The sequence below is a fragment of the Tachyglossus aculeatus genome, chromosome 14 (genome assembly GCF_015852505.1).
Source record: "Tachyglossus aculeatus isolate mTacAcu1 chromosome 14, mTacAcu1.pri, whole genome shotgun sequence".
Taxonomy (NCBI): Eukaryota; Metazoa; Chordata; class Mammalia; order Monotremata; family Tachyglossidae; genus Tachyglossus; species Tachyglossus aculeatus.
The window spans coordinates 2,084,090-2,188,315 of NC_052079.1; the positions used below are offsets into that span (position 1 = coordinate 2,084,090).

The window sequence follows — 104,226 nt, forward strand, 5'->3', positions numbered from 1 at the left end:
GGGCACTCCGATACAGGTTGGTCCCGTTTCTCCACAGGCAAACGCAAGTCCAAAGCTTCTAGACTGTGAGCCCGCTGTTGGGCAGGGACTGTCTCTATATGTTGCCAACTTGTACTTCCCAAGCGCTTAGTACAGTGCTCTGCACACAGTAAGCGCCCAATAAATACGATTGAATGAATGAATGAAAAAGCTTTCCCTCACGTCCTCTTTCTTTGTCCCTTCTTCCTGGATTTCTACACTGTAAGCTCCTTAGGGGCAGGGAACTTGTCTGCTCATTTTTTGTCCTCTCCCAAGCCCTCAGTGCAGTGTTCAATCAATCAATCAATCAATCAATCGTATTTATTGAGCGCTTACTATGTGCAGAGCACTGTACTAAGCGCTTGGGAAGTACAAATTGGCATCACATAGAGACAGTCCCTACCCAACAGTGGGCTCACAGTCTAAAAGGGGGAGACAGAGAACAGAACCAAGCATACCAACAAAATAAAATAAGTAGGATAGAAATGTACAAGTAAAATAAATAAATAGAGTGCAGTGCAGGGAAAGCGCTCAATAAATACCGGATTGCTGTTTCCCCTCCCTCTACAGACGGTGCGCTCCTTGAGGACGGGAATCTTGTCTATTAACTCAATTGGAGTCTCCCAAAACGCTCAGTACAGCGCTCTGAGCACCGTAGACGCTCAGCCATGGGTGTTGGTGGGTCTCTTGGGCCCATCCCTGGTTTTTTGACTCCCTTGACCGCTGTCCACTTTTTCTGGAAGAAGGCAGCTCGGAGTCGTGAAGGCAACTGTGGTCAGAGGGGAGGTTGGGAGGAGAATCCTTGACTGGACTCCTCCCACCTGGGAGCCACTGAGAGATGAAGCCCCTAATCTCCACCCCCCTGAACTTAAGAACCTTGCACAGGGCAGGAAATTTTTGCATTCAATCATATTTATTGAGCACTTACTGTGTGCAGAGCACTAGGCTGGACTGCTTCCACCCGGGAGGCACTGGGAGATGAAGATTTAAAGCCCCCATTAGCACAAAACCCACCCACCTGAGCTTCAAAACCTTGTATGGAACAGAAGGTTGTCCTGGTGACGAGCTAATTGTGCCCACCTGGGAATTAACAGGCAAAGCATTCATTCATTCATTCAATCGTATTTATTGGGCACTTACTGTGTGCAGAGCACTGGACTGGATTGCTCCCACCTGGAAGGCACTGGGAGATGAAGATTTAAGGCCCCCATTAGCAAAAAAAACCCACCCACCTGAGCTTCAAAACCTTGTATGGGACAGAAGGTTGTCCTGGTGACGAGCTAATTCTGCCCACCTGGGAATTAACGGGTAAAGCATTCATTCATTCATTCAATCGTATTTATTGAGCGCTTACTGTGTGAAGAGCACTGGACTGGATTGCTCCCACCTGGGAAATAAAGATTTAAAGCCCCCGTTAGCACAAAACCCACCCACCTGAGCTTCAGAACCTTGTATGGGACAGAAGGTTGTCCTGGTGACGAGCTAATTGTGCCCACCTGGGAATTAACGGGCAAAGCATTCATTCAGTCAGTCGTATTTATTGAGTGCTTACTGTGTGCAGGGCACTGTACTAAGCGCTTGGGAAGTCCAAATTGGCAACATATAGAGATGGTCCCTACCCAACAATGGGCTCACAGTCTAGAAGTTGACTATAAAAAGTCTTTATGTTGACAACTTGTACTTCCCAAGTGGTTAGTACAGTGCTCTGCACACAGTAAGCGCTCAATAAATACGATTGATTGATTGATTGATAGAAGGGAGATTTAACAACATTCAACAGTTGGGGGGTTGGCTGGAAACTCAGCAGGGCATTGCTGCCAGAGAAGATTCACGTCTAATATCCTCTCTCCTCCATATCCCTCTTCTACTGCCTCCCCTGATAATAATTATTCATTCATTCAATCATCATCATCATAAGGATGGCATTTATTAAGCACTTACTATGTGCAAAGCACTGTTCAAAGCGCTGGGGAGGTTACAAGGTGATCAAGTTGTCCCACAGGGGGCTCACAGTCGATCCCCATTTTCCAGATGAGGGAACTGAGGCCCAGAGAAGTGAAGTGACTCGCCCAAAGTCACCCAGCTGACAATTGGCGGAGCCGGGATTTGAACTCCTGACCACTGACTCCAAAGCCTGGGCTCTTTCCACTGAGCCACACTGCTTCTCTATAATGGTATTTATTAAGCGCTTACTATGTGCAAAGCACTGTTCTAAGCGCTGGGGGAGGTTACAAGGTGATCAGGTGGTCCCACGGGGGGCTCACAGTCTTAATCCCCATTTTACAGATGAGGGAACTGAGGCACAACGAAGTGAAGTGACTTGCCCAAAGTCACACAGCTGACATTTGGTGGAGCCAGGGATTGATTGATTGATTGATAGGGCATGGGCCTGGGAGTCACAAGGTTTGCTGCCATTTGTCTGCTGCATAAGCGCTTAGTACAGTGCTCTGCACACAGTAAGCGCTCAATAAATACGATTGATTGATTGATTGATTAGGGCTCGGGCCTGGGAGTCAGGAGGTTTGCAGCCATTTGTCTGCTGCATAGGGTTAGGGCACGGGCCTGGGAGTCACAAGGTTTGCTGCCATTTGTCTGCTGCATAAGTGCTTAGTACAGTGCTCTGCACACAGTAAGCGCTCAATAAATACGATTGATTGATTGATTGATTAGGGCTCGGGCCTGGGAGTCAGGAGGTTTGCAGCCATTTGTCTGCTGCATAGGGTTAGGGCACGGGCCTGGGAGTCACAAGCTTTGATGCCATTTGTCTGCTGCATAAGTGCTTAGTACAGTGCTCTGCACACAGTAAGTGCTCAATAAATACGATTGATTGATTGATTAGGGCATGGGCCTGGGAGTCAGGAGGTTTGCTGCCATTTGTCAGCCGCATCGGGTTAGGGCACGGGCCTGGGAGTCACAAGCTTTGCTGCCATTTGTCTGCTGCATAGGGATCCGCCAAGCTAGCTCTCTTCCTCCCTTCAAGGCCCTACTGAGAGCTCACCTCCTCCAGGAGGCCTTCCCAGACTGAGCCCCTTCCTTCCTCTCCCCCTCGTCCCCCTCTCCATCCCCCCATCTTACCTCCTTCCCTTCCCCACAGCACCTGTATATATGTCTGTACAGATTTATTACTCTATTTATTTTACTTGTACATATCTATTCTACTTATTTTATTTTGTTAGTATGTTTGGTTTTGTTCTCTGTCTCCCCTTTTTAGACTGTGAGCCCACTGGTGGGTAGGGACTGTCTCTATATGTTGCCAACTTGGACTTCCCAAGCGCTTAGTACAGTGCTCTGCACACAGTAAGCGCTCAATAAATACGATTGATTGATTGATTGATTGATAGGGCATGGGCTTGGGAGTCAGGAGGTTTGCTGCCATTTGTCTGCTGCATAGGGTTAGGGCACGGGCCTGGGAGTCACAAGGTTTGCTGCCATTTGTCTGCTGCATGGGGTTAGGGCACGGGCCTGGGAGTCACAAGGTTCGCTGCCATTTGTCTGCTGCATAAGCGCTTAGTACAGTGCTCTGCACACAGTAAGCGCTCAATAAATACGATTGATTGATTGATTGATTAGGGCACGGGCCTGGGAGTCAGGAGGTTTGCTGCCATTTGTCTGCTGCAAAGGGTTGGGGCACGGGCCTGGGAGTCACAAGCTTTGCTGCCATTTGTCTGCTGCATAAGCGCTTAGTACAGTGCTCTGCACACAGTAAGCGCTCAATAAATACGATTGATTGATTGATTGATTGATTGATAGGGCACGGGCCTGGGAGTCAGGAGGTTTGCTGCCATTTGTCTGCTGCATAGGGATCCACCAAGCTAGCTCTCTTCCTCCCTTCAAGGCCCTACTGAGAGCTCACCTCCTCCAGGAGGCCTTCCCAGACTGAGCCCCTCCCTTCCTCTCCCCCTTTCCCCCCTCTTCATCCCATCTTACCTCCTTCCCTTCCCCACAGCACCTGTATATATGTGTATATGTTTGTACAGATTTATTACTCTATTTATTTATTTTACTTGTACATATCTATTCTACTTATTTTATTTTGTTAGTATGTTTGGTTTTGTTCTCCGTCTCCCCCTTTTAGACTGTGAGCCCACTGTTGGGTAGGGACTCTCTATATGCTGCCAATTTGTACTTCCCAAGCGCTTAGTACAGTGCTCTGCACATAGTAAGCGCTCAATAAATACGAGTGATGATGATGATGATGACTGTCTCTATATGTTGCCAACTTGGACTTCCCAAGCGCTTAGTACAGCGCTCTGCACACAGTAAGCGCTCAATAAATACGATTGCTTGATTGATTGACCTCTGACTCCAAAGCCCGGGCTCTTTCCACTGAGCCACGCTGCTTCTATTAAATATTTATTGAGTGTTTACTGTGAGCAGAACACTGTACTAAGCGCTTGGGAGAGGTCAATAAACACATTCCCTGCCCACAATGACCTTACAGTCTAATGATGATGATAATAAGAATAGCATTTGTTAAGCATTACGTGCCAGGCCCATAGTGAGGACCTAGGTTTTAATCCCACTCCACTGCTTGTCTGCTCTGTGACCTTGGGCTTGTCATTTCACTCCCCCGTGCCTCAGTTCCCTCATCTGTACAATGGGGATCAAAACTGAGCCCCAGGTGGGACAGGGACTGTGTCCACTCAGAGAAGCAGTGTGGCTCAGTGGAAAGAGCCCGGGCTTGGGAGTCAGAGGTCATGGGTTCAAATCCCCACTCCGCCAACTGTCAGCTGTGTGGCAGTTAACTTCTCTGCGCCTCCGTGACCTCATCTGTAAAATGGGGATGAAGACTGTGAGCCCCCCATGGGACAACTTGATCACCTTGTATCTCCCCCACCGCTTAGAACAGTTCTTTGCACATAGTAAGCGCTTAATAAATGCCATCATTATTATTATTATTATAGTAAGCGCTTAACAAATGCCATCATTATTATCATTATTATTATGGGTTCAAATCCCCGCTCCGCCGCTTGTCAGCTGGGTGACTTTCGGCAAGTCACTTCACTTCTCTGCGCCTCAGTTACCTCATCTGTAAAATGGGGATTAAGACTGTGAGCCCCACGTGGGACAACTTGATCACCTTGTATGCCCCCCAGCGCTTAGAACAGTGCTCTGCACATAGTAAGCACTTAACAAATGCCATTATTATTATTATTATTATTATTATTATTATTATGGGTTCAAATCCCCACTCCGCCGCTTGTCAGCTGGGTGACTTTGGGCAAGTCATTTAACTTCTCTGTGCTTCAGTGACCTCATCTGTAAAATGGGGATTAAGACTGTGAGCTCCACGTGGGACAACCTGATCACCTCGTATCATCGCCAGCGCTTAGAACAGTGCTCTGCACATAGTAAGCGCTTAACAAATGCCATTATTATTATTATTATGGGTTCAAATCCCCGCTCCGCCGCTTGTCAGCTGGGTGACTTTCGGCAAGTCACTTCACTTCTCTGTGCTTCAGTTCCCTCATCTGTAAAATGGGGATAAAGACTGTGAGCTCCACATGGGACAACCTGATCACCTTGTATCCTCCCCAGTGCTTAGAGCAGTGCTTGGCACATAGTAAGCACTTAACAAATGCCATCATTATTATTATTATTTGCTTATTACTCTATTTTATTTGTACATATTTATTCTATTTTATTTTGTTAATACGTTTTGCTTTGTTGTCTGTCTCCCCCTCTAGACTGTGAGCCCGCTGTCGGGTAGGGACCGTCTCTACATGCTGCCAACTCGTACTTCCCAAGCGCTTAGTCCAGTGCTCTGCACACAGTAAGCGCTCAATAAATACGACTGAATGAACGAATGAATATATTGCCAACTTGTATTTACCAAGAACCCGTTATTGTCAACAAATGCCATTTAAGAACAAAACAAAATCGAAAAACTTCCCACCGCCACCGCCTGCTGCTGTTCTTGATTTTGCTCCGAATTTATTTATTTGGTTTTTATCCTAATGGTATTTTTGTCGAGCACTTCAAGGCAGCGCTAAACCCACCCAACCGCAGTGTAAACTTACATTTTCACTCCCTTAGTGGAGCAATGTGGCCTAGTGGAAGGAGGACCTGGGTTCTCATCTCAGCTCTGCCACTCACTACTGGGTGGCCTTGGGCAAGTCACTTCCCCTCTCTGAGCCTTGGTTCCTTCATCTGTGAAATGGGAATGAAGACTGTGAGCCCCACATGAGACAGGGTCTGTATCCAACCTGATTAGCTTGTATCTGTATATACATAGCCTGTATATATGTATATATGTTTGTACAATTTGTACATATTTATTCTATTTATTTTATTTTGTGAATATGTTTTGTTTTGTTGTCTGTCTCCTCCTTCTAGCCTGTGAGCCCGCTGGTGGGTAGGGACCGTCTCTAGATGTTGCCGACTTGCCCTTCCCAAGCGCTTAGTACGGTGCTCTGCACACAGTAAGTGCTCAATAAATACGATTGATTGATTGATATAGCCTGTGTATATGTATATATGTTTGTACGTATTTGTTACTCTATTTGTACATATTTATTCTATTTATTTTATTTTGTTAATATGTTTTGTTTTGTTGTCTGTCTCCCCCTTCTAGACTGTGAGCCCACTGGTGGGTAGGGACCGTCTCTAGATGTTGCCGACTTGTCATTCCCAAGCGCTTAGTACGGTGCTCTGCACACAGTAAGCGCTCAATAAATACGACAATGAATGAATGAATGAATATCTATCCCAGGACTTATTACAGTGCCTGGCACATAGCAAGCGCTTAAATACCATTAAAAAAAAACCACACACACACCCCCAAAACCGCCCCCCAGAAACCAAGAGTTCCATTTGAATAATAAGCATCCCTTTATTTGCTGACACCATTACAAAAACCGATTACATTAGCAACGAAAAAAAGGAGTGTTTACTTGAAGTTGGAGAGAGGCGGCTATTTCCCGGAACGTTATCCAAGGAAAACGGCGTACAATTTCGGTACTAAAAGGTGAAATTGTACATCGTCATTCCCACTCGTGATCTTCCGAACCAAAGTTTGGGGAGCGAAGATAGAAGATTACGCGTTGGCTCTTTTTTCGGGAATGGAAAGGTCTAATTATCCAAACGGCTTGTCGTGTAAAACGAACCTCTGAATTTTTCAGGAACGGCTTGTTGTGTAAAACTAACCTCTGAAGGCGTCTACAGAGTTGACGGTTTCTCTCTCTCTCTCTCTCAATTCAGTAGTCAGACGAGGATTAGAAAAGACAAAACTCTGCTCAGTGTTTCTGACGAAGTAGAAAGGGTGAAACCATAAATAAGGCTTTAATTTGGCAAAATATAATACAGTGCCTTCCGCTCTCCTCCAACTGGCGGTTCTCTGGGGCTTCACTCTGTGGAGAAAGGAGGAGACGCGGAGCTGATGAAGCCCTCCGAGGCCCCCCAACCTCCGGGGGGGTCGGATATTTGGGGGTACGGGGGGCACCCCAGTTGGACCAGGTTCTGTCGTATTTATTGAGCGCTTACTGTGTGCAGAGCACTGTACTAAGCGCTTGGGAAGTCCAAGTCGGCAACATCTAGAGACGGTCCCTACCCAACGGCGGGCTCACAGTCTAGAAGGGGGAGACAGACGACAAAACAAAACATGCTAAGAAAATAAAATAAACAGAATAAATATGTACAAATAAAATAAATAAATTTTTATGTATGTATGTATGTATGTATGTATGTATGTATGTATGTTAGGGAGGAGGGCGTCAGGCGGCTTCTTTCCTTGCCCCCGGCCTGTCGGCAGACGACGACCCCAACAGGGACCGCAACCAGGTGGGTCAGAGACAGCCCCGAGGGGGAGAGCGTGGCTGCCGTGTCTACCGCTGAATTGTACTTCCCCCGTGCTCCGCACACCGTAACCGCTCGATAGATACCACTTATTTTACTTGTCCGTATTTATTCTATTTATTTTATTTTGTAAATATGTTTTGTTTCGTCGTCTGTCTCCCCCTTCTAGACTGTGAGCCCGCTGGTGGGTGGTGACCGTCTCTATATGTTGCCAACTTGGACTTCCCAAGCGCTTACTACAGTGCTCTGCAAATAATAATGATGGCACTTGTTAAGCGCTTACAGCACCTGTATATATGTATGTATTTATTACTCGATTTTATTTGTACATATTTATTCTATTTATTTTATTTTGTTAATATGTTTTGCTGTCTGTCTCCCCCTTCTAGACTGTGAGCCCAGTGTTGGGTAGGGACTGTCTCTATATGTTGACAACTTGGACTTCCCAAGCGCTTACTACAATGCTCTGCAAATAATAATGATGGCATTTGGTAAGCGCTTATAGCACCTGTATATATGCATGTATTTATTACTATGTTTTATTTGTCCAGATTTATTCTATTTATTTTATTTTGTTAATCTGTTTTGTTTTGTCGTCTGTCTCCCCCTTCTAGACTGTGAGCCCGCTGTTGGGTAGGGACTGTCTCTACATGTTGCTGACTTGGACTTCCCAAGCGCTTAGTAATAATAATAATATGATGATGATGGCATTTGTTAAGCGCTTACAGCACCTGTATATATGTATGTATTTATTACTCTTATTTGTACGTATTTATTCTATTTACTTAATTTTGTTAATATGTTTTGTTTTGTTGTCTGTCTCCCCCTTCTAGACTGTGAGCCTGCTGTTGGGTAGGGACCGTCTCTAGATGTTGCTAACTTGGACTTCCCAAGTGCTTAGTCCAGTGCTCTGCACACAGTAAGCGCTCAATAAATACAACTGAATGAATGAATGACTGTGAGCCCCCCATGGGACAACCTGATCACCTTGTAACCTCCCCAGTGCTTAGAACAGTGATTTGCACATAGTAAGCACTTAATTTATTGATTTTATTTGTACATATTTATTCTATTTATTTTATTTTGTGAATATGTTTTGTTTTGTTCTCTATCTCCCCCTTCTAGACTGTGAGCCCACTGTTGGGTAGGGACTGTCTCTCTATGTTCCCAACTTGGACTTCCCAAGCGCTTAGTACAGTGTTCGGCACACAGTAGGTGCTTAATTTATTGATTTTATTTGTACATATTTATTCTATTTATTTTATTTTGTGAATATGTTTTGTTTTGTGGTCTGTCTCCCCCTTCTAGACTGTGAGCCTGCTGTTGGGTAGGGACCGTCTCTAGAAGTTGCCAACTTGGACTTCTCAAGTGCTTAGTCCAGTGCTCTGCACGCAGTAAGCGCTCAATGCTTAGAACATTGCTTGGCACATAGGAAGTGCTGAACAAATACCATTATTATTATTATTATTTCCACTAGGTCATGCTGTTAATCCAAGCTCTCAGTACAGTGCTCTGCACAAATTAAGTGCTCAATAAATACCACCAATTGACTGATACTTCCCAAGCGCTTAGTCCAGTGCTCTGCACACAGTAAGCGCTCAATAAATACGACTGACTGATTGATTGATTGATTGACTGATCTACAGGCAGGACAGGACCGGCCGGGTGGGCTGGGGGGGGATGGAGGTCTCGTCTTACCTATGACGGGGTAGTGTTCTCTTTCCTTCGTGAGTTGCTGGTTCACGGCTTGGAGCAGCTGTTGAAGCTGTCTGACGGACTGGTTGAGGCTAACTGACGTCGTCTCCTTCTCCATCGCCTCCTGAAGGCACAGAAGCCCGGCCCGCGGGCTCACAGTCCTTCCCTCTGGCCCTCCATTTCTCCGTCTGTCCCTCTGCCCTACCCTCTGTTCCTCCATTCCTCTGTCCCTCCATTTCTCCGTCCTTTCCTCTGTCCCTCCATTTCTCCATCCGTCCCTCCGTCTTTTCCTCTGTCCCTCCACTCCTCCATCTGTCCCTCCATCCTTTCCTCCGTCCCTCCGTCCCTCCACTCCTCCATCCGTCCCTCTGTCCTTTCCTCCATCCCTCCACTCCTCCGTCCCTCCACTCCTCCGTCCATCCCTCCGCCCTTTCCTCCGTCCCTCCACTCCTCCATCCATCCCTCCGTCCCTCCACTCCTCCATCCATCCCTCCATCCTTTCCTCCGTCCCTCCACTCCTCCATCCGTCCCTCCGTCCTTTCCTCCGTCCCTCCATTTCTCCGTCCATCCCTCCGTCCTTTCCTCCGTCCCTCCACTCCTCCATCCATCCCTCCATCCTTTCCTCCGTCCCTCCACTCCTCCAACCATCCCTCTGTCCTTTCCTCTGTCCCTCCACTCCTCCATCCGTCCCTCCGTCCTTTCCTCCATCCCTCCCTCCTTTCCTCCATCCCTCCACTCCTCCATCCGTCCCTCCATTTCTCTGTCCCTCCACTCCTCCATCCGTCCCTCCGTCCTTTCCTCCGTCCCTCCACTCCTCCATCGTCTGAGCCCCATCCTTCCTCTCCCCCTCTCCATCCCCTCCGCCTTACCTCCTTCCCCTCCCCACAGCACCTGTATAGATGTTTGGACGGATTTACTACTCTATTTTACTTGTACATGTTTATCCTATTTATTTTATTTTGTTAACATGTTTTGTTTTGTTCATTCATTCAGTCGTATTTATTGAGCGCTTACTGTGTGCACAGCACTGGACTAAGCGCTTGGGAAGTCCAAGTTGGCAACATCTAGAGACGGTCCCTACCCAACAGTGGGCTCACAGTCTAGAAGGGGGAGACAGACAGACAAAACAAAACATATTAACAAAATAAAATAAATAGAATATGTACAAATAAAATAGAGTAATAAATACGTACAAGAATATGTTGCCAACTTGTAATAATAATAATAATAATAATAATAATGATAATCATGATGGCATTTATTAAGCGCTTACTATGTGCAAAGCACAAGTGCTGGGGAGGTTACAAGGTGACCTGGCGGCTTGTACTTCCCAAGCGCTTAGTACAGTGCTCTGCACACAGTAAGCGCTCAGTAAATACGATTGAATGAATGAATGAACCCCAGTCAGTACTAAAGTACTAAAACTCAAGTATAAATCCCCTTTCCTCCTCCCTCTCAATCGTGAGCTCACTGCGCGCAGGGAACGTGTCTACCGACTGGCATACTGTCCTCTCCCAGGTGCTCAGTACAGTGCTCCGCACACAGTTAAGTGCTCAACAAATACCATCGATTGACAGTGTCTGTCTCCCCACTTGATTATAGGCTCTTCTAGGGCATGGATCGTGTCTGAAAGTATGCTCGTTGTGGGCAAGGAACATTTCTACCGACTCTGCTCATTCATCCATTCGTTCAATCGTATTTATTGAGCGCTTACTGTGTGCAGAGCACCGTACTAAGCGCTTGGAAAGTATAAGTCGGCAACATACAGAGACAGTCCCTACCCAATAACGGGCTCCCAGTCTAGGAGGGGGAGACAGACAACGAAACAAAACATGTGGACGGGTGTCAAGTCGTCAGAGCAAATAAAATTAAAGCTAAATGCACATCATTAACAAAACAAATAGAATAGTAAATATGTACAAGTACACTGAACTCTCCTAAGCGCTCAGTATGGTGTTTTGCCCATGGTAAGCACTCAATAAAGCAGCGTGGCTCAATGGAAAGAGCCCGGGCTTTGGAGTCAGAGGTCAAGGGTTCAAATCCTGGCTCCGCCAATTGTCAGCTGTGTGTCTTTGGGCAACTCACTTCACTTCTCTGGGCCTCAGTTCCCTCATCTGGAAAATGGGGGTGACGACTGTGAGCCCCCCGTGGGACAACCTGATCACCTTGTTAACCTCCCCAGGGCTTAGAACAGTGCTTGGCACACAGTAAGTGCTTAATGAGTGCCATCATTATTATTATTATGATTTTTTTTTAAAATTGTCAGCTGTGTGACTTTGGGCAAGTCACTTAACTTCTCTGTGCCTCAGTTACCTCATCTGTAAAATGGGGATTAAGACTGTGAGCCCCGCCGTGGGACACCCTGATCACCTTGTAATCTCCCCAGCGCTTAGAACAGCGCTTGGCACATAGTAAGTGCTTAACAAATGCCATCATCATTATTATTATTATTAATAATAATAATAATTAATACCATTGATTGATTCATGGATTACCATCTCCACCATCTCTATAACCTATTACATCTCTAGGCTGGAAGGTCGTCGAGGGTAAGGAATGCATCCGTGTATTGTTCTAGTGTCCTCTCCCAATCACTTAGTACAGTGCTCTGCCCCCCCAGAAAGCGCTCAATATGCTGAATGAATGAAAAGCGTCCCCCGCCCGGGGCTCTGTGAGCGGTGGACGCTCAGTACATACCACCAACAGAAGGGCTGACTGGCTACCCACCATTTCCGGGGAGACGTCGCTGTTTTCGATGACGCTGGTGTCTCCGGCTGCTTTGACAATCTTGGATTGAATAAGATCCAGGGACTGCTGGGCCTGAAACCACGTCAGATCCGGTCAGAGGGAGAAAAACATCCCGGTCCAACAGACTGATGTGGGCACGCCGCCGGGTCTCACCCCCCTTTCGACTGGAAGCTCAGGGTGGGCAGGGAATACGTCAGCTCCATTCATTCATTCAATCGTATTTATTGAGCGCTTACTGTGTGCAGAGCACTGGACTAAGCGCTTGGGAAGTACAAGTTGGGAACATATAGAGACAGTCTCTACCCAACAATGGGCTCACAGTCTAGAAGGGGAAGACAGACGACAGAGCAAAACATGGAGATGGGTCAAAATCGTCAGAATCCTCCTCCCCTTTTCTTTTCCTTCTCCTCATCCTCCTCCTGTCCCCCCTCCTCTTCTCCCTGCCACAATTCATTCATTCATTCATTCAATCGTATTTATTGAGCGCTTACTGTGTGCAGAGCACTGGACTAAGCGCTTGGGAAGTACAAGTCGGGAACATATAGAGACGGTCTCTACCCAACAATGGGCTCACAGTCTAGAAGGGGAAGACGCACAGCAGAACAAAACATGGAGACGGGTCAAAATCGTCAGAATCCTCCTCCCCTTCTCTTTTCCTTCTCCTCATCCTCCTCCTTTCCCCCCTCCTCTTCCCCCTGCCACGATAAACCACCAATCCCGACACCGGAGCAGGACAAACTCCCGCCAGCTTTTCCCGGCTCCGACACCCGCAGTCAGGACCTACTTGGTTCTGAGGTTCATTCATTCATTCATTCAACCATATTTATCGAGCGCTTACTGTGTGCAGAGCACTGGATTAAGCGCTTGGGAAAGAGCCCGGGCTTTGCAGTCAGAGGTCAGGGGTTCAAATCCCGGCTCCACCAACTGTCAGCTGTGTGACTTTGGGCAAGTCACTTAACTTCTCTGTGCCTCAGTTCCCTCATCTGTAAAATGGGGATTAAGACTGTGAGCCCCACGTGGGACAACCTGATCACCTTGTATCCCCCCAGCGCTTAGAACAGTGCTGTGCACATAGTAAGCGCTTAACAAATGCCATCATTATTATTATTATTACAAGTCAGGGGCCCCGTCCGTCCGAAAGCGAACCCCAACCTGGGGGAGCGTCTCACCTTATACAAGTCGCCGGCGACCTTCTGTCGCTCGCTCTGCTCAGTTTTCAGCTTCAAAAGGGTCTCGTTGAGTTGCGTTTTGAGCTGGGAAAAACAAAACAAGGGACACGGCCGGGCCGCCGTTGAGCGATCCCTTGCTCCTCCCGGACTGAAGCGGGAGGGAGAGGAAAAGGGAGAGACAGAGGGAGGAGGGGAGCCATTCCGACACCAGGCAGAGGGCTGACGGGCTTCGCTCGGGCAGGAAGGCGCGGAGCTTCGGAAAAAGAGTCGGCCTAGGCCCGAGGTGGGAAACCAACGCTTGGCGTGAGTCACAAAACACCCCTGAGGAGCCGGAGAGGGCCGAAGCGGCCTGTTCGAATCCCGGCTCCGCCACTTGTCAGCTGTGTCACCTTGGGCAAGTCACTTCACTTCTCTGGGCCTCAGTGACCTCATCTGGAAAACGGGGATGAAGACTGTGAGCCCCCCGTGGGACAACCTGATCACCTTGTATCCCCCCAGCGCTTAGAACAGGGCTTCGCACATAGTAAGCGCTGAACAAATACCATCATTATTATTATTATTAGTGGCTAGAGCCCAGGCCTGGGATTTAGAGGGTCACGGGTTCCAATCCCGGCTCCGCCACTTGTCGGCTGCGGGACCTCAGTCAAGTCGCTTCACTTCTCTGGGCCTCAGTTACCTCATCTATAAAGTGGGGATTGAGACCCTGAGCCCCATGTGGGACAGGGACTGTGTCCCACCTGATTCGCTCGCATCCACCCCGGCGCTTAGTACGGTGCCTGGCACATAGTAAGCTCTTAACAAATACCATAATTATTATTCTTTCCTTAAAACGGACCCCACCGTTGGTTTAACTAAGTCCGCAGCGGGGCCGTGGGCATCTTAGGCACCGATCACAAATGCCTTAGGGCTCAACAACCCTTGGCTAAAGTGGAGGCTTCTCCTCTGAGGCCCCTCTGGGGCAGGTCCAGAAAGTACTGAATTCAATTGGAAATAATAATAATAATAATAATGATGGTATTTGTTAAGCGTTTACTATGTGCCGAGCACTGTTCTAAGCGCTGGGGGAGATACAAGGTAATCAGGTTGTCCCACGTGGGGCTCACAGTCAGTCTTCTAGACTGTGAGCCCGTTGTCGGGTAGGGACCATCTCTATGTGTTGCCCACTTGGACTTTTGAAGCGCTTAGCACAGTGCTCTGCACACAGTAAGCGCTCAATAAATACGACTGAATGAATGAATTCATTCATTCATTGGAGGCCTTCCCAGACTGAGCCCCCTCCTTCCCCTCCCTACCCCCGCCACCTTACCTCCTTCCCCTCCCCACAGCACCTGGATATAGGAATAGATGTTTGTACGTACTTATTACTCTATTTATTTTATTTGTACATATTTATTCTATTTATTTTATTTTGTTACTATGTTTTGTTTTCTTCTCTGTCTCCCCCTCCTAGACTGTGAGCCCGCTGTTGGGTAGGGACTGTCTCTATATGTCACCAATTTGTACTTCCCAAGCGATTAGTACAGTGCTCTGCACACAGTAAGCGCTCAATAAATATGATTGAATGAATGAATGAATGAAAAAAACCCATTTTACAGGCGAGGGAGCCGGACAGAATTTCCTCACGACGGTTAGCGTGGCTCATGGGCACCAGATTTCAAGAGCCAACAGGCCGCGGGGCTGCCCTTTTGATCTTCCCTCAGCCCTAAATGCGAACTCTCCGCGTGTGCCAGAGGGCCGGCCTGAGCTCAGCCGGGAGTCCGGCCATCGCCCCCGGAAGCAGCCTGGCCTAGCGGAAAGATCCCGCAGAAAATTCCTCCGGCGTGGCCAGCTAGGCTCTGCTCCACTCTCACGCACGGCAGTTTTTTAGAAACATTAAAATCGAAACCGCAAAGTGGAGAAGACTCCTTTGACAGTTCTGGAAAGAGCCTTAAAGCATCAGACATGCCGTTGTTAGGAGCTAAGAAAAGAGAAGTCATTTTTTCCTTTTTTTTTTTTTTTAAGGGCCCGTCCGGAAATTTAGAAAATGATCATTTTTAACAAAGAGGCGAAGCTGGAGAAGTTAGTGGAAAGAAAGGATTCTCCACCTAGCCATACGAGGGTATTCAGGGCCTGTTTTGAGACCCGGTGGAGAATAAGCTTCTTACCAAATTTAGCTCTTCGTTTTGTCTTATGGCTTCAGAATATGAATCGTCAAGTTTTTTCTGCAATTCAGTCAACAGATCTTTCAGCTGAAACGAAGTTTAGAGTTTCAGATTGGTCTCTTTACGATGCCTCGTTTTTCTTCTGCTTACTCATCGGGGTCCGCTCCACAAAACTCCTCGCCTCTCCTACCGGAGTGTTTTATCGATCTCACCGGAAAACTGATTTCCCAAGGGGGCAAGCGGGGGAGGATTTAGTTCTATTTACCTCTCTGACTTCCGAAACGTACGTAGACCGTTCTATTTCGGCCTTCTCTAGTTCGGTTTCCAAATGTTCTCGCTCCCTTTTGAGCTAGACGGGGCGGGGGAGAATAAAACAAACAAACAGACAACAAATGGTGAGTCTATTCCGTTTGGGAAGGTGGTTACCCGATCCCTCCCATTTTATTTTGGAAAAAAGTCGCACACCCATCCCAATTCCCACATGTCCATTTCTCTCCGTCCTCTCCAAAGCTACCCAAAGTAACCCACCGGCCTCGGGTCAGCCTTGGGTATTCGAACAACGTTTGTGCTTTCTTCCTGTCGATCAATTAATGGTATTTATTGAGCTCTTACTGTGTACTGAGAGAGTCCAAAACGAAAGAGTTGTTAGACCCAATCCCCGCACACATTGAGCTTACAGCCAAGAGTGGGAGACGTCTATTTTATACCACATGATTTATAGATACGTAAATAAATGTTGTGGGGTTGAGGGTGACACAAATATCAAATGCCCGCAGGTCACAAATCCAAATGCGAAAAGGACAAGAAGGGGGAGGGAGATAGGGAAAAGAGACCTAATCTTCCAGGCCCAACAGCAGCACATATAGGACGCTCTGTGAGATAATTTATCCCTTAACTTACCGTCTCAACTTCTTTATTTTCTCCCCTTAATCTTTCCACCTCCTGCTCCAAAGGACTGAAGGAGGATTTCATCTGTGGTGACAAAACAAATCGTTTCAGTCAGAAGGTCGGAAGGAGGGAAGTGACCGCGAGGAGAAAAAAATCCAGCCGTCGGTGGCGTTTACTGGGAGCTTACTCTGTGCCAAGCACTGTACTAAGCGCTGGAGAGGGCACTATACTGCAGAACTGGCAGGCAGGCTACCTGCCCACAGGGAGCTTACAGTCTACAGAAAGAAGAAACGATGAGGGATGGGGAGGGAGAGGAGGAGGAGGAAGAGGATGGGAAGGACAGAGAAGAGGAGGAAGAGGAAGATGAAGAATTCCGGATGTAGTGCGGTCCATCCTCAGCTCTTGTGGAGTGGAAGCTCCTTGTAGGAAAAGTTTTCTGTGCTTCAGCTGTTTTATTATTATTATTACGTTTGTTAAGTGCTTACTATGTATCTAAATCCCACCTCCCAGGATCACCCTAGCGCTTAGAACAGTGCTTTGCACATAGTAAGTGCTTAATAAATGCCATCATCATTATTATTATTATTATTAGCAACTAGCGTGACCTCGTCTGAGTTTTCACTTCAACGTTCATTTCAACGATGAGAAGCAGTGTGGTCTAGTGGGCAGAGCCCGGGCCTGGAAGTGAGAAGGACCTGGGTTCTAAGCCTGGCTCCGCCGCTTGTCCGCTGTGTGACCTTGGACGAGTCACGTCACTTCTCTGGGCCTCGGTTACCTCATCCGGAAAATGGGGATTAAGGCTAGGAGCCCCTTCGGAGACTCAGCGTGGCTTAGTGGAAAGAGCCCGGGCTTGGGACTCAGGTCGTGGGTTCTAATCCCGGCTCTGCCACTTGTCGGCTGGGTGACTCGGGGCAAGTCACTTCACTTCTCTTTGCCTCAGTGACCTCATCTGTAAATGGGGATTAAGACTGTGAGCCCCATGTGGGACAACCTGATCACCTTGTAATAATAAAATAATAATAATGGCATTTGTTAAGTGCTTACTATGTGCCGAGCACTGTTCTCTAAGCGCTGAGGTAGATATAAGGTAATACGGTTGTCCCACGTGGGGCTCACAGTCTTAATCCCCATTTTACAGATGAGGTAAATGAGGCACGGAGGATGATAATAATAATAATAATGACATTTATTAAGCGCTTACTATGTGCAAAGCACTGTTCTAAGCGCTGGGGAGGTTGCAAGGTGATCAGTTTGTCCCACGGGGGGCTCACAGTCTTCATCCCCATTTTACAGATGAGGGAACTGAGGCCCAGAGAAGAGAAGTGACTTGCCCAGAGTCACACAGCTGACAAGTGGCGGAGCCGGGATTTGAACCCACGACCTCTGACTCCAAAGCCCGGGCTCTTTCCACTGAGCCATGCTGCTTCTCTTGTATCTACGATAGTGCTTAGAACAGTGCTTGGCACATAGTAAGTGCTTACCAAATATAATAATAATAATAATTATTATTATTATTATTATCATTATTATTACGTGGGACATGGAACATGTCCTACCTGACTGGCTCGTATCTACCCCAGGGCTTAGTACAATGATAAGCACTTAACAAATACCACAGAAAAAGATCTAAAGTTTCAATAAAAGGGGTCGAAATGTGCCTCTGCACATTTAAATAATGACTAGAAGTCAGTCAGTCAATCATATCTATTGATTGCTTCATTCATTCATTCAATCGTATTTATTGAGCGCTTACTGTGTGCAGAGCACTAAGGGCTTGGGAAGTCCAAGTTGGCAATATACAGAGACGGTCCCTACCCAACAGCGGGCTCACAGTCTAGACGGGGGAGAGAGGCGACAAAACAAAACATATTAACCAAATAAAATAAATAGAATAGTAAATATATTAGTAAACAGTAATAGTAAATAGTAAATATGTGTGCTTAATGTGTGCTCAAGCGCTTGGGAGGATACAATATAACACACACATTCCCTGTGTGTTAAATTCCACATTAACTTCTCTGTGCTTCAGTTCCCTCATCTGGAAAATGGGGATTAAAACTGTGAGCCCCCCACCGTGGGACAACCTGATCACCTTGTAACCTCCCCAGCCAGCGCTTAGAACAGTGCTTGGCACATAGTAAGCGCTTAACAAATACCATTATTATTATTATTCCCTGCCCACAACGAGCTCACACTTTAGCAGGAATGATCATTTCACGGGTGATTGTTATTTCCCTTCTTTTCATGACCACGAGCCCTATGTGGGACATGGACTGTGTCCAACGCGATTGGCTTGTAACTATCCCAGGACTGGGCACATAGTAAGCGCTGGACAAAGTCCATTAAAAAAATAAAATAAAAAAAGAGGGAAGTCTTCCCTTTTCTGTACTGTCCTCTTGCAATCGCTCAGTACAGTGCTCGCCACACAGTAAACGCTCAGTAAATACCACCGATCGATTCAGGATCGTACTGGGCAACGTACCCGACGGGGCTGAGCTGGTATTACCGTAAGGATGAGGTTCTGTGGGTTCCGTTTTGTCGGAACTAGTAATTTCCCCTTCCGGGAGGTCTGGACCCACCTCCTCCTCCCGGGCCCCAAAAGCTTAATAATAATGGCATTTATGAAGCACTTACTATGTGCAAAGCACTGTTCTAAGCGCTGGGGAGGTTACAAGGTTATCAGCTTGTCCCACGGGGGGCTCACACTCTTAATCCCCATTTTACAGATGGGGTAACTGAGGCACAGAGAAGTTAAGTGACTTGCCCAAAGTCACACAGCTGACAACTGGTGGAGCCTGGATCTGAACCCATGACCTCTGACTCCAAAGCCCGGGCTCTTTCCATTGAGCCACACTGCTTCTCAAAAGCAAAACGCTTCTCCGTGAAATACCTGCCGCAAGGCCTTCTGAGAGTCGTCCACCTTGACCTTCCATTTACTTTCTTCCTCTTCCACGCTGAGCTGCAGCCTTTTCAAAATCCCCTCCTGCGAGCAAAATGGCACCTCTTCATTCAGTCGCATTTACTGAGCGCTTGACTGTGTGCGGAGCACTGTACTGAGCGCTTGGGAGAGGGCAATACAATCAACAGACACAGTCCCTGCCCACGACGACCTTACAGTCTAGAGGGAAGTCCGGGCCAGCAACGGACGATCAGACTAGAACGGCCTGAAACCCGCTGGAAGGTTTCAGAAGGACCTGGGTTCTAATCCCGGCTCTGTCACTTGATTGCTGTGTGACCTTGGGCAAGTCACTTCACTTCTCTGGGCCTCCGTTACCTCATCCGTGAAATGGGGATTAAGAGTGTGAATCCCATGGGGACTGTGTCCAAACCAATTATCTTGCACTTACTCCCTCGCTTAGGTAAGCACTTAAATATGACGCTTATAATTATGTGGGACAGGGACTGTGTCCAACCTGATTATCTTCTATCTACCCCAGTGCTCAGAACAGTGTTTGGCATATTGTAAGTGCTTCGCAAGCACCGTGCTAATAATAATTATTATTAGAAGCACGTCCTTACCGTTTCTGCGAGAACAGACTTGTATTTTTCACAGTCCAGCTGCAACAGGGCATGGTTCTCCTCCGCTTCTTTCAGTTTCTGCTCCATGGCCTACAGAGGAAGACGATAGGGCCAAGGGACGAAAATACGGCTGTCTACCCCTCTAGACTGGAAGCTCGTTATGGGCAAGGAACGTGTCTGCTAATTCGGCTGTCCTGTGCTCTCCAAAGCGCTTAGTAAGCCTTCCGTAAGCGCTCGCTAAATTCCACTGACCGATTGAGCCGAAGCAGCTTGGGCCCGCCAAGCGGGAAGCAGGCGGGCTTCGGTACGAACGAGGCGTGACAGGGTTCCGCGTTCCCGGCGGCCGGGGCTTGGAAAATAAATCTCAAGCGATCGTATTTATCGAGGGTGAGGAGCGTCAAGACCCCCCAGCCGCCGATCCCGACAGATAGAGCCCGCAGGGAAATCCACCCCAGTGACGTCTGTGAGCTGGTACCACTTTTTATGGGACCCCGGGGGGAAGCGGCCAAGAGGACACGGCCCGCCAACCCCTACCTTAATCATCTCAGCGTCCGGCCCTGCCGCGGCCCGGTCTTTGGCCTTCTCCTCAAACCCACGGAGCCACTCGCTGAAACCCTGAGGGGGGACAAACGGACGGGGAATAAATTTAACCTCCTCGGCATCCGGCCCTTGGCCTTCTCCGCAAACCCCCGGAGACACTCGCTGAGACCCTGAGGGGAGACGAGCGGACGGGGAAGACAATGAACCTCCTCAACGTCTCTGTCCTCCTCCTCAAACCCCCAGAGCCACTCGCTGATACCCTGAGGGGAAAAAAACGGGCAGGGAAGACGTGGCAGTGTGCTGAACGATGCCCAGGAGCGCTAGAGGATACAGGCGCCTCAGTCCAGACGCGCTACTCCGAGACGGGCGCTCGTTGGTAAGGGGGCGGTCCAGTACAGTGCTCTGCACATGGTAAGCGCTTAATAAATGTTATCACGACCACTACTACTAATCCCCGCCCTGCCACTTGTCTGCTGTGTGACCCTGGGCTCGTTACTTCACTTCTCTGGGCCTCAGTTACTTCATCCGCAAAATGGGGATTAAGACTGAGCCCCTTGTGGGACGTGGGACTGCGTCCGGCCTGATTACCGTGCATCTATCGCGGCACTCAGTACAGTGCCTGGCACAAAGTAAGCACTTAGATGCCATTAAAGAAAGGGAGAGGCGGGAAGCAGGAGGGAGAGGCGGGAAGTGGGTGGGAAGGGCTGGAAGGAGGAGGGAGAGCGGGAGGAGAAGCGAGAAGCGGGACGAAGAGGCAGGAAGTGGGAGGAAGAGGCGAGAATAATAATAATAATGATGGCATTTATTAAGCACTTACTGTGTGCAAAGCACTGTTCTAAGCGCTGGGGAGGTTACAAGGTGATCAGGTTGTCCCATGGGGGGCTCACAGTCTTCATCCCCATTTTACAGATGAGGTAACTGAGGCCCAGAGAAGTTAAGTGACTTGTCCAAAATCACTCAGCTGACAATTGGCGGAGCCAGGATTTGAACCCATGACCTCTGACTCCCAAACCACTGAGCCACGCTGCTTCTCCAGCGGAAGAGGCGAGAAGTGGGAGGGAGAGATGGGAAGCGGGAGGGAGAGATGGGAAGCGGGAGGGACAGATGGAAAGCGGGAGGGAGAGGCAGGAAGTGTGAGGAAGAGACGGGAAGCGGGAGGAAGAGGGGACAAAGGAGTTTTAACTTCTCCAGGGTCATTTCCACTCCTGCCTCCCAACCCCGCCCTCCCCCAAAGATTCATTCCTTCAATCGTATTTATTGAGCGCTTACTGTGTGCACAGCACTGTACTAAGCGCTTGGGAAGTACAAGTTGCCAGACTGAGCCCCCTCCTTCCTCTCCCCCTCCCCACCCCCCCGCCTTACCTCCTTCCCCTCCCCACAGCACCTGTATATATGTATGTTTGTACGTATTTATTACTCTATTTATTTTATTTGTCCATATTTATTCTATTTATTTTATTTTGTTAATATGTTTTGTCGTCTGTCTCCCCCTTCTAGACTGTGAGCCCGCTGTGGGGTAGGGACCGTCTCTACCGTCATACTTCACTTCTCTGGGTCTCAGTTACTTCATCTGCAAAATGGGGATTAAGACTGAGCCCCGTGTGGGACGTTGCCAACTTGGACTTCCCAAGCGCTTAGTCCAGTGCTCTGCCCACAGTAAGCGCTCCATAAATACGATTGAATGAATGAATGACCATACAGAGACGGTCCCAACCCAACAATTGAATGAATGGATGAACATCTAGAGACGGTCCCTACCCAACAGCGGGCTCACAGTCTAGAAAGATGCAGCGTTTCGTGCGGGCCTGGGTGACGACGACGTGACTCACAGACATCCCCCCGCTTACCAAGCTGGATGGGAGAGACACGCTGGGAAACAAGTCCTGCAGAACCTCTTTGGCCTGGCTCTCCGCCGCTTCCAGCTGTTGCTGTCTCTCCTGGAGCGAGAGAGGGAAAGTTCAACAATTCCCAGGCAGGTGCATCAGAGAAAATACGCTCTTCCGCCCTCCCGGAGACGGTTCCTAAAGAGCCCCAGTCCCGCCTCCTCAAGTGACCGTCCTTTTCTCTTTAAGATCTAGAACCGCTCCGGAGTTTAAAGAAAACCAAAACCATCCGGGGCTTGTGGGGCGAGAAGAGCTGTATTCCGTGTGGCCTACGGGCAAACTCAAGGGGCTTCGACTGGCGATCGGATCTGTGTTTCTTTTCCAGCGGTGACCCGCAAGGAGCCGAGATTCCGAACTCAAGAGTTCGTCGGGATTCTGGCCCGGCGGTTGGCACCCGCTCCAAATGGATCCGCGCCCGGTTAATGCAGACAGATGTGTCTTAGCCAACGACCGCCGCGCCGACAGATAGTTTCTAGAACCGGGCAGGTTCAAATGCCTAAGGGTGTCTTTCGCAAATGCGGGGGCGGGCAAAATCCAAGAGCGTTCACGTCCCTGAAAGCAAATCACTACGGCCGCCGTGATTTCACAGGGGTGGGGGATCTACGCTGGGGGAAGAACACCGGTGCTATTTATGCCAGCATTTAATTACACGTAGATCACACGAGCCCCTTCCACAATCCAACAAGAGAAAATGATGCCTAGTGGCAAGCAAGTCCCCCAACTTAAGCTAGAGGCAAATATCTGTGAAAATGGAAACTGGAACCAAGCCAAGAAAGCCATTTTTCCCCCCACCAAACTGACGTTGGGCCAGGTTTCTTCCACAGTTCCGAACCTTGGGTGGCTTGGAAAAGTTTTATTGGGTGTGGTGAGATTTTTTTTTTTTCCAAGCTCAAACCACTCTCCCCCATCTTGGACTGGGATCTCTTTTGGATGTGTGACTTTATTTTCACGGCTGCTTGGCCCTCGCTCCTGCTGCCTTGAAATCTGGGTGGAAAAGGGGCATGGAACCGTTTATAGGCGGTGAAGGGACAAAACCTGAATGACGGCTTCTCTTATTTCAAATCTGTACGCCAACTGCCAAATCACCGCGTCTATCCGAGAAAACGGCGCGGGCCGTATTCGCTCGTCGGAAACGCTTTCACTGAAAGCTGCCCAAGTGAAGCAAGGTGGTGTGATGGACTCCAACAGCCCCCAGGTTTGGAGGGGGAGCGGCCTAGCTGACAGAAGCCGAGTCTGGAAATCAGAAGGACCTGCGTTCTCATCCCGGTTCTGCCGCTTGCCTGCTGTGTGGGCAAGTCATTGCACGTCTCTGCGCCTCAGTTTCCTCGTTTATAAAATGGGGATTAAGGCTCATGAGGCCCATGCGAGACAGGGACTGCGTCCGACTGGATTAGCTGCATCTACCCCAGCGCTTAGAACAGTGCCTGGCGCATAGTAAGTGCTTTCACTCAATCGTATTTATTGAGCGCTTACTGTGTGCAGAGCACAGGTGGATGGAGTAGACTGTGAGCCCACTGCTGGGTAGGAACCGTCTCTGTATGTTGCCAACTTGTACTTCCCAAGCGCTTAGTACAGTGCTCTGCACACAGTAAGCGCTCAATAAATACAATTGATTGAGTAGCATTTGAGAGGAGGGAGGAGATCTCATCTGAAGACACTGCTGGGAAGGATGGGAGAGTAGGGGAGAGCTTAATAAATGCTACCAAAAAAAAAAAAAAAGATTTTCACGCTATCCACTAGCTAGGGTGCTTTTGCTGAAAAATCTCTCACTTGGTAGTCATTTCCATCCCCTTTTCGGCCAGGAAAGAATAATAATAATAATGATGGTATTTCTTAAGCGCTTACTACGTGCAAAGCACTGTTCTAAGCGCTGGGGAGGTTACAAGGTGATCAGGTTGTCCCGGGGGGGGCTCACAGTTTTAATCCCCATTTTACAGATGATAATAATAATAATAATGATGGCATTTGTTAAGCGCTTACTATGTGCAAAGCACTGTTCTAAGCGCTGTCCCTTCAGGATAGGATAAGTGCTTGGGTCTGTGGGGTAGCAGTTGGGATGGAGAGCTTATGAATCTTGCCAACTTGTACTTCTCAAGTGCTTAGTACAGTGCTCTGCACACAGTAAGTGCTCAATAAATACGATTGATTGATTGATTGAAAGGCTGGATTTCAGAAATGTGAAGGTGAGGTAACTGAGGCGCAGAGAAGTTAACTGTCACACAGCTGACAGTGGGCACAGCCGGGATTTGAACCCACGACCTCTGACTCCAAAGCCCGGGCTCTTTCCACTGAGCCACGCTGCTTCTCTTTTCCATCCCTTTTTTGGCCAGCAAAGAACGTATTCAACCCGATCCCCCTTCTCTCCTGGAAGTTGGTAAGCGCTTACTCAACCTCCTTCTCACGTGAACACGGGCCAGGGTGGGCTAATACACTGACAGCCAATCTCAGATCAATTTTCGGAACACTCTGTTGGGGAACGTAATAACGCTCGATCGATCGGATGGCATTTCCTGTGTGTTAACAGTGCCCTGTACATAGTAAGCGCTTAACAAATGCCATCAATATTATTATTAATGCAGCGTGGCCTAGTGGCTACAGCCCGGGCCTGGTGGGGTCAGAAGGACCTGGGTTCTAATCCTGACTCCGCCACTTGTCTGCCGTGTGACCTTGGGCAAGTCCTTTCCCTTCTATGGACCTCAGTTCCCTCCTCTGTAAAATGGGGATGAAAGACTTTTAGATTGTCTCCCCCTTTTAGACTGTGAGCCCACTGTTGGGTAGGGACTGTCTCTATATGTTGCCAACTTGTACTTCCCAAGCGCTTAGTACAGTGCTCTGCACACAGTAAGCGCTCAATAAATACGACTGATGATGATGATGATGACTGAGCCCCATTTGGGATGGGGATTGCATCCCACCTGATCAGCTTGTCCTCAGGCCTAAATTGGTGCTTGACACATAGTGAGCACTTAATACCATCATTAAGAAGCAGTGTGGCTCAGGGGAAAGAGCCCGGGCTTTGGAGTCGGAGGTCATGGGTTCAAATCCCGGCTCTGCCAGTTGTCAGCTGGGTGACTTTGGGCAAGTTACTTCACTTCTCTGGGCCTCAGTTCCCTCATCTGGAAAATGGGAATTAAGAGTGCGAGCCCCATGTGGGCTCAATACCATTATTAAGAAGCAGCGTGGCTCAGTGGAAAGAGCCCGGGCTTTGGAGTCGGAGGTCATGGGTTCAAATCCTGGCTCTGCCAGTTGTCAGCTGGGTGACTTTGGGCAAGTCACTTCACTTCTCTGGGCCTCAGTTCCCTCATCTGGAAAATGGGAATTAAGAGTGTGAGCCCCATGTGGGCTCAATACCATTATTAAGAAGCAGCTTGGCTCAGTGGAAAGAGCCTGGGCTTTGGAGTCGGAGGTCATGGGTTCAAATCCTGGCTCTGCCAGTTGTCAGCTGGGTGACTTTGGGCAAGTCACTTCACTTCTCTGGGCCTCAGTTCCCTCATCTGGAAAATGGGAATTAAGAGTGTGAGCCCCATGTGGGCTCACAGTTTGAAGATCGAAACTCATTCCGCCTCCCCCTCTCCATCCCCCCGGCCTTACCTCCTTCCCTTCCCCACAGCACCCATATATATGTATAGATGTTTGTATGGATTTATTACTCTATTTATTAATTTATTTTACTTGTACATATCCCATTTATTTTATTTTGTTAATATGTTTTGTTTTGTTCTCTGTCTCCCCCTTCTAGACTGTGAGCCCACTGTTGGGTACGGACCGTCTCTAGATGTTGCCAACTTGGACTTCCCAAACGCTTAGTCCAGTGCTCTGCACACAGTAAGCGCTCAATAAATACGATTGATTGATGGACTGATTGGTTGCTACTGTAGATTTTACATAATCGAGGCCCTCCAAGTTGCCGTGACTCTTTATTTTTGTTATTTTGAAGCTTATGAATCTTCAGGGCCAGAGATCTTGTTACAGTAGTCCTATTAGGGAACGTTTCCTTGTCCTGGCCTGTTTTTTATTTAATGAGTATTTCTTACAACCTGACAACCTTGTAACCTCCCCAGTGCTTAGAACAGTGCTTTGCACATAGTAAGCGCTTAATAAATGCCATTATTGTTAATAATAATAATAATAATAATAATGATAATAATAATAATAATAATAATAAAAGGAATGCTGATGATTCGCTCTTCCTTCTTCGCTATGTTCATCTGCACTGAGCCACCCCACGGCAATAGCCTCACTAAGACTGAACCCTCCTGGGGGGAAGCGAAGGGGTCTCCAACTATGGCACTCTCCCAAAAGGCTCCCAATAAAAGCTAGTAATTGGCTTATCGGTCATTCCCTGACCTGTCACAACGAAGAGAAAAGCGTTTAGTGCAGTGTCTGGCACATAGTAAGTGCTTAAACACCATAAAAAAAACAAGAGAGAAAGAGACAAGGTGACGAATAACTTTCCCCACCGCTTGTGCCATTTCAGAATCGGAGCCTGGCTCCGCCACTTACTACTACTACTAGTAATAACGTAGTAGGTGCTTAACAAATACCATAATTATTATTATTATCAATGAACCGGACGGACCCCTCTGTGGAAAACCGTCTTTCCGGTCTCCTGCCTTTTGAGTCCGGGGATGAGGGGTGACCGCATCGATCAACTGTATTTATTGAGCGCTTACTGTGTGCAGAGCACTGCACAAAGCGCTCGGGAGAGGACGATCCAACAGAATCGGGAGGCATGATCCCTGCCCACGGGGCGCTTACAGTCTTACAGAGACGGACAGGCTTAGTGGGAAGGGCACGGCCCCGGGGGTCGCGAGGTTGGAGTTTCCCAGCTCTGCTGTGTGACCTTAGGCGAATCCCTTAACCTCTCTGGGCTCGGTTTTCCTCATCTGGAAAGAGATTTCTCCTTCAACTGTGAACGCCGTGCAGGCCGGAGATTGAGTCCAATCTCTGATCCTGTGGCATCGGCCCCAGCCCTAAAACGCAACCACTCCAACTATTCCACTTCAAATTCCGGAGATTTCTGCTGAGCCAAGACCCCTCTTTCCAAGGCTAACGGGTTCATCCAACGCATTCCCTGCCTCGACAACCCGACGTATTGCCGGGGGGCCGGGGGGGCCCCGTCTTCCAGAGTCCTCTCAATCAGAGAACAGATTGGGGGCCGCTCAAACCGTCAGGCAGCGGAACAGATCAGCACGGCCAAAAAGGAAAAGAAAAAGGCAAAAAAAGGAAAGAGAAGCCGCGTGGCCTGGGTTCTAATCCCGCTTCGATCAATCTGGGTGAGACCTCGGGTGAGTCGCTTCATTTCTCTGGGCCTCCGTTCCCTCGTCTGGAAAATGGGGATTGAGACGGTGAGCCCCAAGTGGGACAGGGATTGTGTCCCACCTGATTAACTTCTATCTACCCCAGAGCTCAGTACAGCGCCAGGCACATAATAAGCGCTTAACGAATACCATTAAAAATCAAAAAGGCTTAAGAAACAGATACAGCCAGAAGCGGAGGGGGATGGCTAAGAATGATTGCAAAGAACAGCACTCCCTATTGCAGCCCAAGTGAAATAAACGCTTTCGTTCTGCTGTTAAGACAGATTTTGGGGGTGTCCAATGTACTGATTCCAGGAGTTAGAGCATTACAACCTTAGCAGTCTTGTTGGCTTTGTCCTGGAGCAATTTTTCAGTTGATGCCAAAGCGTCCATGGCTTTCCAGTTTTTCTCTCGGAGCTCCTAATCGTTTTTAGAAAAAATGATTTCAGTTCAGCCGGTATTCAAACGTGCTTGCTTTTGTTTCTCATCGGTAAATGTGCAAGACAAAAATGGGCATTTAAATGCTGGGTTACTGCAAGATTATCTGACTGGAAACAACAACGACAAAAAAAATCAGGTCTATCAATGATGATAATAATAATAATAATGATGGCATTTGTTAAGCGCTTGCTATGAGCCAAGCACTGCTCTAAGCGCTGGGGAGGATACAAGGTGATCAGGTTGTCCCACCGGGGGTCTGTCATCCCCATTTGACAGATGAGGGAACTGAGACACAGAGACGTTAAGCGACTTGCCCCACGTCACACAGCTGACAAGCGGCGGAGCCGGGATTAGAACCCACGACCTCTGACTCCCAAGCCTGGGCTCTTTCCACTGAGCCACGCTGCTTCACTCGGGGGTCTGGATGGCAAACGACGACTCCCCCTCAAAATATATGCCTCCCACTGCCCCACGTGTTGTAATTCACACAGTGGATAAGGCAGGAACCATGGGAGTTAGAAGGTCGTGGGTTCTAATCCCAGCTCCGCCACTTGTCTGCTGCGTGACCTTGGGCGAGTCACTTCTCTTCTCTGGGCCTCAGTTCCCTCATCTGGAAAGTGGGGACGGAGACTACGAGCCCTATGTGGGGCAGGGACTGTGTCCAACCCAATTAGTTGTATTCTAGACTGTTAGTTCTTCTAGACTGTGAGCCCACTGTTGGGTAGGGAGCGTCTCTACATGTTGCCAACTTGTCCTTCCCAAGCGCTTAGTACAGTGCTCTGCACACAGTAAGCGCTCAATAAATACGATTGATTGATTGATTGATTGTATTTTGTTTTGTTCTCTGTCTCTCCCTTCTAGACTGTGAGCCCGCTGTTGGGTAGGGACCGTCTCTAGATGTTGCCAACTTGGACTTCCCAAGCGCTTAGCCCAGTGCTCTGCACACAGTAAGCGCTCAATAAATACGACTGAATGAATGAATGAACGCCTGGCGCACAGTAGGCACTTACAAACACCACAATTATTATTTTTCCTAGGTTCACGGGAGAGAGCGGGTCTCCTGCTCCGCTCTTTGGGCCTCAGAGTGTGTTTGGGAGAAAGAAAAAGGAAAAAGAAAGCGGGCACAGACGCACAATCCCACCACACGCAGGTGACAGACGAGAGTTAAGCCCGTAGAGCTGCGGAGAATTAAATGCGGAGCAGAACCCGGAGTTCTCCGAGCGGAGGCCGCCGCCAGGCTGATCGCGCACTGAGGTCACATCCCGCCCCGTCCGTCTCCTCTCTCCTCCGGAACATCCGTCCCTCGGTCCCGGTGGTCCGTGGGATGACCACGAGCACTGACCCGCTGTGAGCCGACTTCTCTAGCCCTACCAAGTGTGCTCCGCCGAAAGGTCCGCCTCCCCCACGGCCCGGGGCGTGAGGTAGGCCCGGTTAAGAAGACCTCGTTCGATCGTATTGAGCGCTTACTGTATGCCGAGCGCTGTACTAAGCGCTCGGGAGAGTACATTACAACAACCACCAGACACATTCCCCGAACTCCTTTATCAGCCCAGGGGTACGGGGGGAACCCTAGGAATTCCGGAGCTCTAGGCTACGCCACGATCGTCCGTCCGCCCGCGCCCAGATCTGACCGCCACGCTTCATCTATGCTCCGTTCATCTGTTCGTTCATTATAATAATAATAATACTAATAATAATGGCATTTATTAAGCACTTACTATATGCAAAGCACTGTTCTAAGCGCTGGGGAGGTTACAAGGTGATCAGGCTGTCCCACGGCGGGGGGGCTCAGTCTTAATCCCCATTTTACAGATGAGGGAAACGGAGTCTTCTAGACAGAGCCCACTGTTGGGTAGGGACCGTCTCTATATGTTGCCAACTTGGACTTCCCAAGCGCTTAGTCCAGTGCTCTGCACACAGTAAGCGCTCAATAAATACGATTGATTGATTGAGGCACAAAGAAGTGAAGTGGCTTGCCCAAAGTCACACAGCTGACAATTGGCGGGGCCGGCATTTGGACCCATGACCTCTGACTCCAAAGCCCGGGCTCTTTCCACTGAGCCATGCTGCTTCTCTGCTTCGTTCGCGTTTCTGGAGCGCTTACCCGTGTGCAGAGCACTGTACTGAGCGTTTGGCAGAGTACGACAGAAACAATAAGAAGACACGTTTCCTGCCCACAACAAGCTTCCAGTCTAAAGCCAGAGAGGCGAGGGAGAGTGTCCATTCCAGCTGGGGATCCCTTTCTCGGGGGGCCCGGGCAGTCCTCGACTGATACCCACCCGGAAAAATCATCATCATCATCATCAATCGTATTTATTGAGCGCTTACTGTGTGCAGAGCACTGTACTAAGCGCTTGGGAAGTACAAGTTGGCAACATATAGAGACAGTCCCTACCCAACGATGGGGTTATAGGCGTGCACGAGGAGCGATGACGATGAATCATGAAGGGCCAAACAACCACCGTTCTTTTCAAGGAGAGATTGGACAATTTACTTTTCCCGCCTTCCTTTCACACTAGAGACCAGACCCCCTTTGACAAAATCAAACGAGGGGTATGACCTAATTACCCTCTATCTACCCCAGCGCTTAGTACAGTGCCTGGCACAGAGAAGCAGCATGGCGTAGTGGCTAGAGGGAGCCTGTCCTGAGAGTCAGAAGGTCATGGGTTCTAATCCAGGATCCGCCACTTGTCTGCTGGGTGACCTTGGGCCAGTCACTTCACTTCTCTAGGCCTCGGTTGCCTCAGCTGTAAAATGGGGATCGAGGCTGTGAGCCCCACGTGGGACAAGGGACCGGTCCAACCCGATTTGCTTGGCTCCCCCACAACGCTTAGTACAGTGCTGGGCACACAGTAACAAATACCACGATTACAATTACTACTACAAGGGATTGGGTCCAACCCGATTTGCCTGTATCCGCCCCAGAGCTTAGTACAGTGCTGGGCACATGGTAAGCGCTTAGTGAATACCATAATTATTATTCTAAGTGCTTCCCAAGAGCTTAGTACAGGGCTCTGCACACAGTAAGCGCTCAATAAATATGAATGAATGAATGACAAATAGCACAATTATTACTATTATTATTCAATCAAGCACTTTGGAATTGAAGGACTCTCACCCTCAACTCCTCCACCTTTCCGCCTTTCCGGCAGCCGGAGGGTTGGGAGCAAAAGTCCGTCCAGAACGACGGCCGGGATGTTAGCTCACGGTGTCTCATCCGCGCCAGGCGGAGACGACATCCGTGAGCTTGCGGCACCTAGGAACGTCCCCTCATCTAGCGAAAATCCACCGGACGTCATCGCCAAGCCACCCGTTAACGAAGCGGCCTGACCTTCCCTTCTGTGTTTATTGACTTATCCTGCCTCCCCGGGCTACTGGCCAGTGGCGTCCAGCTCACAGCCACCCAGGATCCTGATGGTTGGAAATGAATACGGCCCAGTCGGGAGCGGCTGTGGCCAGCATCATCTCTAATGCATTCTTGTCCTTCGGCCAATTCTGGAAGTCCGGGGACCGGATAATCTTTTTTGGGCCACGGGGAAACCAAGTGGGCAAGGTTAAACCGGACCTCAGGGAGGTGGACGGTCGTTTCGGTCTTGGGACACGGTTTGACACCTGAAATGCAGGCTTTTCAATACAATTCGGAGCAGAGGAGAATTTGCAAACACACTTTTCTACCACGCTCTGCCAACAGCCAACCGAGCTCTTCCCCCCCACCAAAAAGAACCGTTCCCACGGAAAAAGACCCTGTGGGTAGACAATCGGATTGCCCACGACCAAATCAAAGGAAAAGTTCAGAAAACCCAAACTGGATGTGGTTTGGTCTTTCAAAGAAATGCACTTACGTTGTTCTTCTTCCTCTGCTGTTCCACGGCATTCTTCAGCGCGCCTATCTCGTTTTGGAGACGGGATATCTCCTTCTCTTTCCCTGCGATCCTAAGTTAGAAGAGACATTTGGGAATCGTGACGCCGGCTCAACAATTTGGCTCGACAAACGTTCTTGCAGAATTCGCCTCTTTCCTTCCACGAGGGAAGCAGCGCGGCTCAGAGGATAGAGCCCAGGACTGGGGGTCAGAAGGATCTGGGTTCTAATCCCAGCTCCGCCGCTCGTCTGCTGTGTGGACGAGAGGTCGGCGGCGCGGCAGAGGAGATGGGGGTACAGTGAGAAGGTTGCCATGACAGGAGCGAAGTGGGTTGGAGTAGCAGAGTAGCGAGGGGAGGTAGGAGGGGGCGAGGGGATTAAAGCCCATGGCGAGGAGTTTCTGTTTGACGCGGAGGTGGAAGGGAAACCACTGGAGGTTGTTGAGGAGAGGGGAAACGTGGCCTCAACGCTTTTGTCGAAAAATCACCCGGGCGGCAGAGCGAAGTACGGACTGGAGAGGGGAGACGCAAGAGGCTGAAGCAAGGAGGCCTCATCAACAGCCTGGTGATGGAAACGGCCCCACTTTTTTTTCCTGGGAATTTGGGGGCAAGGACGGATGGGGATGAAGTCCTCTGGCTGGGATTATTTCAGAGCCGGTCTCGTCTAGAGCATGGGGAAACGCGGGGGCTCATTCTGCCTCCTCCTCTTCGCCGGGCTCAAGTCAGTCAGGCCATCGTATTTACTGAGCGCTAACTGTGTTCAGGGCACTGGTCTAAGTGCTTGGGAGAGTTCGATACAACAATAATAATAATAATAATGATGGTATTTGTTAAGTGCTTACTATGTGTAAAGCACTGTTCTAAGCGCTGGGGGGATACAAGGTGATCAGGTTGGCCCACGGGGGGCTCACAGTCTTCATCCCCATTTTCCAGATGAGGGAACTGAGGCCCGGAGAAGTGAAGTGACTTGCCCAGAGTCCCACAGCTGACAAGTGGCGGAGCTGGGATTTGAACCCATGACCTCTGACTCCAAAGCCCGGGCTCCTTCCACGGAGCCACGCTGCTTCTCAACAGATACAATACAACAAGACAACGGATACATTCCCTGCCCACGCCAAGTTAGTTGTGCAGAGCCCAGGAGTCAGAGGACATGGGTTCAAAACCCGGCTCCGCCGCTAGTCTGCTGTGTGATGGCGGGCCTCAGTCCCCTCCTCCGCAAAATGGGGGTTGGATACCCGTCCTCCTCCCTCCCTCCTCCCTCCTAGAGAAGCAGTGTGGCTCAGTGGAAAAAGCCCAGGCTTTGGAGTCAGAGGTCAAGGGTCCAAATCCTGGCTCCGCCAATTGTCAGCTGGGTGACTTTGGGCAAGTCACTTCACTTCTCTGGGCCTCAGTTCCCTCATCTGTAAAATGGGGATTAAGACTGTGAGCCCCCCGTGGGACAACCTGATCACCTTGTAACCTCCCCAGCGCTTGGAACAGTGCTTTGCACACAGTAATCGCTTAATAGATGCCATCGTTATTATTATTATAACTTGGGCTGTGATCCCCAGGGGGGATAGGGACTGTGTCCGGCCTGATTATCTTGCCTCCACTCCAGTGATGAGTACAGTGCTCGGCACATAGTGAGTGTCTAACCCATACCAAGTTATTATCACCTGGCAGTGACGATCCACCCTTTCGGCTGCTCAAGGAACCTGCCCCTTCTCCCCCTTCTAGACTGTGAGCCCGCTGCTGGGTAGGGACCGTCTCTATATGTTGCCGACTTGGACTTCCCAAGCGCTTAGTCCAGTGCTCTGCACACAGTAAGCGCTCGATAAATACGATTGAATGAATGAATGAAGTGCCCCCGTAATAGCAGGTCTTGTAACCGAGGGAGCGGATGATTGCACGAGACCTTCATAGATAGATGGAGCGTAATGGCAGGTCTTGTGACCGAGGGAGCAGATAATTACATGAGACCTTCATAGATAGATGGAGCGGTGAATAGAAGGGTGATGGGGAAACCGATCTCGGCAGGGGAGACGGGGGTGCAGGCTTGGATCTGAAACCCGACTGAGGAAAGTAGGACCACTTCCCAAAGTAAGAACTCGGAACTGTTTTTACTTACACTTGCAATAAGTCTTCACTTGGAGCAGGAGAAACCTATGAGAGAGTTTCAAACAACATTTTTAAAATCGACCAAAAGAATTTTTTTTTCCACTGCATGGAACAGTCTTTGCCCAGGACTTCCTAGTCTCCCCGAGACCCTTGAGAGGGGCTTCACGTCCTTTCCCCTTCTAGACTGTGAGCCCGCTGTTGGGTAGGGACCGTCTCTATATGTTGCCAACTTGGACTTCCCAAGCGCTTAGTACAGTGCTCTGCACACAGTAAGCGCTCAATAAATACGATTGATTGACTGATTGATTTCCAGAGACCATCGGGAAGGGAAGACCCCACCTGCTCAGCCGTCTGGCTCCCGGCAGCCAAACAGCTGGGTCTGGGTGTCATGAGTCTTGGGTTCTAATCCTACTTCTTCCCCTTGCGTGCTGTGTGACCACAGCCAAGTCACCTAACCTCTCTGGACCTGGCTTTCCTCATCGGTGAAACATGAACCCCGATAACCTTACATCTACCCCTCTGCTTAGCAGAGTAGCGCTTAATAGACGCGATCATTTAATTGATCACACTTAACTGACGTGATCAATAGACGTAACGTGAACAGTTACCCATCCGTCTTTTTTGGATCTGGTATTTATCAACCGCCTGCTGTGGGTGGAAGTAATTTATAATATATAAAGATACGCAAATAAATGCCGTGGGGTGGGATGAATATCAAACGTCCAAAGGTCACAGATCCGAGCGCAGAAATGACGCGAAAGGGAGAGGGAGGCGGGGAAAAGAGGGTTTAATCGGGGAAGGCCTCTTGGAGACGTGGCCTTAATAAGGCTCCGAAGGTGGAGAGAGAGTGGTGGTCTGGAAAATCCGGAAGCGGAGGGAATTCCAGGCTAAGGGAAGGACGCAGAAAGGGGGTTGTAAGAATAAGAGTCATACGCATCACTTATCCGTGTTCCTCGGATTAAGGAAGGATGTTGGATGGCTACCTGTCGAGCGTTCTGTTGCTGGAGCTCCTGGATTTGAGATCTGAACACCTGGTTTTCATCTTGGACGTCCTGTTTAAACAGAGAAGCATTGAGTCTTCCAGGATTTGCACTCAACTCCCAAAGGCGTTTTTTAATTCACAAGCCGGTCATCTTCACCTGCAGCAACCTCCCTTTGTCGGCCAGATCCGTCTCTCTCTCTTTCAATACGGCTTCCACCACCTTCACCGCGTCGTCTTTGCTCTTCAACCTGCGGAGCAATTCGACAAGAAAATGCTTAGGGGCTCCTGCCCTCTGCCAAAGCTGGACGGAGATGGTGGCCCAATTTTTGCCCCTAAGAGATCCGGTTTCACCCAGGCTGAGCGTTTCGTTTCGTATAATCGTATCGGTTGAGCACTTACTACGGCCCGGGCCCTGTACTGCGCGCTGGGGTGGATATAAATTAGGGTGGACACACGTGGGGCTCACGGTCTTCCTCCCCGTTTTCGAGATGCGGTAACTGAGGTCCAGAGACGTGAAGTAACTTGCGCAGGGTCACACAGCAGACAAGGGGTGGAGCCGGAATTAGAATCCAGGTCCTCTGATTCCCCGGTCTGGGTGCTTTCCACTAGGCCTCACTGCCTGTCGTGGCGTTAGATATTCCAACGCAGACGTCCTCGGGGGCAGATCGAGTTTGGTTTCTCTGGGGCATGATCTTAATTCGGTGCCCTGCAAGCACTCGATATGACTAATCGACCGATTCCAAAAGGGTTTCCTCTCCTAGGACCCCCAGGGACCCTAAAAGCTAATCCCTTCTCTTGCTTCCCATCACCGGATCCAGCAGGATAGGACCTCCTCTTCGGTGGCTATCAGCAGCGTGGCTTAGCGGCTACAGCCCGAGCCTGAGAGTCCCGGCTGTGGGACCTTGGCCAAGTCATTTCACTTCACTGGACCTCAGTTACCGCCTCTGAAAAACGGGATTAAGACGGCGAGCCCCATGTGGGATCTGGATCGTGTCCACCCTGATTAGCTGGTCCCTATCCCAGCACTTAGTACAGCACCTGGACCATAGTAAGCACTTAAATACCATTAAAAAAAGGCGGGGGGAATGATTAAAGTTGATTCATTCATTCATTCAATCGTATTTATTGAGCGCTTACTGTGTGCAGAGCACTGTACTAATCAATCAATCAATCGCATTTATTGAGTGCTTACTGTGTGCAGAGCACTGTACTAAGCGCTTGGGAAGTCCAAGTTAGCAACATATACAGACGGTCCCTACCCAACAGTGGGCTCACAGTCTAAAAGGGGGAGACAGAGAACAAAACCAAACGTACTAACAAAATAAAATAAATAGAATAGGTATGTACAAGTAAAATAAATAAATAGAGTAATAGTAAATAGTAAAATTTTTCAGAAAGTCTCCAAAGCAGCCCGAAACTTTCAGGACGCATCAGCCTTGCACGTTGGCCTCACCCAGAAGAGTACTTACAGGCATTTGAGCTCCTGAATTTGTAGTGCCGCCGCCGCCTGAAAGAGAAGTTCAGAGGTTTGCGTTCAGTTCGGAAAATGAGACAACATAAGCACCCTTCCGGTCCTCCAGGGACTCTGTCAGGAACCCATCGTAATATATGTATATATGTTTGTACATATTTATTACTCTATTTATTTATCTTATTTGTACATATCTATTCTATTTATTTTATTTTGTCAGTATGCTTGGTTTTGTTCTCTGTCTCCCCCTTCTAGACTGTGAGCCCACTGGTGGGTAGGGACTGTCTCTATGTGTTGCCGACTTGGACTTCCAAAGCGCTTAGTACAGTGCTCTGCACACAGGAAGCGCTCAATAAATACGATTGATTAATGGGGGTTTGTCTCTGTCTGTTGCCGAACTGTACTTTCCAAGCGCTTAATTCAGTGCTATAAGCGCTCAATAAATGCGACTGAATGAACGAAACGAAGTGGACCCACGGGATCGGTCATCGTTCTGCTTGGCTCTGCCCAAAGCTCACATCTTAGGTCACGTCAGAGAAGCAGCGTGGCTCAGTAGGAAAGAGCCCGGGCTTTGGAGTCAGAGGTCATGGGTTCAAATCCCGGCTCTGCCACTTGTCCGCTGCGTGACTTTGGGCGAGTCGCTTCACTTCTCTGGGCCTCACTTCCCTCATCTGGAAAATGGGGATGAAGACTGGGAGCCCCACGAGGGACAACCTGATCACCTTGTAACCTCCCCAGCGCTTAGAACAGCGCTTAGCATTCATTCATTCATTCAATCCCATTTGTTGAGCGCTTACTGTGTGCACAGCACTATACTAAGCGCCTGGGAAGTACAAGTTGGCAACATATAGAGATGGTCCCTACCCAACAGTGGGCTCACAGTCTAGCACATAGTAAGTGCTTAATAAATGCCATTATTATTATTATTATTATTATTATTATTATTATTATTATTATTATTATTATCATCTCCGCTAAGCCCACTCCCTGCGGCACCGCTGAGCATGCACGGTGTGCGGAGCACTGTACTACGCGCTTGGGAGAGTACACCACAATCACAAACAGACATGTTCCCGGCCCACAACGAGCTCAGAGTCTCAAGGGAGGGATGGACATTAATATAAATAAATTATGGATATAGATCCGTAGCCTTTAAGCCCTCGATATTCACCTCTCCCTCTATTCCAAAGAACTCGGGAACAGGCGCGTAATTTTTATAGGTTCCTTGTGGGCAGGGAATGTGTCTGTTTATTGGGACCGTCACCGTTCCGGAGCGAGTGTTCGTGCGCATGGCCGCTCCCTGCCATGCATCAGTCAATCAATCAATCAATCAATCAATCAATCGTATTTATTGAGCGCTTACTGTGTGCAGAGCACTGTACTAAGCGCTTGGGAAGTCCAAGTTGGCAACATCTAGAGACCGTCCCTACCCAACAGTGGGCTCACAGTCTAAAAGGGGGAGACAGAGAACAAAACCAAACATACTAACAAAATAAAATAGAATAGATATATACAAGTAAAATAAATAGAGTAATAAATATGTACAAACATATATACATACTCCCCCTCCCCATCCCCCCCGCCTTACCTCCTTCCCCTACAGATTTATTACTCTATTTTACTTGGACATATTTATTCTATTCATTTTACTTGGTTTATATGTTTTGTTTTCTGGCCTGTCTCCCCCTTCTAGATTGTGAGCCCGCTGGTGGGTAGGGACCGTCTCTAGAAGTCGCCAACTTGGACTTCCCAAGCGCTTAGTCCAGTGCTCTGCACACAGTAAGCGCTCAATAAATACGACTGAATGACTGTGAGACCCCCGTGGGACAACCTGATCACCTTGTAACCTCCCCAGCGCTTAGAACAGTGCTTTGCACATAGTAAGCGCTTAACAAATACCATCATTACTATTAAACCGATTGTAGGCGGGGAACGGGCCAACCAGCCCTGCTCCCCAGCGCTCAGTCCAGTGCTCGGCACCGAATAGGTGCTCAATAAATACGGCCGGCTGTCGGTTCCAGAAGAACTCCTCATCGGTTCCAAAAGGCGACCGGGGGTCGTACCTGTTGCGAGCTCTTCTGTGCGAGCTCCTGGACGTGGGTTTTTAGGGAGGCGTTTTCGTCTCGAAGGGCCTTGGGGACGAGAAGGGCAGACGGGTGTAAAAGACGCCCCGCTGAATAAACACACGCACGCGCACCCGGCTCAAATCCCTCTCCCACCAGATTCCCGCTCCTGACCTGTAACCGTTTTCCGTGGTCGGCCAGCTCTTTCTCCCTCTCTTCCAGCACGTTCTCCGCGGATTTCACTTGTTCCTCCTTCCCTTTCAATCTGCACAATTAAATTCCCAAAGGCTACGGATAAAACCTTCCTGAAAACCCACTGTTGGGCAGGGACTGTCTCTATATGTTGCCAATTTGTACTTCCCAAGCGCTTAGTACAGTGCTCTGCACATAGTAAGCGCTCAATAAATACGATTGATGATGAAAACGGCCCAGGGGACCTGATTCTTAAAGGCGCCTGGGGTTTTAAAAAGCTTCACGGGACCGTCCGCCGGGACCAGGCAGCGTGGCTCAGTGGAAAGAGCCCGGGCTTTGGAGTCGGAGGTCAGGGGTTCAAATCCTGACTTCGCCACTTGTCAGCTGGGTGACTTTGGGCAAGTCACTTCGCTTCTCTGGGCCTCAGTAGCATCATCTGTTGAGAAGCAGTGTGGCTCAGTGGAAAGAGCCCGGGCTTTGGAGTTAGAGGTCATGGGTTCAAATCCCAGCTCTGCCAATTGTCAGCTGGGTGACTTTGGGCAAGTCACATCACTTCTCTGTGCCTCAGTTACCTCATCTGGAAAATGGGGGTTAAGACTGTGAGCCCCACGTGGGACAACCTGATCACCTTCTAACCTCCCCAGCGCTTAGAACAGTGCTTTGCACATAGTAAGCGCTTAATAAATGCCATCATTATTATTATTATCATAAAGTGGGGATTAAGACTGTGATCACTTCACTTCTCTGGGCCTCAGTAACCTCACCTGGAAAATGGGGAGGAAGACTGTGAGCCCCACGTGGGACAACTTGATTACCTTGTATCTCCCCCAGCGCTTAGAACAGTGCTTGGCACATAGTAAGCGCTTAACAAATGCCATCATTATCACCAAACAGATGTGGGACGGTGCTCGGAACTGGGAGGTCGGAAAACCCCGAGTTCGGGAAAATTACGCCCGTCTGAGGCAGAGTACTGGGAATGGTCCGAGAGGACAGAGCTGGGAAACGGGAGCCCCGGGTTCTAATTTCAGCCCTTCCCCTGGTCTGCTGTGTGACCTCGGGCAAGTCGCTTAACTCCTCTGGTCCTCAGTTTCCTCATCTGCAAAATGGGGGGGATGAGACATCTGCTCTCGCTCCCTACTTAGAGAAGCAGCGTGGCTCAGGGGAAAGAGCCCGGGCTCGGGAGCCAGAGGTCGCGGGTTCTAATCCCGGCTCCGCCGCTTGTCAGCTGGGTGACCTTGGGCAAGTCACTTCACTTCTCTGGGCCTCGGTTCCCTCATCTGGAAAATGGGGATGAAGACTGTGAGCCCCACGGGGGACAACCTGATCACCTTGCATCTGCCCCAGCGCTTAGAACGGTGCTTGGCACATAGTAAGCGCTTAACAAATACCAACATTATTATTATTATTATTACCGGGGGCGTGGAAGGCCCTTATTATCGCTAATCCTAATTTTTTATATTATAAAAAATTATTTTTATTTTCGTAGCGATGAGAGGGGATGCTCTGACGCTTTTTCAGTCAGCAGGGGAACAGTCCAGTACTAGAAAATGGTGGCGGGAACTTCTACCCTGCCCGACCTTCAAGCACTTCTTGGCCACTAGCACGGCCTAATGGCTAGAGACCGGGACTGGGAGTCAAAGGTCACGGGTTCTAATCCCGCCTCTGCCACTCATCTGCTGGGTGACTGCGGGCAAGCCGCTCCGCTTCTCTGGTCCTCGGTTCCCTCCTCCGCAAAATGGGGATTGCACCTTCGAGCCCGATGTGGGACAGGCGCTGCGTCCAACCCCCAGCGCTTAGTACGGGGCCCGTCACAGAAGACGCCCTTAGCGAACACGACAATTATTAGAATTATTATTATTATAGTCACTACCTTCAGTTGGAAACCCAGGCAGCTAGAAAGGATATTTCACGGAAAAACGGGGAGTCGGGGGAACGTCGCTCGGTACCAATACTCACAGACTCTCAAGCTCCCGGATTTGGGCCGTGAAGGATACCTAGATGGTTTTGAGCAAACGGATAAATTAATTCCCGCTTTCGCTCTGACCCTTCCGATCCCGAGCTACCGAAACGCTCCCCGTCCCCTGGGGTCGTTCGTGGGATTTCACACCTCCAGAGGGGTCTCGTTCAAGACCAAAGGAGGACGGGAAGCTGGTTTAAAAGGCAAACGGTGGAGACTGCTCTCGATTTTGTACTTCCCAAGCGCTTAGTATAGTGCTCTGCACACAGTAAGCGCTCAAAAAATACGATTGATTGATTGATTTTCTCTGAAGGGAAGGCGACGAACACCTTAAAGCTACAACCGCTACCGCTGAGCGATTCATCTGTCCCCCGTTCGGCTGGTGGGAAGAGCCCGGGCCTGGGAATCAGAGGACACGGGTTCTCATCCCGGCTCCGCCACGTGCCTGCTGGGTGACCTTGGGCAAATCCCATCCCTTCTCTGGGCCTCAGTTCCCTCATCGGGGAAGTGGGGATGAAGACTGCGAGTCCCACGTGGGGCGGGAACTGACTGGCTTCTATCTACCCCAATCAATCAATCAATCCATCGTATTTATTGAGCGCTTACTGTGTGCAGAGCACTGTACTCAGCCCTTGGGAAGTACAAGTTGGCAACATCTAGAGAAGCAGCATTGCTCAGTGGAAAGAGCCCGGGCTTTGGAGTCAGAGGTCATGGGTTCGAATCCCGGCTCTGCCAATTGTCAGCTGTGTGACTTTGGGCAAGTCACTTCGCTTCTCTGGGCCTCAGTTCCCTCATCTGTAAAATGGGGATTAAGACTGGGGGCCCTACGTGGGACGACCTGATCACCTTGTAACCTCCCCAGCGCTTAGAACAGTGCTTTGCACATAGTAAGCGCTTAATAAATGCCATTGTTATTATTATTATCTAGAGACGGTCCCTATCCAACAGTGGGCTCACAGTCTAAAAGGGGGAGACAGAGAATAAAACATATTAACAAAATAAAATCAATAGAATAGATATGTGCAAGTGAAATAAATAGAGTAATAAATACGTACAAACATACCCCAGTGCTCAATACAGTTCCTGGCACACAGCGAACGCTTAAATACCATTTTTAAAAGTGTTTTCAATATACCCACCCCCACCGTAAAAACCAGCGTCCCCCCTGCCAAGAATTGTTGCTTTACCTGCTGGGCCTTCTCAAGCTGGATTTTTCCCACTTCTTCTTTCAGGGCCTCCACTTCCTGCTTCAAAGCCTTGAAGGTGACAGAAAGGTAACATTTATTACTCTATTTATTTTACTTGTACATATCTATTCTATTTATTTTATTTTGTTAGTATGTTTGGTTTTGTTCTCCGTCTCCCCCTTTTAGACTGTGAACTCACTGTTGGGTAGGGACTGTCTCTATATGTTGCCAATTTGTACTTCCCAAGCGCTTAGTACAGTGCTCTGCACATAGTAAGCGTTCAATAAATACGATTGATGATGATGATGATGATGACGGGATCGGCCAGCGGAACGGCGGGAGGCCACGCGACCGGCTCGGGACACGTGCGAGGCCGGAGGCGAAACGGTCGGTCAGTGGGTCGACTGTACCGGCTACGCGTTCATCATCATCATCAATCGTATTCATTGAGCGCTTACTGTGTGCAGGGCACTGTACTAAGCGCTTGGGAAGTACAAATTGGCAATATATAGTGACAGTCCCTACCCAACAGTGGGCTCACAGTCTAAAAGGGGGAGACAGAACAAAACCAAACATACTAACAAAATAAAATAAATAGAATAGATATGTACAAGTAAATAGAGTAATAAATGTGTACAAACATATATACATATATACAGGTGTGAAGCGCTTACTCACGTAAGCTTCCCCACGTGCGAAGCGCTTACCGTCCCCGCCCGTCCGGCTCAAATGTTTCGTTTTGTCATCATCCTCAATCGCATTTATTGAGCGCTTACTGTGTGCAGAGCACTGTACTAAGCGCTTGGGAACGCCAAATTGGCAACATATAGAGACAGTCCCTACCCAACAGTGGGCTCACAGTCTAAAAGGGGGAGACAGAGAACAAAACCAAACATACTAACAAAATAAAATAAATAGAATAGATATGTACAAATAAAATAAATAAATAAATAGAGTAATAAATATGTACAAACATATATACATATATACAGGTGCGAAGCGCTTCCCCACGTAAGCTTCCCCACGTGCGAAGCGCTTAAGGTCCCCGCCCGTCCGGCTCAAATGTTTCGTTTTGTCATCATCATCAATCGCATTTACTGAGCGCTTACTGTGTGCAGAGCACTGGACTAAGCGCTTGGGAAGTACAAATTGGCAACATCTAGAGACAGTCCCTACCCAACAGTGGGCTCACAGTCTAAAAGGGGGAGACAGAGAACAAAACCAAACATACTAACAAAATAAAATAAATAGATATGTACAAGCAAAATAAATAAATAAATAAATAGAGTAATAAATATGTACAAACATATATACATATACACAAGTGCGAAGCGCTTACCATCCCCGCCCGTCCGGCTCAAATGTTTTGTTTTGTCATCATCATCAATCGTATTTATTGAGCGCTTACTGTGTGCAGAGCACTGGACTAAGCGCTTGGGAAGTACAAATTGGCAACATATAGAGACAGTCCCTACCCAACGGTGGGCTCACAGTCTAAAAGACTGCGTAAAGTGAATCTTTACACTTTCGATCTCACTTCTCTAGTTACATACTACAGAAATGATCCCTGAAAGTCGTCTGCCTCCCCCTTCTAGACGGTGAGCCCGCTGTCGGGTAGGGACCGTCCCTAGATGCTGCCAACTTGGACCTCCCAAGCGCTTAGTCCAGTGCTCCGCACGCAGGAAGCGCTCAATAAATACGACCGAATGAGTACCTGAATGGTCTTCTCTTTGCTCGCGGCCTTCTGCGCTTCGGCTTGCAGGAGCTCTTCCGCGGATTTGAGCTTCCCGTCCTTCTCGCGGGTCCTGAGGTAGAGGAACACCGTGTTAACGAAGGAAGAGAGCCATTCCATCGCCCGGACCCTCCGGTGCTTGGGAGGGAGAGCGCGAATCGACATCGGCGATGGCCGTCTGGTACGTTAACACAGGAACCGTTCTTCTTCGCCGCTGAATCCGGGCTCTGTCCGATGGTTTGGGGGGAAAAAAGGAGTCATTATGGCAGACAACGGAGCCGCAACATGACAACGCCACGGGGCTGGCAACGAACAGGGACCAATTAAAGCAAGGGAGAAAGAAGCATCATCCTCAGGGCCCAAATCTGGAGCTTGGGAGCCCTCTGATAATAATAATGGAGAAGCAGCGTGGCTCAGTGGACAGAGCACGGGCTCTGCAGACAGAGGTCATGGGTTCAAATTCTGGTTCTGCCAATTGTCAATCAATCAAATCAATCAAATCAATCGTATTTATTGAGCGCTTACTGTGTGCAGAGCACTGCACTAAGCGCTCGGGAAGTACAAGTTGGCGACATATAGAGACAGTCCCTACCCAACAGTGTCAGCTGTGGGACTTTGGGCCAGTCGCTTCACTTCTCTGGGCCTCAGTTCCCTCATCTGTAAAATGGAGATCAAGACTGTGAGCCCCACGTGGGACAACCTGATCACCTTGTAAATTCCCCAGCGCTTAGAACAGTGCTTTGCACATAGTAAGCGCTTAATAAATGCCATCATTATTATTATTATTATCTGGAAAATGGGGATTGAGACTGTGAGCCTCACGTGGGACAACCTGATCACCCTGTAACCTCCTCCCCCAGCGCTTAGAACGGTGCTTTGCACATAGTAAGTGAACTCAGCAAATACCATGGCTCAGCGGAAAGAGCCTGGGCTTGGGAGCCAGAGGTCGTGGGTTCTAATCCCGGCTCCGCCACATGTCTGCTGTGTGACTTTGGGCAAGTCGCTTAACTTCTCTGTGCTTCAGTTCCCTCATCTGTAAGACTGTGAGCCCCTCATGGGACAACCTGATCACCTTGTATCCCCCCCACAGCGCTTAGAACAGTGCTTTGCACACAGTAAGCGCTTAACAAATACCACTTAAAAAAAATAATAATGTTAGAGCTGGAGAGCCCTCTAATAATAATAATAATGTTGGTATTTGTTAAGCGCTTACTATGTGCATAGTACTGTTCTAAGCACTGGGGGAGATACAAGGTAATCAGGTTGTCCTACGTGGGGCTCACAGTCTTCATCCCCATTTTACAGATGAGGTAACTGAGGCCCAGAGAAGTGACTTGCTCAAGGTCACACAGCTGACAAGTGGCAGAGGCGGGATTAGAACCCATGACCGCTGACTCCCAAGCCCGGCTCTTTCCACTAAGCCATGCTGCCTCTCTAGACTGTAAGCTCGTCGTGGGCAGGGAATGCGTCCGTTTACTGGTGTGCCGTACTCTCCCGAGTGCTTAGTACAGCGCTCCGCACGCAGTAAGCGCTCAATAAATGCAACCGAATGAGATAAGACCGAATACAGGGGCTGTTTCTCCTTCAATCAATCAATCAATCGTATTCATTGAGCGCTTACTGTGTGCCGAGCACTGTACTAAGCGCTTGGGAAGTACAAGTTGGCAACTTGTCAACTTGGTCGCTCTCAGCCCCGTCGAGAGGATGGCCTGCCTGTAGAGAGATTTCCGGGGTCGGAAGCCTTCGGGGAAAACCCTGAGGCCGCGTGGGGAACGACTCTTTAATTAAAAAATAACCTTAAAAAACCCTAAAACTCCATCATATGTTATCAAAATCCACATCTTGACCAGGTGTGGGAATGGAGGTAAATCAAGCTATTTATTAAGCACTTATTGGGTGCACAGCACTGTCCTAAGCGCTTGGGAGAGAACGATACAGCATTTATTATACTATTCATAATAACGTCCGACTCCCCCTCCTTATTGGGTGCACGGCACCGTACTAAGCGCTCGGGAGAGAATGATACAGAATTTATTATACTACTCATAATAACGTCCAACTCCCCCTCCTTATTGGGTGCACGGCACTGTCCTAAGCGCTCGGGAGAGAACGATACAGCATTTATTATACTATTCATACTAACGTCCGACTCCCCCTCCTTATTGGGTGCACGGCACTGTCTTAAGCGCTTGGGAGAGAACGATACAGCATTTATTATACTATTCATAAGAACGTCCGACTCCCCCTCCTTATTGGGTGCACGGCACTGTCCTAAGCGCTCGGGAGAGAACGATACAGCATTTATTATGCTATTCATAATAACATCTGACTCCCCCTCCTTATTGGGTGCACGGCGCTGTCCTAAGCGCTCGGGAGAGAACGATACAGCATTTATTATACTATTCATAATAACGTCCTACGCCCCCTCCTTATTGGGTGCACGGTGCTGTCCTAAGCGCTTGGGAGAGAACGATACAGCATTTATTATACTATTCATAATAACGTCCGACTCCCCCTCCTTATTGGGTGCACGGCACTGTCTTAAGCGCTCGGGAGAGAACGATACAGCATTTATTACACTATTCATAATAACGTCCGACTCCCCCTCCTTATTGGGTGCACGGCACTGTCCTAAGCGCTCGGAAGAGAATACGGCATTTATTATACTATTCATAATAACGTCCAACTCCCCCTCCGTATTGGGTGCACGGCACTGTCCTAAGCGCTCGGGAGAGAACGATACAGCATTTATTATACTATTCATAAGAGCGTCCGACTCCCCCCGTCTAGACTGTAAGCTCGTTGTGGGCAGGGAATGTGTCTGTTTCTTGTTTTATCGTTCTCTCCCGTGCTCTTAGGACAGTGCTCTGCACATAGTAAGCGCTCAATAAATACGATTGATGATAGTGAGCGCTCAATATATACGAATGATATGTTCCCTCCCGTTCCGTTCTTGCTCTTCCATTCTGTTATTCCACCTTACTCTCCCGAGTGCTTAGGTCAGTGCACGGCACCCAATACACGTTCATGATTGCTTGTACTTAAATGCCCTACACTTCTGAGGGTCCCCAAAGTAATCCTGGAGTCAGAGGTCATGGGTTCAAATCCCGACTCTGCCACATGTCTGCTTTGTGACCTTGGAAAAGCCACTTCACTTCTCTGAGCCTCAGTTCCCTCATCTGGAAAATGGGGATGAAGACTGTGAGCCCCACGGGGGACAAACTTGATCACCTTGTATCCCCCCGCAGCGCTTAGAACAGTGCTCTGCACATAGTAAGCGCTTCACAAATGCCATCGTTATTATTAAGTATTATTAATTATTATTAATTATGAATCTTCTTGACAAGAGGATTACATTTACAGGGTGAAATTCTTGGCCCGCCCAACAGGAAAGTCGTGGGAGTAAAGAAATGGGAGGGAATCCAAGTGGAAAAGACAATGATGGATAAGGTTACTTACGCTCTTCGGAGTTCTTCGTTGAGGGAAGTGAGAGCCACCTGCAATAGAAGTGTTTTGGGTTTTTATTTCTGGTGCTTGTAAATAATAATAATAATAATAATAATAATAATAATAATAATAATAAATAATGGCATTTGTTAAGCACTTACTATGTCCCAAGCACTGTTCTAAGCGCTGGGGGGATACAAGGTGATCAGGTTGTCCCACGTGGGACTCACAGTCTTCACCCCCATTTTACAGACGAGGGAACTGAGGCTCAGAGAAGTGAAGTGACTCGCCCAAGCTCACACAGCAGACACGTGTTGCCAACTTGTACTTCCCAAGCGCTTAGTCCAGTGCTCTGCACACAGTAAGCGCTCAATAAATACGATTGAATGAATGAATGAATGGAGTTAGCTTGGCTCTACCACATCGCTTAGAACAGTGACTGGCACACAGAAAGTGCTTAACAAATACCATGCTGCGGGAAAGCAGCGTGGCTCAGTGGAAAGAGCCCGGGCTTTGGAGTCAGAGGTCGTGGGTTCAAATCCCGGCTCCGCCAACTGTCAGCCGGGTGACTTTGGGCAAGTCACTTCACTTCTCTGGGCCTCAGTTCCCTCATCTGTCAAACGGGGATTAAGACTGTGAGCCCCCCATGGGACAACCTGATCACCTTGTAACCGCCCCAGCGCTTAGAACAGTGCTTTGCACATAGTAAGCGCTTAATAAATGCCATTATTATTATTATCGCTATCGTTATAACCGCCGAACGACTCAACACCTCACGGCATTTGGTCACCACGTTATCATGTGAGGGGCCAACGGGGGCCAAAGTTCTGAAATCCTGAAGGCAGAATTTCCCTAAGCGCGCGCGCGAGAGTTTTCCGAGGATCCTGCTATCTTTCCGCTGATCCGCGGGTGGGATTGAGCGCTTAATAAATGCCAATTATTATTATCGCTATCGTTATAACCGCCGAACGACTCAACACCTCACGGCATTTGGTCACCACATTATTGTGTGAGGGGCCAACGGGGGCCAAAGTTCTGAAATCCTGAAGGCAGAATTTCCCTAAGCGCGCGCGTGCGAGTTTTCCGAGGATCCTGCTATCTTTCCACTGGTCCGCGGGTGGGATTGACTGTTGTCCCGCCGGTCACGCCCTACCTGATCGGTTTGCTGGGCTCGAAGGCGTTCGACGTCTTTTTTCAGGGTCGCGTTTTCTGTCCTCAGGGCCTTTGGAAACAAACACAGGATACGGCTTTCAGAGAGCTACCCTTCCTGGAGACGGGGGGGAATAATTTTCCTTTTTCCCGAGCGCCAACCTTCCTATTCTTCAACAAATACGCCCACTCTCTGTGCCGTGCCTTTCCCCTCTTGCCGCGTTAAGCCTGACACTTTTTCTTCCTACTTTCTGGACGGGTAGCTCATGGCGGGGACGTGTCCGCTAACTCTGCTGTAGCGTAAGCGCTCAATAAGTACCACTGATTGATGGAAACCTGACGTTTCTCACTCCCTACCCCTGCTCTTTTCCCACCCTCATCCTTGCCTCCGTTCATTCAATGACCGTGCGGTCGGACGGTCGTATGTATTGAGCGCTTCCCGTGGGCAGAGCACCGGCCTGAGCCCTTCTATAATAATAATAATAATAATGATGGCATTTATTAAGCGCTTACTATGTGCAAAGCACTGTTCTAAGCGCTGGGGAGGTTATAAGGAGATCAGGGTGTCCCACGGGGGGCTCACAGTCTTCATCCCCGTTTTACAGATGAGGGAACTGAGGCTCAGAGAAGTGAAGTGACTTGCCCAAGGTCACACAGGTGACAATTGGCAGAGTCGGCATTCGAACCCATGACCCCCGACTCCAAAGCCCGGGCTCTTTCCACTGAGCCACGCTGCTTCTCTCTGTGAGCCCATTGTTGGGTAGGGACCGTCTCTAGATGTTGCCAACTTGGACTTCCCAAGAGCTTGGTACAGTGCTCTGCACACAGTAAGCGCTCAATAAATACCACTGAATGAACTGGGAGAGCTACGGAGGCCACTGATGCCTACTTTTTTGGTTTTGTTGTCTGTCTTCCCCCTTCTAGACTGTGAGCCCACTGTTGGGTAGGGCCCGTCTCTAGATGTTGCCAACCTGGACTTCCCAAGCGCTTAGTCCAGTGCTCTGCACACAGTAAGCGCTCAATAAATACGAGTGAATGAATGAATGAAAAAGCACTGGACTAAGTGCTTGGGAAAGCGCAATACGACAATAAACGGACACATTCCCTGCCCACAACGAGCCTGCAGTCTACAGGATGCACTCCAAATCACTTCATATATACCTGTATATATGTATATATGTTTGTACATATTTATTACTCTATTTATTTTACTTGTACATATCTATTCTATTTATTTTATTAGTATGCTTGGTTTTGTTCTCTGTCTCCCCCTTCTAGACTGTGAGCCCACTGTTGGGTAGGGTCTGTCTCTATACGTTGCACATTTGTACTTCCCAAGCGCTTAGTACAGTGCCCTGCACACAGTAAGCGCTCAATAAATATGATTGATTGATGATTGACTGATTGATTCAACGATCTCCCTTTCCTTCACACCATCCCCAAGGCCCAGACTGAGCCCCCTTTTTCCTCTCCTTCTCCCCATCCCACCCACCCTACCTCCTTCCCCTCTCCACAGCACCTGTATATATGTTTGTCCCGATTTATTACTCTATTTATTCATTCATTCATTCAATCGTATTTATTGAGCGCTTACTGTGTGCAGAGCACTGGACTACGTGCTTTATTTTACTTGGACATATTTACTATTCTATTTATTTTGTTAATGATGTGCATCTAGCTTTACTTCTATTTATTCTGACGACTTGACACCCGTCCACGTGTTTTGTTTTGTCGTCTGTCTCCCCCTTCTAGACTGTGAGCCCGTTTTCTGCGTAGGGACCGTCTCTATATGTTGCCGACTTGGGCTTCCCAAGCGCTTAGCACAGTGCTCTAAGCGCTCAGTAACTACGACAATGAATGAATGATCTTGTTTTCAGTGCTCTAAGCGCTCAGTAAAGACGACTGAATGAATGGATGATCTTGTTTCACTCCGTGGGACTCCCCAAGCGCTTAGTACAGTGCTTTGCACACAGTAAGCGCTCAATAAATACTTTTGAATGAATGAATGAATGACTCGATGAGCGCTTACTGTGTGCAGAGCACTGTACCATGTGCACGGAAGAGCATAATCCTAACAGACTTGGTAGACAAGGTTCCTGCCCACGAGGAGCTTATAGTCTAGAAGGGGTTGGCACAGTATACGCTCTGCCCCAGGAGAATCTGTTGCAATAATAATAATAATAATAATAACAATAATAATAATAATAATAATAATGGTATTTGGGAAGTGCTTACTATGTGTCGAGCACTGTTCTAAGCACTGGGGTAGATACAAGGCGATCAAGTTGTCCCACACGGGGCTCACAGTTTTAATCCCCATTTTACAGATGACTTAACTGAGGCCCAGAAGTGAAGTGACTTTAGACTGTTACTTTAGACTGTGAGCCCACTGTTGGGTAGGGACTGTCTCTATATGTTGCCAATTTGTACTTCCCAAGCACTTAGTACAGTGCTCTGCACACAGTAAGCGCTCAATAAATACGATTGATGATGATGATGAAGTGACTTGCCCCAAGTCACACGGCGGGATTAGAACCCACGACCTTCGACTCCCAAACCCGGGCCCTTTCCGCTGAGCCACGCCGCTCCTTCAGCAAAGGTCTTCAAGCGCTTAGTCCAGTGCTCTGCACACAGGAAGCGCTCAATAAATACGATTAGAATGAATGAATATTTGCCAGATCTCTCCTTCTTTTGGGACTTGATATGCAATTGTTTAGACAGTGAATGTGGCCACGTTGAAACAACAGCTCTAGACTGGAAGCTCGTTGAGGGCAGGGTCTGTTTATTGTTCTATTGTCCCCTCCTAAGCGCTTAGTACAGTGCTCTGCACACGGTAAGCGCTCAATAAATACAACTGAATGAACGGCTGCTGACCCCAGGCCGACACTGAGATGGCCAGTCTCCGTGAGGCCGTTGTGGGCCAGAATGTGTCTGTCTGCTGTTGTTGTCCCCTCCCAAGCGCTTAGTACAGTGCTCTGCACACGGTAAGCGCTCAATAAATACAACCAAATGAACGGCTGCTGACCCTAAGCCGACACTGAGATGGCCAGTCTCCGTGAGGCCGGTGTGGGCGGGAATGTGTCTGTCTGCTGTTGTTGTCCCCTCCCAAGCGCTTAGTACAGTGCTCTGCACACAATAAGCACACAATAGAGAAGCAGCGTGGCTCATTGGAAAGAGCCCGGGCTTTGGAGTCAGAGGTCATGGGTTCGAATCCCGGCTCTGCCACGTGTCTGCTGTGTGACCTTGGGCAAGTCACTTCACTTCTCTGAGCCTCAGTTCCCTCATCTGGAAAATGGGGATTAAGACTGTGAGCCCCCCGTGGGACAACTTGATCACCTTGTATCCCCCCCAGCGCTTAGAACAGTGCTCTGCACATAGTAAGCGCTTAACAAATGCCATCATTATTATTATTATTAATAAGCGCTCAACAAATACGGCTGAATGAATGAATGATCTGCCAATCATCAATTTTTTTTTTTAATGGTGGTAGTTAAGCGCTTACCACGTGCTAGGCACTGTACTAAGCACTGGGGTATATAAAAGCCGATCGGATTGGACACGGTCTCCGTCCCACATGGGGCTCCCAGTCTTCATCCCTATTTTACGGATGAGGTGACTGAGGCCCAGAGAAGTCAAGTGCCTTGCCCGAGGTCACACAGCAGACAAGTGGCTAACAATCTGATTAGAAAAAAAAAATCACCCAAAGCTGTACCTTCAATTCCTCTTCTTTATTAGCCACCTGTATCAACCCGGTTTCCAGGAGTTCTTCAACGGTTTTTAATTTCTCGTCCTTCTCTTGAATGCTGAAAAGGCAAAATTACCATTACTACTAATGACGACGATGACTGCATTTGCTGAGTGCTTACTATGTGCCAGGCGCTGTACTAAGCGCCGGGGGGGAGCACAGGCAGATCAGGTTGGACACGGTCCCCATCCCATTTGGGGCTCACAGTCTCAACCCCCATTTTACAGATGAGATAACTGAGGCCCACAGGGGTGAAGTGACTTGCCCAAGGCCACACAGCAGACAAGTGGCGGAGCCGGGATTTGAACCCATGACCTTCCAACTCCCGGCCCGGGCTCTAACCACTGCACCACGCTGCCTCTCCATATATACCATCCATCATCATCCATCAATCGTATTTATTGAGTGCTTACTGTGTGCAGAGCACTGTACAAAACCAAACCAAACATACTAACAAAATAAAATAAATAGAATAGATATGTACAAGTAAAATAAATAAATAAATACAGTAATAAATATGCACAAACATATATACATATATACCATATATCATCATTATTATGATATATATGTAGAAGCAAAATAAATAAATACAGTAATATGTACAAACATATATACATATATACCATATATCATTATTATAATGATATATTATTATTATGCCATTATTATTATTATTATTATATACACACCCAGCGACGCAGCAACTCCACCAGGAGACTACCGACCCCACCCCTCCACTAAGCGCTCAGTACAGTGCTCTGAACATGGTAAAGTACTCTGCCCATCCCCCCGAACCAAAGTAGCATCATTTTTATCTTTAAAAAAATTTTTTTGTGAGTGCGGGGTACTTTTTTTGCTACTACTTTATGCACTGGGATGGATACAAGATAATCCGATTGAACTTCCCTCTAGACTGCAAACTCATTACAGGCAGAGGGTATATTTGCTAAATCTGCTGTAATAATAATAATAATAACAATGATAGCATTTATTAAGCGCTTACTATGTGTAAAGCATCGATCTAAGCGCTGGGGAGGTTACAAGGTGATGAGGTTGTCCCAACAGTCTTAATCCCCATTTTACAGATGAGGGAACTGAGGCCCAGAGAAGTGAAGTGACTTGCCCAAAGTCACCCAGCTGACAGGTGGAGGAGCCGGGATTTGAACCCATGACCTCTGACTCCAAAGCCCGGGCTCTTTCCACTGAGCCAAACTGCTTCTCTGCTGTTCTGTCCCAAGCACTGAGAACAGTGCTCAGCACATAGTAAGCGCTCAGTTAATACAACTGACTGATTGAATCCAGTCCATGTCCCCCATAAGGCTCACTGTCCTTTCCCTATTTTACACACGAGGCCCAGAAAATAATAATAATAATAATAATAATAATAATGGCATTTATTAAGTGCTTACTATGTGCAAAGCACTATTCTAAGCGCAGGGGAGGAGAAGCAGCGTGGCTCAGTGGAAAGAGCCTGGGCTTTGGAGTCAGAGGTCATGGGTTCAAATCCCGGCTCCGTCAATTGTCAGCTGGGTGACTTTGGGCAAGTCACTTCACTTCTCTGGGCCTCAGTGACCTCATCTGGAAAATGGGGATGAAGACCGTGAGCCCCCTGTGGGACAACCTGATCACCTTGTAACCTCTCCAGCGCTTAGAACAGGGCTTCCCAGACTGAGCCCCTTCCTTCCTCTCCCCCTCGTCCCCCTTTCCATCCCCCCATCTTACCTCCTTCCCTTCCCCACAGCACCTGTATATATGTCTGTACATATTTATTACTCTATTTATTTATTTATTTTACCTGTACATATCTATTCATTTTATTTTGTTAGTATGTTTGGTTTTGTTCTCTGTCTCCCCCTTTTAGACTGTGAGCCCACTGTTGGGTAGGGACTGTCTCTATATGTTGCCAACTTGGACTTCCCAAGCGCTTAGTACAGTGCTCTGCACACAGTAAGCGCTCAATAAATACAATTGATTGATTGATTGCTTTGCACATAGTAAGCGCTTAATAAATGCCATCATCATCCAGCGCTTAGAACAGTGCTATGCACAGTCATTCAATCTCATTTATTTATCCCCCTCATCCCCCCTCCATCTCCCCCATCTTTCCTCCTTCCCTTCCCCACAGCACCTGTATTTATGTATATATGTTTGTACATATTTATTACTCTATTTATTTATTTATTTATTTATCTTACTTGTACATATCTGTTCTATTTATTTTATTTTGTTAGTATGTTTGGCTTTGTTCTCTGTCTCCCCCTTTTAGACTGTGAGCCCACTGTTGGGTAGCGACTGTCTTTATATGTTGCCAACTTGTACTTCCCAAGCGCTTAGTACAGTGCTCTGCACACAGTAAGCGCTCAATAAATACGATTGATTGATTGATTGAGCCACGCTGCTTCCTTCTTACTTCCACCCCTGGGCTCTATTCCCTAGGCCACGCTGCTCTTCCGTTGGACACACAAGCTTGCCAAAGCTCTCACCTTCTTTCCATTTGCTCCACGCACTCTTTTGACACCTGCAAAACACAGAGCATCATCAAAATTAATAGCCCGGCATAATAATAATAATAATAATCAAAATTAATAGCCCAGCATAATAATAACAGTAAAAATGGCTTTTATTTACTATATGCAAAGCACTGTTCTAAGCGCTGGGGAGGTTACAAGGTGATCAGGTTGTCCCACGGGGGGCTCCCAGTCTTCATCCCCATTTTCCAGATGAGGGAACTGAGGCCCGGAGAAGTGACGTGCCTTGCCCCAAGTCACCCAGCTGGCAATTGGCGGAGCCGGGATTTGAACCCACAACCTCTGACTCCAAATAATAAGAATAATGATGGTATTTGTTAAGCACTTACTATGTGCAGAGCACTGTTCTAAGCGCTGGGGAGGTTACAAGGTGATGAGGTTGTCCCACGTGGGGCTCACAGTCTTCATCCCCATTTTACTGGTGAGGGAACTGAGGCCCGGAGAAGTGAAGTGACTTGCCCAAAGTCACCCAGCTGGCAATTGGCGGAGCAGGGGTTTGAACCCACAACCTCTGACTCCAAATAATAATAATAATGATGGTATATGTTAAGTGCTTACTATGTGCAGAGCACTGTTCTAAGCGCTGGGGAGGTCACAAGGTGATCAGGTTGTCCCACGGGGGGCTCACGGTCTTCATCCCCATTTTCCAGATGAGGGAACTGAGGCCCGGAGAAGTGAAGTGACTCGCCCAAAGTCACCCAGCTGGCAATTGGCGGAGCCGGGATTTGAACCCACGGCCTCTGACTCCAAAGCGCGGGCTCTTTCCACTGAGCCACGTGGCATGAAATTAGCAACTGCTTGAGATACTGCCAGAGCCAGGTTGGAGAGTCTAAATAATAATAATAATAATAATAATAATGATGGCATTTATTAAGCGCTTACTCTGTGCAAAGCACTGTTCTAAGCGCTGGGGAGGTTACAAGGTGGCCCCACCCTCAAAGAACCGCCTTGGAAAACGATAAGGCCACGATAGAAAACATTAGAGAAGCACCGTGGCTCAGTGGAAAGAGCCCCGGCTCTGGAGTCAGAGGTCATGGGTTCAAATCCCAACTCTGCCAATTGCCAGCTGGGTGACTTTGGGCAAGTCACTTCACTTCACTAGGCCTCAGTTCCCTCACCTGTAAAATGGGGATGAAAACTGTGAGCCCCCCGGGGGACAACCTGATCGCCTTGTAACCTCCCCAGCGCTTAGAACAGGGCTTTGCACAGAGTAAGCGCTTAATAAATGCCATTATTATTATTATTATTATTATATGTAGAAGACATTTATCATCTATGGGCTTGGTTCTGATAGTAGTCGGAAGGCGATAAACCAAAGATACAATCCTCCCCTACACGTTACTGCCAATTCACACACGAGCGGCCCATGGGGGAGTGGTTACCTCTAATTTTCAGAAAGAGCGCAATTAATCATTCAATCGATGGTATTTACTGAGCGCTTACTATGTGCAGTAGGCTGTTCTAAGTGCTTGGTTTCTAAAGGTCTTCCCGTAGATCGGTTAAACTCCTCCTATAATTAAAAGTCAACGGGCGTAACAGGAGCCCTCCAGGGCTGGTTTATGGTGGCTCGGAAGTAATCGGTGGCACTTACTGAGCGCCTGCTCCGAGCAGAATGCCCTACTGAGTGCCCGGAAGCCCAGAAGTGGTTCATTCATTCATTCAATCGTATTTATCGAGCGCTGACTGTGTGCAGAGCACTGTACTAAGTGCTTCATTCATTCATTCAATCGCATTTATTGAGCGCTGACTGTGTGCACAGCACTGTACTAAGCGCTTCATTCATTCATTCATTCGTATTTATTGAGTGCTGACTGTGTGCAGAGCACTGTACTGAGTGCTTCATTCATTCATTCATTCAATCGTATTTATCGAGCGCTGACTGTGCGCAGAGCACTGTACTAAGCGCTTGGGAAGTCCAAGTTGGCAACATCTAGAGCCGGTCCCTCCCCGACAGCGGGCTCGCAGCGGTTGATCCGATCCCTGCCTTTGACGAGTTGACAGGCGAAAGGGGGAATGAGAAAATCCATAAATCAACAGAGAAGCCGCGTGGCTCAGTGGAAAGAGCCCAGGCTTGGGAGCCAGAGGTCATGAGTTCGAATCCCGGCTCCTCCACTTGTCAGCTGTGTGACTTTGATCAAGTTACTTCACTTCTCTGGGCCTCAGTGACCTCATCTGTAAGGGATGAAGACTGTGAGCCCCACGTGGGACAACCTGATCACCTTGTATCCCCCCTCAGCGCTTAGAACAGTGCTTGGCACATAGTAAGCGCTTAACAAATGCCATCTCATTATTATTATTATTATTACTGAATGTTCACTGTGTGTGGAGAGTACTGTACTAAGCGCTTGGGAGAGTCTAACAAAACAGACACTTTCCCTGCCCACAGTGAGCTCAGCTTAGAAGGGGAGCCACAAGCGCTCACTACGGTGTCCCCAGTGGGCGCTCAATAAGTACCACCCCCGGCTTGGGCTCCTGACCATTCAGAGACCACGGGGCGGAATCCAAAAGCTTCACGACCTGATTCCCGCCGTCCTCTTGTTTCCCGCAGCCGGAAAAACAACACGACAGCATCTTGGCGGCCTCTCTGACCAGTTGGCTCGCTCCGCTCCTTCCAGGTGGGATGCGAGGGGGGCCGGGAATTCCATCCCGAAACCGTCCTCCCAACTGCCGCTTGGAATTTTTGGAACCTCAGCAGGGTGCTCCTGTGCCCACTGGGTTGGAGGGAGGATGCTCTCTAACGAGGGCATTTATTAAGCGCTTACTATAATAATAATAATGATGGCATTTATTAAGCGCTTACTATGTGCCAAGCACTGTTCTAAGCGCCGGGGAGGTTACAAGGTGATCAGGTTGTCCCACGGGGGGCTCACAGTCTTCATCCCCATTTTACGGATGAGGGAACTGAGGCCCAGAGAAGGGAAGGGACTTGCCTATGTTCACAAGGTGATCAGGCTGTCCCACGGCGGGGGCTCCCAGTCTTCACCCCCATTTTCCAGATGAGGGAACTGAGGCCCAGAGAAGTGAAGCGACTCGCCCAAAGCCGCAGCGTGGCTCGGTGGAAAGAGCCCGGGCTTTGGAGTCAGAGGTCATGGGTTCAAATCCCGGCTCCGCCACATAATAATAATAATAATAATAATGGCATTTATTAAGCGCTTACTATGTGTAAAGCACTGTTCTAAGCGCTGGGGGGATACAAGGTGATCAGGTTGCCCCACAGGGGGCTCACAGTCAATCCCCATTTTATAGATGAGGTAACTTGTCAGCTGTGTGACTTCGGGCAAGTCACTTCACTTCTCTGGGCCTCAGTTCCCTTATCTGGAAAATGGGGACTAAAACTGTAAGCCCCCTGTGGGACAACCTGATCACCTTGTATCTCCCCAGCGCTTAGAACAGTGCTCTGCACATAGTAAGCGCTTAACAAATGCCATCATTATTATTATTATTATTACTGTACTTCCCAAGTGATCAGTCCCGTGCTCGGCAAACAGTCAGCGCTCAATAAATACGGTTGAATGAATGAATGACTGACAGTGGCGGAGCCGGGATTTGAACCCATGACCTCTGACTCCAAAGCCCGGGCTCTTTCCACTGGGGCCACGCCGCTTCTCCTTAGAGATTCCCTGTGGAGGAGTGAGCCGGGAAGACACTTACCTGCTCAGACACCAGAGCTCGGAGTTTCTGAACTTCGACCTGCAAAGCCTTGTTTTGATCTTTCAGAATCTGGAAGAATTAACAGAAAACCCCCAGTTTAATATCTTAAAACTGTCTTCTAGACTGTGAGTCCAGTGTTGGGTAGGGACCGTCTCTAGATGTTGCCAACTTGTACTTCCCAAGCGCTTAGTACAGTGCTCTGCACACAGTAAGTGCTCAATAAATACGATTGATTGATTAAAAGGAAGGGGCTTGGGTTTTCCAGTCTCAGATCCAAAACGCTTTGGAAAAGAAAGGAGCCCTGATTAGTATAATCATTCATTCAATCGGATTTATTGAGCACTGACTGTGTGCAGAGCACTGGACTAAGCGCTTGGGAAGTACAAGTTCAATCATTCATTCATTCATTCAATCGTCTTTACTGAGCGCTTACTGTGTGCAGAGCACTGGACTAAGCACTTGGGAAGTCCAAGTTCATTCATTCATTCATTCAATCGTCTTCATTGAGTGCTTACAGTGTGCAGAGCACTGGACTAAGCGCTTGGGAAGTACAAGTTCGTTCATTCATTCATTCAATCGTCTTTATTGAGCGCTGACTGTGTGCAGAGCACTGGACTAAGCGCTTGGGAAGTACAAGTTCATTCATTCATTCAATCGTATTTATTGAGCGCTGACTGTGTGCAGAGCACTGGACTAAGCGCTTGGGAAGTACAAGTTCATTCATTCATTCAATCGTATTTACTGAGCGCTGACTGTGTGCAGAGCACTGGACTAAGCGCTTGGGAAGTACAAGTTCATTCATTCATTCAATCGTATTTACTGAGCGCTGACTGTGTGCAGAGCACTGGACTAAGCGCTTGGGAAGTACAAGTTCATTCATTCATTCAATCATTTATTGAGCGCTTACTGTGTGCAGAGCACTGCACTAAGCGCTTGGGAAGTACAAGTTCAATCATTCATTCATTCAATCATATTTATTGAGCGCTGACTGTGTGCAGAGCACTGGACTAAGCGCTTGGGAAGTACAAGTTCATTCATTCATTCAATCATATTTATTGAGCGCTGTGTGCAGAGCACTGGACTAAGCGCTTCGGAAATACAAGTTCAATCATTCATTCATTCAATCGTATTTATTGAGCGCTTACTGTGTGCAGAGCACTGGACTAAGCGCTTGGGAAGTACAAGTTCATTCATTCATTCAATCAAGCCGCAGGGCCCGAACTGCAAGTCTCCCCGGCCTACCTTAAATTCTTCCATTTTGTTGGCAACCTGGAGGAGTTCTCCTTGGAGTTGCTCTTCGAGGGCTTGGATCTTATCGTCCTTCAGGTGAATACTGGGAATCAGGAAATTAAAAGTTAGCGGGGGCTTGGCAGAAGTCAGATAATAATAATAATAATAATAATAATAATAATAATAATAATGTTGGCATTTGTTAAGCGCTTACTATGTGCAAAGTACTGTTCTAAGCGCTGGCGGGAGGGATATAAAGTGATCAGGTTGTCCCACGTGGAGCTCACAGTCTTAATCCCCATTTTCCAGATGAGGGAATTGAGGCTCAGAGAAGTGAAGTGACTTGCCCAGGGTGATGATGATGATGATGGCATTTGTTAAGCGCTTACTATGTGCAAAGCACTGTTCTAAGCGCTGGGAGGGGGGATACAAAGTGATCAGTTTGTCCCACGTGGGGCTCACGGTCTTAATCCCCATTTTCCAGATGAGGGAACTGAGGCTCAGAGAAGTGAAGTGACTTGCCCAGGGTGATGGTGATGATGATGATGGCAGTTGTTAAGCGCTTACTATGTGCAAAGCACTGTTCTAAGCACTGGGAGGGGGGATGCAAAGTGATCAGGTTGTCCCACTGGGGGCTCACAGTCTTCATCCCCATTTTCCAGATGAGGGAACTGAGGCTCAGAGAAGTGAAGTGACTTGCCCAGGGTGATGGTGATGATGATGGTGACGATGGCAGTTGTTAAGCGCTTACTATGTGCCAAGCACTGTTCTAAGCACTGGGGGGGATACAAAGTGATCGGGTTGTCCCATGTGGGGCTCACAGTCTTAATCCCCATTTTCCAGATGAGGGAACTGAGGCTCAGAGAAGTTAAGTGACTTGCCCAGGGTCACACAGCAGACATGTGGCGGAGCCAGGATTCAAACCCGCGACCTCTGACTCCAAAGCCCGGGCCCTTTCCACTGAGCCATGCAGATCAATCAATCAATCATATTTATTGAGCGCTTACTGTGTGCAGAGCACTGTACTAAGCGCTTGGGAAGTCCAAGGTGGCAACATCTAGAGACGGTCCCTACCCCATAGTGGGCTCACAGTCTAGAAGGGGGAGACAGACAACAAAACAAAACATATTCACAAAATAAAATAAATGGAAGAGGCCCTCCACCGCCGATGATTGCCTGGCAGCTAGATCACGGCGGAAATTACATCTGAAAATGAGCATGTATATATGTTTGTACATATTTATTACTCCTCTATTTATTTATTTTACTTGTCCAGATTGATTCTATTTATTTTATTTTGTTGATATGTTTGGTTTCGTTGTCTGTCTCCCCCTTCTAGACTGCGAGCCCACTGGTGGGTAGGGACCGTCTCTAGATGTTGCCAACTTGGACTTCCCAAGCGCTTAGTACAGTGCACACAGTAAGCGCTCAATAAATACGATTGAACGAATGAATGAATGAGCAGCAGTGCGGCCTCATCTCCTCATCTGTAAAATGGGGATTCGATACCTGTCTCTCTTCCGACTTAGACTGCGGGCTCCCAAGTGGGATGGGGCGGGATCCGGCAGCCAGGGCAGCGTGGCTCAGTGGGAAGAGCCCGGGCTTGGGAGTCGGAGGTCATGGGTTCAAATCCCGGCTCCGCCAACTGTCAGCTGGGTGACCTTGGGCCGGTCACTTCGCTGGGCCTCGTCTTCCTCATCTGTAAAATGGGGATTCAATCCCTGTCTGTCCTCCTACTTAGACCGCGGGCTCCCATGTGGGATAGGGGTGGGATCCAAAAGCCAGGGCAGCGTGGCACAGTGGAAAGAGCCCGGGCTTGGAAGTCGGAGGTCATGGGTTCAAATCCCGCTCCGCCAACTGTCAGCTGGGTGACCTCGGGCCGGTCACTTCGCTGGGCCTTGTCTTCCTCATCTGGAAAATGGGGATTCAATCCCTGTCTGTCCTCCTACTTAGACTGTGGGCTCCCATGTGGGATAGGGGTGGGATCCAAAAGCCAGGGCAGCATGGCTCAGTGGGAAGAGCCCGGGCTTTGGAGTTAGAGGTCACGGGTTCAAATCCCGCTCCGCCAACTGTCAGCCGGGTGACCTTGGTCCGGTCACTTCGCTGGGCCTCGTCTTCCTCATCTGTAAAATGGGGATTCGATCCCTGTCTCTCCTCCTAGACTGCGGGCTCCCATGTGGCATGGGGTGGGATCCAACAGCCAGGGCAGCGTGGCTCAGTGGAAAGAGCCCGGGCTTGGGAGTCGGAGGTCATGGGTTCAAATTTGGGACTTTGGGCAAGTCACTTCACTTCTCCGGGCCTCAGTGACCTCGTCTGGAAAATGGGGATGAAGACTGTGAGCCCCCCGCGGGACAACCTGATCACCTTGCAACCTCCTCAGCGCGTAGAACAGTGCTTTGCACATAGTAAGCAGTCTAGTAAGCATAGTAAGTAGTCTTTTAGACTGTGAGCCCACTGTTCGGTAGGGACTGTCTCTATATGTTGCCACTTGGACTTCCCAAGCGCTTAGTACAGTGCTCTGCACACAGTAAGCGCTCAATAAATACAATTGATTGATTGATAGTAAGTGCTTGGTAATAATCAGTGAGGCTCTGATTTTCTCTCCGAGATCCCACCGACCCCCTCGGCTTGAGTCGGCTGAGTAATAATAATAATAATGATGGCATTTATTAAGCGCTTACTATGTGCAAAGCACTGTTCTAGGCGCTGGGGAGGTTACAAGGTGATCAGGTTGTTAATATGTTTTAGTTTTGTTCTCCATCTCCCCCTTCTAGACTGTGCGCCCACTGTTGGGTCGGGACCGTCTCTATGTTGCCAGCTTGTCCTTCCCAAGCGCTTAGTACAGTGCTCTGCACACAGTAAGCGCTCAATAAATACCACTGAATTTACTTATCTATTCTATTTATTTTATTTTGTTAGTATGTTTGGTTTGGTTCTCTGTCTCCCCCTTCTAGACTGTGAGCCCGCTGTTGGGTCGGGACCGTCTCTATATGTTGCCAACTTGGACTTCCCAAGCGCTTAGTACAGTGCTCTGCACACAGTAAGCGCTCAATAAATACGATTGATTGATTGATTAAATGAATGAATGAATAAATGCCATCATTATTATTACCCAAGTGCTCAGAACAGCATCTGACGCACCGTGAGCGCTTAAACGCGTACCATAAAGATAAAATTCACCCTAAATTATATAACTTATAGGAGAGAATCTGCAGGTTTATAGTACTTCACCTCTTTTGCATCTTCTCCAATTCGTGGGCGGCGGAAGCCTGGAAAAATAAAGCCATAACAGTTTTTAATTCTTCCCAAGCGGGCCAACTCGTCCCTTCGTGACAACGATGAACTCTGTCGATGACTCTTCCGATCACCGCTCTCGTGACCGAAAACGAAAAACCCGAGGCAGGAAAGGAAAACCGGATTTCCTCCGAGGAAGCGGGGCGGAAAAGGTAACCTTCACCGTCTCGAGGGGAATAAAGGAGGCTGATCCCGCCTCCGTCTGATCCGAGGAGCGTCGATTAAAATTTTAGGAAATCAATCAATCAATCGCATTTATTGAGCGCTTACTGTGTGCAGAGCACTGGACTAAGCGCTTGGGAAGTCCAAGTTGGCAACATATAGAGACAGTCCCTACCCAACAGTGGGCTCACAGTCTAAAAGGGGGGGACGGAGAACAAAACCAAACATACTAACAAAATAAAATAAATAGAATAGATATGTACAAGTAAAATAAATAAATAGAGTAATAAATATGTACAAACATATATACAGGTGGGAGTATAAACACTCCCACTAGTCGCTCTCCTTTTCACAGCTAGGCAGCATGGCCTAGTGGAAAGAGCCCGGGCTTGGGAGCCGAGGACCTGAGTTCTAATCCCGGCCCCACCTGTCTGCTGGGTGACCTTGGGCGAGTCACTTTAACTCCCCCTGTGCCTCAGTTCCCCCGTCTGCAAAATGGGGATTCAAACCCTGTTCTCCCTCCTATGTTGACCGCGAGCCCCACGTGGGACCTGACGATCCTGCATCTACCCCCAGCGCTTAGTACAGTGCTTGGCACAGAGTCGGCGCTAACATTCATTCATTCATTCAATTGTATTTATTGAGCGCTTACTGTGTGCAGAGCAGTACAGTGCTTGGCACAGAGTCGGCGCTAACATTCATTCATTCATTCAATCGTATTTATTGAGCGCTTACTGTGTGCAGAGCAGTACAGTGCTTGGCACAGAGTCGGCGCTAACATTCATTCATTCAATCATATTTATTGAGCGATTACTGTATGCAGAGCAGTACAGTGCTTGGCACAGAGTCGGCGCTAACATTCATTCATTCATTCAATCGCATTTACTGAGCGCTTACTGTGTGCAGAGCAGTACAGTGCTTGGCACAGAGTCGGCGCTAACATTCATTCATTCATTCAATCGTATTTATTGAGCGCTTACTGTGTGCAGAGCAGTACAGTGCTTGGCACAGAGTCGGCGCTAACATTCATTCATTCAATCGTATTTATTGAGCGCTTACTGTGTGCAGAGCACTATACTAAGCGCTTGGGAAGTACAACAAGCACCATGGTCATCAACTAGCCGCAGACAAGCAGCGTGGCTCAGCGGAAAGAGCCCGGGCTTTGGAGTCGGGGGTCACGGGTTCAAATCCCGGCTCCGCCAACTGTCAGCTGGGTGACTTTGGGCAAGTCACTTCACTTCTTCTAGACTGCGAGCCCACTGTTGGGTAGGGACCGTCTCTATATGTTGCCGACTTGTACTTCCCAAGCGCTTAGTACAGTGCTCTGCACACAGTAAGCGCTCAATAAATGCGACTGATTGATTGATTCTCTGGTCCTCAGTTCCCTCATCTGTAAAAGGGGGATGAAGACCGTGAGCCCCCCGTGGGACAACCTGATCACCTTGCATCCCCCCAGTGCTTACAACAGTACTTTGCACATAGTAAGCGCTTAACAAATACCATCATCATTATTATTATTTTATTATGGTTTCGAATCCCGACTCCACCACATGTCTGCTGTGTGATCTTGGGCAAGTCACTTAACTTCTCTGGGCCTCAGTTACCTCATCTGTAAAATGGGGATGGAGACTGTGAGCCCCACATGGGACAACCTGATCACCCTGTATCCTCCCCAGCGCTTAGAACAATGCTTTGCACATAGTAAGCGCTTAACAAATGCCAATTATTATTATTATTATTACTATTTAAGGGACATTTTAGACTGTGATATTATTATTATTATTATTATTATTTAAGGAACATTTTAGACTGTGAGCCCACTGTTGGGTAGGGACTGTCTCTATATGTTACCAACTTGCACTTCCCAAGCGCTTAGTCCAGTGCTCTGCACACAGTAAGCGCTCAATAAATACGAATGATTGATTGATTAACGAAGCAGACCACTAAAAAGAGGTAAAGGGATAGGAAAGCGTAGGCAATTTAAAAGGTTCCTGGGGGCACAATTCTCACCCCCGCGTTCTCCCCACCCCACAGAGATACTGGCAAACAGATGGCTCTACTGCCTCAGTTTCCCAGCAACGGGGACGGTAATAACGAACAAAAACGATGCCGGAAAAGCGTGCACGGGGAGATGAACGGAGCGCAAAACAAAGCTACCTGCTCGTTCGTCAGAGCCTTCAACTTCTGCACTTCTGCTTTTAGCAAGTAATTCATATTCTGGGCTACCTGGTGGAGGGAAAGAGAAATCGTAATTTGTGGCTGGCGGAAAACCGATTCCACTGAAACCTACTGGGGCTGATCAGAAGGCCTATATCGATCAATCAATCAATCAATCGTATTTATTGAGTGCTTACTGTGTGCAGAGCACTGGACTAAGCGCGTGGGAAGTACAAGTTGGCTATATAAAGGCTGCTCTTTCCTAGAAGCAGCGCGGCTCAGTGGCAAGAGCCCGGGCTTTGGAGTCCAAGGTCGTGGGTTCAAATCCCGGCTCCACCAATTGTCAGCTGGGTGACTGTGGGCAAGCCATTTCACTTCCCTGTGCCTCGGTTCCCTCATCTGTCAAATGGGGATGAAGACTGTGAGCCCCCCCGCCGTGGGACAACCTGATCACCCTGTAACCTCCCCAGCGCTTAGAACAGTGCTTTGCACATAGTAAGCACTTAATAAATGCTATCATTATTATTATTATTATACAAGGAAATCGGGTTGGACAGGGATTGTGTCCAACCTGATTGGCTTGCCTTCACCCCGGCACTTAGTACAGTGCCTGGCACATAATGAGCGCTTAATACGCACCACAATTAGAGAAGCAGCGTGGCTCAGTGGAAAGAGCCCGGGCTCTGGAGTCCGAGGTCATGGGTTCAAATCCCGACTCCACCAATTGTCAGCTGTGTGACTGTGGACAAGCAACTTAACTTCTCTGTGCCTCAGATCCCTCATCTGTCAAATGGGGATGAAGACTGTGAGCCCCCACCGTGGGACAACCTGATCACCTTGTAACCTCCCCAGTGCTTAGAACAGGGCTTTGCACATAGTAAGTGCTTAATAAATGCTATCATTATTATAATTAGCGAGGGTCTTAATGTGTTTCGACTCGCGTATTTTTTATTCGCCAACACCTGCACCTTGCCCGTGTTTTCCCCGGCAATGGGGAGCTACTTCTTCAGAGACGGAAGACATTGGTACAGTGCTAAGCGCTTACTACAGTGCTCGGCACACACTAAGCACGGCTGAACGAATGAATCTGAAATGTGGGTAAAAGGGAAGTTCGACGCTGAAAAGTTTCACAGCTCAACCAACTTACAAATGGGTTCAGATACTTTCAGTTCCCTACCAGTGAAAGCTTTCTTTCAGAATTGCCTCTGAACTCGGCCAACTTGGACTTCCCAAGCGCTTAGTACAGTGCTCTGCACACAGTAAGCGCTCAATAAATACGATTGATTGATTGATTGATTCACTGAGAACGAACTGGGAGAGAAAATGTTCCTTCAGAGGTGTCTCCGAGCTCTTTTTAACGGAGAACAAATTGTTACACTGAGTCTTCTAGACTGTGAGCCCACTGTTGGGTAGGGACCTTCTCTAGATGTTGCCAACTTGCACTTCCCAAGCGCTTAGTACAGTGCTCTGCACACAGTAAGCGCTCAATAAATACGATTGATTGATTGACTGAGATGGTTCTGATTTTCTTTTTTTTAAATCTCACCTTCCAGAATTGCCAAACCTAGCAACAAGCCTGACCCTGTCTTAGGTGTCACCTTCAGCGTTCATTTCGACATCGAGAAGCAGGCCTGGCCTAGCGGCGGAGTCAGAAGGACCCGGGTTCTGATCCCGGCTCCGACTCGACTTCTCTGGGCCTCAGTTACCTCGTCTGTAAAATGGGGCCGATGACTGTGAACCCCACGTGGGTCCACCCCGGCGCTTAGTACGGAGCCTGGCACATAATACCCTAAAAAAAAAAGGCACCAACGTCCGGAACCGTCCAGTTCACCGCACCTTGAACTCCTCCTCTTTGCTCGCCAGGTGACTGCGCTCAATAGCCAGCGAGTCCTCGGCTTGTTTCATCTTCTTATCTTTTTCCGCGATCCTTTAACGAGAGACAGGTCGCTCCGTGGACGTCGGAAACTGAGACGCGCTCAGGATACGATTCCACCCCACCCCTGGCCCAAAACGTGGGCTCCCCTTTCATTAAAACGCCACGTTCCCGTGTTCTTCTCACCCCGGGAAATCCTCCCATCCTGCCCCCAGGTCACCATCATCAATCGAATTTATTGAGCGCTTACTGTGTGCAGAGCACTGTACTAAGCGCTTGGGAAGTCCAAGTTGGCAATTCCCGGATTCCCGGAGAGGGACTACCCCAAAAACTCTTCCCAGAAAGAGCTCTTCCTCTCTTTCCGCTAGCGGTGGGCGGGGAATGAGTCTGTTTGTGGTTCTACCGTCCTCTCCCAAGCGCTTAGTACAGTGCCCTGCACACGGTGAGAGCTCAATAAATACGACCGAATGACTGAAAATGGAACAACCGGCTCCTCCCGTTCTGAAATGCCACGTAATTGTTTTTGGTCAGGTGAAGCCTTCAAATTATTTAATTTTTTCCTATCCCCCTCCCCATCGCCCCCACCCTACCTCCTTCCCCTCCTCACAGCACTTGTATATATATTTGCACAGATTTATCTCTCTATTTTACTTGGACACATTTACTATTCTATTTATTTTGTTATTTACTATTCTATTTATTTTGTTAATGATGAGCATCTGGCTTTAATTCTATTTATTCTGACGACTCGACACCCGTCCACATGTTTCGTTTTGTCGTCTGTCTCCCCCTTCTAGACTGCGAGCCCGTTGTTGGGTAGGGACCGTCTCTATGTACTTCCCAAGCGCTTAGTCCAGTGCTCTGCACACAGTAAGCGCTCAATAAATATGACTGAATGAATGAATGAATGGAAGAGGAGCAGCTTGGTGTAGTGGCTAGAGCCCGGGCCTGGGCATCAGAAGGAGCCGGGTTCTAATTCTGGCTCCACCAACTGTCAGCTGTGTGACCTTGGGCCAGTCACTTCACTTCTCTGGGCCTCAGTTCCCTCATCTGTAAAATGGGGATGAGGACGGCGAGCCCCGTGTGGGATGTGACTGGTTTGGATAGAACAGAGTCTGCCACCTAATACGCCCTTAACAAATACCATAAAAAAAGGCCTAAATGGGGCCCGAGAGATTAACAAAATACGTGCTTTTTTGGTGTTTTTTCACAGCACAGGGACTAAATAAGCGTAAAGGCAGCAATGAGGAGCGAGACTAAACTTGGAAATGCATTTCCCAGCTGCAATGGGGAATTTTCAGCCGTAACAGGATCACCTTGTAACCTCCCCAGCGCTTAGAACGGTGCTTTGCACATAGTAAGCACTTAATAAATGCCATCAGCGTGGTTTGCAGAAGTAATTTGTAATAACTGTTAGTACTAATAACTGTTAGTAGCAATTAGTAGTAGTAGTAATTATTATTATTTTTATTATTATTAATAATAACAATTACTACTACTACTAATTACTACTAACAGTTATTACAAATTACTTCTGCAAACCACGCTACCAGAATTTGCGAAAGTCCCGCTCTGGCGAGGGCCGAATCCGACCCATCCTTCCTGGGGATAAACCGTGCAAGTGCCCGATGGGAAAAGAGGAAAAGAAAGCTTACACTTTATGTAACTCCTCTGCCAGGGCCGAAGCGGAAGTCTGAGGAAGGAAAGCAAAGGCGGGGTCGGGATAAAAAAAATCTCAGGGGGCGAGCCGGGGGAAGGAGAAAAGAAATCAAGACGTCCAACCGATAGGTTCAACCTGAGAGCTAGGGCTAACAAAACATATTAACAAAATAAAATAAACAGAATAGATATGTACAAGTAAAATAAATATGTACAAGTAAAATAAATAAATAAATTTCTAGCCCGTGAGCTCGTTGTTGGGTAGGGACCGTCGCTAGATGTTGCCGACTTGGACTTCCCGGGCGCTTAGTACAGTGCTCCGTGCACAGTAAGCGCTCCAGGAATACGACTGAATGAATGAATGATTGAGAAAATTCCAGCCCACTGTCCGACTTTATTTGATAGCTACGCTTGGGGAACAATTCCCACCCTGCCTATGAGGCAAGGTTCTCCACCGACTGACCTCCTGAATGATTTTCCGGGCTTCCGCGGAGCCGAGGGAGGTTGGCGTGGGCTTTGGGATGGGGTTCCCGGACGGGGCGGAGGAAAATGACTATTACCTGGGCAGCCATCTGGGTGTGACACTGCTGGAGCTGAGCTTTCAGAGTTTCATTCTGCTCCAGAAGTTCCTTTCGAAGACAAAAGCCGAAAAACCGAGGGGAACGAAATGAAAAAAAGGCGCGGCGCCCCTTCGGCGAGGCAGTCGCATTTATTATTAATAATAATAATAATAGCAATGGCATTTATTAAGCGCTTGCACGAACGAAATGAAAAAAAGGCGCGGCGCCCCTTCGGCGAGGCAGTCGCATTTATTATTAATAATAATAATAATAGTAATGGCATTTATTAAGCGCTTGCACGAACAAAATGAAAAAAGGCGCGGCGCCCCTTCGGCGAGGCAGTCGCATTTATTAATAATAATAATAATAATGATAATGGCATTTATTAAGTGCTTGCTATGTGCAGAGCATCATCATCATCATCAAGCGTATTTATTGAGCGCTTACTGTGTGCAGAGAACTGTACTAAGCGCTTGGGAAGTTCTAAGCGCTCAGCGAGCACCATGGGGGGCTCACCGTCTTCATCCCCAATCAATCAATCGTATTTATTGAGCGCTTACTGTGTGCAGAGCACTGGACTAAGCACTTGGGCAGTACAAGTTGGCAACATATAGAGACGGTCCCTACCCAACAGTGGGCTCACAGCCCATTTGGCAGATGAGGGAACTGAGGCCCAGAGAAGTGACTTGCCCCAAGTCACACAGGTGACAAGTGGCGGAGGCGGGGTTTGAACCCGTGACCTCTGACTCCAAAGCCCGGGCTCTTTCCACTGAGCCACGCTGTTTCTATTTATTGAGCGCTTACTGGGTGCAGAGCACTGTGTTAAGCGTTTGGGAGAGAACGCTATAACAGAGCTCGTTGGCCCGTCCCTTGCCCACGGGGAGCTTACAGTCTAGAGGGGGAGATAGTAACATAAATTTTTAAAAATTTAGGATATATATAGAAGAGAAGCAGCGTGGCTCAGTGGAAAGAGCCCGGGCTTTGGAGTCAGGGGTCACGGGTTCAAATCCCAGCTCCGCCAACTGCCAGCTGGGTGACTGAAGCCCAGAGAAGTGAAGCGACTTGCCCAAAGTTACCTCATCTGGAAAATGGGGATTAAAACTGTGAGCCCTCCATGGGACAACCTGATCACCTTGTAACCTCCCCAGTGCTTAGAACAGTGCTTTGCACATAGTAAGTGCTTAATAAATGTCATCATTATTATTATTACATATATCCTAAATTTTTAAAATTTGTTATGTATGTTTATATATATATACTAAATTTTTAAAATTTATATATATATATACACATATATATTCTCTTCTGTACATACGTAGCTCCCCAGCGATTAGAACAGTGCTTTGCACATAGTAAGCGCTTAATAAATGCCATCATCATCATTACTATGATTATTAAATACGACGGAATGAAAAAGAAATCCAACGGAATGATCCCTGCCCTGTCAGGTCAGCCACCCTAGCCATTTAGTTGCCGTTTGGACCCGGAAGCTTCTCGTCCAGCACATAGAAAGCGCTTAATAAATGCCATCATCATCATTATTATGATTATTAAATATGACCGAATGAAAAAGAAATCCAACAGAATGATCCCGGCCCTGTCAGGTCAGCCACCCTAGCCATTTAATCGCCGTTTGGATGTGGAAGCTTCCCATCCTGCACATAGTAAGCGCTTAATCAATGCCATCCTCATCGTTATTATGGTTATTAAATACGGCTGAATGAAAAAGAAATCTAACGGAATGATCCCGGCCCTGTCAGGTCGGCCACCCTGGCCATTTAATCGCTGTTTGGACGCGGAAGCTTCTCGTCCCGCACATAGTAAGCGCTTAATAAATGTCATCATCACTGTTATTATGATTATTAAATACGGCCTAATGAAAAAGAAATCCAACGGAATGATCCCGGCCCCGTCAGGTCGGCCACCCTAGCCATTTAATCGCCGTTTGGACGTGGAAGCTTCTTGTCCGGCACATGGTAAGCGCTTAATAAATGCCATCATCATTGTTATTATGACTATTAAATACGGCCGAATGAAAAAGAAATGCAATGGAATGATCCCGGCCATGTCAGGTCAGCCACCCTAGCTATTTCATCACTGTTTGGATGTGGAAGCTTCTCCTCCGGCACATAGTAAGTGCTTAATAAATGCCAGCATCATTGTTATGACTATTAAATATGACCAAATGAAACAAAATAACAATGGAATGATCCCGGCCCTGTCAGGTCGGCCACCATAGCCATTTAATCGCCATTTGGACGTGGAAGCTCCCCGTCACGCACATAGTAAGCGCTTAATAAATGTCAGCATCATTGTTATGATTATTAAATATGACCAAATGAAACAAAATAACAATGGAATGATCCCGGCCCTGTCAGGTCGGCCACCCTGGCCATTTAATCGCCGTTAGACGCGGAAGCTTCTCGTCCCGCACATAGTAAGCGCTTAATAAATGCCGGCATCGTTGCTATGATTATTAAATATGACCGAATGAAACAGAATAACAACGGAATGATCCCGGCCCTGTCAGGTTGGCCACCCTGGCCATTTAATCGCCATTTGGACGTGGAAGCTTCCCGTCACGCACATAGTAAGCGCTTAATAAATGCCATCATCAGTAATATTATGATTATTAAATACGAATGAATGAAAAAGAAATGCAATGGAATGATCCCGGCCCTGTCAGGTCGGCCACCCTGGCCATTTAGTCGCCGTTTAGACGCGGAAGCTTCTCATCCCGCACACAGTAAGTGCTTAATAAATGCCATCATCATCATTATTACGATTATTAAATACGGCCGAATGAAAAAGAAATCCAACGGAATGGTCCCGGCCCTGTCAGGTCAGCCACCCTAGCTATTTAATCGCCGTCCGGACGTGGAAGCTTCTCCTCCGGCACATAGTAAGCGCTTAATAAACGCCGGCATCGTTGCTATGATTATTAAATACGACCGAATGAAACAGACTAACAGCGGAATGACCCCGGCCCTGTCAGGTCGGCCACCCTGGCCATTTAATCGCCGTTTGGAGGCGGAAGCTTCTCGTCCCGCGCGGCCGATACCTGGGCTTGGAGCTGGAACGAATCCTCTTTCTTTGCCCTCTTCTGCTCGGCCTCCATGAGCTGGATGAGCCTCTGCTCCAGCTGCTGCTGGGACAGCATGGCCTCCGTCAGTTGCCCGCGCAGACTCTGGACTTCGTTCTCCTTGGACACCAGCTTCGTCTGCAGGTCTGCAAAGCACACCGCGGTCCCAACGCTTCCTCTCCGCCCAGGGTGTTCCAGTAATCGTATACTCTTCTGACAATCACTCTCATCCATTATTTTATTCCATCGTGCCTATTGAGCGCGGCCCGTGGGCAGAGCGCTGTACTAAGCGCTGGGGAGATATAACTATATATGTCGCAGTATAAAATACATGAGCATATATATACCCCATTTGTGTGTGTGTGTATGTGTGTGTATATATGTGTATATATGCATGCATGCATATATACACACATATATGTATATACATACACATGTATATATATATGTATGTTTATGTGTGTGTGCATATGTATATGTGTGTGTATCTGTGTGCATATAAATATATATACACACATACGCATACATATACATATACACACACACATAAACATATATATACCCCATATGTGTGTGTGTATATATGTGTATGTGTACATATATATGCATGCATGCATATATACACACATATATGCATATACATACACATGTATATATGTATGTTTATGTGTGTGTGCATATGTATATGTGTGTATGCATCTGTGTGCATATAAATATATATACAGACATACGCATACATATATATACACACATACATAAACATACATATACACACATGTGCATATATGCACACATATATACATATATACACACATCCAAACACATATATACACACATAAACATACACACATATACACACATATATGCATATATATAGAAGCAGCATGGCTCAGTGGAAAGAGCCCGGGCTTTGGAGTCAGAGGTCATGGGTTCAAATGCCGGCTCCGCCCACTGTCAGCTGTGTGACTTTGGGCAAGTCACTTCACTTCTCTGGGCCTCAGTTCCCTCATCTGGAAAATGGGGATTAAGATTGTGAGCCCCACATGGGACAACCTGATGGCCTTGTATCCCCACCCCGTGCTTAGAACAGTGCTTTGCACATAGTAAGCACTTAATAAATACCATCATTATTATTATTATACATATATGGAGAAGCAGCGTGGCTCAGTGGAAAGAGCCCGGGCTTTGGAGTCAGAGGTCATGGGTTCAAATCCCAGCTCCACCAATTGTCAGCAGTGTGATTTTGGGCAAGTCACTTCACTTCTCTGGGCCTCAGTTCCCTCATCTGGAAAATGGGGATTAAGATTGTGAGCCCCAGATGGGACAACCTGATGGCCTTGTATCCCCCCAGCGCTCAGAACAGTGCTTTGCACATAGTAAGCGCTTAATAAATACCATCATCATCATATTCATTCAATCATTTTTACACTGATCAGGCTGCCCCACATGGGGCTTCCAGTCTTCATCCCCATTTTACAGATGAGGTCACTGAGGCCCAGAGAATAATAATAATGATAGCATTTATTAAGCGCTTACTATGTGCAAAGCACTGTTCTAAGCGCCAGGGAGGTTAACAAGGTGATCAGGTTGTCCCACATGGGGCTCACAGTCTTCATCCCCATTTTCCAGATAAGGTAACTGAGGCCCAGAGAAGAGAAGTGACTTGCCCAAAGTCACCCAGCTGATAAGTGGTGGAGCCGGGATTTGAACCAGGCTCTTTCCACTGAGCCACACTGCTATATATAAATGTACATATTATATATATATATATATATATATATATATATATATATATATATACATACACACACACACACACACACATATATTATATATATACACATATATATTATATATACACATATATATTATATATATACACATATATTATATATATACACATATATATTATATATATATACATATATATATATATATATATAACAATATAACGCTCTAACTCTATTTATTTATTTTACTTGTACATATCTATTCTACTTATTTTATTTTGTGAATATGTTTTGTTTTGTTCTCTGTTTCCCCCTCCTTGACTGCGAGCCTGCTGTTGGGTAGGGACCGCCTCTCGATGTTGCCAGCTTGGACTTCCCAAGCGCTCAGTCCAGTGCTCTGCACACAGTAAGCGCTCAATAAATACGATAGATTGATTGATTGATTGATTGATTGGACACATTCGCTGCCCACAGTGAGCTTCCAGTCCAAAAGGGGAAATTAGGGGTGAGGGAAAAGTTGGCGGCTGGCAAACACCTCTGCCGTCAGCCTTCCCGGAGGTTTCTGCGGCCTACCTTTCTGTGCCGCTTCATGCTCGGCTGTTCTTTTCCTGAGATAACTCTGAATTTCCTCCCACCTTCTTTCCGTCTCCTGTTGCTTGACCTGGAGAGAAAGAGAGGTGGGGGAAAATAATTAGGGCCCGTCACCACACTCCGCTTCACGGTACCGCCCGTGTGCTCTGCACACAGTAAGTGCTCAATAAATACGACTGAATGAATGAATCCCATTATTATTATTATTATTATATGTGTTTGAATGAATGAATCCCATTATTATTATTATATGTGTATATATGTTGCCAACTTGGACTTCCCAAGTGCTTAGTCCAGTGCTCTGCACACAGTAAGTGCTCAATAAATACGACTGAATGAATGAATCCCACTATTATTATTGTATGTGTATATATGTTGCCAACTTGGACTTCCCAAGCGCTTAGTCCGGTGCTCTGACCACAGTAAGTGCTCAATAAATATGATTGAATGAATGAATCCCATTATTATTATTATATGTGTTTGAATGAATGAATCCCATTATTATTATTATATGTGTATATATGTTGCCAACTTGGACTTCCCAAGCGCTTAGTACAGTGCTCTGCACACAGTAAGTGCTCAATAAATATGACTGTATGACTGAATGAATGAATCCCATTATTATTATATGTGTTTGAATGAATGAATACCATTATTATTATATGTGTATATATGTTGCCAACTTGTACCTCTCAAGTGCTTAGTCCAGTGCTCTGCCCACAGTAAGTGCTCAATAAATATGATTGAATGAATGAATCCCATTATTATTATATGTGTATACATGTTGCCAACTTGTACTTCCCAAGCGCTTAGTCCAGTGCTCTGCCCACAGTAAGTGCTCAATAAATATGATTGAATGAATGAATCCCATTATTAGTATTATATGTGTTTGAATGAATGAATACCATTATTATTATATGTGTATATATGTTGCCAACTTGTACCTCCCAAGTGCTTAGTCCAGTGCTCTGCCCACAGTAAGTGCTCAATAAATATGATTGAACGAATGAATCCCATTATTATTATATGTGTATATATGTTGCCAACTTGTACTTCCCAAGCGCTTAGTCCAGTGCTCTGCCCACAGTAAGTGCTCAATAAATATGATTGAATGAATGAACTCCATTATTATTATTATGTGTTTGAATGAATGAATACCATTATTATTATATGTGTATATATGTTGCCAACTTGTACTTCTCAAGTGCTTAGTCCAGTGCTCTGCACACAGTAAGTGCTCAATAAATATGACTGAATGAATGAATCCCATTATTATTATGTGTATACATGTTGCCAACTTGTACTTCCCAAGCGCTTAGTCCAGTGCTCTGCCCACAGTAAGCGCTCAATAAATGACTGAATGAATGAATCCCATTATTATTACTATATGTGAATATATGCTGCCAACTTGGACTTCCCAAGCGCTTAGTCCAGTGCCCTGCACACAGTAAGTGCTCAATAAATATGATTGAATGAATGAATCCCATTATTATTATTATATGTGTATATATGTTGCCAACTTGGACTTCCCAAGCGCTTAGTCCAGTGCTCTGCACACAGTAAGCGCTCAATAAATGACTGAATGAATGAATCCCATTATGTGTATACATGTTGCCAACTTGTACTTCCCAAGCGCTTAGTCCGGTGCTCGGCCCACAGTAAGTGCTCAATAAATATGACTGAATGAATGAATCCCATTATTATTATTATATGTGTATATATGTTGCCAACTTGGACTTCCCAAGCGCTTAGTCCAGTGCTCTGCCCACAGTAAGCGCTCAATAAATACGACTGAATGAGCGAATGAGTGAGGTTTCGGTCCGGTCCCCCGTCCGAGGCCGGGGGTCACCTTGAGCTGGGCGAGGGCCTGCTCGGCGTTCTTCTTCTGGATCTCCTCCTGCTGCAGCGTCCCCGTCTTGTCGCTCAGCTCGGTCAGCAGCCGGCTGTAGTCCCGCCGCAGCTTGTTCAGCTCCGACGCCTGCCTGGAAACCAGACCGCCCGGATCGGATGGGATCCGGCCTCGCTCCCGGCTCCCGGCGGCCTCCCGCTTCCCGGAAGGCCCGGAAGCCTGCCTCGGTCGCGGGGCGGGGGAGGAAAAGGAAGGAGCCGGGAAAGGAGTTGGCACGGAAGGTAATGATAATCATCACAACAATAATCATTCATTCAAGCAATCGTCTTTATTGAGCGCTTACTGTGTGCAGAACACTGGACTGAGCGCTTGGGAAGTCCACGTTGGCAACATCTAGAGCCGGTCCCTGCCCAACAGTGGGCTCACAGTCTAGAAGGCATTTATTAAGCGCTTACTATGTGCAAGGCACTCTGTCTCCCCCTTCTAGACTGTGAGCCCACTGTTGGGTAGGGACCGTCTCTACATGTTGCCAACTTGGACTCCCCACGCGCTTAGTACAGTGCTCTGCACACAGGAAGCGCTCAATAAATACTATTGAATGAATGCATTTCATTTGGTTTATATGTTTTGTTTTGTTGTCTGTCTCCCCCCTTCTAGACTCTGAGCCCACTGTTGGGTAGGGACCGTATCTATATGTTGCCAACTTGGACTTCCCAAGCGCTTAGTACAGTGCTCTGCACATAGTAAGCACTCAATAAAGACGACTGAATGAATGAATGAATGAATGAACAAATATCACCCATGGAGCGACCTCCTTCCCATCCCCACAGCACCTGGATAAATGTATATATGTATGTAAGGATTTATTACTGAATTTATTTATTTATTTAACTTGTCCAGATTTATTCTGTTTATTTTATTTTGTTAATATGTTTTGTTTTGTTGTCTGTCTCCCCCTTCTAGACTGTGAGCCTGCTGTTGGGTAGGGACTGTCTCTGTATGTTCCCGACTTGGACTTCCCAAGCTCTTAGTCCAGTGCTCTGCACACAGTAAGCACTCAATAAATACAACTGAATGAATGAATGAATGAATGAATTTATTACTCTATTTTAGTTGTCCAGATTGATTCTATTTTATTTTGTGAATATGTTTTGTTTTGTCGTCCATCTCCCCCTTCTAGACCATGAGCCCGCTGCTGGGTCGGAACCGTCTCTGTATGTTGCCAACTTGGACTTCCCAAGCGCTTAGTCCAGTGCTCTGCACACAGTAAGCACTCAATACAATTGAATGAATGAATGAATTTATTACTCTATTTTACTTGTCCATATTACTACTATTTATTTTATTTTGTTAATATGTTTTGCTTTGTCATCCGTCTCCCCCTTCTAGACTGTAAGCCCACTGCTGGGTAGGGACCGTCTCTATATGTTGCCGACTTGGACTTCCCAAGCGCTTAGTTCAGTGCTCTGCACACGGTAAGCACTCAATAAATACAATTGAATGAATGTATGTTGCCAACTTGGACTACCCAAGAGCTTAGTCCAGTGCTGTGCACACAGTAAGCGCTCAATAAATACGATTGAATGAATGTATGTTGCCAACTTGGACTTCCCAACCGCTCAGTCCAGTGCTCTGCACACAGTAAGCGCTCAATAAATCCGACCAAATGAATGAATGAAGGGCTCTTACTTGCTCTCCAGCTGGTTGGTGGTATTGCTGACCGCATCCCGCAGGATGCCGTTTTCCTGCTTCAGGTGGGTAATCTCGGCCTCCATCTGCTCCCGGACTTGCTGAAACTGGAAATACAATCCGAGCCATAAAGCGGGTTTTGCAATCAATGCTGCGTGGAAGCGGCAACCCGGTTGGAAATAAACGTCGCCCCAACCCAAGCCTTTTTCTCTTTCCGACGGACGATTTGTCTCCCCCCAGTTTCAAAGCTTTATCTAAGGCCCATCTCTTCCAAGAAGTCTTCCCTGATTTGGGCCCTCCTCTCTTCTCCCCCTCCCTTCTGCGTCACCCTGACTTGCTCCCTTGATTCAGTCCCCCTTCCCCAGCATTCATTCATTCATTCAATCGTATTTATTGAGCGCTTCCTGTGTGCAGAGCACTGTACTGAGCGCTTGGGAAGTACAAGTTGGCAACATATAGAGATGTCCCTACCCAACAGTGGGCTCACAGTCTTTAAGTAATTTACTTCCGTACATTAATGTCTGTCTTCCCCTGTAGACCAGGCGCTCGTTGTGGGCAGCGAGTGTCTCTACCAACTGATTTTTTTTTTTTAAGGTATTTGTTAAGCATTTACAGTGAACCAGGAACTGTACTAAGCACCGGGGTAGATGCGAGCTAGACCTCAGCACCTGTATATATGTTTGTACATATTTATTACTCTATTTATTTATTTATTTATTTTACTTGTACATATCTATTCTATTTATTTTATTTTGTTAATATGTTTTGTTTTGTTGTCTGTCTCCTCCTTTTAGACTGTGAGCCCGTTGTTGGGTGGGGACCGTCCCTATAAGTTGCCAACTTGGACTTCCCAAGCGCTTAGTCCAGTGCTCTGCACGCAGTAAGCGCTCAGTAAATATGACTGAATGAGTGAATGAATGAATATGTTGCCAACGTGGACTTCCCAAGCGCTTAGTCCAGTGCTCTGCATGCAGTAAGCGCTCAGTAAATACGATTGAATGAATGAATGAATGAATATGTTGCCAACTTGGACTTCCCAGGTGCTTAGTCCAGTGCTCTGCACACAGTAAGCGCTCAATAAATAAGATTGAATGAATGAATGAATATGTTGCCAACTTGGACATCCCAAGCGCTTAGTCCAGTGCTCTGCACAAAGTGCTCAATAAATAAGATTGAATGAGTGAATGAATGAATATGTTGCCAACTTGTACTTCCCAAGCGCTTAGTCCAGTGCTCTGCACACTGTAAGCGCTCAGTAAATACGATTGAATGAGTGAATGAATATGTTGCCAACTTGGACTTCCCAAGCGTTTAGTCCAGTGCTCTGCACGCAGTATGCGCTAGTAAATACGACTGAATGAGTGAATGAATTAATATGTTGCCAACCGGGACTTCCCAAGCACTTAGTCCAGTGCTCTGCACGCAGTAAGCGCTCAGTAAATAAGACCGAATGAGTGAATGAATGAATACGTTGCCAACGTGGACTTCCCAAGCGCTTAGTCCAGTGCTCTGCACACAGTAAGCGCTCAATAAATACGACTGAATGAATGAAGCCCTGAAAAGTTCACCTTCATCTGCATCTGCTGAGCCTCTTGGTATCCGGCATGGATTTTGTTCTGGAAAACTCCGTGCTCCTTTTCCAGAGTCCCGATCCTTTCCCTCATCTTGGCCAAAACCAGGCTCCCCCTTTCCTTCTCTGTCATCAGCTCCTACGGGGGAAAAGGAAGGCAAACAACATTACCCGGGTTATCACAGGAAAAACCCACAACGCCAAATTCGCTCGTTCATTCATTCAATCGTATTTATTGAGCGCTTACTGTGGGCAGGGCACTGGACTAAGCACTTGGGAAGTACAAGTTGGCAACATAACAAAAAGTACAACGTACAAACATCTATACATATATACAGAGAAGCAGTGTGGCTCAGTGGAAAGAGCCCGGGCTTTGGAGTCAGAGGTCATGGGTTCAAATCCCAGCTCCGCCACTTGGCAGCTGGGTGACTTTGGGGCAAGTCACTTCACTTCTCTGGGCCTCAGTTCCCTCATCTGGAAAATGGGGATTAAGACTGTGAGCCCCGCCGTGGGACAACCTGATCACCTGGTGACTTCCCCAGTGCTTAGAACAGTGCTTTGCACATAGTAAGCGCTTAATAAATGCCATCATTATTATTATTATTATTATTACAAACATCTATACATCTATACAGGTGCTGTGGGGAGGGAGAGGAGGTAAGACGGGGGGGATGGGGAGGGGAAGGTAACTGAGGCCCAGTGAAGGACTTGCCCAAAGTCATTCATTCATTCAATTGTATTTATTGAGCGCTTACTGTGTGCAGAGCACTGTACTAAGCGCTTGGGAAGTACAAGTTGGCAACATAACAAACGTACAATGTACAAACATATATACAGGTGCTGTGGGGAGGGAGGGGAGGTAACTGAGGTCCAGAGAAGTGAAGTGACTTGCCCAAAGTCATTCATTCATTCAATCGTATTTATTGAGCGCTTACTGTGTGCAGGGCACTGTGCTAAGCGCTTGGGAAGTACAAGTTGGCAACATAAACGTACAACGTACAAACATATATACAGGTGTTGTGGGGAGGGAGAGGAGGTAAGGCGGAGGGGGATGGGGAGGGGGGGAGGTAACTGAGGCCCAGAGAAGTGAAGTGACTTGCCCAAAGTCATTCATTCATTCAATAGTATTTATTGAGCGCTTACTGTGTGCAGGGCACTGTGCTAAGCGCTTGGGAAGTACAACTTGGCAACGTAACAAACGTACAACGTACAAACATATATACAGGTGCTGTGGGGAGGGAGAGGAGGTAAGGCGGGGGGGATGGGGAGGGGGAAGGTAACTGAGGCCCAGAGAAGTGAAGTGACTTGCCCACAGTCATTCATTCATTCATTCAATCGTATTTATTGAGCGCTTACTATGTGTAGAGCACTATAGTAAGCGCTTGGGAAGTACAGGTTGGCAACATAACAAATGTACAATGTACAAACATCTATACATCTATAGAAGCAGCGCGGCTCAGTGGAAAGAGCCCGGGCTTTTGAGTCAGAGGTCATGGGTTCGAATCCTGGCTCTGCCACATGTCTGCTATGTGACCTTGGGCAAGTCACTTAACTTCTCTGAGCCTCAGTTCCCTCACCTGTAAAATGGGGATGAAGACTGTGAGCCCCACATGGGACAACCTGATCACTTTGTATCCCCCTTAGTGCTTAGAACAGTGCTTTGCACATAGTAAGCGCTTAACAAATGCCAACATTATTATTATTATACATATATACGGGTGCTGTGGGGAGGGAGAGGAGGTAAGGCGGGGGGGATGGAGAGGGGGGAGGTAACTGAGGCCCAGAGAAGTGAAGTGACTTGCCCAAAGTCACCCAGCTGATAACCGGCGGGGCTGGGATTTGAACCCAAGCCCCGGGCTCTTTCCACTGAGCCACGCTGCTTACTGTGTGCAGAGCACTGTACTAAGCGCCTGGTCTCCGCCGTTCTCTCCCAGCCGCTTAGAACAGTGCTCTGCACATAGTAAGCGCCCGCTAAATACCGCTGATTGGTTCCGCACAGCAGCGTGATGAGGAGAAGGCTGAAGACAGGACTCCCAAGGAAGAAAAACAACACAAAAATTACACGCTAAAGTAGCCAAGTCTAAAATCAGCGAAGACTTCTCCGTGCCTCCGTGCCTCAACTTCCCTCAGAGACCCCGGCCCTCCTGAGGTGAGAGGGTTGGCAGAGGCGAGCCCTGCGACGGACCTAAGAGACTCCCCCTCTTCACTGTAAGCACCTCGTGGGCAGGGAATGTGTCCACCAACTCTGTTGCCGAGCGCTCAGTACGGTGCTCGGCACATATTGAGCGCTCAATAAATACCACCGATCGACGGAGGAGGCGAAGGAAGTCTTTCCACCGCAGATTCATTGTTTATCAGGTATGTGGGCGCCTGCGGTGTCTCATTCATTCATTCAATCGTATTTATTGAGCGCTTACTGTGTGCAGAGCACTGGACTAAGCGCTTGGGAAGTCCAAGTTGGCAACATCTAGAGACGGGCCCTACCCATCAGCGGGCTCACAGTCTAGAAGGGGGAGACAGAGAACCAAACAGATTAACAAAATAAAATTCATCTATTCATTCAATCGCATTTATTGAGCGTCTCGTCTCATCTTACGCCGTCAGCCCACGGACACATCGAATCACACACTGGGAAGCGTGGAAAAAATAATTCCCAGTTTCCAGTCTCGGTTCCGTGGGCCGGATTTGACTCTTCCTCCTCGTTTTGAGAAGGGAGGGATGCAACGAGGTGGATCTTTCAGCCTGGAATCGGCCCTTCTAATGTTCCTTCGCCTCCTCCGTCAATCGGTGCTATTTATTGAGCGCCCGGCGTGTCGGGCACCGTACTGACCTCTAACTCCAAAGCCCGGGCTTTTTCCACCGAGCCACGCTGCTTCGTCATCGATTACTGTCGGACTGGGAATCCCACGTGGGATAGGGAAGGACCGGCTGACGCGTTGCCGAGGCCGCGTGTGCGCGCTTCTGGGGGTTGTGTGTGTTGTGTGTTTGTGTGTCCCTGGGGGTTGTGTCACCTGAGTCAGCTTCTTGCACTGCTCCTTCACCAGAGCGGCGTCTTCCCGGATGGCGGCGAGGAGCTTCTCTTTCTCGTGGAGCTGATGCAGGGCAGCAGCCGCACTGCCTTTGCTGGCCTGGAATCAATCAATCAATCAATCAATCATATTTATTGAGCGCTGACTGTGTGCAGAGCACTGGACTAAGCGCTTGGGAAATACAAGTCGGCAACAAGTCCTGGAAGGAAAGGGAAAGCGAGACGGGCGGGATAACCGGGAATGGGACCGCTGAAAGGAACGACTGTGGTCTCTGTCAAGCGCTTACCGCGTCTGTACTAAGCGCCGGAGATGACGGGGGCGGGGAGGGTTGGGATCGGCTGCCGAAAGATGCTGATAATAATAATAATGACGGTATTTATTAAGCGCTTGCTACGTGCACAGCACTGTTCTAAGCGCTGGGGACGTTACAAGGAGATCAGGTGGTCCCACGGGGGACTCACGGTCTTCATCCCTCATCTGGAAAATGGGGATGAAGACTGTGAGCCCCCCATGGGACAACCTGATCACCTTGTATCCCCCCCAGCACTTAGAATAGTGCTTTGCTCGTAGTAAGCGCTTAATAAATGCCATTATTATTATTATTATTAAGTCACTTCACTTCTCTGGGCCTCAGTTCCCTCCTCTGTCAAATGGGGATGAAGACTGTGAGCCCCCCGTGGGACAACCTGATCACCTTGTATTCGCCCCCCAGCGCTTAGAACAGTGCTTTGCATATAGTAAGCGCTTAATAAATACCATCATTATTATTATTATTATCCCCATTTTTGAGATGATGGAACTGAGGCCCAGAGAAGTGACTTGCCCAAAGTCACCCAGCTGACAATTGGCGGCGCCGGGATTCGAACCCATGATCCCCGACGCCAAAGCCCGGGCTCTTTCCACTGAGCCACAGAGAAGCAAAGTTACTGAGCGCTTACTGCGTGCGGAGCACTGTACTAAGCGCTTGGGCAGTCCAAGTTGGCAACGTATAGAGACGGTCCCTACCCAACAGCGGGCTCACAGTCTAGAAGGGGGAGGCAGACAACAAAACAGAGAACAAAACAGCTTAATAAACGCCATTATTATTATTATTATTATTATTATTATTCTCATCCCTTAGGGCAGGCTGCTTCCTGTGTGGTTCAGCATCTCTAACATAGAAGCAGCGTGGCTCAGTGGAAAGAGCCCGGGCTTTGGAGTCAGAGGTTAGGAGTTCAAATCCCGCCTCCGCCAACTGTCAGCTGGGTGACTTTGGGCAAGTCACTTGACTTCTCTGTGCCTCAGTTCCCTCATCTGCAAAATGGGGATGAAGACTGTGAGCCCCCCGGGGGACAACCTGATCACCTTGTAACCTCCCCAGCGCTTAGAACAGTGCTTTGCACGTAGTAAGCGCTTAATAAATGCCATCATTATTATTATTATTATTATTATAGACAAACCCACACTGACCTTCTGTAGGGCATCTTGGATGGCCCCGGACTTCTCCTTCAGCGATTCCAGCACGCTCACGGCCTCCTCTTCGGAGAACTTCATATTCTTCAGGGCCAGGAGAAAGTCCTTAAATTTGACCTCCGCGTTTTCTAGGGCCAAAGGGGAGAGGCGTTAAAACAATCCCCCCGGGCCCCGTGGCCCCGGCCGCCTCAGAAGCATCGAGCGGAGAGCGTCACCGAAGGGACGCCCGGCCACTTCAGACGGTAACGCCGATCGCGGTGCTAACTGAGCACCCGGAAGGCTCAGGGCGCTATATGTTGCCAACTTGTACTTCCCAAGCGCTTAGTACAGTGCTCTGCACACAGTAAGTGCTCAATAAATACGACTGATTGTGCTGATAACAATAATAATAATGTTGGCATTTGTTAAGCGCTTACTATGTGCAAAGCACCGCTCCAAGCGCTGGGAGGATACATGGTGATCAGGTTGTCCCACGGGGGGCTCACAGTCTTAATCCCCATTTTACAGATGAGGGAACTGAGGCTCAGAGAAGTGAAGTGACTTGCCCAAGGTCACACAGCAGACATGTGGTAGAGCCGGGATTCGAACCCATGACCTCGGACTCCAAAGCCCGGGCTCTTTCCACTGAGCCACGCTGCTTCTTCCGTCACATTCCCTGCCCACAACACACTTATCGTCTAGAGAAGCAGCGGGGCTCAGCGGACGGAGCCCGGGCTTGGGAGTCAGAGGTGGTGGGTTCGAATCCCGGCTCCGCCACTTGTCAGCTGGGTGACTTGGGGCAAGTCGCTTCACTCTCTCTGCAGTAATAACGATGGCATTTATTAAAAGCTTACTATGTTCTAAGCGCTGGGGAGGTTACAAGGTGACGAGGTTGTCCCACGGGGGGGGGGGGGGGGGGGTTAAAGTCTTCATCTCCATTTGACAGATGTGGTAACTGAGGCCCAGAGAAGTAAAGTGACTTGCCCAAAGTTACACAGCTGACAACTGGCAGAGCCGGGGTTTGAACCCACGACCTCTGACTCCAAAGCCCGGGCTCTTTCCAATGAGCCACACTGCTTCTCTGGGCCTCATTGACCACATCTGTCAAATGGGGATGAAGACTGTGAGCTCCCCGTGGGACAACCTGATCACCTTGTAACCTCCCCAGTGCTTAGAACAGTGCTTGGCACATAGTAAGCGCTTAGTAAATGCCATTATTATTATGATGATGATGATGATGATGATGATTAATCCTTGAGCGCTTACTATGTGCCAAACACTGTTCTAAGCACCGAGGAAGATAGGAGATAATCAGGTTGTCCCTCGTGGGGCTCACAGTCTCCATCCCCATTTTACAGATTAGAACCCAGATCCTTCTACCCTCTAGGCGACCCTGCTTCTCACAAGAAGCAGCGTGGCTCAGTGGAAAGAGCCCGGGCTTTGGAGTCAGAGCTCATGGGTTCAAATCCCGCCTCCGCCAACTGTCAGCTGGGTGACTTTGGGCAAGTCACTTAACTTCTCTGTGCCTCAGTTCCCTCATCTGTAAAATGGGGATTAAGACTGTGAGCCCCACGTGGGACAACCTGATCACCCTGTAACCTCCCCAGCACTTAGAACAGTGCTTTGCACTGTTTTGTTCCTCGACTCCGCTCTCTCATTCACCCCTCACACCCAAGCCGTCACCAAAACCTGCCGGTCTCAGCTCCGCAACATTGCCAAGATCCGCCCTTTCCTCTCCATCCCAACCGCTACCCTGCTAATTCAAGCTCTCATCCTATCCCGTCTGGACTACCGCACCAGCCTTCTCTCTGATCTTCCATCCTCGTGTCTCTCTCCACTTCAATCCATACTTCATGCTGCTGCCCGGATTATCTTTGTCCAGAAACGCTTTGGACATATCACTCCCCTCCTCAAAAATCTCCAGTGGCTACCGATCAACCTGCGCATCAGGCAGAAACTCCTCACCCTGGGCTTCAAAGCTCTCCATCACCTCGCCCCCTCCTACCTCACCTCCCTTCTCTCCTTCTACTGCCCAGCCCGCACCCTCCGCTCCTCGGCCGCTAATCTCCTCACTGTACCTCGCTCTCGCCTGTCCCGCCATCGACCCCCGGCCCACGTCATCCCCCGGGCCTGGAATGCCCTCCCTCTGCCCATCCGCCAAGCTAGCTCTCTTCCTCCCTTCAAGGCCCTGCTGAGAGCTCACCTCCTCCAGGAGGCCTTCCCAGACTGAGCCCCTTCTTTCCTGTCCCCCTCGTCCCCCTCTCCATCCCCCCGTCTTACCTCCTTCCCTTCCCCACAGCACCTGTATATATGTATATATGGTTGTACATATTTATTACTCTATTTATTTATTTATTTATTTATTTTACTTGTACATTTCTAGCCTACTTATTTTATTTTGTTGGTATGTTTGGTTCTGTTCTCTGTCTCCCCCTTTTAGACTGTGAGCCCACTGTTGGGCAGGGACTGTCTCTATGTGATGCCAATTTGTACTTCCCAAGCGCTTAGTACAGTGCTCTGCACATAGTAAGTGCTCAATAAATACGATTGATTGATTGATTGATTTGCACATAGTAAGTGTTTAACAAATGCCATTATTATTTATTATTATTATTTATTATTCTCTGTGCCTCAGTTCCCTCATCTGTAAAATGAGGATTAAGACCGTGAGCCCCCCGTGGGACAACCTGATCACCTTGTAACCTCCCCAGTGCTTAGAACAGAGCTTTGCACATAGTGTCTCAGTTCCCTCATCTGTAAAATGAGGATTATGACCATGAGCCCCCCGTGGGACAACCTGATCACCTTGTAACCTCCCCAGCGCTTAGAAAAGTGCTTTGTACATAGTAAGCGCTTAACAAATGCCATTATTATTTATTATTATTATTTATTATTCTCTGTGCCGCAGTTACCTCATCTGTAAAATGGGAATTAAGACTGTGAGCCCCCCATGGGACAACCTGATCACCTTGTAACCTCCCCAGTGCTTAGAACAGTGCTTTGCACATAGTAAGTGTCTCAGTTCCCTCATCTGTAAAATGGGAATTAAGACCATGAGCCCCCCGTGGGACAACCTGATCACCTTGTAACCTCCCCAGCGCTTAGAACAGTGCTTTGCCCATAGTAAGCGCTTAAGAAATGCCATTATTATTTATTATTCTCTGTGCCTCAGTGACCTCATCTGTAAAATGAGGATTAAGACCATGAGCCCCCTGTGGGACAACCTGATCACCTTGTAACCTCCCCAGCGCTTAGAAAAGTGCTTTGTACATAGTAAGCGCTTAATAAATGCCATTATTATTTATTATTCTCTGTGTCTCAGTGACCTCATCTGTAAAATGAGGATTAAGACTGTGAGCTCCCAGTGGGACAACCTGATCACCTTGGAACCTCCCCAGTGCTTAGAACAGTGCTTTGCACATAGTAAGCGCTTAACAAATGCCATTATTATGATTATGATTATTATTATTATTACTCCGCGGCCCCGTTTCGGTTACCTTTATCGGTCTCATTCTTCAGTTTCTTTGAGCCGGTCCTGGGGACTCCTTCGGGAGGTTCGGCTTTAGCCAAATCGGCGACTTCCCTCTTCTCCCCGACAGGATTCAGGCCCGAGTTATCCATCAGGGGGATATACGTGGTTGCCTGGATCACGGGCTCGTTCACGACAGCTGCAATAAACGGTGGTGAAAGCATTACTTTCTTGCCTTTCTGTTTCTTTAATGGCATTTATTAAATAACGATGGCATCTGTTTATTAATAATAATAATAATAAATAATAATGACGGTATTTATTAAGTACTTACTATGTGCAAAGCACTATTCTAAGTGCTGGGGGGAATACAAGGTGATCAGGTTGTCCCACGGGGGGCTCACAGTCTTCATCCCCATTTGACAGATGAGGGAACTGAAGCCCAGAGAAGTGAAGTGACTTAATAATAATAATGATGATGGCATTTATTAAGCGCTTACTATGTGCAAAGCACTGTTCTAAGCACTGGGGGGCGAATACAAGGTGATCAGGTTGTCCCACGGGGGGCTCACAGTCTTCATCCCCATTTGACAGATGAGGGAACTGAGGCCCAGAGAAGTGAAGTGACTTAATAATAATAATAGTAATAACGATGATGGTATTTATTAAGCACTTACTATGTGCAAAGCACTGTTCTAAGCGCTGGGGGGATACAAGGTGATCAGGTTGTCCCACGGGGGGCTCACAGTTTTAATCCCCATTTGACAGATGAGGGAACTGAGGCCCAGAGAAGTGAAGTGACTTAATAATAATAATAATAATGATGATGGTATTTATTAAGAGCTTACTATGTGCAAAGCACTATTCTAGTGCTGGGGGGGATACAAGGTGATCAGGTTGTCCCACGGGGGGCTCACAGTCTTCATCCCCATTTTCCAGATGAGGGAACCGAGGCCCAGAGAAGTGAAGTGACTTGCCCAAAGTCACACAGCTGACAATTGGCGGAGCCGGGATTTGAACCCACAACCTCTGACTCCAAAGCCCGGGCTCTTTCCACTGAGCCACACTGCACAATCCCCGTCCCACATTAAGTTACTCATTTATTGAGCACTTACTGTGTGCGGAGCACTGTACTAAGCACTTGGGACCGTACGCTACAACAATAAACGGACGCATTCCCTGCCCACGATGATCTTACAATCTAGAGGACTATTCATTCATTCAATCATACTTATGGAGCGCTTACTGTGTGCAGAGCACTGTACTAAGCGCTTGGGAAGTCCAAGTTGGCAACACAGTCTTCTAGGCTGTGAGCCCACTGTTGGGTAGGGCCCGTCTCTGTATGTTGCCAATAACGATTGAATGAATGGAGTCAGAGGTCATGGGTTCAAATCCCGGCTCCGCCACCTATCAGCTGGGTGACTTGGGGCATGTCACTCCACATTTTGGTTCACAGAGGTTTGTAGGTCACGACCCTGTAGTTGCGGCGACAAAGAGATGAGTCTCTTTGTTCATTCATTCACTCAATCGTATTTATTGAGCGCTTACTGTGTGCAGAGCACTGGACTGAGCGCTGGGGAAGTCCAAGTTGGCAACATCTAGAGACGGGCCCTACCCAACAGCGGGCTCACAGTCTAGAAGGGGGAGACGGAGAACAAAACAAAACATACTAACAAAATAAAATAAATAGAATAAATATGTACAAGTAAAATAGAGTAATAAATCTGTACAAACATATATCCATATATACAGGTGCTGTGGGGAAGGGAAGGAGGTATCAGGCGGTGGGGGATGGAGAAGGGGAGAGTTGCCAACTTGTACTTCCCAAGCGCTCAGTCCAGTGCTCTGCACACAGTAAGCGCTCAATAAATATGACTGAGTGAATGAATGAACAAAATAAAATAAATAGAATAAATACGTACAAGTAAAATAAATAGAGTAATAAATCCATCCAAACATCTATCCACATATCCAGGTGCTGTGGGGAAGGGAAGGAGGTAAGGCAGGGGGGATGGAGAAAGAGAGGTGGGGGCTCAGTCTGGGACCCTGGGATTTCAGATTCCCGAGAAGCAGTGTGGCTCAGTGGGAAGAGCCCGGGCTTTGGAGTCAGAGGCCATGGGTTCAAATCCCGCGCCTGCCAATTCATTCATTCAATCGTATTTATTGAGCGCTTACTGTGTGCAGAGCACTGGACTACGTGCTTGGGAAGTCCAAGTTGGCGACATATAGAGACGGGCCCTACCCAACAGCGGGCTCACAGTCTAGGACGGGGAGACAGACAACAAAGCAAAACATATTAACAAAATAAAATAAATAGAATAAATATGGACAAGTAAAATAAATAGAGTAATAAATATGTGAAAACATCTATCCATCTATCCAGGTGCTGTGGGGAGGGGAAGGAGGTAAGGTGGGGGGGATGGAGAGGGAGAGGAGGGGGCTCAGTCTGGGACTCCGGGATTTCAGATTCCAGAGAAGCAGCGTGGCTCAGTGGGAAGAGCCCAGGCTTTGGAGTCAGAGGTCATGGGTTCAAATCCCACGCCTGCCAATTGTCAGCTGGGTGACTTGGGGCAAGTCACTTCACCTCTCTAGGCCTCAGTGACCTCATCTGGAAAACGGGGATTAAAACCGTGAACCCTCCCGTGGGACAACCTGATCACACTGTAACCTCCCCAGCGCTTAGAACAGTGCTTTGCACATAGTAAGCGCTTAATAAACGCCATCATTATTATTATTATTATTACTAAACGTGGTACTCGAGAAATGTTTCCGCAAAGCTGTACAAGGGTATTTTTGACCTTGATTTCCCCACCACTTGTTCTCCTGGGCCATCGTCAAAGGAGAAGCAGTGTGGCTTGGTGGAAAGAGCCCGGGCTCGGGAGTCGGAGGACCTGGGTTCTAATCCCGGCTCCGCCACTCATCTGCTGTGTGACCTCGGGCACGTCACTTGACTTCTCTGGGCCTCGGTTCCCTCATCTGTAAATTGGGGACTTGGGCTGTGAGTCCCATGTGGAGAAGGGATTGTGCCCAAGCTGACTCCCAGCGAGAAGCAGCGTGGCTCAGTAGGAAAGAGCCCGGGCTTTGGAGTCAGAGGTTGTGGGTTCAAATCCCGGCTCTGCCACTTGTCAGCTGTGTGACTTTGGGCAAGTCACTTCACTTCTCTGGGCCTCAGTGACCTCATCTGGAAGATGGGGATGAAGACTGTGAGCCCACCGTGGTACAACCCGATCACCTTGTAACCTCCCCAGCAGAACAGAAGCAGCGTGGCTCAGTGGAAAGAGCCCGGGCATTGGAGTCAGAGGTCATGGGTTCAAATCCCAGCTCCACCAACTGTCAGCTGTGTGACTTGGGGCAAGTCACTTCACTTCTCTGTGCCTCAGTTACCTCATCTGTAAAATGGGGATGAAGACTGTGAGCCCGCCGTGGGACAACCTGATCACCTTGTAACCTCCCCAGTGCTTAGAACAGTGCTTTGCATGTAGTAAGCGCTTAACAAATACCATCATTATTATTTTATTATTAACAGTGCTTTGCACATACTACGCGCTTAACAAATACCATCATTATTATTTTATTATTAACAGTGCTTTGCACATACTAAGCGCTTAACAAATACCATCACTATTATTTTATTATTAACAGTGCTTTGCACATACTAAGCGCTTAACAAATACCATCATTATTATTTTATTATTAACAGTGCTTTGCACATAGTAAGCGCTTAATAAATGCCACCAAAAAACAACAACAATGCTTGGCCCATAGGAAGCATTTAAATACCATTAAAAAAAAAAAATCAAATTTCACCTCCAGATTACTCCATTTCACCCAAAACAATATTTCAGGGAGGGACTCTCGGTGAATGTGGCTAGGCATACTGCTGACTTAAATCTTGAAATTATATTTAGGAAAGAATAAACTAGGCCTTTAAAGCCAACAATATGCGATAATATAGTTTCTTTGGGCTGATGTCCAAAGCTGCTTCTACTATTTAATCCTGTTTCGGTTCTGCTTTTCAAATGGTACTTGTTCGGCGCTCGCTTTGGCCCAAGCACTGTCCTAAACGCTGTCCTAAACGCTGGGATAGACACAAAATCACCAGTAGGACACAGCCCGTGTCCCACGTGGGGCTCACTGGCTAAATTAGGAGGGAGAAGCGTTTAATGCCCATTTTCCAGATGAGGGAACCGAGGCCCAGAGAAGCGCTTAATGCCCATTTTCCAGATGAGGGAACTGAGGCCCGGAGAAGCGCTTAATCCCCATTTTCCAGATGAGGGAAATGAGGCCCGGAGAAGCATTTAATCCCCATTTTCCAGATGAGGGAAATGAGGCCCGGAGAAGCGCTTAATCCCCATTTTCCAGATGAGGGAAATGAGGCCCGGAGAAGCGCTTAATCCCCATTTTCCAGATGAGGGAAATGAGGCCCGGAGAAGCGTTTAATCCCCATTTTCCAGATGAGGGAAATGAGGCCCGGAGAAGCGCTTAATCCCCATTTTCCAGATGAGGGAAATGAGGCCCGGAGAAGCGTTTAATCCCCATTTTCCAGATGAGAGAAATGAGGCCCGGAGAAGCATTTAATCCCCATTTTCCAGATGAGGGAAATGAGGCCCGGAGAAGTGTTTAATCCCCATTTTCCAGATGAGGGAACCGAGGCCCGGAGAAGCGTTTAATCCCCATTTTCCAGATGAGGGAAATGAGGCCCGGAGAAGCGTTTAATCCCCATTTTCCAGATGAGGGAACTGAGGCCCGGAGAGGCGTTTAATCCCCATTTTCCAGATGAGGGAACCGAGGCCCGGAGAAGCGTTTAATCCCCATTTTCCAGATGAGGGAACTGAGGCCCAGAGAAGCGTTTAATCCCCATTTTCCAGATGAGGGAAATGAGGCCCAGAGAAGCGTTTAATCCCCATTTTCCAGATGAGGGAAATGAGGCCCGGAGAAGCATTTAATCCCCATTTTCCAGAGGAGGGAAATGAGGCCCGGAGAAGCGTTTAATCCCCATTTTCCAGATGAGGGAACCGAGGCCCTGAGAAGCATTTAATCCCCATTTTCCAGATGAGGGAAATGAGGCCCGGAGAAGCATTTAATCCCCATTTTCCAGATGAGGGAAATGAGGTCTGGAGAAGCATTTAATCCCTATTTTCCAGATGAGGGAAATGAGGCCCGGAGGAGCGTTTAATCTCCATTTTCCAGATGAGGGAAATGAGGCCCGGAGAAACGTTTAATCCCCATTTTCCAGATGAGGGAACTGAGGCCCGGAGAAGCGTTTAATCCCCCTTTTCCAGATGAGGGAACCGAGGCCCGGAGAAGCGTTTAATCCCCCTTTTCCAGATGAGGGAACTGAGGCCCGGAGAAGCCAAGTGACTCGCCCAAGGTCACACTACAGACAAGGGTTTGGAGCCGGGATGAGAATCCGGCTCCTTCTGACTCCCGGGCCACGGTAGGCGCTCAATAAATACGACTGAATGGCCGCTGCTCTACAACGGGAGCGCGGAGCAATCGTCCGCATGCGTTTCCCGCTGAAACCCGGGCGGGGGTTACCCACTATTATCGGTTTTCTGCTTCTTTGCCGATTTCTTTTTTCCCGATCCACTTTCTGGTTTGGTCTCCTGGTGGAAGAGCAGAGGATCTTGCTTCTTGGTGGCGTAAGCGGATAAGAGGGCTTCAATCTTGGCATCCTGGTCATCTGAAAAGAAAGAAAGAAAGAAGGAAAGCAAGATAAACTTCGGCACGGAAGGACCACGGGCCATTTAAACATTAAACCGAGAGCGGAGAGTTGAAAATCCGCCATTCTCATTGAGTTACTTATTATTTCCGTTCCTAAGCTTGCAGGGCATCTTGAAGCTACTTAATCAATCAATCAATAAATAAGCGCTTGCTAAATGCCATCATTATTATTAGTAGTACTACTCAATCAATCGTATTTATTGAGCGCTTACTGTGCGCAGAGCACTGTACTAAGCGCCTGGTTCATGTCGGCTGAACGCCGTGAACCCCTCAGGGGCAGGGGGCCACGGACGGTTCTTTCATTCATTCAATTCGTATTTATTGAGCGCTGACATATAGACCTGTATATATGTATATATGTTTGTACGCATTTATTACTCTATTATTTATTTTACTTGTACATATCTATTCTATTTTATTTTGTGAATGTGTTTGGTTTTGTTCGCTGTCTCCCCCTTCTAATGGTGGTATTTGTTAAACCCTTACTACGTGCAAAGCACTGTTCTAAGCGCTGGCGGGGATACAAGGTGATCAGGTTGTCCCACTTGGGGCTCACAGTCTTCATCCCCATTTTCCAGATGAGGGAACTGAGGCACAGAGAAGTTAAGTGGTTTGCCCAAGGTCACACAGCTGACCTGTGGCGGAGTCGGCATTCGAACCCATGACCTCTGACTCCAAAGCCCGGTCTCTTTCCACTGAGCCACGCCGCTGTTGGGTAGGGACCATCTCTATATGTTGACAACTTGGACTTCCCGGGCTTTGGAGTCAGAGGTCATGGGTTCAAATCCCGGCTCCGCCGCTTGTCAGCTGGGTGACTCTGGGCAAGTCACTTCACTTCTCTGGGCCTCAGTTACCTCATCTGGAAAAGGGGGATTAAGACTGTGAGGCCCCGTGGAAATTCCCCCTTCTAGACTGTGAGCCCGTTGCTGGGTAGGGACCGTCTCTATAAGTCACCAACTGGTACTTCCCAAGCGCTTAGTACAGTGCTCTGCACACAGTAAGCGCTCAATAAATACGATTGATTGATTGATTGACTAGTACTTCTACTAATAATGATGGCATTTATTAAGTGCTTATTTTGAGCAAAGCAGAGAAGCAGCGGGGCTCAGTGGAAAGAGCACAGGCTTTGGAGTCAGAGGTCATGGGTTCAAATCCTGACTCCGCCAATTGTCAGCTGTGTGACTTTGGGCAAGTCACTTCACTTCTCTGGGCCTCAGTTACCTCATCTGGAAAATGGGGACGAAGACTGTGAGCCCCCCGTGGGACAACCTGATCACCTTGTAACCTTCCCAGAGCTTAGAACAGTGCTTGGCACATAGTAAGTGCTTCATAAATGCCATCGTTACTATTATTATTAGTGGAAAGAGCCTGGGCTTGGGAGTCAGAGGTCACGGGTTCTAATCCCGCCCCCGCCACTGGTCTGCTGTGTTGGCTAAGTCACTTCACTTCTCTGGGCCTCAGTTCCCTCATCTGTAAAATGGGGATGAAGACTGTGAGCCCCACATGGGACAACCTGATCACCTTGTATCTACCCCAGTGCTTAGAACAGCGCTTGGCTCATAGTAAGCGCTTAACAACTTGTACTTCCCAAGACCTTAGTCCAGTGCTCTGCACAAAGTAAGCACTCAATAAATACGATTGAATGAATGAATGAACAAATACCATAATTATTATTATCATTATTCTCTGGGCCTCCGTTCCCTCATCTGGAGAATGGGGATGAAGACTGTGAGCCCCACGTGGGACAACCTGATTACCTCATATCTACCCCAGCACTTAGAACAGCACTTGGCACATAGTAAGCACTTAACAAATACCATAATTATTATTATTCTCTGAGCCTCAGTCCCCTCATCTGTAAAATGGGGATGAAGACTGTGAGCCCCACGCTGAACAACCTGATTACCTCATATCTACCCCAGCACTTAGAAGAGTGCTTGGCACATAGTAAGCGCTTAACAAATACCATTATTATTATTATTCTCTGGGCCTCAGTCCCCTAATATGGGGAATGGGGATGAAGACTGTGAGCCCCACGTGAGACAACCTGATTACCTCGTATCTGCCCCAGTGCTTAGAACAGCGCTTGGCACATAGAAAGCGCTTAACAAATACCATAATTATTATTATTATTATTATTATTATTATTATTATTATTATTCTCTGGGCCTCAGTCCCCTCATTTGGAGAATGGGGATGAAGACTGCGAGCCCCATGTGGGACAACCTGATTACCTCGTATCTCCCCCAGCGCTTAGAACAGTGCTCTGCCCATAGTAAGCGCTTAACAAATACCATCATTATTATTATTCTCTGGGCCTCAGTCCCCTCACCTGGAGAATGGGGATGAAGACTGTGAGCCCCCCGTGGGACAACCTGATCACCTTGTAACCTCCCCAGCACTTAGAACAGTGCTTTGCACATAGTAAGCGCTTAATAAATGCCATCATTATTGTTATTATTTATTATTATATGGATGGCGGCTCTCCCCCACTTTCAAAGCCTTACTGAAGGCCTTCCCTGACTAAGCTCTCTTTTCCTTCCACTCCCTTCTACGTCACCCTGACTTGCTTCCTTGATCCCTCTTCCCTTCCAGGCCCCGCACAGAGAAGCAGCGTGGCTCAGCGGAAAGAGCCCGGGCTTAGGAGTCAGAGGTCATGGGTTCAAATCCCAGCTCCACCACTTGTCAGCTGGGTGACTTCGGGCAAGTCGCTTCACTTCTCTGGGCCTCGGTTCCCTCCTCTGTAAAATGGGGATGAAGACTGGGAGCCCCGCGGGGGACAACCTGATCACCTCGTATCCTCCCAGCGCTTAGAACAGTGCTTTGCACATAGTAAGTGCTTAACAAATACCATCATCATTATCATTACTATTCTAACGCCGGCTCCGCCACTTGTCAGCTGTGGGACTTTGGGCAAGTCGCTTCACTTCTCTGGGCCTCGGTTCCCTCCTCTGTCAAATGGGGATGAAGACTGGGAGCCCCACGGGGGACAACCTGATCACCTAGTAACCTCCCCAGCGCTTCTTAGAACAGTGCTTTGCACATAGTAAGCGCTTAACAAATACCATCGTCATTATCATTCTTATTCTAATGCCGGCTCCGCCACTTGTCAGCTGTGGGACTTTGGGCAAGTCGCTTCACTTCCCTGGGCCTCGGTTCCCTCATCTGTTAAATGGGGATGAAGACTGGGAGCCCCACGGGGGACAACCTGATTACCCTGTATCCCCCCCAGTGCTTAGAACAGTGCTTGGCACCTAGTAAGCCCTTAACAAATACCACCATTACTATTATTTTTATATTACCACACAGGAACGGGCCCACCATTTATTCATTCACATCAGTGCCCGTCTCCCCCTCTAGACCGTAAGCTCGCTGTGGGCAGGGAACGGGCCTGTGATCTCATACCCTCCCAAGCGCTTAGTACAGGGCTCTGCCCCCATCGCTTAGAACAGTGCTCGGCACCTAGTAAGCCCTTAACGAATACCACCATTCCTATTATTATTATATCACCACACAGGAACGGGCCCGCCATTTATTTATTTACATCCGTGCCCGTCTCCCCCTCTAGACCGTAAGCTTGCTGTGGGCAGGGAACGGGCCTGTGATCTCGTGCCCTCCCAAGCGCTTAGTACGGGGCTCTGCCCCCATCGCTTAGAACAGTGCTCGGCACCTAGTAAGCCCTTAACAAATATCACCATTACTACTATTATTATATTACCACACAGGAACGGGCCTGCCATTTATTTATTTACATCCGCGCCCGTCTCCCCCTCTAGACCGTAAGCTCGCTGTGGGAAGGGAACGGGCCTGTGATCTCGTACCCTCCCAAGCGCTTAGTACGGGGCTGTGCCCCCATCGCTTAGAACAGTGCTTGGCACCTAGTAAGCCCTTAACGAATACCACCATTCCTATTATTATCATATTACCACGCAGGAACGGGCCCGCCATTTATTTATTTACATCCGTGCCCGTCTCCCCCTCTAGACCGTAAGCTCGCTGTGGGCAGGGAACGGGCCTGTGATCTCGTACCCTCCCAAGCGCTTAGTACGGGGCTCTGCCCCCATCGCTTAGAACAGTGCTCGGCACCTAGTAAGCCCTTAACAAATACCACCATTCCTATTATTATCATATTACCACGCAGGAACGGGCCCGCCATTTATTTATTTACATCCGCGCCCGTCTCCCCCTCTAGACCGTAAGCTCGCTGTGGGCAGGGAACGGGCCTGTGATCTCGTACCCTCCCAAGTGCTAAGTACGGGGCTCTGCCCCCATTGCTTAGAACAGTGCTCGGCACCTAGTAAGCCCTTAACGAACAGCACCATTACTATTACTATTATATTACCACGCAGGAACGTGCCCGCCATTTATTTATTTACATCTGTGCCCCCTCTAGACCGTAAGCTCGCTGTGGGCAGGGAACGGGCCTGTGATCTCGTGCCCTCCCAAGCGCTTAGTACGGGGCTCCGCCTCGGTCGCTCGCGACCGAATGAACGGAGGTTTTCCAGCCTGCGAGCCCGCCTTCCGGGCCGCGAGCCCGCTGCTGCCAACTGGGACCTCCCAAGCGCTCCGCACACAGTGAGCGCTCAGCAAGTACGACTGACTGACTGACTGAATGAATGAATGAATGAATGAAGGGGGGCGAAGTACCGCTTCCGTTCTTGGGCTTCTTCGGCCCGGCTCTCTTCTTGGAAGGGACCACGGGCTCCGAGGGCGGGGTGGGCTGCTTGGTGACCGGGCCGGGCTCCGTCTTCTTGGCGGCATCCCTGGCCCCGTCGCCCTCCTTGGGGGCCCGGTCCTCGGGGCCGGGCTTCGGCTTCTTCTCCTTCCTCTTCCTCGGCCCGCCGGGCCCCTCGCCGGCGGCCGGGGCCGCGGGGGCGACGGGCTCGGCCTCCCCGTCCAGGGCGTCGGACAGCCGCAGGTCGCGGGGCGCGGTCTCGGCGTCCGACTCGTTGGGGCCCCCGTTCTGGGGGTCTTTCTTCCTGCTCCTCTTCTTCTCCGGCTTCTTCTTGTCCGCTTTCGGGGGCAGGGGCTTCTGGTCCCTCTTCTGCTTGGCGAGCACCTCCTCGTACAGCGTCTCCTTCATGAACAGCCAGAAGAAGAGGAAGAGCACGGTGATGACCGCCAGCGGGACGAGGAGGAGGAAGTACGTCGACTCGTACAACTCCATGGCGCTCGGCGCGGCGCGGCGGAGACCTAGGCGCGGGCGGAGGGTGAAACGTCAAAAGATGCGATTAATCCCACGGGGACCGAGAGAGTCGTTATAATATTATTATGATATTGCAATAATATATAACCATAATATCATAATCATACCATGTATAATATAATGCAAATACAATATACTATATTGCATATTATAATTATATATTATTATTTATTTATGATGTATTTATATATTATTAATTATATATTATTATATGATATATAATGTGCTGTATAATATGTTATATGTGTGATATATTATATAATTATCAATCAATCCATCAATCGTATTTATTGAGCGCTTACTGCGTGCAGAGCACTGGACTAGGCGCCTGGGAAGTACAAGCTGGCAACATAGAGAGACAGTCCCTACCCAACAGTGGGCTCACGGTCTAAAAGGTTATGATGTTATTATGTTATGATTATGTAATGTATGATATAGTATGTGTGTGGTATATTAGATAATTATGATATTATATTGTGATTATATAATATACGTGACATCGTATATATGTGGCATATTATATATTATGCAATTATAATAGTATAATTATATTATATGCAATGTATCATATATTATAGTCATATTATAATATATTATATAGCTGTAATATTATAATTATATATCATATAATTATAATATTATAGTTAAATAATATAATGTATTATATATTATATAATTATAATATAATAATAATAATGGCATTTATTAAGCTCTTACTCTGTGCAAAGCACTGTTCTGAGCGCTGGGGAGGTTACAAGGTGATCAGGTTGTCTTCCAGGGGCCTCACAGTCTTAATCCCCATTTTCCAGATGAGGTCACTGAGGCCCAGAGAAGTGACGTGACTTGCCCAAAGCCACCCAGCTGACAGTTGGCAGAGCCGGGATTTGAACCCACGACCTCAGACTCCAAAGCCCGGGCTCTTTCCACCGAGCCACGCTGCTTCTCCTGCACTTCATTTACGAGAGGTGACGGCAACGAAAAAAGGAAAAAGCGTCCGCAATAGCGATCCCAAGCCGTGGACTCCTTTCTCCGTCCACAAAATCCATACGGAATAATTTCTCTGACTCACTGGGCGACTATTCCAACGCCCCTGAAGAATTTCAGCCAGCCCTCTTTAAACACCGCTTTGCGACAAACGGACGCGAAAGCCTCTGGTTTTTAAAAGAGCCTCTGCTTTCTCCGGTGGTCAAGCCACGGCAGATGGAAATCTCATCACGGGGAGTCTATTGAGTATTCCAAAAAAAATAATAATAATAACCGCAATAATTACTAGAACAAAGGAGAGCCGGGCAGTGCACGGTAGTTTTCCCTCCTCCCCCAAAAAAAAGAAAATGAAAGGATGTGGCATGACAAGCAGCCAAAAGTTACACCCAAAGCTTTTCATTCATTCATTCATTTATTCAATCGTATTTATTGAGCGCTTACTGTGTGCAGAGCACTGGACTAAGCGCTTGGGAAGTCCAAGTTGGGAACATCTAGAGACGGTCCCTACCCAACAGCGGGCTCACAGTCTCGAAGGGGGAGACAGACAACAAAACAAAACATATTAACGGAATCAAATAAATAGAATAAATATGTATAAGTAAGAATATGTACAAGTAATAAATGCCATCATTATTATTATCTCCCCAGCGCTTAGAACAGTGCTTTGCACATAGTAAGCGCTTAATAAATGCCATCATTTTTATCATTATATCTCCCCAGCACTTAGAACAGTGCTTCGCACATAGTAAGTGCTTAACAAATACCATCATCATTATTATTATTATTATTATTATTATTATTATTATTACAAGTCCGCAACATCCAGAGAGACGGTCCCTACCCAGCAACGGGCTCAGGTGTTGCCCGCAAAGTGAATAAACACGAATAAAATTTGGAGCAGTCGGCCTAACGAGCTCCAGAAAGCAACGGGAGGTTTTCCTTGTGGACAACGTTATTCATTCCCTCAATCGTATTTATTGAGCGCTTACTGTGTGCAGAGCACTGTACTAAGCGCTTGGGAAGTCCAAGTTGGCAACATAGCGAGACGGTCCCTACCCAACGGCGGGCTCACAGTCGACAGCATTAGTTGCGAAGCAGCAAGGAGGCTAGTGCCCGGGCCGGGCAATCAGAAAAGACCTGGGTTCTAATCCCGGCCCTGCCACCTAGTACAGTGCTCTGCACACAGTAAGCGCTCAATAAATACGATTGATTGATTGATTGAAGTCACGTTAACTTCTCTGTGCCTCAGTTTCTTCAACTATAAAATGGGGGCCCCGGTTCTCAGACGGTGAGCCCCAGGGGGGACGGGGACACAGTCCGACCTCATTAACTTGCCCCCGCGCTTAGGAAAATGTTGGGCTACTTGACAGACGCCATAAAAAATATTTCAGAGGTGGGGAGGGAGGAAAAACCGTCATGGAAGATTCTTTCCCTCTCAGCTGTTATTAATAATAATAATAATAATAATGGTATTCATTCATTCATTCAATTGTATTTATTGAGCGCTTACTGTGTGCAGAGCACTGTACTAAGCGCTTGGGAAGTCCAAGTTGGCAACATATAGGTTTGTTAAGGGTTAGGGTTAGATAGGCAACATTTGTTAAGCGCTTACTATGTGCAAAGCACTGTTCTAAGTGCTGGGGGGATACAATGATGGTACTTTTTAAGTGCTTACTATGTGCAAAGCACTGTTCTAAGCACCAGGGGGATACAAGGTGATCAGGTTGTCCCATGGGGGGCTCACAGTTTTAATCCCCATTTTCCAGATGAGGGAACTGAGGCCCAGAGAATAATAATAATAATAATAATAATAATAATGACAGCATTTATTAAGCGCTTATAATGTTCAAATCACTGTTCTAAGCACTGGGGAGGTTCCAAGGTGATCAGGTTGTCCCACAGCGGGCTCACAGTCTTCATCCCCATTTGCCCGATGAGGGAACTGAGGCCCAGAGAAGTGAAGTGACTTGCCTAAAGTCACACAGCTGACCTTAGGCGGAGCCGGGATTTGAACCCATGACCTCTGACTCCCAAGCCCAGGCTCTTTCCACTGAGCCATGCTGCTTTTTTATTATTATTACTTAATAATAGTATTATTAAGTGGACACACGGCTGACTTCTATAATAATAATAATAATGTTGATGATGATGGCATTTGTTAAGTGCTTACTATGTGCAAAGCACTGTTTTAAGCACTGGGGGAGGTTCCAAGGTGATGAGGTTGTCCCATGGGGGGCTCACAGTTTTAATCCCCATTTTCCAGATGAGGGAACTGAGGTCCCGAGAAGTGAAGCGACTTGCCCAAAGTCACCCAGCTGACAGTTGGCGAAGCCGGGATTTGAACCCAGGACCTCTGACTCCAAAGCCCGGGCTCTTTCCACTGAGCCACGCTGCTTCTTTATTATTATTATTATTATTAGCGGGAATTTGAACCCATGACCTCTGACTCCAAAACCCGGGCTCTTTCCACTGAGCCACGCTGCTTCTTTATTATTATTATTATTACTTAATAATAGCATTATTAAGTGGACACACGGCAGACTTCTACTGCCCATGGCTCGCCCACCCTCTCACCTCTACTGTCCCCCTCTAGACCGTCAGCTCGTGGAGGGCAGGGACTGTTGTCTGTTTCCCGCCCTGTCCCGAGCGCTTAGTACAGTGTTCATTCATTCATTCAAGCGTATTTATTGGGCGCTTACTGTGTGCAGAGCGCTGTACTAAGCGCTTGCACACCCGGTGAGGGGACGGGCAGCCCCCTCCCCCAAGCCTGGCACGCTGGCGGAGGGAGAGGAAACACGATGTTAAAAATAGGCCGTCTTCTGATCCAGGGTCGGGGACGGGGGGCGCCTACATGATGTCCGGCTGGAGGTGGGCTATTTTTGGGCCTCCTTCCGCCTGGGCCCGGGGCCTCGGACGGGAGCGAAGACCAAAAAATGGCGGCTAACCTGCCTCAGTGGAAAGAGCCCGGGCTTTGGAGTCGGAGGTCATGGGTTCGAATCCTGGCCCCGCCAACTTTCAGCTGGGTGACTTTGGGCGAGTCGCTTCGCCTCTCTGGGCCTCAGTGACCTCATTATTATTATTATTATTATTATGGCATTTGTTAAGCGCTTACTATGTGCAAAGCACTGTTCTAAGCACTGGGGGGATACAATGTGATCAAGTTGTCCCACGTGGGGCTCACAGTCTTAATCCCCATTTTTACAGATGAGGGAACTGAGGCTCAGAGAAGTGAAGTAACTTGCCCAAGGTCACACAGCAGACTCGTGGAGGAGCCGGGATTCGAACCCATGACCTCTGACTCCAAAGCCCGGGCTCTTTCCACTGAGCCACGCTGCTTCTCCGGAAAATGGGCATTCATTCATTCAGTCGTATTTATTGAGCGCTTACTGTGCGCGGAGCACTGGACTAAGCGCTTGGGAAGTCCAAGTTGGCAACGGATAGAGACGGGCCCTACCCACCAGCGGGCTCACGGTCTAGGAGGGGGAGACAGAGAACAAAACCAAACATATGAACAAAATAAAATAAATAGAAGACTGTGAGCCCCACGTGGGACAACCTGATCACCTTGTAACCTCCCCAGTGCTTAGAACAGTGCTTGGCACATAGTAAGCACTTAATGCCATCATTGTTATTATTATTCTCTGTGCCTCAGTTCCCTCATCTGGAAAATGGGGATGAAGATTGTGAGCCCCCCGTGGGACAACCTCATCACCTTGTAACCTCCCCAGCGCTTAGAACGGTGCTTGGCACATAGCGCTTAACCAATACCAAATTTATTTATTATTTATTTGAAAATGGGGATGAAGACTGTGAGCCTCACATGGGGAGAACCTGATGACCTTGTATCTCTCCCAGCGCTTAGAACGATGCTTGGCACATAGTAAGCGCTTAATAAATGCCATCATTATTATTATTATTATTCTCTGTGCCTCAGTTCCCTCATCTGGAAAATGGGGATGAAGACTGTGAGCCCCGCGTGGGACAACCTCATCACCTTGTAACCTCCCCAGCGCTTAGAATGGTGCTGGGCACATAGTAGGGGCTTAACAAATACCAAATTTATTGATTATTTATTTGAAAATGGGGATGAAGACTGTGAGCCCCATGTGGGGAGAACCTGAGCACCTTGTATCTCTCCCAGCACTTAGAACAGGGCTTGGCACATAGTAAGCACTTAACAAATACCAAATTTATTGATTATTTATTTTAGAATGGGGATAAAGACCGTGAGCCCCACGTGGGGAGAACCTGACGACCTTGTATCTCTCCCAGCGCTTAGAATGGTGCTTGGCACATAGCGCTTAACAAATACCATCATCATCATTATTATTATTATTGTCTGGGCCTCAGTTTCCTCATCTGGAAAATGGGGATGAAGACTGGGAGCCCCCCAGGGGACAAGCTGATCACCTTGTCACCTCCCCAGTGCTTAGAACGGTGCTTGGCACATAATAAGCACTTAATAAATGCCATTATTATTATCATTATTATTATCCGATCATCTCCCAATGAGCCCGGGAGGCGTCTACGTCAAATCCATCGGGCGGACTTATTGAGCGCTCTCCGGGGGCGGAGTGCTGCTACTTGTGGAGCGCTCCGGAACTCAGGTCCCCCGATGGCAGAATCCACCCGGGCCCAATTGGCCAAACCAATTCATTCCTTCAGCTGTAATAATAATAATAATAACGGCATTTATTAAGCGCTTACTATGTGCAAAGCACTGTTCTAAGCGCTGGGGA

General features: G+C 48.0%; 1 protein-coding gene across 1 annotated transcript; it reads right to left on the reverse strand.

Annotated features, from left to right (window-relative positions):
• Nucleotides 1-6,830: 6,830 nt before the first annotated feature.
• Nucleotides 6,831-98,482, reverse strand: KTN1 (kinectin 1). Its single transcript, XM_038756212.1, has 43 exons — nt 97,945-98,482; nt 93,116-93,256; nt 87,602-87,772; nt 84,123-84,253; nt 82,656-82,772; nt 79,643-79,783; nt 78,075-78,181; nt 76,386-76,518; nt 74,519-74,606; nt 72,195-72,361; nt 69,134-69,202; nt 68,570-68,607; nt 66,878-66,968; nt 65,042-65,110; nt 62,660-62,697; nt 59,441-59,531; nt 58,199-58,267; nt 54,503-54,537; nt 51,984-52,074; nt 48,276-48,344; nt 47,135-47,172; nt 43,658-43,748; nt 41,944-42,012; nt 40,756-40,793; nt 38,782-38,872; nt 38,608-38,676; nt 36,543-36,580; nt 35,231-35,321; nt 35,075-35,143; nt 34,102-34,136; nt 31,979-32,069; nt 28,029-28,115; nt 22,360-22,449; nt 20,507-20,587; nt 19,973-20,062; nt 19,344-19,436; nt 16,466-16,537; nt 15,831-15,914; nt 15,569-15,652; nt 13,425-13,508; nt 12,235-12,327; nt 9,511-9,631; nt 6,831-7,367 (listed from the first exon to the last, which is right to left on the reverse strand). Exons 1-43 carry the CDS (start codon nt 98,462-98,464, stop codon nt 7,363-7,365), a joined length of 4,080 nt encoding a protein of 1,359 aa, XP_038612140.1. The 5' UTR covers nt 98,465-98,482; the 3' UTR covers nt 6,831-7,362.
• Nucleotides 98,483-104,226: the final 5,744 nt, after the last annotated feature.

Bases quoted from the DNA above. Each gene is read 5' to 3' on its own strand.
- KTN1 (XM_038756212.1), bottom strand. From the start codon at position 98,464: ATGGAGTTGTACGAGTCGACGTACTTCCTCCTCCTCGTCCCGCTGGCG. The intron at 74,607-76,385 runs GTGACCCCCGGC...CTTTCTCTCCAG, and splicing joins AGGCCCTCGCCCAGCTCAAG to GTCAAGCAACAGGAGACGGA. The intron at 28,116-31,978 runs GTAAGTGCATTT...AAAAACGATTAG, and splicing joins AGCAGAGGAAGAAGAACAAC to GAGCTCCGAGAGAAAAACTG.